The sequence below is a fragment of the Perognathus longimembris genome, chromosome 28 (genome assembly GCF_023159225.1).
Source record: "Perognathus longimembris pacificus isolate PPM17 chromosome 28, ASM2315922v1, whole genome shotgun sequence".
In the NCBI taxonomy this organism is placed as follows: Eukaryota; Metazoa; Chordata; class Mammalia; order Rodentia; family Heteromyidae; genus Perognathus; species Perognathus longimembris.
In genome coordinates, this window is record NC_063188.1 from 98,572,700 (window position 1) to 98,716,878 (window position 144,179).

Below are 144,179 nucleotides of genomic sequence, written 5' to 3' on the forward strand. Positions count from 1 at the left end.
AATACAATTGAGGTAAAAAGCAATTTTAAAAAGTGAGTAAAATATAAAAGTTAGAACCCAGGCCATTGCAACAAAATATTAGACATAGAAATAAATACAGCTGAGGGCTGGGAATGTGGCTTAGTGTCAGAGTGCTTGCTTAGCATGCATGAGGTTTTGGGTTTGATTCTTTGGTTACCACATAAATAAAATAAAATGAAAAGAGCTGAAGTATAGTAAATGTCTTGATGTGTATAGGAGTGTATGTAAATATTTTTACATTGTTCATAGTTTTGAATATGGAATTAAAAAGTGGAAATTAAATAAATTTAAGGAAAACAATAATGGATGAAGATAGGATACAAATCTTACAAATGACTACAGCAAAAACAATGGCGATGAAGCCAGGCTCAGTGGTTCTCACCTGCAATTCTTTTTTTTTTTTTTTTGCCAGTCCTGGGCCTTGGACTCAGGGCCTGAGCACTGTCCCTGGCTTCTTTTTGCTCAAGGCTAGCACTCTGCCACTTGAGTCACAGCGCCACTTCTGGCCATTTTCTGTATATGTGGTGCTGGGGAATCGAACCCAGGGCTTCATGTAAATGAGGCAAGCGCTCTTGCCACTAGGCTATATCCCCAGCCCCAATTCTTTTTTTTAAAATTTAATTTATTTATTAATTGAACACAATTTTTTTGACAAGGTGTTGTGCAAAAAGGGTACCGTTACATAGTAGGGCAGTGTGTACATTTCTTGTGATATCTTACGTCCTGTTTTTCTTTCCCTTCCTTAGGTCAGGCAGACATATATACAATACACAATGTACCAAGAACATATACAGTATCCATGTGGCCTACGCCAAAGAAAATTCGCCTAGGGCTTTAAATGTAATGTCGACATTAGACAATATGTCGACAGTAGTCTTATATGAACGTACATACATAGCTTTTGAGCTATTGTATTCCACTGAGAGGTCAATTTTTGACCTTTATATGTTGAGTAATTGTTTAGTTTTAGTTACATACTGTTGGGTCGCTGCCCCAATCCTGTGGGGAAATACCATTTGAAAGCAGTTTTTGGTTTCACAGACTTGATCTCTACTATCTCTCCGTCTCCCTTTGTTAACAGTCATATATCAGGGAGATCATGCCCCTTTGTTTTCTGTGTTCTAGGCTTGTCTCGCTCAACATTATTTGTTCGAGTTCTGACCATTTCCCTGCGAATAACAATATTTCACCATTCCTAATCGCTATGTAGTATTCCATTGTGTATAAGTACCATATTTTTTGGATCCATTCGTCTGTGGAGGGGCATCTGGGTTGTTTCCATATTTTGGCTATTGTGAATTGTGCCGTGATAAACATGGAAGTACAAATGTCTTTTTGATATCTTGGGACCTGTTGTTCAGGATAGATGCCTAGGAGTGGTATGGCCGGGTCATAGGGTAGGTCTATATTGAGGTTTTTGAGAAACCTCCATACTGTTCTCCAAAGTGGTTGTACTAATTTGCACTCCCACCAACAATGGAGAAGGGTTCCTCTTTCCCCGCACCACCTCCAGCATTTGTTGTTGCCTGAGTTCAGAGTATAGGCCATTCTAACTGGGGTGAGGTGGTATCTCAGGGTTGTTTTTATTTGCATTTCCTTTACTACCAGGGATGTTGAGCATTTCCTCATGTGTTTCTTTGCCATTTTATATCTTTTCTTGTGAAGTCTCTCTTTAGCTCCTTTGCCCATTTCCTAATAGGTTTATTGGGCTTGGAGGGGCTTAGTTTTTTGAGTTCTCTGTAGATGACAGATATCAGGCCTTTGTCTGTTGCTGTGCTGGTAAAGATCCTTTCCTATAGAGTTGGCTGTCTTTCTATTTTGGTGGCTATGTCCTTAGCTCTGCAAAACCTTTTTAATTTGTAGTAGTCCCATTTGTCGAGTCTCTCCCCTATTTGTTGTGCCCCTGGGACTCTATTCAGGAAGTTCCTTTGTGTGCTTATAAGTTCTAGCGTCTTTCCTACCCTGTCCTTCAGTAGTTTCAAAGATTCAGGTCTGATATTAAGGTCCTTGATCCATTTTTAGTTGATCTTGGTGCATGGTGATAGGCTTGGGTCTACTTTGAGTTTTCTGCATATGGCTGCCCAGTTCTCCCAGCACCAGTAGTTGAAGAGGCCATGTTTATTCCATTGTATGTCTTTAGCTCCTTTGTTGAATATCAGCTGGCTGTAAGAGTGTGGTTTTATTTCTAGATCTTCAATTCTAATCCATTGGTCTTCCGATCTGTTTTTATACCAATACCATGCTGTTTTTGTTATGATGGCCTTGTAGTAGAGGTTGAAGTCTGGTATTGTGATACCGCCTGCACTGCTTTTTTTTGCCTAGAATTGCTTTGGCTATTCTAGGTTTTTTGCTGTTCCATATGAATTTATGGATTGGTTTCTCTATTTCAGTGAAGAATGTGGCTGGGATTTTGATAGGTATTGCATTGAATTTGTATAACAATTTGGGCAATGTGGCCATTTTCACTATATTGATTCTGCCTACCCATGAGCATGGGAGGTCTTTCCATCTCCTTGTGTCTTCTTTGATTTCCCTTATTAGATTTTTATAGTTTTCATTAAATAGGTCCGTCACGTCCTTGGTTAAGTTGATCCCTAGGTACTTTATTCTTTTTTTGGCTACTGTAAATGGAATTGTTTCCATAATTTCCTTTTCTGTTTGTATATTGCTGGTGTACAGAAAAGCTGCTGACTTTTGTGAATTGATTTTGTATCCTGCTACTTTGCCAAATTGGTCTATTAGGTGTAGGAGTTTGGGTACTGAGTTTTTTGGGTCTTTCAGATATAAGATCATGTCGTCTGCAAGTAGGGATAGCTTGATTTCTTCCTTGCTGATGTGGATCCCTTTGATGTCCTCCTCTTGCCTTATTGCTATGGCTAGGGATTCCAGCACTATGTTGAAAAGGAGTGGGGAGAGTGGGCATCCTTGTGTTGATCCTGAGTTTAGGGGGAATGATTTAAGTTTATCTCCATTTAATATGATATTAGCAGTTTCTCACCTGCAATTCTATCTGTTCTGACAGTGGAGGTTTAGATGATGGAAATTTGAGACCTGCCTGGGGAAAATGTTAGCAGGACGTCATATTAACCCATAAAAAGTTAGGTGTGGTAGTGTGCACCTGTCATCCTAGGTACACTGGAAGTATTAATAGGAAGATCATGGTCCAGGGTAGCCCAGGCATAAATGGGAGACTCCATCAGAAAAATAATGAAAGCATAAAAGGGCTGAGGATGACTCAGCTGATAGTTCACCTGCTTGGTCTAGCAAACAGAAAGCCCCAAGTTTAACCTCCAGTACTACCACAAAGAAATAAGAAAAAAAGAATAGAGATGAATGAGAACTGGATTCTTCTTTTCCTCTTACTCTCCCTGCCCCCCCCCCGCCCTTTTTTGCCAGTCCTGGGCCTTGGACTCAGGGCCTGGGCACTGTCCCTGGCTTCTTTGTGTTCAAGGCTAGCACTCTTCCTCCTGAGCCACAGCGCCATTTCTGGCTTTTTCTTTGTATGTGGTGCTGAGGAATCAAACCCAGGGCTTCATGCATGCTAGGCAAGCACTCTACCACTGGGCCATATTCCCAGCCCCCTTGTCTTCCTTTTGAGCCAGGGTTCCCCTATGTAGCCCAGGCTTGCCGGGAACTGGATGTGTAGCCCAGGCAAGCATGATTCTTCTGTTGAAACTTCTTGAGTGTGGGGATTACAGGTATATACCACCATGACTAGCTAAAGTTTCGTTTTTTCCCCGTTAACTCAGAGATTTGAACTTGTGGCCTTCCACTTACTAGGAAGATAGTCACTTTACCACTGAGCCATACCTCCAGCTTGTAAATTTGTTCTTTAGAAGAGAAATCTTTTCTCTTGGTGGGATGGTGGGCAAAGAAAATAAAATACAGCTACAGGCAATCTATCAAAGACACATACAATGACAAGCAAAGGTTAAAAATAAATTTGTAGCCAGCTATATTGAACAAATTCTGGCAAAAAAGCGTTGTGGAAATTTTAATAAGAGACAAAGTGGAATTCAAGACAGCAAACATTTAATAAGATAAAGAAGGATATTTGGCTGCTATATAATGTAAAATTCATGAACCTTTATATATTCTCAACGGTAGCAAAACATAGACAGAAGATCAGACAGAAACACAAGAGAGAGCAAAGGAAGAAACAGAAGGGTCCTGTCCTGTGATAGCCTTTCCACCCCAGTGGGCAGAGCAAACTCCTTTTGTTCTTTCTGCTTCAAGGACCTTCCATTATGATTTTCATCATGATGGGTAATTTGCATTTTGCCAGAAATGATTTCTACACACCAGTGGGTTTACTGAGCTAATTTTTTGGAGAGGGAGAGAGAGAGAGAGAGAGAGAGAGGAGAGAGAGAGAGGGAGGGAGGAGGTAGGGAAGAAGGGAGGGAGGGAGGGAGGGGGAGAATATATCATGCTAGCCTTACAAATGCTAGGTAAGTGCTCTACCACTGAGCTAAGTACCCAGGCCAAGAATGTGTGTGTGTGTGTGTGTGTGTGTGTGTGTGCACGCATGTGCATGTGTGTGCCTGACTGGAGTTTGAACTCAGGGCCTTGCACTTTCAGTTGGCATTTCTGCTCATGGCTGGCATTCTGACATTTGAGCCACATCTCTACCTCCTACTTTTTTGCTGGTTAAAGGAATCTCATAGTTTTGTCTGCCCAGGATGGCTTTGAACCTCAACCCTTAGATCTCAGTCTCCTGAGTAGCTAGGACTACAAGTGTGAGCCACAAGCACCCAGTAAGAAGATATCACACACACACACACACACACACACATACACGTATCATAGAGCTTGAAGTCAGGGCCCAGGCAGGATCCCTGAGCTCTTTTTGCTCAAGGCTAGTGCTCTCTACCATTTTGAGCCACAGCTCCACTTCGTTTTCTAGTATTTAACCGGAGCTAAAAGTCTGATGGGGCTGGGAATATGGCCTAGTGGCAAGAGTGCTTGCCTCACATACACGAAGCCCTGGGTTCGATTCCCCAGCACCACATATATGGAAAACGGCCAGCAGGGGCGCTGTGGCTCAGGTGGCAGAGTGCTAGCCTTGCGCGGGAAGAAGCCAGGGACAGTGCTCAGGCCCTGAGTCCAAGGCCCAAGACTGGCAAAAAAAAAAAAAAAAAAGAGTCTGATGGATTTTGCTGCCTGGACTAGCTTTGAACTGCGATCCTCAGATCTCCTCCTGAGTAGCTAGGATTACAAACATGAGCCACCAGTGCCCAGCTACAAAAGTTTTATATTTTAAAGTACTTGTATCAGTTTTTGTCAGTTGTGGAGCTTGAACTCAGGGCCTGGGCACTATTACTGAACTTTTTTGCCCAAAGTTAGTGCTCTGTCACTTTGAGCTACAGTGCCACTTCTGGTTTTCTGGTGTTTAATTGAAGATAAGAGTCTCATAGACTTTCCTGTCCTGGCTGGCTTCGAATTGCAATCCTCAGATCTCATCCTCCTGAATAGGTAGACTTCCAAGTGTGAGCCACTGGCACCTGGCTTTACTTATATCATTTCTAAATGTGGCTTAAAAGATTCTTTATCTGATGAAAGAGCTTTTCCCAGGTTAGCAAACCATGTGAAAGCAAGAGCTCTGCTCATCCTGTAAGTACACCTACATCAGTCATATTAATGTGCCCAGTTAGGTGAGATCAAAAAGGTTAGCAGAGTACATGGGCCATGTCCCTTCCTTTCCCATCCCACTCCCCTTCCTTAGCAGCAAGAATAAGGAAGCACTGTGATGTGGTGAAATGAGCTCTCATAGTAAAGGAACTATTCTAACTCCAGTCAGGCCTTAAGTTCTTTTCTATCAGCCTACACTTATCACCTGGAAAATTGTCCGCTTGGTCTCTGCCTCTACCTCTCCACTTCCCCCCACCTTCTTACCTAAGTCCTTTTGTTCTGCTATTTTAGATTAGATCTGTTTCTTTTTCTCTGGTCAGACTTGGGCCAGGATTCTCCTATTCCTATCTCCAGATACACTTGGACCATGATTCTCCTATGTTCACCTTCCAATTAGCTGGGATTAAAGTCATGCCCCACCATGCCCAGTTTTTTTTTTTCCATTACTGGAATTTGTATTCAGGGCCTTCTGCTTGCTAGGCTGGTGCTTTACCACAGAAGTCTACACCTTCAGCCCTGATTGTTTTGCTGGTTACTTTTTTTTTTTTTTTTTGCCAGTCCTGGGCCTTGGTCTCAGGGCCTGAGCACTGTCCCTGGCTTCTTCCCGCTCAAGGCTAGCACTCTACCACTTGAGCCGCAGCACCACTTCCAGCTCTTTCTATATATGTGGTACTGAGGAATCGAACCCAGGACTTCATGTATACGAGACGAGCACTTTACCACTAGGCCATATTCCCAGCTCTCGCTGGTTACTTTTTAGATAGGATCTCAAGAACTTTTGTGGCGAGGCTGGCCTTAAATCTCAGTCCTGCTCTCAAGCTGCCTAAGTAGCTAGGATTACAGGTGGAAGCCATTGGTGCACAGCCCAGCTTGTTTGTGAAATAGTGCCCACCATATATATATCAGCCAGGGCTGATCTCAAAGCACAAGGCTTCTATCTTCTCCTTCCAAGTAAACAAGGTTTCAGACATAAACCACCATATACCTAGCCTCTTGTCCCTTTTTTTGTATTATCATATAAACTCCTAGAATCAAAACAAAAACTTTTTTTGGAATATTTATAAACTTAGAAGTGGCAAAATAGTAAAAATTGTCCCATGTGCTCTTCCTCTTACTTCCTCTATGATGATATCTTCTTTTCTTTTTTTTTGCTAGTCCTGGGGCTTGAACTCAGGGCCTGAGCACTGTCCCTGGCTTTTTTTTTTCTCGAGGCTAGCACTCTACCGCTTGACCCACGGTGCCATTTCTGGTTTTTTCTGTTTTATGTGGTGCTGAGGAAATGAACCTAGGGCTTCATGTATGGTAGGCAAGCACTCTGCCACATTCCCAGTCCCTATGGTGATACCTTATATAGTAAAAAACATATAATATCAAAACCAAGAAACTGACACTGGCACATTACTAGTAACTATGCTATATGCATCCTTTCTGTGTTGATTCTGGGACTTGAACACTGTCCCTGAGCTTTTTTGCTCAAGGTTAGCATTTTACCAGTAGAGCCACACCCTCCACTTTTGGCTTTTTTGGTGCTTAATTGGGGATAAGAATCTCACAGACATGTAAGCCACCTGAACCAATCTAATTTTCACCGTTTTTTAATCAGCGTGCATTTGTGTGGGACTGTATGTGGTATACATTTTATCTCAAGTGGAGATTTCTGTACAGAGCACCATAGTCACCATGCAGAACTGACAGAGAGAAAGGAGGGGGTGACATTGTCCCAAAAGAAATGTACTCATTACCTGACTTAGGTGACTGGAAACCCTCTGTACATCACCTTTATAATAACAATGGAAGATTTAAAAAAATTTAAAAGATACAGAACGGTTCCATTGCCACAAAGGGATATTCGCTCACTACTTGTATTTGCATGAGGTCCCTATTTGATCCTACTGTTCTTGTTGCCTAGCAACCACTAATTTGTTCTCCACCTCTTACAGTTTTGTTATTTCAAGCATATTATATAGAAAGAATAAAACGGCATATAACCTATTGAGAATGACTTTGTTTTCGCTGACAAATGCTCTTAAGGTCCATGCAAATTGTTGGAAGTATTAATATTTCATTTCTTTTTATTCTTAAATTGTACTGTTTTGTTTTGGATTGGTTGTGGGGCTTGAACTCAGGTCTAGGCACTATCCCTGAGCTTTTTGGCTCAAAGCTAGCACTCTACCAGTTTGCACCACATCTCCACTTCTGTTTTCTAGCTGGTTAATTGGAGGCAAGAGTCTCATAGCATTTCCTGCTTGGGCTGGCTTTGAACCATGATCCTCAGATCTCAGCCTCTGGAGTAGCTTGGATTACAGGTATGAGCCACCAGTGCCTGGCCTTACATTGTATCTAGGTATATACCAAAGTTTGTTCAACCATTGTTCACTGAAGTATATTTGGGTTGTGCCTAGTGTTTTGCTTTTACAAATGAGACTTCTATGAATGTTCATGCACAAGGGTTTTTTTTTTTAAATTTCTGAACATAAATTTCCTTTTATGAGTGACCTAGTTCCTCCACAGCCTCACCAACATTTGGTATTAGTGCCATCGTTTTATTTTAGCCATTCTGGTAGGTGGTGCTATTTCATTGTGGTTTTAATTTGGCTACTGACCATCTTTTCCTTTTTCTTTGCTCATACTGTGTCTTAGCTTTGCTTGACATGCACGCTAAGGGTTGGCACTCTACCACTTTTTATTTGCTAACTGGAGATGGAGACTTGAGGTCAGAGCCAGGACTGGCTTCAAACCATCATCTTCCAGGTTCTCAGCCTCCTAAATAGGAGGAATTGGTACCAGCACCTGGCTGATCATCTTTTTATGTGCTTATTTACACATAAATAAATTTCACTCCAGTAAAATTTCCTTTCCTTTCCTATTTTCCTATCCTTCCTTCTTTTTCTGTTTCTCCCTTCCTCTGTCCTTCCCTCTCTCCCTTCCTCCCTCTTTCCCTCTCTCCCTCCTTCCCTTCTTCCTTCCTTCCTTTCTCTTTCTTTTTTTTTTTTTTTTTTTTGGCCAGTCCTGGGCCTTGGACTCAGGGCCTGAGCACTGTCCCTGGCTTCTTTTTTTTTTTTTTGGCCAGTCCTGGGCCTTGGACTCAGGGCCTGAGCACTGTCCCTGGCTTCTTCCCGCTCAAGGCTAGCACTCTGCCACTTGAGCCACAGCGCCGCTTCTGGCCGTTTTCTGTATATGTGGTGCTGGGGAATCGAACCTAGGGCCTTGTGTATCTGAGGCAGGCACTCTTGCCACTAGGCTATATCCCCAGCCCCCTTTCTCTTTCTTTTCTTCCTTGTTTCTTTCCTTCCTTCCCCTCCTCTATCTTTCTTCTCCCTCCCCATCCTATCTCCTTCTTTCATTGGCAGTACTGGGACTTGAACTCAAAGCCTAGGTGCTATTCCCGAGCTTTTTGTTCAGAACGAGTGCTCTACCACTTGAGCCACAGCTCCACTTCTGGCTTTTTGATGGTTAATTGGAGATAAGAGTCTCATGGACTTTCCTGCTCTGGCTGGCTTCAAACCATGTTCCTCAGATCTCAGCTTCTAGAGTAGCTAGTGTCTAGCTTCTGTTATTTCTTTTGTACATTTTAAAATTTGTTTTTGTCAGTCGTGGTGATTGAACTTAGGGCCTAGGCACTATCACTGAGGTTTTGCACTCAAGGCTAGCACTCTACCACTTTGAGCTACAGCACCACTTCCAGTTTTCTGGTGGTTAATTGGAGATTCGAGTCTCACAGATTTTCCTGCCCTGGCTGGCTTTGAATCACACACCTCAGATCTCAGCCTCCTGAATAGCTAGGATTACAGGTGTGAGCCACCAACACCTGGTCTTTTGCACATTTTTTAACTTTAAATTTGTTGCTGCTGAGCTTTGAGGGTTTTTTTTTTATATTCAGGATACAATTACTTCCTTGGGCATGTTGTTTCAAATATTTTCTCCTAGTATGTGGCTTGTATTGTCATTCTCTTAACAGGGTCTTTTATAGGGGGAAAGCTAGTTTTCCTAAAGTTCAGTTTAACTTTTATGGATTATCCTTTTGTTGTCATGTTTACGTACTTTGCATAGCTCTAGTTCCTAGATTTTCAATTATGCTTTCTTTTGAAAGTTTTAATTTTATGTTTTAAGGAAAGTCCATAATCTATTGTGTGTGTGGTGGGGTGTGGAGTGGGGTGTGTGTGTGTGTGTGTGTGTGTGTGTGTGTGTGTGTGTGTGTGTGTGTGTCTTGGTCCTAGGAATTGAATTGAGGGCCTGGGAGCTATCCCTGAGGTTTTTCACTCACTTACTTGAATCTTGGCTCCACTTCTGCCCATCCCCTCCCCCTTTTTTTGGTGGTTAAATAGAGATGAGTCTCAGACTGTCTTTTCTGGGCTGGCCGTCAAATGACTCTTCTCCGATCTCAGCCTTTTGAGTGGCTAGGACCTTATGATCTATTTGTAATGACTTTGTTTTTGCACTGTTTAGTTTCATTTTTTAGGGTTTTGTTTGTTTGGTTTTGCCTATGGCTGTCCACTGGGCCAAGTGCCATTTGTTGTTTATTGAATTGCTTTTTCACCTTTGTATCAAAAAAAAATCCATTTAGTGTATTTGTTTTGGTCCATTTCTCGGTTCTATTGAAACTGTGTCTATTCCTCCACCAATAGCATGCTGCATTGATTACTGTTGTTGCAGTATGCTAACGTCAGGTAGGGCATTCTTTATTTCTTTTTCAAAAGTGTCTTAGATATTTTATTACCTTTGTCTACATCTACACAAAAGTCCTGCTGGGATTCTGATAGGAATTGTGTTAAACCTGTATGTCAGTGGCAATGTTCAGTGTGTGACAAATTGTGAATGCTGAATGTCTTTCAATTTATTTAAATCTCAATTCTTTTCATCAGCATTTAAAAACTTTCAGTAAACAGATCCTAGACACATTTTGTTCAATGTATACATAAGATTTTTGCAACCTTATTTTTAAATTATTTAAATGTTCCATAGATTTTTCGGTACTATAAATTCTGTTTTCATTTATTTATTTGTTGTTATTGTAAAGGTGATGAATAGAGGGGTTACAGTTATGTAAGTCAGATAAAGGTTATATTTCTTTTTGGAAAATATCACCCTACATAGGAATTGTTTTGTCCTGGAGCTTGAAGTCAAGGCCTGGGCGCTGTCCCTGAGCATTTGTGCGCGAGGCTAGTGCTCTACCACCTGAGCCACAGCTCCACTTCTGGCTTTTTAGCAGTGTATTGGAGATTAGAGTCTCATGGACTTTCCTGCTTGGACTGGCCTTAAAACTGTGATCCTCAGAGTTTAGCTTCCTGAGTAGCTAGGATTACAGGCCACTGATACCTAGCTTATACACAGTTATTTTAAAGTAGTGATTTTTAAATGGTCTCATACTTTTAATTTTTTCAATGAAAGTTCCACATCTCCTTTGCTAATATACAGACATTGGACTGATTTGTGTGTGTGTATTTTTCTTGTACCCTGCAACCTCGCCGAGATCATTAGTTCTACAAAGTTGTTTTTTTTTGTACATTTGGGGGGATTTTTGTTGTTGTTGTTGTTGTTGTTTTTGCCAGTCCTGGAGCTTGGACCCAGGGCCTGAGCACTGTCCCTGGCTTCCTTTTGCTCAAGGCTAGCACTCTACCACTTGAGCCACAGCATCACTTCTGGCTTTTTCTGTGTATGTGGTGCTGAGGAATTGAACCCAGGGCTTCAGGCATGCTAGGCAAGCACTCTACCACTAAGCCACATTCCCAGCCTGGGATTTTTTTTTTTTTTTTTTGGTATGTAGACAATTATGTCATCTGCAAACAGGAATAGTTCCTCAATCTATATGCACCTTATCTCCATTTCTTGCTTTATTACAGCTTTTAGGACTCAGTATTATGTTGTGTAAGAGTGGTTATTGTTAGGAAAATGGAGGAGAATGGAAAAGGAATAGGCCGGATTAGATCATCAACAGGTAGACTTAATCATCAACAGGCGAGGACTGTTTATTGAGAAACAGCGAGGGGCCCAGACCTTCCCCACGTGTTTGGGGGTTTGGAGGCTGTGAGAGGCGGTGAATTTGGGACCAGGCTTACATGGGGTCTGAGCAAGAAGGCAGAGGTTAATGAAGGAGCCACTAGGTCTAGGAAGCTGGTGGCTTTTCCTTGGGCCCACAAGGGATTGTGTACAGCTGGGCTTAGGTGAATTGCCCTGCCTGCATATCCAAGCAGGTTCACATAAACCTGAGGTTCTGCCTGGTGTCTGTATGCGCCTGGGGCAATAGGGTGGGGGTCAGTCCTTCAGTTATTAGGATAATCTTGGAGTGAAACATCAAGATTTCACCATTAAATATGATGTTAGCTATAGGGCTACCCATATGCACACCCTTGAAATGATTGAGGACTGACTAGAATCTTGATTTGACTATGGAGACCCCAAAGACCCTCCTTTTATTCTCTCCAGGTAGCCCAAACCAATTGTAGATTTTTATATTTTACAGGATTAGGAAAGGAAAAGAAATTAAGTAGCTATTCTTGATACAGAATATAAGAAAAACAATAAATTCAGAAGTACCTGAAAAACCATTTCCTAACAAAGGTGACATTTGCTCTCTTCATTGCACTAGAAAACTGGGACATGAAAATAAATTAAAGTAATAAGGAAAGAACAAACTGAAACAGTAAGGGCTGGTGAGACTTACGAGGTTGATTTTCCCCAGGAGCCGAACCTAAGGCAATGATTTCAGCCCAAGTAGATTACAGGGAGGGTATGAAGACAAAACAAAACAAAATGCTTCAGTAGGAGAATGGGGAGACTACAAGGGGAAGTAAAACAAGGAAGGCAAGGTAGCCAATAAAAACATGGTTATTAAATGAGTTCCCATTGTGGGTGCCTGAAACAATTGTGCTAGGGAAATTTGGACAACTAGTGTAACACACACACATTCACACGTGCGTGGAAGAAGTTGGAAAACCTACATCCTGTCAACTTCTCTCAAGTATTGAGTGACATTCACTCCAGGGGTATTAATTCTGCAATATGATTGGCCTGATTGCATCAGACCAGCAGGAGGAGAATGTCCTAAACAAAAGAAGCCCAGAAGATGGCAAGATGGAAATCAGACAGAGGTGATACCAGTAGCACACTTATAGTATCTGCTATAGCAGGGTAGGGAAATTACTTGTGCGTGGTGTGTGTGTGTGTGTGTGTGTGTGTGTGTGTGTGTGCACGCGTGCAAGCACCAGTTATGGGGCTTGAATTCTGGGCGTGGGCATTTTCCCTTAGCTCCCTCTTTGCAAGAATGGTGCTGTACTGCTTGAGCCACACTTCCACTTCTGGCTTTTCACTAGTAACTGGAGGTAAGAGTTTCTCAGGCTGGGTGCGGGTGACTCACTCCTGTAATCCTAACTACTCAGGAGGCTGAGATCTGAGGATCATGGTTCACAGCCAGCCTAGGCAGGAAAATCCATGAGACTCCTATCTCCAATTAACCACCAGAAAACCGGAAGTGATGCTGTGGCTCAAAGTGGTAGAGTGCTAGTCTTGTGTGAAAGAGCTCAGGAACAACACCCAAGCCCTGAGTTCAAGCCCTAGGACTGGCAAAATAAAAAGAAGAAATGCATTAATGTATTTGTGATAAATGAGAACATTCCCTGAAGAAGAAAAAAAACCCATAATGGATTGCATGCTGAGAATAACCTATGGGTTAATATTGAAAGTTCCTCAAGAGATGATGTCATAACAAAACTCTCTAAGACAGATAGTATAATGGCATTAGTCAGAGATTTCCGGAAATGCTGATCTAATATCTTTTAGCCCTGAAAGCTTATTTATAGAAGTATGTAATAATTATTGATTCAAAATATGCTTGCTTTATTTGAGTCTTTTAAAATATTCCATGATGGAACAGCATGTTTTGTTATTTTTTTCATTGTGATCCATAGACACCATATCTTGATATTTTCACTTTCAGAAGTATCTCATATCTCTGCACATGTTGGAGAATATAATTTGACAGGTTAATTTGAGTGCCAAAGATTGTCATAATTTAATATTACCAGGGAGAAATGAATATTCACTCTTCCAAAAATACAGAAGGAAATGATTTACTCTTGGAGAACTTAAGAAATGATACACATGAATATTTTAAACTTAATGTCATTTCTATGAATCATAGCTGAATATTGTAAATTTATAGACTAGCATTGAAAATTTTTAGATTTGGGGCAATCTTCAATTTTTTCTCCCCATATCTTCCTGGACCACGAATCTGAGCTTCTTGCCTTACTTCTGAGTAAAGGTTCCATAGGAGTAGGTAAATTAAGTTTATATACTACCAAAACATCATTAATTTCATAAAGTTCCCATGTATATGTTTCCCAGTGCAATATTCAAAAATCCAGGAAAAATTAAACCAAGGCACACTTAAAATAATTTAGCTAAGTGTTGTTTATGAAAAGAAACCCTCGATATTTGATTTTAAGTAAATCAGTGTTTCAAGTTGTCAATATTATTCTACAAATACTTAGCATTCTTTAGGGAAACTTTGTTTTTGGTCCCTCATAGGGAAAACTGTAGAATCTTATTATTCTGTGTCCTTTTTAAACTTAAGGTTCTAATTATTTTGAAATATGCAATGCCTCGAATTTCTTCCTCTTCTCTTTAAAAATCCTTGATTACCAAATTCCTGAAAATTATTCCTATGAAATTTGTAGTCATTATCAGTGGTGATTGCCTAATGGCTTTAACAACCAGTCTGGAAAAATAGAGAGCAGCTTCTATACAAGTGGTTTTACAGTTAATAGCTTTTTATGGAGCTGGACACCAGAGGCTCATGCCTGTAATCCTAGCTACACAGGAGGCTAGGATCTGAGGATCATGGCTCAAAGCCAACCTGGGCAGGAAATTCATAAAACTCTTATCTCCAATTACGAGCCAAAAAGCTAGAAGTAGAGCCGAAGTTCAACTGGTAGAGTACTAGCCGTGAGCACAAAAGTGCAGAGACAGCACTTGGGAGCTAAGTTAAAGCCCAAAGACTAGTGCAAAGAAGATATGGCCCTCCTGCCTCTATGTATCCTGTTATTAGGAGTCACATATTCCACACATAAGGCCTAACGTTGTTTGAGTTATCTCCTAAGTTGGAGACTACTATGGTTTGGAAGTGTCCCCCAAAGGTCCATTATGTTAAAGGCCTGTGACACTACTGGAGGTGGTAGAACCTCAAAGCAGTGGGGCTCAGCGGAAGGAAGTTAGGTTATTGGAGTATGGCATTCAAGGAGCTATTGGAACTTTGACCACGGCCCCCTCAGTCTCTCTTTTTGCTTATCAACTGCCATGAAGTGAACATTTTTAAAATTTCTGTCACTGAAGGTTCTAAGAGATGGGGTCAAGCAACCTTTGAAACTATGAACTACAAGAAATCTTCCTTATAAATTGATTACCTTATATATTTTTTGACAGGGACAGAAATGTGACTAACAGAGATCCAGCTAATGATGAACTATAGTATTTTGTTCTTTAAGAAGATTCTATCAGAGGCTGAGAATATGCCCTAGTAGCAGTAAGATGCTTGCCGCAGGAATAGCAAAGAGAAAAAAAAGATTTTATCAAGATGTCCAACATGATGAAAGTTCTTAAAACTACTTCATATTTCATTCTTTTCATGTGTGTAATAAACAGTCAACATAAATTTGCTGAATTAGTGTTTTGGTTGTTGTTATTACAGTCACCAATAACTAATGAATTTCTAGATCCAACTTACAGGAAATAGAGAACAGAGGAAGATATTAGCATGCACAAAAAATGTGATGAATTTTGAATCATTAATCTGTTGTTTTTTTCCAGTCCTGGGGCTTGAACTCAGGGCCTGAGCACTGTCCCTGGCTTCTTTTTGCTCAAGGCTAGCACTCTGCCACTTGAGCCACAGCGCCACTTCTGGCTTTTTCTATGTATGTGGTGCTGAGGAATTGAACCCAGGCCTTCATGCATGCTCGACAAGCACTCTACCACTAGGCCACATTCTCCGCCCCTTAACCTATGTTTTTTTTTCTTTTAAAATTTTATGTTTATTATTTTTTAAATTTTTATTAAATTTTATTGACAAGGTGATGTACAGAGGGGGTACAGTTACATAATAAGGTTGTGAGTACATATCTTGTCATATTTGTTACACCCTCCCTCTTTTTTCTTTCCCTTCCCTAGTTCAGATAAACATATATACAATATCCAGTGTACCAAAATCATATACTGTGACCACAGGGGGTACGCCACAGGAAATTCACCTAGTACATTAAACATAATGACAACAATAAAAAATCCTCCTGTTTCTATCTCTTGGAGTTCATTTTGCTTAGCCTCATCTTATATAATCATGTGCATAGCTGTTGAGTTCCTGTGATCCTCTGATAGGTCTATCTTAGACCTTTTTATGTTTATTTAGTAACTGTTTGGTTTTAGAGACATAATGTAAAGTCGCTGACCAAAACATGTGGAAATACCATTTGAAAAGAAGTTTGTTGTTTTACAGAAATGGTCTCTACTGTTCTTCCCCTGACCCCCTAACAACCACATATCAGGGAGACCATGCGCCTTTGTTCTCTATGCTCTTGGCTTGTCTTGCTCGACATTATTTGTTCAAGATCTGACCATTTCCCTGCGAATGCCATTAACAGCTTAGTTTTTAACAATGGATGAACTTAACAACTGACTCACAAAATTGCTGAAAATTTAACGAGTTTGAGCAACCTAGGTATGAACTTCTCAGCATATGTGTAATAATTTTCCTGCTTTCTTGTGTTTTCAATTTTAGGGTTTTTTTTGGTGCTAGTCCAGGGGCTTGAACTCAGGGCCTGTGCACTGTCCCTGATCCTCTTTTACTCAAAGCTAGTGCTCTACTATTTGAGCCACAGCTCTACTTCCAGTTTTGTGGTAGTTTATTGTAGCTCAAAGTCTCACAGACTTCCCTGCCTGAGATGGCTTCAAACTGTGATTCTCAGATCTCAAGTCTCCAGAGTAGCTAGGATTACAGGCATAAGCCACCAGCTCCTGGCTAAATTTTAGTTTTATAAAAATCAAATCCATACACGCACAGAGTTTTAAAAGTCAAATTCTTCTACAATGATGACTGTTAGAAATTTTACTAGATCTTGGTTGGGGGAGGGAGCGCATGCGCGCGCGCGCGCCCTCCGCGTCGTCCACCGCTGCCACCTCCTCCAGCCCCTCTGGTGCTGCCAGTGTGCTCATTCAGAGCGGACAGGGGGCCTCTTTTGTGAAGCGGCATCTGAGGAGCCTCCGGCGCTGGCCGATGGCCGGCGAAAAGCCCAAGGAAGGAGTCGAGACTGAGAACAACAATCCTATTAATTTGAAGGTGGCGGGGCAGGGTGGTTCTGTGGTGCAGTTTAAGAGGCATACACCACTTAGTAAACTAATGCAAGCCTATTGGGAACGACAGGGTTTATCGATGAGGCAGATCAGATTCCGATTTGATGGGCAGACACACCTGCACAGTTGGCAATGGAGGATGAAGATACAATGGATGCGTTCCAGCAGCAGACAGGAGGTGTCTACTAAGAAAGGGAACCTGCTACCTTGCTCCAGAACTTTGTTCTTATAGACCAAGACCAAATTCTTCATTAGAAAACTGCAATTTGGTTCCACCACATCCTGACTACTACAGTATAGTTTTCTCTATTCTTTCATTTTCCCCTTCCCCGTTCCTTTATTGTACATAAAGTAACTGGTGTATGTGCACAAGCATATTGCTTTTCTTTTTTCTTTTTCTTTTCCTTTTTTTTCAAATTTTTATTATCAAACTGATGTACAGAGCGGTTACAGTTTCATACGTTAGGCATTGGATACATTTCTTGTACTGTTTGTTACCTTGTCCCTCACACCCCTTTCTTTTCCTTTTTTTTTTTTAAACCAAATCTAAATGGCCAAAGGTATATTTTGATTGACATCAAATGGAGATGGGATGGGGAAAAATACTGGTTCTGTGCAAATATCCCCCTTCTCCATTAGTGGCATGCTCATTCAGCTTTTATCTTTATATTTCAGTAAGTTATTTTGCTCTCACAGTTTTAACAAAAAAAGAAAAAAACAACAACAAAATCCTTGCATAAATTTTACTAGATCTTGCCTTTCTTTCCTCTACTTCCTGATCGTCAGTGGTAATCATTTGAAATATTTTAATGAATTCTTGTGGTATTCACCTCCATATGTCTAAATTTAAACTTGAGTTTTAGTTTTTGACATTACTGTAAATTGTGCCTCTCCTCTCATGTGTTAAAATTCTCACCCCCAGTGTGATGGTAAGTGGGGCCTTTGGTGGTAGAGAGGTCATGAGGATGGAGCTCTCATGAATAGCATTAGTGCCCTTACAAAAGGGATTCCTGCTGGGTGCAGATGGCTCATGGCTGTCATCCTAGCTACTCAGGAGGCTGAGATCTGAGGATGACAGTTCAAAGCCAACCTGGGCAGGAAAGTCCATGAAATTCTTACCTCCAACAAACTACTCAGAAAAAAAATAGCTGGAAATGACACTGTGGCTCAAGTAGTAGAGCACTAGCCTTGAGCACAGAGAGGCTCAGGGATAGTGCCCAGGCCCAGAGTTCAAGCCCCAGGACCAGTAAAAAAGTAATAAAATGGATTCCTGAGAGCTTATATTGCCCTCTTCTAGTATGTAAGTACATAGCAAAGTGATAGCCAACTTTGAGTCAGGAAGCAGGTCCTCCTCACAAGACACTGGATGTGCTGGTGTCTTGATCTTGAACTTTCCATCTCCACACCTATATGAAACAAACTTCAGTTGTTTATAAGCCACCTAATCTCTTAGATTTTGTTATAGTGATCCAAACTGACCAAGATAGGCATCCTCTGTGACTTCTCATTATGAGAGATAAGAATTAAACTGTTTTTTATCCCAAAACTCACCTCCACAGTTACATTCACACACATTTCCCATTTTTCTAGTCTTCCCATGTGGCAATATGCTAATGTTGCCTCTATAAGTAAATACAATACTATTTAATGCTCAAATATATAATATATTAGGAGTACTCTTCCTTTCCTTTAAGACTGTTTGGAATTTCCTTAGGTTAATAAGTATCCTAGTTAGGCATTAGTGGGTCATACTTGTAATCCTAGCTACTCAGAAGGCTGAGATCTGAGGATTGCAATTCTAAGCCAACCCAGGCAGAAAGTCTGTGAGACTCTTATCTCCAACTAACCATTAAAAAATCAGAAGTGATGCTGTGGCTCAAGTGGTAGAGGACTAGCCTTGAGCACAAAAGTGCAGGGACAGCACTCAGACCCTGAGTTCAAGCCCCAAGACTGGCACCCCTCCAAAAAAAGTGTCCTATTTTTCATGTTTGGTTTCCAAAGTACAAGTCCTCTGACTTTCAGTTAAGTAGCTCTCCTTTCCTATCCAGACATATTAGGATTATGATTTCATCTTCCTAAGAAGTCTATTGTGGAGCCCTCTGACTTGCCCTAATCTGTATTTGTTTCCCCAGGTCTGCTCTATGGTTGCTTGAGATTTCTTTCACTTTTCTTGTGTTCAGATTCCATTTTTTGTTTGTTTTTTGTTTTGTTCTTGCCAGTCCTGGGGCTTTGACTCAGGGCCTGAATACTGTCCCTGGCTTCTTTTTGCTCAAGGCTAGCACTCTACCACTTGAGCCACAGTGCCATTTCTGGGTTTTTCTGTTTATGTGGTGCTGAGGAATCGAACCCAGGGCTTCATGCATGCAAGGCAAGCACTCAACCGCTGAGCCATATTCCCAGCCCCCAGATTCCATTTTTTGGATCCTGTGTTCATCTTGTTTTGTTCATAGCCTCATGTTAGTGAAACAATACCCTCCAGAGTTTCCTGAGAAATAGCCTATGGGCAGTACAATTTCTCTAATCTAGCATGGTTGAAAAATGTCCTAGTTTATCCTTATTCAATTGAGAATCTGGCTTGTTTGGTGATTCTAGGTAGGGAATTTATATTCCTCAGAATTTTTTTTTTTGGTCATTTGTGGGGCTTGAACTCAGGGCCTGGGCACTGTCCCTCAACCTCTTCATGCTCAAGGCTAGCACTCTACCACTTGAGCCACAGTGCCACTTCTGGTTTTTGCGTTAGGTTAATTGGAGATAAGAGTCTCATGGGGACTTTTCTGCCTGGGCTGGCTTTGAACTGCAGTCAGATCTCAGCCTTCTGAGCAGTTAGGATTATGATCATGAACCACTGGCACTTGTCTTATTCCTCAGAATTTTAAAAGCATTGCTTTATTATCCTCTAGCTTCTATGTTGCTGTTGAGAAGACTGATCTTGGTCCTTCAGGTGAGATTGGTTTCTCTTTTCTGAAAAAGTATGGGAATATCATTTATTTCTTTGTCCCTAGTACTCTAAAATATTGCAATGAAACCTTGTAGTTTTGATTTTCTTCTAGGATACAGTCTAAACTTCAAATTAATCTCTTTATTTGATGCTTTAATAAACCAAATATTTCTAATTATGTATATATACACATCTATGAACATTCATTGTATTATTTTATAAATGTAATTTGTGTGTGTGTGTGTGTGTGTGTATGTGTGTGTGTGTGTGTGCTTGTATGTATACTCACCAGTACTGGGGCTTGAACTCAGGGTCTTGGCACTGTCCTTTAGATTTCTTGCTCAAGGCTAGTTGTCTACCATTTAAGCCACAGCTCTATTTCTTTTTTTTTTTTTTTTTTTTTGCCAGTCCTGGGCCTTGGACTCAGGGCCTGAGCAGTCCCTGGCTTCTTCCTGCTCAAGGCTACCACTTCGCCACTTGAGCCACAGCGCCGCTTCTGGCCGTTTTCTGTATATGTGGTGCTTGGGAATCGAACCTAGGGCCTCGTGTATCCGAGGCAGGCACTCTTGCCACTAGGCTATATCCCCAGCCCCACAGCTCTATTTCTGATCGCTTTTTGGTGGTTAATTAGAGACAAGAACCTCACAGACGTTCCTGCTTAGTCTGGTTTTGAACAACAATCCTCAGATCTCATTCTCCCAAGTAACTAGGATTAAAGGCATGAGTCACAGTGCCTGGCTCTTAACTCTTTATTAGTTGAACTTTTTTTTGAAGCGCTGTCCCTGAGCTTTTTCCACTCAAAGCCAGTGCTCTACCACTTCAAGCCACAGCACCACTTTCAGTTTTCTGGTGCTTAATTAGAAATAAGAGTCTCAGGGACTTTCTTAGCCAGGCTAGCTTTGAATTGTGATCTTCAGATCTCAGCCTTCTGAGTAGCTAGGATTAAAGGCATGGGCCACCGGTGCCTGGTGGGCTTTCTTTGCTTCTTTAAGAATAAGGCCCCAGGGCTGGGAATATGGCCTAGTGGCAAGAGCGCTTGCCTTCTACACATGAAGCTCTTGGTTTGATTCCCCAGCACCACATATATGGAAAACGGCCAGAGGGGGCGCCGTGGCTCAGGTGGCAGAGTGCTAGCCTTGAGCAGGAAGAAGCCAGGGACAGTGCTCAGGCCCTGAGTCCAAGGCCCAGGACTGGCCAAAAAAAAAAAAAAAGAAAGAATAAGGCCCCAGAAAACCTGGTCAGAGGCTTCATGCAGAGTGACGCTAACTGCTTGCAGGATACTCTGTCTGGCTGATGCATTCGTTGTTAGATTATCTTGCTCTATACTAAATTTTTGAAGTTTTTTTTCCCCCTTGTTAGTCAAGCTTCCCAAATTTAAACTTCCAGGACAATGTAACGCTGCCAGCATGATGAGTAACTCCCCAGGGCAGAAGGCAAAGGGGTTTAAGACTGAGCATGTAAGCTTTTGTTTAATTCCCATTTGGTATTGTACCCAAGCCCTTAGCTGTCTTATGTTTTCTATTCCATAGAATTATTGTTTTTCCTTCTCCAGGCAGGAATGTCTGGCCTTATACCTACATGAAGGAAGGGCAGCTGACTGACTGCAAGGAAAGTGTATTCATTTCCCAGGGCTACTTCAATTGAGTATTCCAAACTAGGTGACTGAAAACAACAGAAATATGTATTGGCTCAACAGTTTTAGAGGCTAGAAATTCAAGGTCAAAGTCTGCAAGCTCATGCTCCCTCTGGTGGCTTGCTGGTAGTCTTTGACATCCTTGGTTTCTTTAAAAGCTACTTCCTTCAGAATCACATGGTGTTCTGTACATGGCTGTCTTCCTTTAAGGACCACAGTCAGACTGGAATGGAGCCCATCTAAATCCAATATGACTTCATTTTAACTAACTACAGATGTAATTAGGACTTCAACATATTTTTAAAAGGGGAAGATCACAATTCATCCCCCGAAGGAGGAGGAAGGGATTTAGTATTCTAATTTCTTCTCCTCATTTTGCTGCTTCTTTGTTGCTGGGGATGGAACCCAAGGTCTTACACTTGCTAGGCAAGTGCTGTGGCGCTGGGCTAAAGTCTCTGTCCTCTCATTGTTTCCCTTTCCACCTAGTATCTCTTAAATAGTAAACCTTTTTTGTGGTACTGGATTTTGGATGCGGGGCCCCAGGCTTGCTAGGCGGGTAGTCTCCTGCTGAGTGATGCCTTCAGCTCTTCTTGGACAGATTTTCAGCCAGCCTCCTCCATGAACCGTTGCTCTCATTCACTCAAACTGCACCTTCTTTCTAAATACTTCCAATCAAATCTCAACTCACAATAAAACCTTGAAGGAGAAGCATTTCTCTGATCTCTCTGTATGTGAAAAGTGGAGAGAGATGGAGGAAGGGATAGAGGCAGAGGGAGGAGCAGAGGTGCTGAGTCAAAGCCTGCACTCTATTCTAGCACTTTACCTCTGAAGTCGATGAGCAGTCATCAATTCAGTCCTCAGCGCTCACAGAGAGGATGGTAGAAAGCAATGTGACAATGCATACAGACAGCTATATAGAAAATAGTGGAGATCTGTGAGGTAAACAGTCCCATTCTCAGAATTCAATCCCAAGGACATAAAATTGAACAGAATGAAGTGACAATGCCTACTCTGGCTCATGAGAAAAATTACAGCCTGATCATTCTGAAAGATTATCTTACCTCAAGAATCACAGAATGTGGAAGCAATACAGTTGATTTGGGGGGTAGGGCAGGAAGTGCCAAACCTGGGGCTTGAACTCAGGGCCTGGGCACTGTCCCTAAAGCTTTTGTGCTCAGGGTTAGGATTCTACCACTTGAGCCACAGCTTCACCTTTTGGGTTTGTTTACTTTTTTCTTTTTTTTCTGCTGGTTCTGGGACTTGAATTTAGAGCTAGGTACTGTCCCTGAGCATTTTTGCTCAAGGCTAGCACCCTACCACTTGAGCCACAACTCTACTTCTGGCTTTTTGGTGATCAACTGGAGATAATAATCACATGGACTTTCTTACCCAAACTGGCTTTGAACTGATTGATTAAAGGCATGAGCCACCAGCACCCAGCTTATTTCTTTAGACTCTTAAAGCAATCTTAGTTAACAATGCAAAAAAAATCTTTTAAAAGGCACAGTTGGGCTTATAAGAAGGAAAATCCTCAAAAGTGAAAAAGAAAAAGGAAGCTATAAATTAGCAAGGGTGGTAAACAGTAGATGCCCTGAGCACATGTGCTAACACTAGCAACCTCAGGTTGGGGGTACTAATAGCCTCATGTATGTGGAAGACAAGATCTTGGGCTTAGGGAAAGAAGAGGGTTAGAACTGAGACATCTGAATACAGTCAGACTTGCAAAGACCAGTAAGGTCAAAGAAATGCAAATCAAGAGCTCAAATACAGCTCAGTGGTAGATGCTTTCTGAGTCACCAATAACACACACACACACACACATACACACACACACATACACACAGTAAGGTATAAGTAAATGAAAACTGTTGTCGTAATGTGGTGATGGGACTATGTATAATTCTGTTTTAAATGGGATTTTCTATGAGGTGGTTATGCTGCTTAATATGTGTTACAATGAGACAAAATGATAACTAAAGGGAAGGCACAGAAATGGCGGGGGGGGGACACAAAGGGTGAAAAAATGCAGGAATGGTACTCACTGGATACTAAGTTGAAAATGAACTATACAACTTGTGGGTATAGATGGGAGGGGAAAACTGGAAGAGAGTGAGGGGAAAGGCGACCTTCTCCAAAAAGAAATGTACTCATTACCTGACATATAACTGCAACCCCTCTGTACATCACCTTTATAATAACAGTAAAAATAATATCGAATGAGAGATGAGATGGGTACCTGAAAAGCAGAATGTGCCCCTTCTCTTTATCCTTTTCCTTCTATTGCTACCTGACATTCGCTTAGATTTGTTGTTACATGTACAATGCACTACATCTGACTGATGTTGACATTCGTTTGCCCAGATAAGGGACTAGTTCCCAAATTAATGGAGGGGAATATGTGTGACTCCTAGGGACACACAGGTGGTTTTCTATTCAGCCATGGATCTAAGACACTTTGAAAACAAGCTTATTCTTCTTGCTTGGATATCAAATGAGTCTATATTAATATTAAAGAGTACATGCCTATATTAAATACATTCTAGTGGGAATTATACACATTTGCTTCAATATTCTCTCTCATTTGATGGATGGTTTTAGCAGAGGATAAGATTCTTTTATAGATAGCTGTGCCTGACTTAGATCAGAATCAACCTGTGTGTCTACAATGTTAATCATGTTTAAAAAATTACAGTTTTGAAAGTTCAATAATTGTACTCTGTTTACCACAGTCTCTGGTATGACTTGCTATAAAGCCTGTATCACAGAAGAAATCACTAATTTGCACAGTGTCAGAAGTGTAAATTCATCAATTTCAAAAGGAACTTGGTAGGTATTACTCAAAACCATGTATATATTAAAAATATCCAAATATGATATTATAGCAGATGTAGGGGTCTGGCTCCAGGTGCTTGTCATGTTCACTAATGATTAAGTATGCTACATCATGCCTATTGTGGCAACAAATCTATGATCATTTTTATTATAATTCAGAGCAGGTCATTCACAAGCTGTTCTGTAAAAAGATACTGGAGGCTAAACCGAGAGCTGCCTTTCATGATGTGAATTCAGTTATATTGCTAGTCCTGGGACTTGAACCTAGGCCTAGGAACTCTCCCTAAGCTGCTTTTGCTTGAGGCAAGCGCTCTATCATTTGGGCCACAGCACCACTTCCAGCCTTTTTAAATAGTTTATTGGAGATAAGAGTCTCAAGGAGTTTCCTGCCCAGGCTGGCTTTCAACTGCAATTCTCAAATCTCAGCCTCCTGAGTTGCTAGGATGACAGGCGTGAGCCGCTGGAACCCAGCTATTAATAAAAACAAACAAACACCAATACACTGATAATTTGTATATACCAAATAGAAGTCACTGATTCACAATCAAGTCTTGTCAGTAAAAAAAAAAATCACACCTAACTGCACATTGGTGCCCCATATCTATAATTCTAGCTACTCGGGAGAATGAAATCTGGAAGATTGAGGTTTGAGACCAGCCTAGATAGAAAAGATTGCTAGACTCCATCTCCAAAATAACCCACAAAAAACAGGGAATGGCACAATTGGTAGAGCACCAGGTTAGCAAGCTTGAGATCCTGAGTTCAAATCCTAGTACTACCCCCCAAATATTTTCACTCATGGTAATATAAAAGACCTTACAAATATGTCATGCATGTTGTTAAAAGGATGTTTTTATTTATCCTTTATACACAAGCATTTTGATAAACATCTTTGATTTTCTGCCAATTAGGGATGTATCATCATAATGAAGTTCTATAAACACTGAAATCTTGATACCACTGATAGATATTCTTTTCTTCTTGTTCTGAATCCTCTGAAGTAGATGTTACAACTTTCAGAATATCAAAAGATGGCGTGGAGAAGACTGTTACTTCTCTTCTCCTTGGTTTTTCACTTTGTTTGCTTGTTTTTCGCTCCTAGGCAGAATTATACATAAAAGTAGAAAGTGCTTTATATTTGGCTTATACTACTATACATGTGAGTGTAAGTGTGAGTGTGTGTGTGTGTGCACATGTGTGTATGGCCCATTCAGATATTTGTTAAAATAAAAGGATTGAATAAAATTAATTAACTCATCATTTGGTTGGTCATGGGGCTTGAACTCTGGGCCTGGGCACTGTCCCTAAGCTTCTTTTGTCAAGGCTAGCACTCTGCCATTTGATCCATAGCACCACTTCCAGTTTTTCTGTTTCTGTGGTACTGAGGAATCAAACCCAGGCCTTGCTTCATGCCTGCTAGGCAAGCACTCTACCTCTAAGCCACATTCCCAGCCCTCATGGATTTTTGGGGAAGTCTTGGGGCTTGAACTCAGGGCCTGGGTACCCTGAGCCTTTTTTTCTCAAGGCTAGAACTTTACCATTTGAGCCAGAGCTTACTTCTGGATATTTTTGTGGTCACTTGGAGATAAGAATCTCATGGACTTTCTTGCCTGGGCTGGCTTCAAACTTTGTTCCCCAGATATCAGCCTCCTGAGTAGCTAGGATTATGTGTGTGAGCCAGTGGCACCTGGCTTTTATGGTTATTTTTCAGATATGGTCTTATATGTTTACCTAGCACTGGCCTTGGACCATAATCCTCCTATTTATGTGCCTCCTGTATAGACAGCATTATATGTATAAGCAACCACACTTAACTTATTCGTTAAATTTTTGTCCTGGCTAGCCTCAAGCCCAAATCCTCACAAATGGGTTAGAAATTACAGTTATGTGCTAACACACCTGGCCCTTTGTCTAAGAATTTTTAAAAATATGCGTTTTATTACTATCAAAGGCATATAGTATACCAAAGGTGTTTCAGCCTTAAACTTGTGGGCTAGAAAAATCTTACTTATGCAAGTAGAATTAGACACATTTAAACATATTATCCAAAGCAATGGATTCAATGAAAGTGAAATTACGGTCTTTGCAGAAGTCTTCTCTTCCTTATCTTTTATATAAGTTTTTCTCATTTTGTCAACTCTTGCTTGAGCCTGCTTAGAATAACGAGTGGTTGGTTTCATATCAGTTGGCTGCTGATAGGGGCGATATAAACTGCAGATTTTTGCAAAGGATGGACACCTAGGAGACAGAAAAAAACACACACAACAAAGTTGACATGAAAGCAGGTACCAAAGTGTATGAAACCAAATGCTCTCTAGCAAATATATCATACACCTCAATACACTGAACAACCTTGTTTGTGAGCTTTTAGGTTAAAGTTGTAATGCTTGCTTGAGTTTACATGGCATTGTTTTTTTATCTGGCACTTATGGAGGTATATAGATGATAATAAAAGTGATAAACCCTGGAATCAATTGAAAATAAACTTTTCTGGAAAATATCGTGTAATGGCCATTGTAATCTCTATCTATCTATCTATCTATCTATCTATCTATCTATCTATCTGCCTTCCAGTCCTGGGGCTTGAACTCAAGGCCTGAGCACTGTCCCTGGCTTCTTTTGCTCAAGGCTAGCATTCTACCACTTGAGCCACAGCACCACTTTTGGGTTTTTCTATATATGTGGTGCTGAGGAATCGAACCCAGGGTTTCATGTATACGAGGCAAGCACTCTACCACTAGGCCATATTCCCAGCCAAACATCTGCATTGTTTAATCTTTCAAATCATGAGCCATGAGCAGAGAAGGCTGACATTACCCAAGAAGTAACATCACCTCTCCTAAGCAGCTCTTAACCAGTGCCTCAGTACTCTGACTCCTTTGGTCCTATGGGATAACTCTGCCTTGCATGTGCTACACTGGCTCTGACACTCCTTGGTAGGGTGGCATTAAGATCATTACCTACAGTGTCACTCACTTGCAAACACACACACACACACACACACACACACACACACACACACGGCTGCCTTCCCTTTGGTATTGCTGCTCAGACTCTCTTTCACCAGTAGATCCCAAATAAATGACTCAAACTCAAATCCTTATCTAAGGGGTTTGCTTGCGGGAGATCCCAAATGAAAACAGTATTCAAAAATACCCCGATGAAAATGTTTTTCAAAAACTCTCCAACTGATTTACAAGTTAGCTGCTTATTTGGCTCTTTTATAAAATTAAATGTTTTTACTGTTATCATAAAGGTGATGTACAGAGGTTTTTTTTTTTTTTACCATTTTATATCAGGTAATGAGTACATTTCTTTTTCTTTTCTTTTCTTTTCTTTTTTTTTGCCAGTCCTGGGCCTTGGACTCAGGGCCTGCACACTGTCCCTGGCTTCTCTTTGCTCAAGGCTAGCACTCTGCCACTTGAGCCACAGCGCCACTTCTGGCCATTTTCCATATATGTGGTGCTGGGGAATTGAACCCAGGACCTCATGTATATGAGGCAAGCACTCTTGCCACTAGGCCATATCCCCAGCCCAGGAGTACATTTCTTTTTGAACAATCTCACCCCTTCCCTTGCTCTCTCCCAGTTTTTCCCTTCCATTCCTGCCCACAGTTGTATAGTTCATTTTCAACACAGGGTCTAGGGATTAGGACTACTGCATTTCTTCATCCTTTATCCCTCCATTTATGTGCCCTCTTGCCCTCCAAAGACAGATGATAAACTAACAAGACAAAAAATACCTCTTGTTTCCATTTCCTGGAGTTCATTTTGATAAATAATATTTTATGGGCTGGGAATATGGACTAGTGGCAAGAGTGCTTGCCTCCCATACATGAAGCCCTAGGTTCGATTCCTCAGCACCACATATATAGAAAATGGCCAGAAGTGGCGCTGTGGCTCAAGTGGTAGAGTGCTAGCCTTGAGCAAAAAGAGGCCAGGGACAGTGCTGAGGCCCTGAGTCCAAGGCCCAGGACTGGCAAAAAAAAAAAATAATAATAATATTTTATATGACCAGAGGCACAGAGGCATTGTGTCTTTGTGTTCTTCCCATAAGAGTATCCTCTTTGGTCTCGCTGTGTGAATGTCTGGCATATTTGGTTCTTAAATGACTCATTCTTGGACAGTAGCATGAATCCAAATGGTGGCAAAGGGTTAATTTCTATATTAGATGATCATATGGATGAGTTAGAAAAAAAAATCTGTTTTACAATGACAGACTGCACCCTAAACCAGGCCATCTGTTTGGCAAATGTATATCTTTCATCATAAAATAACTGAGTTAAATTATGTTATTGGGTCAGTACTTCTTATCTCTGTTCTTCAAGAACTCTAGCATATTTGCTTGACTGTGGGTCATCAGTATCTTCTTCATGGTTTAAAGGAGTAGTTTTCATTTGAAACATGCATCTAAGAATAATTACCAAGTACTCTTCAGTCTTATCATCGATTGTTCTTAAGAAAGCCAACTTCATTTGTAAATAAAATGGGCTGTGTGAGTCTTACTAATGGAAAGGAACAGGAATGGAATTGGCACAGTCACAGTCTGCCTTTCAGATCAAAATGTATCTATTTTGCTATAACCTCTACCTTCAAAGTGTGTGCATTGGTTCACATGCTATAAAGAAGGGAATTGTCCCTGTAATTTATATGCAATTTATCCTAGGCCAGGGGAGCCAGAACAGTAAGACTGCAATTAGACTTCATCAGGAAAGGAAAAAGTTCTTGACTCTATGCTGCATAGGCAGTGGGAGCCCTTTAAATTATATTGATGAAAATAAATATTAGCATCCGCACCCAGGGTGCTCTCACCAACCACATCCAATCCACCCTTACCACCTTTCCACCCTCCTCCCAGTACTAGATAGCTCTTGCTTCTTGCAGGTTGCACTGCCTCTTACATCCACTTAAAAGTAGTTGAATAATAGGGGGGTAGGGGGAACAAGAAAAGAGTGATCAATAGAGAGGGTCAATCTGACTAGGGTATAATATACATGTGTGTGACAGAGCACAGTGAAACTCCTTTGTACAGTTAATATTCACTAAAAATTGAATGGCATGAATATAATACAGGATCTATTAGACAGTTGGGTACCACTAGGAGTGGGGAGGTGAAGGAAAGCAAATATGGCTGAAGTACTTTATACCCATGTATGAAAATAGCACAATAAAACGTGTTGAAACTGTTTTAAGAAATGGGAAGTAGAAATAAGGGAGAGTGATGGTGGGGTAAATTTGTGTGGCATATGCACATATGAAATATCACAATGAAACCCTTTGTCCAATTAATGTATTCTAATAAAAGTAAACAAAAAGAAAAATGAACCAATAACTGGTTAAACTCATAAAATTTATAAATCACAAATTTGTAAAATTTATAAATTACAAATATATAAAATTTGAGAATGTTATTTCTTTCTCCTCCCTCTCACTCTCCATCCTTTTGTCCCTCCCTTTTTTCTTTTGTGCCAGTACTGATTTCTTTCTCCTCTCTCCCTCACTCCTTCCCCCCCTCTTTTTGTCCCTTCCTTTCTTTCTTTTGTGCCAGACCTGGGGCTTGAACTCAGGGCCTGGACACTGTCCCTGAGCTTTTTGGCTCAAGGCAAGCACTCTACCACTTGAGCCACAGCTCCACTTGTGGATCTTTGCTAGTTAATTGGAAATAAGAGTCAGCCCAGGCTGAATTTGAACTGAGATCCTTAGATCTCAGCCCTTTTGAATGGCTAAGATTTCAGGCATAAGCCATGGAGGCCTGGTGAAAATGTGATTTCTAGATAGAAAGTTTAACAATGTAACCAAAAACAACACAAAGCTCTATGTCTATTTGAACGTTCTCTGTGTCTACTATCTGTTCTACCTAAAGACTTACCCTCAATCGCTATACAGTTTTGATATTTGCTGTCAGCTTCCAGGCACCTTGAGTTGCCCATTTGATGGTACAAGTTATCGCCCCAGGTACTGCCTGTTCTTTAAGTTTGGTGCTCTGTGTAGGCAATCTGCCTCAACTCTCTTTTCCCACATGTGCCTTAATGTTATCACTAGTGAGCTCTTTGGCAGAATGTGAACATTTTTTGACATGCCTTTAGTATTGTAACACCTAGGACAGCTTTCTTTTACCTCGTATCAGAAACAATCCGCATCTGCTGCTGACGCATCTCTTCTGTCCGTGGTTTCTGTAACAGATACTTCATTTTTTTCTGTAAACGATCTGAGATGACACCAGTGTCCACATAATAAAGTATGTCATACATCATCATTGACTTGGGAACGTTTTGGAGCGTTAATTTTCGCCAGTAGTTATTCCTGCCACCAGATGAAGCAGGAATTTCATCAAGAAGACTATTATACTGTATAGGAAAAAAAATTGGAGAGTGATTGGTTGTGGGTAAGTTCTAATGGTTTCATACACATTTCCCAAGGTTCCATTTAAATGTCATTGTATTCAAAAGGTATTTCTTTGTCTTTTCTCTGAACTGTATGGAATGTTCTCTTCTAAGATTCCTACCACCTAAATATCTGTTATATCTATACCTTAGATTTCTTTTTTTTTTTTTTTTTTTGGCCAGTCCTGGGCCTTGGACTCAGGGCCTGAGCACTGTCCCTGGCTTCTTCCCGCTCAAGGCTAGCACTCTGCCACTTGAGCCACAGCGCCGCTTCTGGCCGTTTTCTGTATATGTGGTGCTGGGGAATCGAACCTAGGGCCTCGGGTATACCGAGGCAGGCACTCTTGCCACTAGGCTATATCCCCAGCCCTATACCTTAGATTTCTTAATGGAAAGCAGGATTCATGTCACCTAGTTTATGCATGAAGGACCATGTTTATTAAATGTTTATTCAGTGTATAAATTGGTACCCATAAACTGGGCACCAATGATCCACACCTATAATTCTAGCTACTGGCCCTCCCCCCTTCCCCCCCTCGCAAAGTACTTTACATTAAGGGAACTTGAATGTATTTCGCAACACTTAGGGATATGACAATTTCTCAAGGCATAGAAAAAAGTACTTGTTCCCTACTATAATATACAGAAGAATGACGTGACGTTATCTGAGAGGGAACATTTCAAGGTCACCACACACCAGCAGTCCAAAAGGCCTTCAGACAAGAAGGCAAATATTCTTCAACTGTCTCTCCATATCAATAAGTTTTTTTTTTTCTGGTTATAGATTAAACTCAGGATCTCACTCATGCTAGGCGAGGAGGCTACCACTAAGCCTCCTTCCCAGTTCTCCCATCCCCCCACCAGCTTCGTTGAGATTCACATAACATTCAATTCACCCACAGTGAATGGCTTTTAGTGTATCCCTGGTTGGTAAGTTTGTACAAAAAATACTTCCATTCTCAATATTTCTAATGCTTTATAGTATGTTAAATGTGTTGAGATTTCTTTCCTTTTCCTATGTACTCATAATGCTGTAGGTTTAATGTTTATTTTTAATTTGGTGTACACACACACACACATATTTTGAGGCAGGGTCTCACTATATAGCCCAGGGTGACTTGAAACTGCCTACAAATCCCAGTCTGGCCTTGAACTCACAATCCTCTGGCTTTAGCCTCCTGAGTGCTGGGATTACAGGCATGCATCACCACATCCAGTTATTTTTAATGAGTTGATAAAATGTTTAAAGGTCATGACACAATTACAATTTTCCCTATTGATTATGTGTGCTTTGATTTCAGTTTGAAAAGTCACTGTTACAGTCCCACAGTACTGTACAAAGTGAGAGTGCCATTCAGCCATTGGTGGCATTCTCACGCCTGTAATCCTAGCTACTCAGGAGGCTGAGGTCTGAGGATTGCAGGAGCCAGCCTGTTTAGGAAAGTCCATGAGACTCTTATCTTCAGTTAACCTCCTTAAAGCTGGAAGTGGAGCTGTGGTTCAAGTAGTAGAGAACTAGCCTTGAGCAAAAGAGCTCAAGGACAGTGCCCAGGCCCTGAGTTCAAGCCACTAGGAGGACCAGCACCACCCCACCCCAAAAAAAAAGAATCCCAAAAACAAAACCTGAGAATCCCTATGTAGTTTATTTCTCAGAAGTGCCATAGTAAAATGAGTCAACATCTCAGACCATCAACAACCTGCTTTGTCACTTATTCACTGTGGGATCATGGGCAAGATTTTGGACATTGTTAAACTTCACTTTTCTCATCTATATAAAGGTTCACATGATTTACAACCTCAAAGATTAAAGGAGATAAAATGTGTGTCAAGAGCTAAAAGCAATTCCATCCATGGGCTCCATAAATACCCATAATCATCTTATCTCTCTCTTCCAATATGTCTATTTGGGGACATCAAGTCTTGACTTATTCACAATTTGCAAGTATGTGACCCTTGTCCTTAGCAAACTGGCCTCCTTAGCGCTATTTGCTTCTAGGTCCAATTCCCTAATCTCATAGGCTAAATCTCTCAGAAAAAAAAAAGAAAACACAATCAGGAGTCTTTAAGGTACTGCATTAATTTTGTGGGAGTTTATTAAAACAACAGAGTAAAAAGCTAAGGCCACATATACCACTATGATAAGCCAGAATTTTTGGATCCCTTTTTTCTTTAGAATTTGCAAAATGAGAGTAATGACAGCACCTGCCTCTTATGAGAATAAAAGATGTTAGTGTTACAGAAACATTTGTGATCTCTTCTACTACTACTACTACCACCATCCCATTTAATGTCCTGATTCAGCACTGCTATCCATCCAGTAATGCAAACCAGCAACTTAGGAACCATGCCAGACACCTTCCTTTAGTTTCCTTCTCTGTCTGTCACTCAGGCTCGCAGCTTTTACTCTATTTTTTGCATCTTCAGACTCACATCCATAAATCATGCAACCACCAGTTCTCTTAGAATTAACGAGAGCCTCCAAAAGGGTGAAGCCTCTTGCTGCTTTCTAATCCATTCTCTACACTGAGTGAGAGGGACTTCTTTATTCTTTAGATTAAACCAACCTTCCTTCCTTCCTTGCTTCCTTCCTTCCTTCCTTCCTTCCTTCCTTCCTTCCTTCCTTCCTTCCTTCCTTCCTTCCTTCCTTGCTTCCTTCCTTCCTTCCTTCCTTCCTTCCTTCCTTCCTTCCTTCCTTCCTTCCTTCCTTCCTTCCCTCTCTTTCGATTTTATTTATTTTTTGAGGTCTTTATTTCACTTTTCTTTTTTTTTGCCAGTCTTGGGGCTTGAACTCAGGGCCTGAGCACTGTCCCTCACTTAGTCTACCACTTAAGCCATAGAGCCACTTCTGGTTTTTTTCTGTTTATATGGTGCTAAGGAATCAAACCCAGGGCTTCATGCATGCTAGGCAAGCACTCTACCACTAAGACACATTCCCAGCCCTCTTTCTATTTTGATACTGGTACTAGGTCTTGAACTCAGGACCTTGAGCTCTCACTTGGCTTTTTCTCTCATAAGTGGTACTTTACCACTTGAGCCACACCTCCAGGCCAGATGTTTTGGCTGGATAACTGGAGATAGAGCCAAGGGAGCAATTCTGTCTGGGCTGATTTTGAACTACAATTCTCAGATCTCAGCCTCCTGAGTAGCTAGGATTATAGGAGGGAGTCACCAGGGCCCGCCTTGAACATCTTATTTCTTCGAACACTTCACTACTCGTTGGCTCTCATATTTCTCTTCTAATAAATTTTTCTATCATCTTTAAAAAACATTGCACCAGGGCTGGGGTGTAGCTCAGTGGCAAAGCGCTTGCCTAGCAAGTGCAATGTCCTGGGTTCGATCCCCAGTACCAAAACAAACCCAACAACAACAACAACAACAACAAAAACATTGCACCAGCTTCTCAATGAATGCAGAAAGAAGAAAATCTGTCCTTGACTACAGCCCAGAGCCCTCCATGATCTCTTACCAGCCCGTGGCCTGGCTACATAGCATACCAGTGCACTCTCTTCTCCAGCCACAATGACTTGCTTTCAGGCCCTGCTGCCATCTCTGCTTACCCCCATACTGATATGCATAATCAATCATGCCCAGCAACTGTTTCCCACTTTTCCCTTGCTCCTAGTGTCTTGGCATTTTTTTTGGCAGGTATGGTATAACAATACACTCAGGGACGGAAAGCTCCAGCACATAAATCATGATTGTGCTAAATCAATCATGGAAGAGATGCTGTTTCCCTTTAACAGTGATCGGAATGGAGGAGCAAATGATTCTGTTCTAAATAATGTGACCTGAATAGAAAGAAATCTGTTGGGGACTTCTGGGAAATGTTTTCTTTCTTGAGATAAAGAGAGCAAGATGCAGCTGGGTGCCAGTGGCTCACATCTGTAATCCCAGTTACTCAGGAGGCTGAGATCTGAAGATGGTGGTTGAAAACAAACAGCAGGAAAGTTCATGGGATCCTCTTTCTTCCAATTAACCACCAAAAAGCCAGATGTGGAGTTATGGCTCAAGTGGTAGAGTGCAGGCCTTGAGCAAATAAAGCTCAGGGAGAGTGCACAGGCCTTGAATTCAAGTTTAAGTAGCTGCACAAAAAACTAAAACCAAAACAAAAAAGAAAAACAAAGACCAAAAACAAAACAAAAAAAATAAAAAGCAATATATTAAAGTTTCTGTCTTCTTGTCTTTGAATGGAGTTGAAGATGTGATGGTCATCTAGTAGCCATGTTAGAGAAAGCAAGAAACCTACTGAGAAGTTGGCTCAGAATGCTGTTGTCTTAAGCTACTGAATTAGCTAGCCCAAGAACCACCTATCCAGGGAATTCTTTCGTAAGGCAATAAATGGCCTGTATCGTTTAAGCCTCCTACAGATGGACATATTCTGTTCCATCAGAAACCTTTGAAATAAGAAAATTTCCTTACCAAATTCAAAGGGAATACCAAATTTGAGAGACACAGGGTAAAAAAAGAGAAATAACTACAAAAGCAATACTTGCAGAACTGTTTGGTGTAAGTGAACTGAACACCTGGGCGGGGGGGGGGGGGGGAGAGGGAAAGGGGGGGAGGGAGGGGGGCATGAGGGACAAGGTAACAAACAGTACAAGAAATGTATCCAATGCCCAACGTATGAAACTGTAACCTCTCTGTACATCAGTTTGATAATAAAAATTTGGAAAAAAAAAGAAAATTTCCTTACCATGTCAAATCCTTATTATTTTAATCCCACCCAGATTTTTATTTTAATGTTTTATTTTGCCTAGGCTCTGTCCCTGAGCTTCTTTGCTCAAGGCTAGTGCTCTACCACTCTGAGGATTGGCAAGAGAAGGGGGTGGGGGGAAAGGACAAAGTCAGGAAGACTTTTTGTTCTTTGTTTCTAAGTCTGTAACTCAAAATTACTTACTTGCACGTAATCTTTCAGGGTGACAATATCTGTGTAATCAGTTACTTTGAACTTCTGGTAGTAACGCTCATCTTCCATAATCTGTTGATAAAATTTCTTTTTCCCCATCATATTACAAGCACTATACATTCCCTATAAGGAAAATAGAAACAACTATTTTACAATGGTGGAATAATTCTTTATTCTTTTGGAAGTATTTTGGTTTGAACTCAGGGCTTCATGCTTTCAAGGTAGACATTCTATTACTTAAACCATACTCCCAGCCCTATTTGCTTTATTTTTTCAGGGACTATCTGATCTTTTTTGCTCAGGCTGGTCTTGGTCTGCAGGTCTTTTAGCTAAACTACCTGTGCAGTTTGGATGGCAGAAGTGAACCACCACATACAACTTCTTTTGTGGAGCCTTCCTTTTTGCTCTAGCTGGCCTTAAAACACAATACTTCCGATTCCTACCTCCCAAGTAGCTGAGATTACAAATGTAAGCCACTGCACCTGGCCAAAAACAGTAGTATAATACCTTGTATGATCATATATAAAGCCCATACTTTATATATCCTTTTTACAAATACATACAATATATTTCCTTTCTCCTGGCAGCATGTTATTTAATAGAAAGGCTACATTTATAAAGAAGAGATTATATAGAAAAAATTTTGGCAGCATTTGGATTTGAACTAAAGGTTTTGCACTTGCTAAACAGGCAATTTGAGCCATGCCTCCATCTAGCCTTTTATCCTTAAGTTCATCTATCTATCTATCTATCTATCTATCTATCTATCTATCTATCTATCTATCTATCTATCTATCTATCTTTTATTGTGTCAATTCTGGGGCTTGAACTCAAGGCCTAGGCACTATCTCTAAGCTTTTGTGCTCAGGACTAGTGCTCGAATCACTTGAACCACAGCTCCACTTCTGGCTTTTTGGTAGTTAATTGGAGATAAGATTTTTACCAACTTTCCTGCTACGGCTGGCTTCAAACCATGATCCTCAGATCTCAGCCTTGTCAGTATCTAGGATTAAATGCATGAGCCACCAATACTTGGCTGCTTAGGTTATTAATTTTTTTAGCCATACTGGGGCTTGAACTCAGGGCTTTGTGTTTTGCTAAGCAGGCACTCTATCACTTGAACCAGGCCTCCAGCTCCTCTTGTGTAAATAACCTTTGTGTTGGTTATTTTCAAGCTAAGGTCTTGCTTTGTGCTTGGGGCAGCCTGAGCTTTGGTCTTTCTACTTGTTCATTCTCATGTCTCTGGGGATGACAGCTACGCCAGGGCACGTCGCCATTGTGCTTCCCCTGTAGCTGGGATAACAGGTGTGTACCACCCTACCTAGCTATTTGTTGAAACAGAGTCTCGCAGACTTTTGTGTCTTGGTTAGCTTCAACCTATGATCAATCATTATGGCTTGAGCCATCATTCCCAGCTAATTATTTTTCAAATAAGGTTTTACATGTACTTCCAGGCCAGCCAGGACTGTGATCATTCTATTTATGATTCCCACCTAGCTGAGAACTCAAGCTATATGAGCACATAGATATTTATTAGTTGAGATGGGGTGGGATATGTCTCATAAATATTTTGCCTCACTGGTCTCAAACTGCAATACTCCTGATCTCAGGATACTGAGGAGCCAGGATTATAGGAGTGAGTCACCATATCTAGCATAGGGATTTTTATTTATCTTTGTGCAGGTCCTGGTACTTGAACCTGGGCCCTGGGCCCTGTCCCTGAGCTTTTGTGCTCAAGGCTAGCATTCTACCCCTTGAGCTACAGCTCCACTTCGGGCTTTTTGGTGGTTAGTGATGTGTGTCCCAGACTTTCCTGCTCTGACTGGCTTTGAACCATGCCTCTTGAGAACTAGCCTCTTGAGAAGCTAAGATTCTAGGCGTGAGCCACCAGTGTCCTGGCATAGGGGTTTCTAACCTACACAACACTTGTTTCTATAACTATAGCCGCACAATTTTAAAATGCAACTAGAGAATGAGTCCACAATCCTCTACAGTTTATAATTTTGCTTTAAAAATCAATTTCTCTCCCCTTAAAATGTTCTTTACCTTTAAAAAATGGAAAAAAAAACCCTCTAACCTCATTTGTACTTTCAATGCAAGGAAAACTGATCTGGTGATCAAGCAGGTTGCCCTAGGAGCTGCAACAATACTAGGACTGACTCCCTTTTCTGTGTTAGTACATTGTTCTCAAATGGAAACATGTACGTTTCAGGTTGCTTAGGCCTCCCTCCTCTTCAGACTTCATTTTCAACCAAAGAGAAGCAGATAAAAGATTTTTTTTCTTTTCTTCTCAAATGTCAATAGTTTCTATTTAAGGAAAGCATCTGGGAGATCAGAGACTGAAGAATCACAGAAAATAAGAAGGCTCAAATACTGTCTCCATCTATTAGCATCCCAATCTTCCACATTTCCCTATCCTTGTACTAAGAACTCTACATACACTGGGAGAGATTAAGTATTCTCCACATCCATAAGCACATGCTGACTCTCCTAACACATTTATATTGTCTATTTGTGCTCTGGCCACAAAGGGTGTGCTTATGTAGAAGGAGGCTGAAATAAAAGAAAACACAAATATCTTTTGGTTCCAATTTCTCTTTCCTCTTTGCAACTCAGAATGTGTCATTTGTGAAAGTATGGTGATTCTGATAGGAAGGAAAGAAAAGAGTGCTTTGAAGATCAAAACCCAGAATTTATGTTCTTTTTACTTAACACACATCACAATAGCTAGCCTTCATGTATTCTCTACTCTCATTTTCACTTTTGTTATCGGGGATCTTCCTGTTTATTTCTATTTTTGTGGGGTAGGGGAGTGGTAAGTACTGAAGTTTGAACTCAGGACATCTCATTTGCTAAACTTGTTTGGCTGGCATTCTACCACTTGAGTTTCACCTCTAGTTTGACTTTTTGTTTTGTTTTGTTCTGGTCCTGAGGCTTAAACTCAAGGCCTGGATGTTGTCCCTGAGCTTCATTTTGCTCAAAGCTAGTGCTCTACCACTTGAGCCACAGCTCTACTTCTGGCTTTTTTTGTACTTTAGTGGGTATAATAGTTTCAGGGGCTTTTCTGCCCTGGCTGGCTTCAAACTGCGATCCTCAGATTTCTACCTCTTGGGTAGCTAGGATTACAGGTGTAAACCACTGGCACCTGGCTTTAGTTTGACTTTTTGATAGTTAATTGGAGATGGATTCTCCTATTCTCAGACTGAGGTGGCTTTAAACCATGATCCTCTAGGTCTCAGCTTCCTGAGTAGCTACGACTGTAGACATGAGCCACCAGCAGCTCTTCCTCTTTCTATTTTTTTTTTTTTTGGTGCCAGTCCTGGGACTTGGGACTTGGGGCCTGAGCACTGTCCCTGGCTTCTTTGTGCTCAAGGCTAGCACTCTACCACTTGAGCCATAGCTCCACTTCTGGCTTTTTCTGTTTATGTGGTGCTGAGGAATTGAACCCATGGTAGACAAGCACTCTACCACTAAGCCACATTCCCAGCCCCCAGCGGCTCTTCCTGATTTCCATTTTTTTCTTTGTAAATTCCAAAGCTGTGAAGACATATGTGGAAAATAAAAAAGGAAATATGCCAATTCAATATTTCTATGCTAAATTGAAGGGATAGAAACCGTTTGCTGAAAATGTGAGAAGGAGCTTTCCGATAGGTAGATCATTTTTGCCTTCCAATTTTATTCATGCGTCATAAGGAAATATAATATTGGCATATCCATTATGCTTTCTTACAATTGATTTCATGTGGATTGTAATTAATCAGCCTTACAATGACACTGAAGATAAAAACAGTTCATTGTATCCTGGATAGGTAAGAAGACCTGCATTAAGAACTTCTTTAGGTGTAACTATATTTTATTTAGCTGAGATTACTTAGAAAAGATAATTATTGTCTGTTTCTCCTCCTGTGCTCCTCGGCTACCAAACCTCACTCCAAGACCCAGTTTCCTTGTTTGTATAGCACCTTAACTGTGATGGCCCATTCCAGTCCCTTGGCCCAAGAAAACCATGCCCATTTTTGAGAGGGTTTTTGGAAAAGTTTGCTGTCAATGTCAAGATGTTCATTGTCAGATGTTCTTTGTGCATCCTGAGGTTCAGGAAAATAGAAATCAATGAGCAAGAAGAACTTGGCCTCAGGAGGAGAGAATGGGTGAAATCTAGGTGAAGATTCCAGGATGCTAGTCAACATGAGTAGGATTCAAGAAGTGGACTCAATTCTGTTCTTAAGGGGATTGCAGTCTTATACTGACCTGGGCCTAAAGCAAGTAAGACTCTGTATGGAAAATGAAGGCAAAAGGGCCTGGTGGTGTGGTTCAAGTGTAGAGCGCCTGCTTAGCAATACAAGACCCTCAGTGCAAACTCCAGTATCACAAAAAAGCACAAAGAAAGTTAAAAAACATCTCTGTATGGATTTTTTTTATGGAAAAATAGAGGATACATAGCAAACTATTACTAATGATTAATTCAAAAGAGTGATGAATAAAGGCTTATTTTCTCTTGGCTAGTTCCATCATTTCCCAATAGTTATTTAACAGTTTAAAGGGGGAAAAATTCTGTTTCCTATCAGGGAATAGAAACAAAACCAATAAAATAAAAAAAATTTAATGAAGTTATTATACCACATTCTAATGAGTTCAAATGTCCACACAGTGATTTCCTGCCTCTAATAGTCTCAATTTCTCAGGCCTGGACACAGGAGAGGTTGGGCAGGAATTACCCAGGAGAATTTAAGTTCCTGGAAATGCCCCATTATACAACCTCAGGAAATAAACAACTGATATTTTATAGGGACAACTGTTTGTTCCATAAATGAATGTGGCAAGAATTTATCCTTCAAATGTAAGCTAAATATATACAATCCCATCAACCCACATAATGAAGAACTATCGACGTTTTTGAAGCAGTATATTGCATTATGGAAACATTTGATACATGTTCAAACCAGGGTTGATTGCTTGAGAACATGGAGCGAAACAGTCCCTTTCCTTTTCTAATACTCTTTAGGGTCTCAATGACGCTATGCTGAATGGGACCAGACACTGCCAGGCTGTACACTCTTCAGTACTGAACACTGGATACAACTCATGATTTCACAACTTTTTGTGTAAAATATTTCCAGAAGGAGAACTTTTTTTTGCATTGCAAGGATTCAACCTACGGTCATGAACATATATATATATATTTTTTTGGCCAGTCCTGGGCCTTGGACTCAGGGCCTGAGCACTGTCCCTGGCTTCTTCCCGCTCAAGGCTAGCACTCTGCCACTTGAGCCACAGCGCCGCTTCTGGCCGTTTTCTGTATATGTGGTGCTGGGGAATCGAACCTAGGGCCTCGTGTATCCGAGGCAGGCACTCTTGCCACTAGGCTATATCCCCAGCCCCATGGTCATGAACATATTAGGCAAGTGCTCTACCACTGAACTACAACTCCAGACATGAAAAATAATCTTTGTGGTATAGTTTAGTAAAGGATAAGTATGAGAATTTCTACCTTTTAAATTCAATTAGAGTTAGGTTAACAATGAAAAGAATTAAATTTCTGCTGTATTTCCTTGCTACTAAAAGTTTCATCTGGCTAGGAGTCGGTGTCTCATGCCTGTAATCCTAGCTACTCAGGAGGCTGAGAGATGAGGTGTGTGGTTAGAAGCCAGACTTAGCCGAAAAAAATGTCCACTTGAGACTCTTATTTCCAATTAACCACCTGAAAACCAGAAGTAGAGCTGTGGCTCAAAGTGGTAGAGTGCTAGCCTTGAGCAAAAGAGCTCAGGGACAGCACCTAGGACCTGAGTTCAAGTCCCAGGACTGACCAAAAAAAATGTGGTCTGTCGATTAGCAGCATTTTTTTTTGTGCCAGTCCTGGGCCTTGGACTCAGGGCCTGAGCACTGTCCCTGGCTTCTTCCCGCTCAAGGCTAGCACTCTGCCACTTGAGCCACAGCGCCCCTTCTGGCCGTTTTCCATATATGTGGTGCTGGGGAATCAAACCGAGAGCTTCATGTGTAGGAGGCAAGCGCTCTTGCCACTAGGTCATATTCCCAGCCCGATTAGCAGCATTTTAACAACATCCTCTGCGATTCTATTTGAGTGATTCCTGTGCTAGACAGAATTGTTGTGACTATTCATGAAACTCAAAGGTATGAGGAAAATTCATGTCAGAAAGGACAAATATATATGTGTCTATATGTATATATATGTATACATATAAGGAGAGAGAGAGAGACAGACAGAGAGAGAGAGAGAGAGAGAGAGAGAGAGAGAGAGTGTTGGTCCTGGGGCTTGAACTCATTTCCTGGATACTGTTCTTGAGTTTTTTGCTCAAGGCTAGTATTCTACCACTTAAAACTTAGCTGTACTTCTGGCTTTCTGGTGCTTAATTGGAGATAAAAATCTCATGAACTTTCCTGCCCCGTCTGTGCTGGCTTCAAACCACGATTCTCAGATCTCAGCCTCCTGAGTAGCTATGATTACAGGCATGAGCCACCATTGCCCTGCTAGACCATTTTTTGTTGGTCCTCTGGCTTGAACTTAGGGCCTGGGCACTGTGTCTGAGCTTCTTTTGCTCAAGGATAGTGCTCTATCAGTTGAGCCACTTCCAGATTTTTCTAGGTAGTTTATTGGAGATAAGAGTCTCATGGACTTTTCTGCATGGGCTGGCTTCTAACTGTGATCCTCAGATTTCAGCCTCCTGGGTAGCTAGGGTTACAGGTGTAAGCTGCCAGCACCTGGCTTAGACAAATATTCTTAAAGCGCGTTTTCAATATGATAGTCCAGCACATTTTTTCTCATTATGGCATCAGTCTTAAAGAAATCATAAAACTCCATTAAAAGTGAAATCCCATCAACATTTTGCATAGTTTGAAAGCCATGACCTATAGGTCACTTTGTCCATTGTTAAAAACCCAAAATTTTAGTACAAAGAAAATGGATGGGTATTTTCTGGAGCCCCTTGTGTAAATAATGTATTAAAACTTCTTTCTAGCTAGTAAGTCAAGCCACTTTGAAATATGCTGCTTAAAAAATGCTACCTGCAGGGCTGGGGATATAGCCTAGCGGCAAGAGTGCCTGCCTCGGATACACGAGGCCCTAGGTTCGATTCCCCAGCACCACATATACAGAAAACGGCCAGAAGCGGCGCTGTGGCTCAAGTGGCAGAGTGCTAGCCTTGAGCGGGAAGAAGCCAGGGACAGTGCTAGGCCCTGAGTCCAAGGCCCAGGACTGGCAAAAAAAAAAAAAAAAAGCTACCTGCTCACTGGGCTGTTTAATGGAGAAATAACTCAGTCTGTACACTTTGAGTACAATTCAGATACCACACAGATGTTAGGAAGTGGAATTAACATAAAATGTACATCATGAAAAATCACCTCATGTGATGCCATTAATACATTTCTCCCGCTGAAATACTTGCATTTGCAGGTATCTGTTTGAAGAAAAACTTTAAACACGATGTAAGGTGGAAATCTTTCACCATTAAATCTGAAATAAAGACAAAAAATTAGTCATATGCCATCAGTTTGGGGGTTCATTATTTCTTCCCCTTGTACTTAGGGTAACTCACACAATGTCTCCAAGATAGAGCCAAGGCTATAGCCAAGAGCGTGTAAAAATGCAGCAACGTCCTGGGTAGTGGTGGCTCACGTTTGTAATCCTAGCTACTCAGGAAGCTGAGAGCTGAAGATCCTGGTTTAAAGCTAGCCTGAGCAGACAAATCTGAGAGCCTCTTTATCTCCAATGAACCAGCAAAAAGTCAAAAGTGGAGCCTTGCCTCAAGTGGCAGAGTATCAGGATTCAGCAAAAAGGCTAAGGAGAGAGTGAGAAGCCGCCTAACTTCAAGTCCCAGTACTGGCACAAAAATAATAAACAAAAATGCAGGATGAAGCCAGGCTCTGGTGGTTCACACCTGTAATCCTAACTACTCAGGATGATGAGATCTGAGGATTACAATTCAAAACCAGCATTGGCAGGAAAGTTTGCGAGACTCTTATTTACAATGAACTACCCAAAGCCAGAAACAGAGCTATGGCTCCAGTGGTAGGGTGCTAGCCTTGACCAAAAAAATTCAGAGAAATTGCTTAAACCCCGAATTCAGGCCCTAGGACCAGAAAAAAAACCCACAGGATGAAAAGGCCCATATGTTGGTGTGCTCACAACTATCACCATAGTAGTGTCAGACCAGACACAGAATGGGAGATGAGACCTGCTCACGGCAACTTTCTTGCTTTGCTTTTGGTATGGTACTAGGTTTTGGAATTTTTTTTTGCCAGTCCTGAGCCTTGAACTCAGGGTCTGAGCACTGTCCCTGGCTTCTTTTTGCTCAAGGCTAGCACTCTATCACTTGAGCTAAAGTGCCACTTCTGGCCATTTTCTATATATGTGCTGCTGGGGAATCGAACCCAGGGCTTCATGTATACAAGGCAAGCTCTCTTGCCACTAGGCCATATGCCCAGCCCTGGTACTAGGGTTTGAACTCAGTGCCTCATCCTTACTGGGCAGGCACTGTACCACTTAAGCCATGTTCTCAGTCCCACCCTCCTTTATTACTTTTGCTTTAGCTACTTTTTGGATAGAGTCTCATACTTTTTGCCAGGGACAGGCTTGAAACCACAACCCTCCTATCTATAGCTCTCCTTTATAGCTAGTATTACAGGTGTGAATCACCATACCTGGTTTGTTGATTGAGATTGTGTCTTGCTAACTCCCCATCCCCCGGGGTGGGGGGGCTGTCATGAAATTGCCATCCTCCTAATCTCTGCTTTTCAAGAAGCTGGGGTTGCAAGTGTGAACAACGCCACTCTCGCATGTCAACTTTGGGCCAGTGTCATGCCTTAGCTTCTTCACATAACAGATGTAAATAAAGACAACACATTTACTTTATTATTATATCCTGAGAAGTTACAAGGACTTAAAAATAATTTTGAAGGCTTCTTCTTCTTCTTCTTCTTCTTCTTCTTCTTCTTCTTCTTCTTCTTCTTCTTCTTCTTCTTCTTCTTCTTCTTCTTCTTCTCCTTCTCCTTCTTCTCCTCCTCCGATTCCGCCTCCTCCTCCTCCTCCCTCCTCCCTTCTCCCTTCTTCTTCCTTCTTCCATGTTTTTTCTTCTTCTCCTTTTATTTTTGCCAGTCCTGGGGCTTGAATTCAGGGCCTGAGCACTGTCCCTGAGCTTCTTTTGCTCAAGGCTAGCACTCTACCATTTGAGTCATGGTGCCACTTCTGGCCTTTTCTATTTCTGTGGTACTGAGGAATTGAACCCAGGGCTTCATGTATGCTAAGCAAGCACTCTACTGCTAAGCCACCTTCCCAGCCCTCTAACTATGTACTCCTTGGAATAAATCAGCATAGATATATTACCTGAATCTGACTTTATACTTCATGCTAGGATCTTTGATGAGTTGGGCCTCTATAGGACTCACTTTCTTCAATATTTCATATGACGCATAGTATTCCTGAAATAGATGACAAAGCTGTAAATAAAAAATACTGTCCTGACCAATTTGCTGACAACAACAGATGATGAGTGGCAAAGTGGTCAGAATTCTGTCCTGGGCTTGGAATTTTAAAGAGGTAATTTCCTATCTTAGCTCCTCAGTTTATCATCTGTGCAGCCTTGAATCAGTCAATGAATCTTTTGGGCTCTTCAAATTTGAATATATGTCCACAGGCATTATTATCTCCCTATGCCAATACTTTACAATCTACCGTTATTACCAACAAACTTCTCTGTGTATCTACTATAGACTTTAGCATCATGAAGGTAGGGACAGTTTCATTCTTCTTTAGCACTATATTTCTAATGTCTAATACAGTGCTTGGAATATACTAGATGCACAACAATTATGTGAGTTTGAATGAATCACTGTAACATGAGGATGGCTATTGTAAGTTTATTTATATATATAATATTATATATGTATATATACATATATATATATATATATATATATATATATATATATATATATATATATATATATTGGTGTTGGTCCTGGGACTTGAACTTATTGTCTGGGCACTGTCCTCAAGCTTTTGTGCTTAAGGTCACCACAACACCACTTGAGCCACAGCTCCACTTCTGACATTTTGGTGGTCAACTGGAGACAAGAGTCTCATGGATTTTCCAGCCTTGGATGGCTTTGAACCATGATCCTCAGATCTCAGCCTCCTAAGTATCTGGGATTACAAGTATGAGCCACCGGTGCCCAGCGAGTTACTAGATTTTAAGCACCCTTTATATTCATAACCTTATTTAATTCTAAACAACAGTAATAGTATTAAAATACTATCACCCCCATTTTACAAAGGAGAAGCTGAGGCAGGGTGTTTTGGTAATTTACACATGCAGGTAGTAAACGGGAAACAATTCAAACTTAGATATTTGACTCTAGAATTCTCACTCAATGACAGTCAATCTTATGCTCATGATAATTACATAAGTGTGGAATAAAAGGCTTTTTATGGGCTGGGAATGTGGATTAGTGGTAGAGTGCTTGCCTAACATGCAATGAAGCCCTGGGTTTGATTCTTCAGTACTACATAAACAGAAAAAGCTGGAAGTGGAACTGTGGCTCAAATGGTAGAGTGCTAGCTAGCCTTGAGCCAAAAGAAGCCAGGGACAGTGCTCAGGCCCTGAGTTCAAGCCCCAGGTCTGGCAAGAAAACAAAACAAAACAAAATTTTTGTATGCAAAAACAATGGTCAATGGATACAGATTGTCAAGAGTATATTTGGTGGGACTTCTCTGAGGTGTTGTTATTTTATTAACACCAAAAATACGTCTGTCGGTCTGATGATGAAGAACATAATACTTGAGGCTTTATCATCTTTTCAGGGCTGATAAATGTGTGTATGTGTGTGTGTGTGTGTGTGTGTGTGTGTGTGTGTGTGTGTTGGTTATGGGGCTTAAATTCAGGGACTGGGCACTGTTGCTTAGATTTTTGCTCAAGGCTGGCATTTTACCACTTGAGCCACCCCCCAACTTCCAGGTTTTTGGTGGTTAATTGCAGATAAGTGTCTCTCAGACTTTCCTGCCTGGGCTGGCTTTGAACTGAGACCCGCAGATGTCAGCCTCCTGAGTAGCTAGGATTACAGCCATGAGAAACCAGTACCCAGCTGATAAAAATTCTTTTAATGTGACAATCATTTTAATGTGACTACTGGAATTTGCGATTAGTTTACTAGGGGAATATATAGTACTATATAAAGAAGGCTTCATATTCTGCTGGCATTGCTACAAGGTTTTTTTGTTGTTTTGTTTTTGTTTTTGTCAGTTGTGGAACTTGAACTCAGGTCCTGGGGCGCTATTGCTGAGCCTCTTTGTGTTCAAAGCTAGCATTCTACCAGTTGATCCATAGCGCCACTTCTGGTTTTTGAGTGGTTAATTGGAAATAAGAGTCTCACAGGACTTTCCTACCTGGGCTGGCTTCAAACTGTGATTCTCAGCTCTCAGCCTCCTCAGTAGCTAGGATTACAGGCGTGAGCCACCAGCACCCAGCTTGGAGTTGTTTTAGAGGGAAGGGTTCATACACCTTTAAAAAACCCAACCCTATACACATGGTATCCAGAAAGCTCTTTTTTTTTAAATGTTTTTTTTATTAAGTACTTGTACAAAGGGATTTAAATTCTACAAGTCAGGTTGAATACAATGAATTATGATCAATGTCACCTTTTCCATCATTCTCCCTATCTTTCCCTATCCCATCCCTATCTTCAAGTTCTGCAGTTCAATTTTTACATAATGTACATTGTATATAATGATCACATTTGCTCACCCTTCTTCCCTCAATTCACATGCACTCCCTTAATGACCTCCTTTGAAGAACGTGTTCCAACTTCCTGGTATTCGTTTTGTTAAATGTTAGTTGTTCAAAGGAATTACACTTTTGGACTCCTTCCCTAAGTATACATCCTTTACATGATTTGTTTTTTTTACTCAGTTGGGATTATATTCTTTATACTGTTCTGACATCTTTTTTTTTTTTTTTACTAATAAGCTATCTTGGGTATCTTTCTATTGCAGTCATGTTAATTCTGTGAGGTTTAACACTGCCCAAACTTCCTTGCTGTTACACTAAAAGTGACAATGAAATTGTATATATTATAGAATGGATTCACAGAAATGAGATTGTTGGTAGAAGGCAAGAACATTCCTATTTTATTTTAATATACTGCTTTTTTTCATATTAGCATCAATTAGTTATACAAGGCAGTTTTGTATCTATGCATAAGAGTACTTTTAATTCAGAGGTTTTTGTTTTTAGTGCCGAGGACTGAACCCAGAGCCTCAAACATCCTTAGCATACAATGCTACCACTTAGCTATACCCCCAGCCCCTAATTTAGAGATTTTTACTGTTCAAAGATCACTGTCTTATATCTTCAAGCAAGTAATCAAATTTAAAAAAAAAAACTGAGAAACTAGTTGGGTGCTGATGGCTCGTGCCTATAATCCTAGCTACTCAGGAGGCTGAGATCTGAGGATCACCAAAGCCAGCACAGGCAGAAAAGTCCCTGTGAGACTCTTATTTCCAATTCACTAAAAAACAAACCAAACAAACAAAAAACAAACAAACCCAGAAGTGGAGCTGTGGCTCAAAGTAGCATAGCACTAACCTTGAGCTCAGGGACATCTCCCAGGCCCTAAATTCAAGTCCCATCACCCCTCCCCGCCCAACCAAGAAATTGTCAGGTGACAGTGGCTCATTCCTGTAATCCTAACTGTTCAGGAGGCTGAGATCTGAGCCAGCCTAGGCAGGAATGTCCGTGACACTTACCTCCAATTAACCACTCCAAAGCTAGAAGTAGAGCTATGGCTCTAGCTTTCAGCAAAAAACCTCAAGAGACAGTGCCTGGGCCCTGAGTTCAAGCCCCAGGTCCAGCACAATAAAAATATGTTAATTTCAGAAAAAGAAGCAACAGTGATTCATATTAAATTCACAAATATGCATTCAGGGTTAATAAAAGAAGCAATTCCAGAACCTTATACATTACAATTATGTCTAAACAGAAGAGATAAAGAAGGCTAGCTATACTATCTCTAATGAACAGATTCTTCAGCTTGATAAGCAATTAAATCTATGAGATTAAACATAATTAAAAATAAATGTCAGAGAAAATAAAAAGAAAAATACATACCGCTGCACAGATTGTGTGTTTTAGAAGTTGAAATAATGATTTGTCCAAATGAATAAGCCAATTTCTTTGAATTATTTGAGCTGAAATTTTTCTAATAATTATAAGAAGAAAAAAATTAGTTTATATTAAATATTTATCATTTTTCTAAAATCTGGCAGAACTTTGAAGTTCTGCATCCTCTTCTTGTACCTCCCCATCTCCCATGCTAAGTCTGACTTAATGAAGAACATTTGGATGTGTTAGTTGGAATTGGTCATTTGTAGACTGTAGTCAGAATTGAGAATACAAAATACTTAGGAATATTTCCCTTGTATTAAAAAAGTCTGGCTAAAATTTATTAAATAAAAACCTTAGATATACTGAATGTATCCTTAAGAGACAAAATCATTTATGCCTTAAGATGATTTCATTGCAGTAAGTACTTAACACTGTCCAGCCTGCTGTCAGTGGCTCAGGCCTGCAATCCTAGCTACTCAGGAGGCTGACATCTGAGGCTCGTTGTGTCCCGCCCAGGCAGGAAGGTCTGTGAGACCTTTATCCAGTAAACTACCAAAAAAGCTAGAAGTGGGTGCTGTGGCTCAAGTGGTAGAGTGCTAGCCTTGAGCAAAAGAAGGTCAGGAAAGTGCTCAGGCCCTGAGTTCAAGCCTGAGGACAGGCACAAAACAAATAACAATAACAACCCCCCCCCCCCGAGATTCACTGTCTACCTAGTTCAAATGTGATGAAATACTGTGTGTAACAGCCAGTTATAAGAGGCCTAGTTTTCTATTGCAAACCGATGACTATGATGTAGAAGATAAAACTTCCTTCCTTGGCTGGGGTGCTGGGGGCTCACAACTGTAATTCTAGCTATGCAGAAAGCTGAGATGTAAGGATTGCAGTTTGAAGCCAGCCCAGCAGGAAAGTCTATGAGCCTCTTATTTCCAATTAACCAAAGAAAAGCTGTGACTCTACTACCATTTGAACTACAGGTTTACTTCCAACATTTTTTGGTAGTTTATTGTAGATGAAAGGCCCAAAGACTTTCCTGCTCAGGCTGACTTTGAACTGTGATCCTAAGATCTCAGTCTCCTGAGAGTGCCACCCACCAGTGGCTGGTTAAGTCTCGCTAACTTTTATGCCTGGGCTGGCTTCAACTGGAGGTCCTCTTTTGTCTCTCAAGTAGTTAAGATAATAGGCCTAAACTATCACACTCAGCTGAAAGTCATTTTAAAGCACAAACATCTTTGTAAATTTACCCAACTAGTTTTTTTTTTAAGTATCTGGGTACGTTTGGAAATTGTTCAATTGTGGGATAAGATGAAAGGTAATTACCGTTGTTTTGCCTTCGCCTTTTCCAGTTTTGCCAATTGTCTTTCCTGGATTTTAGCTAATATTTCAGCTTCTGATTTTTTAGTAGGAGCACGTGATGCTCTTGAACTTTTCGTTTTCAGAGCACCGGTACCTGATGCTCTTGAACTTCTCATTTTCCCAACAGTGAAGTGATCTGAAAGTATTCAAAGGAATCCTTTAAGGTCAAAATCTATATTCTTACGTCATTTGCACTAGACTCAAATGCTATATGATTACACTGCTAATTTTAGAACCTTTTCAAAAAAATACAGTATACTTCTCTTAATACTACTGACAGTTTTCTTTCTTTTTTTCTTTTGCAGTGCTGGGGCTTGGACTCAGGGCCTGAGCACTGTCCCTGGCTTCTTTTTGCTCAAGGCTAGCACTCTAACACTTGAGCCACAGCGCCACTTCTGCCTTTTTCTGTATATGTGGTGCTGAGGAATCGAACCCAGGGCTTCATGCTAGGTAAACATTCCCAGCCCCCAGGTTTCTTTGTTTTTTGTGCACTAAAAATATTCTTTGGTATGCAGGAAAATCTGTTAGCCTAACTCCAATCACATCCTCTTTTTTCCCCCTCCTCCACACCACAGGTGGAGTTAACTTTCAAGCAATAATTCAGTCTTTTGCTCTCCTATTACTACTTCAACCAACTTGCTGGACACAGAGGCACCTGGCTAATTGTGGACTCCACAGGGCCTAGTGAGAGGAGGATTTTTATATTCTTTTTTTTTTTTGGCCAGTCTTGGGCCTTGAACTCAGGGCCTGAGCACTGTCTCTGGCTTCTTTTTGCTCAAGGCTAGCACTCTACCACTTGAGCCACAGCACCACTTCCAGCCTTTTCTATATATGTGGTGCTGAGGAACTGAACCAGGGCTTCATGTATATGAGGCAAGCACTCTACCACTAGACAATATTCCCAGCTGCGATTTTTATATTCTTATTTGTAAACTTCTCATCCTACTTTTGTCAAATAGGTCTGAGACTTGGGGCAAATCAATGAACCTCTTGGTGGTTCAGTTCCCTCCTTGGAAAAGTAAGATGCAGAGTACTAAATCATGTGATTCTACCTCTAATTTTTTAGTAATGCTTTAAAGCATTGCTCTAATTTGGATGCAGCCTCCCAAATTCCTTGTCATGACATCAAAATATTTTCAAAACAAAATTCTAGTAATGTGTCTCCTTTATGAATTTAATAAAAAAGCTAATAAAGACTGTATTTTTGAAGTAGTCATGAACACAAATGACATTTTGAACTACCTTTTATGACTGTAACACGGTATGAAAAATATCTCTGCTTTCAACTGATGACAAAGTCACAGGTACTGCTAATACTACTGCCTACACTATAATCAAAAGAAATCCTAACGTTCAGTTAGAGGTTAGCGAAAATGAAGTTGTCATTTTCCTCCTATCTGAATTTACCCCTGTAAGTAAAAAGTACTCCTGCTCAAACTTATCACTGAGCTTCCCATGTTTATATGTGTATTATATTACTGAGGTGAGGCCTTCTTTTTCTTTTGGGAGATGAGGATAAGGATAGGGACGGGGATGGGGAAGGGGCTTGGAATACACAATTCTCCTAGGAACTAGGAAAACAGCCCTTAACACTTGGGAGTTGGCTTGACACTTAGCTAGGTCTTAGTGTTTCCATTTCCTAACACCACCTAAAGTTCTAATATCACAGTGAAGTTCTGCTTTCTTGGATTTGCTCCCATATCCTATGACGAATCTAACACTCTTACTAAAATGCCCCAGTTTCCTTCAAATGTGCATTTGTTTCCCCAATGAAAAAAACTCAAGCTCTTCAGGGACAGATGTATTCCTACTGGTCTTTTTTTTTTGCCAGTCCTGGTGCTTGAACTCAGTGCCTGGGCACTGTCCCTGGGCTTCTTTTACTCAACGCTAGCACTCTACTACTTGAGCCTTGGCACCACTTCTGTCTTTTTGAGGAATCGAACTCATTAAGCCACATTCCTCTACAGGTCTTCTTAAGAGGGTAGTGATATGCCATTGCACAGATCTCAATATTTGAGTACCTGTCTAGATCGGGCCTCCATTTTCTATAAGATGATTATAGAAATACAGACTGCAGGGGCTGAGAATGTGGCTTAGTGGTAGAGTGCTTGCCTGGCATACATAAAGCCCTGGGTTCAATTCCTCAGCATCACATAAACAGAAAAGGCCAGAAGTGGGACTGTTGCTCAAGTGGCAGAGTGCTACAGCCTTAGAGCAAAAGCTGCTCAGAGACAGTGCACAGGCTCAGAGTTCAAGCCTCAGGACTGGCACACACACACAAAAAACAAATAGACTGGAATTTGAAATACATCCTTATTAGACAGCCTAAGACTATTTTAGGCTAAAGCACAGATGTCAAGGAGTTTGAATCCTGGCTTCTGACTTCATATTAGTGATGTTTTTGTTTTTGGTGCCTGTCTTGGGGCTTGAACTCAAGGCCCAGGCGCTGTCCCTGAGGTTTTGCTCAAGGCTAGTGCTCTACCTCTTGCGTGACAGCTACACTTCTGGATTTTTTTGGGGGGTGGTGGTGGTGGTTAATAAGAGTCTCAGGGACTTTTATTCCCGGGCTAGCTTTGAACCTTGGTCCTTGGATCTCAGCCTCCTGAGTAGCTACGATTTCGGCTGTGAACCACAGGTGCCTAGCCGTATTAGTGATTTTTTTATTCTGGTTAGTAGCTATTAATTGCCGTTATCAATTACTTCTACAATACTAAAAAACGAATACTTGATTCCAAGTAAAGGACTTACAAGTGAAGGGGGGGGGTGGAATAAGAAACCTGTCAAGGGACTTTCACAGCTAAAGGATGTGGCAAACTGAAATTCGAGAACTATTCAGTCTGCGGCAAAAATCTAACGATCTTTCATGAGGTCAATCCTCATACTCAAAGCGTGGACTCTAAGAGGACTTCCAAAGTCTTCTGGGGTCACCGAAGCGCCCTTGCCGGGTCGATTTAGGCGCCCGGGATTCCCAGCCCACACCCCTGGGCATCCACTAGTACCGGCATCGCATTGGAGGCCAATTCCCAGAGCCGCTTCGCACCTCCCTTCCCTCGCCGCAGCGAGCCGCTCACGAAGAACGGACGCTTTCTGTTGCCTAGCAACAGCCAGCGAGGAGGCGGAGCTTCCACGCGGGCGGGTCTTCCGAACGCCCGCCATCCAGACGCCACCAGCCGCTGCTACGCGACGCCGCTTCCAGCCCCTTTGGTTTGAAGCAATTCTTCATTGAACTGGCAGTGCTGCCGTCACAAACACCTCAGCCCGCTTGCGGTCGAGGGAATCACGGCCCTACCGGGCCTCCGTAGTCGCCTTTCTGTAGTAGGCGGTGCCAAGGCCGGGGTGACCCTGCCGGAGCCGCTGCTGCCAGCGACATGTTCAAGGTGAGAGCGTGGAACGGGTTCCTGCTGTCATCGCCCCCTCCCGGCTGTGTGGAGCCCTTCCCACGCCCTCGTGGGGCCTCTCCCGGGACCAGGCCCGCTTCGCCTCCACCAGGCTGTTCCCGCCTCCGGGTCGGCGGCGTCCTGGTCCCGCGGTTCTGTCACGAGTCGGTTTCAGGGGAGCGGTGGCCGGGCGGAGGCGTGACCGCCTCGAGTGGGTGGGATAGTCATGGGGGAGGGGGGCGTGCTTCCGTGGGTAAAACACTTGGAAAAGTTCAAGTTCTTCCCGCCAAAGAAGTCACCTCCCCTGGCTTGCCCTTTAGGGATCGTGGCTTGGGTTGGGTCAGCTTTGGTTGCTTGGGCAGGGTCTGGTTTGCAGCCTGCCATGGGGGGGTGGGGGGCGGTGGTCCTCTTCAGAGGAGCGGCGGCTGGCTGTGGGGGACGCTGGTTTGGGAATGGCTGAGAAGGAAGCTGGACTTTTACTATGCTCTCTAGCGAACTTTACTAGATGAACAAGTCCACCCCCTTAGTTTTGTGTTTTTTATTTCCTGTCTGTCGTGGGGCTTGAACTCAGGGCCTGGGCGTTTTCCCTGAACTTTTGTGCTCAAGGCTAGCGCTCTACCACTTTGAGCCACAGCGCCACTTCCTCCTTTACGTTTTTTTTTTTTTTTAAATTCGGTCCTTTGAAAGACATCAACTTTTACAGTGAAGACTGAGTCTTAAAAAACAAACAAGCAAACAACAAAAAAAGAAAAGATGGTAATAAAGTCTCCAAATTGTACCTTGCTCATTTAAAAGTTCCATCGAGCTTCAATACGCTCTTGGGCACATTAGCAAATGCTACACAATCGGACTGTGGTTGTCTATTTCTGGTATTCCCACTTTTTAGCCGTGTGGTCTTGTTTAAGTCATTTACCCTGATGCTAAAAATGGTGAAATTATGGTAATAGCCCCCATGCCATAGTGTTTTTAGAAGTAATTTGATATATGTAAAGCCATCAGAAATGGCTCTGGTATGCTCTCAGTTTTTACTTTGTTTTTACTCAGCTCACACTTTAGTCATCAATACAGATCCCATAAGCAACTTGCCATTCATTTGATATTTGTGTTAAATACCTATTACATGCCAACAGTGCAGCTCTGTTTTAGGGTTACCATGAGGAAGATATATATTGTGGCCAGTTTCACTTATGTGGAAAGCAATGATATAGTGTAATAGTAAAAAGGAGAGCCTTAGTCTTTCAAAGGCTTTGTAATTAGAGCTTAGGAGGTTTCTAGGGGATTAAAAATGATTTTTTTGCCAGTCCTGGGCCTTAAACTCAGGGCCTGAGCACTGTCCCTGGCTTCTTTTTGCTCAAGGCTAGCACTCTAACACTTGAGCCACAGCGCCACTTCTGGCTTTTTCTGTTTATGTGGTGCTGAGGAATCAAACCCAGGGCTTTGTGCATCCTAGGCAAGCACTCTACTGCTAAGCCACATCCCCAACCCCTGGGTAACCATTTAACTAAAATTAGCCACTGAAAACCAGTGCCTTCAAACAGTAATATCTCTTACAGTCTTGTAAGTTGGTTGAGCTGTTATACTGGGAGTTAACTAGTGTTACCCCAGTGGCTCAATTACACTGGCTGCTTGACTAAACAGTGGCTTACTTACTCTAGGGAGCATTGTGTGCCTCCAAATGCCTAGATTGGGCTTCACATGGTTACTGGGTTCCAGGAAGGCAGATCTTCATGCCCATTTATCTGCATCCTATTTGTTGATGATAAGTCACTTCTGGAGTTGCTATGGCAGGGGACTATAAAAGGGCATGAATATAAGGAAGAGTGGTTGATTGAGGGCCATTGAGTCAACAAGATTCTACATCAAGAAACCCCAGTTGTATTAGCAGTACTAGCCACTGATAAAAACCACAGTACCAATTCAAAGCAGACATTTTCCTATCCTATTAAAGTTGTTGCAGATCTCAAAATACCACTTGTGCTCATCACTACTTCAAAATTATGGAGGTTCTTATGGTTTACTGTTTTTGCTAGTACTAGAGCTTCAACTCAGGGCCTGTGTTTGCTTGGATTTTTAGCTCAAGGCTGGTACTCTACCAATTGAGCCACATCTCTACTTCCAACTGTTTGCTAGTTATTGGGAGATTGGTGTCTCTTGGATTTGTCTTCCCTGCCTGGCTTCAAATGATAATCATCAGATCTCAGCCTCCTGAGTCACTAAGATTATAGGTGATGTGAGTCATCAGTGCCTGGCAGATTTTTTTAAAATTTAATAAACTAATAAAAACGCACATATCCTGTATAAGAAGTGTGGGTTTAAAAATCTTATATAATTATTTTAATATAATTGTTTCATGCAGTTAGAAGCATTCTGATTCACCAAAAAGGCAAGAAATTCCTGAGGACTTTAGAGGAGGTTTCACAGAAGGAACATTTAAATTTAATTTTGAAAGATAGGAATGAATAAATCAGCTGAGTGAGCCTAGGGGTATGTATATCAACAGTGGTCCTTGATTTAGGGAAGTGTTTGTATCTCAGTTTGATCCATTAAGGGAAAGCTAAAGTCATGCCTGCTGAATATGTATTTTGAATAGAAAAGGATCACAACAAAACTTAGAGGACATTAAAATATAAAAAGTAAGTGAAGGATGAGGGGAGACCAAGAATGGAAGACACTTGAGAGGTAGATGCCTAGGAAAGTTTTTTTTTTTTTTTTTTTAAGAAAAACTTAGCTGGCACCAGTGGCTCAAACCTGTAAACCTAGCTACTCAGGAGGCTGAGATCTGAGGATCTTGGTTTGAAGCCAGCCCGTGTAGAAAATTCCCTATGAGACTTTTATCTGCAATTAACCATTCAAAAACTGGAAGTAGCACTGTGGCTCAAGTGGTAGAGTGCCAGCCTTGAGCACAAAGAGGCTCAGGGACAGCATCCAGGCCCTGAGTTCAACCTCACAACTGACAGAACAAAAAGAGAAAAAATTTTAAAGAAGATCCTGTGGATGAGGTCTGTACTAGAACACATTATCAGAGGACTTGGGTTTGATCCTCAGCACTGTGGATTGGGGGAGAGAAAGGAGGGAAGAAAACTAAGGGAGGAAAAGTTATAAGATCAAATTATGTTAGCATGCTTTCAGCAGAGGAAACTTGGTTGTTTAAATAGTAAGGAAAATTATCTCACAAAGTTCAGAAGAAGGATAGACCCTGGGCTTATTGAGTCACTGATTAACAGTGCCATCAGGGAATGGTCTCTTGGCTTTCCACAGTAATGTTGGTTTTCCTTATGGTTCCAAGATAATTGTTAGTAACTTGCACTTTTCTCATTCACTAGAGCAAGAGGAGAGAGGACAAAACTCCAACGCTTGGACTATGTTCTTCCTTCAGGTCTGATTGGACCAGCTTGTCTTAGGTGTCTGACCCTGATCCAATAGCAAGTGACTGGAGAATGCCATTCTCTCATTGGTTTAAGCTAAACACCAGTACTTTACACATGAAATTCAGAAACACAATGTGGTTCTTTTAGGAAGGAAGAGGTGGAGTGGAGAAAATAGTTCTGTAACTAACTGTCCTTGTTAGTGAAGTAAATTAGATGAGTTTGGGCAAATGTTCATTGACTTGGGCACTTAGAAAGCGCTCATAACTTTTACATATGTAGCTTTACAGTTTGAAATGCAAGATAAGCATAGGTTGAGGGCTAACTAAGTAAGTGAACCCACAGTTTATTGGCAAGGGAAGGAGAGAGAAGATGGTAATGAGAAGGAAATGTTGGATGAAGATTCTAAAGTTGTTTTGTGGTTGTTGGAATGTACAGTATTTGGCTGTGTTGAGGTCTAGGGAGGAATGTAGAGAAAGCTTTTGTTGTTGTTGGTTGTGGGGCTTGAACTCATGGCGTGGGTGCTGTCCCTGAGCCTCTTTGTGTTAAAGGCGATCACTCTACTACTTGAGCCACAGCACCACTTATGGTTTTTGAGTGGTTTACTGAAGAGTCTCCTGAGGACTTTGCTGCCTGGGCTGGCTTTGAAACTCAATTCTTAGATCTCAGACTCCTGAGGAGCTAGGATTATAGGCATGAGCCACTGGCACACAGCGAGAGAAAGGAGTTTTTACAAGGTGAGAGAAACTCCTTTTTGTGAGATGGAAAGAACAGAAGTGTGGGAATGGTTGGAGATTAGTGGTTCTCAGTAGAATGGAACCACCCCTTTAGGGTATATTTTGGACACTCCACAGCTGGTTCTTTGTCTTTAATTTAGTTGTGTTGAACATGTATTACATGAGCCATGTATTATAATGAGGTATAAATTTTTTTCTGGTCCTAGGGTTTGAGCTCTGGGTATGGGTACTGTCCTTGACCTTTTGTGCTCAAGGCTGGTGCTCTCCTACTTGTGCCACAGCTCCACCTCTGGCTTTTTGTGGTTAGTTGGAGATAAGAGTCTTACAGACTTGGGGCTGGAAATATGGCCTAGTGGTAAAGTGCTCGCCTCGTATACATGAAGCCCTGGATTTGATTCCTCAGCACCACATATATAGAAAAAGCCAGAAGAGGTGCTGTGGCTCAAGTGGTAGAGTGCTAGCCTTGAGCAAAAAGGAAGCCAGGGACAGTGCACCCAGGCCCTGAGTTCAAGCCCCAGGACTGGCAGAAAAACAAAACAAAACAAAAAAGAGTCTTTACAGACTTTCCTGTCCAAGAGGGCTTGGAACTGTGATCCTCAGATCTCAGTCTCCCAAATAGCTAGGAGTACAGGTATGAGCCATCGGTGCCCAGCTGAAATATAATTCTTATAAATATTTTCTTTTTTTACCATCAGATCAGTATGCTGATATCTTTTTTTCAGGACTTAGTGTGTATTAGTGAATGATAAATTTTATTTCAAGATAGCAAAAGTAGTATCAGATGTTTGTCATAAAATGGTCATCTTAGGTCTAGTAGTTAAGAGCTAATGCCTGTCAAATATTAATGTTCATATGACTCTTGTTAAAATCCAGATAACAACTGAGCAGGTCAGATTTTTCTTTTTCAGTGAGTTTTCATATGGTATAGATGCTGTCCATTCTCTATGACATTTTGACTAGTCAAGAATTGAGTCAAATAATGGATGTTTCTTGTGGTTGTTTTTATTTTAATTTTTTATTGTTATTATTAAGGTGATGTACAGAGGAGCTAAAGTTATATAAGTCAAGTAATGAGTACATTTCTTTTTGGACAGTGTCATCCTTCCCTTGTTCTCATTCAGTTTTTCCCTCCTGTCCCTACCCTCAAGTTGTAGAGTTCATTTTCATCATTGTGTCTAATGAGTGCCACGGCTGCTTTTGTTCACCTTGTGTCCCTCACTTCTGTGCTCCCTCTTACCTTCCCAGAGGTTCATGTGTTTTTGTGGTGGATGATTTTATGATTGTGGTAGAATTCAGAACAGAAAAAAAAGAAGAAAGAACTGAGGGCACTCCTACCACAGGCCTCTGCTGAATGGAAACAGAGAAAATGATAGAATTGATCCAGCTTTGGAATTAACATCTAGGTGCAACTAGGCTCAAAGGGAAAAGGAATTGATGATGTAGGTGTTGGTGGAAAAATACAACGTATGTAACTAATTATATGCATATTGAATTAAAATATTTTAATTGTAATTTTTGATTTAGCTATTCATCCTAAAGCCAGTAGGGGGCATTTGTGGATTAAAAACACATTTGAAAAGTTTCCCCGTATTTGCTTTCTGTTGTAGAGGCAACTTCCTGTGCTGCTACTAGAAGTTTGAATATTGAATACATACACTAGTCCCCCCAACCACAGATGCAGCTGATTAGATTTTATTCATTTCACTTCTTACTGTTCAACTATGGGCCATGCACTGTGCTGGACCTTAGTGAGTACAAGTGAAATGTCTAGGTTTCTGTTTAGAAGGGACTTTACCAATCTGCTCATGCATTGGAATTATTTGTAGCCACTAGTGATTCACAAGGCCTTGTGCATAGCTTTGATTACCTTGTCTTAGATGAGGTCTAGGAACTTACAGGGTTTTGTTTTTTTTTGGCCAGTCCTGGGCCTTGGACTCAGGGCCTGAGCACCATCCCTGGCTTCTTCCCGCTCAAGGCTAGCACTCTGCCACCTGAGCCACAGCGCCTCTTCTGGCCGTTTTCCATAAATGTGGTGCTGGGGAATTGAACCAAGAGCTTCATGTGTAGGAGGCAAGCACTCTTGCCACTAGGCCATATTCCCAGCCCCGGGTTTTTTTTTTGTTTTTTGTTTTTTTTTTTAATCCTAGGTGATTGTGAAACTTTTGTTTCAGGAACTCAGATGTAATAAAGGCATTGCAGTGTAGTGAGTTCTCTGACTTCATGCTGGAGTCCCCTGGGAAGCTTTAAAAAATCTCAATTCCCAGCCAGGATCCCAGAAAAATGACATTAGAAATTCTAAGGGTGGAATCTAGGCATTAAGCCTTTGGAGCAGTCATCCAGGCTGGAGAAATACTGATTTATAGGAAAGCGTACCAGCAGAGGGCATCAGAAGTCCTTCTAGAGAACATCCTTGCTCTGACTTTGAAGCTAGGAGCCAAGGTTGAAAGGATCTTTCAAGCAGAGAAGAAAAACTCAGGCAAGGACACAGAAGTAAGACGATTTAGTACAAGGTCAAGACCTTGTTAGTGAAAGAAAAATACTAACAAAATGTTCTTTATCTGCTGCCACAAGAGTCACATTGACCTCAAATTGTTGTGTAGACTAAATTCACTCATCCAAAGTTTACAACAGTGTCTGGTGCAAAGTAAGTATTCAGGATATGCTAGCTGTTGTTAAGTTTTAAGTTGCCATCTTGTAGGAGGCTGATAAAGTTGTGTTTTGGTGGTGCACATATGTTTGGGGCCCTCTAAAAGTATCTATTTGAAAAACTTGAGCTGGGTACTGGTGGCTCATGCCTGTAATCCTAGCAATTCGGGAGGCTGAGATCTGAGGATTGTAGTTCAAAGCTAGTCCACCCAGTAAAGTACATGAGACTCAGCTCCAAAAAAGTACCAGAAAATTATAAGTGGAGCTGTGGCTCAAATAGTAAAGCGTTGGCCAGAAGAAAACAAAACAAAAACACCTGAGGGATAGCACCCAGGCCCCAAGTTCAAGCCCCAGGATGGCACAAGAAGAAAACTAGATGTGCTAGTTGATTGGAGGTGGTGGTGGAGGATTCAAGGTTTTTGTCTTAAAACATTTGGATGGTTGTTAAGTCTATTCACTGAGTTTTCTTTTAAAGTGTTAGAAAGGGGCTGGGAATGTGACTTAGCAGTAGCATGCTTATCTAGCATGCATGAAGCCCTGGGTTCGATTCCTCAGCACCACATAAACAGAAAAAGCCAGAAGTGGCGCTGTGGCTCAAGAGGGAGAGTTCTAACCTTCGGCAAAAAGAAGCCAGGAACAATCATCAGGCCCTAAGTTCAAGCCCCAGGACTGGCCAAAAAAAGTGTTAGAAAACTGTGTTTGTGGAAGGTAATAGTTTGCTTATTGAGGATATCAGCAGTTGGTATCAGTTGACAGAAATCAAAACTCTTGACAGTCATGTGGGCTTGGGATTGGGGAATCAGCTCAAGCTGGTCCTCTCTTTACTGAGAGGCCCCTTGGTTGAGAAGGTGGTTTAGTGAAAGCCTGTGTGAATCATTTCCTTCCTGAAGGGCAACCATGTGACCTGTGCTGTAAGCTCACCACATGGAGTTGCTGGAGTGAAGGGGTTGCTGGAGTGAACGTTGTTAGGTGTAACTCTTTATTACCTCACACATTCTTTGTGGCTTGGTTGGATGCCTGTATTGCTGGTCTTCCTGAAACTCATTTTCTTACCATGTTATTGGTATGTTATTAATACAAAATAAGGGGAGAATTATAATGGTAAATGGAAAGAGAAGTTGTTTTCCAATTTAAGGAAGAACAACCTAACTTTTCTGTACTTGAATATTATTTTAAGTGTTACATATTTTTTGTTAGTCCTGAGGCTTGAACTCAGGGCCTGGTTACTGTCCCTGAGCTTTTTTGCTCAAGTCTAGCACTCTACCACATTGAGCCAAAGTTACTTCCCGTTTTCTGGTATTTAATTGGAGTTAACAGTTTCGAGGACTTTCTTGCCCAGGCTGGCTTTGAACCACAATTCTTAGATCTCAGTCTTGGGCAAAAGAAGCTCAGGGACAGTACCCAGGACCTACACAAAAAAAGTCTCTTGGATTTGTTTGCCTGAGCTGAACCTGGATCCTAAGATCTCTGAGTAACTAGGATTATAGGAGTGAGCCACCAGTCCCTGGCTCATACTCAGAATAAGGTTTCTGAAAGTCACTGCTGTACTATGAGGATACTAATTTGCCCCTCCATACCTCACAGGGTTGTTGGGAGGTTCCAATGGGGACGGCATGGCATGTGTGAAAAGAACGGTGAACTACAAAATAGTTGTGATGTAAAGTATTTCCCCTGTCTCCTGCATCATATCCATCCATGACATAATTTATGGTTGCAAGTTAGTGCTTTGGACCTAGAATGGTAAAATGTGGCTTAAACATGGATAAATTCACAAATTACTTCGAGGTAAATTCTGCTTGAAACACTATATTATGCTTCCATCTACCTCTAAAATGCAACTAGTCTTCCTATTACAACTAAAACTGGAGGAGAAGGAAGTAGATGAAAGATGCCTTAACAGAATTGAGGGATCAGCAGATTTTAAGAAGAAAATTTTAGGGCTGGGAATGTGGCTTAGCGGTAGATTGCTTGCCTAGCATGCATGAAGCCCTGGGTTCCATTCCTCAGCACCACATAAACAGAAAAAGTCGAAAGTGGCGCTGTGGCTCAAGTGGTAGAGTGCTAGCCTTGAGCAAAAAGAAGCCAGGGACAGTGCTCAGGCCCTGAGTTCAAGCCCCAGGACTGGCAACAACAACAAAAAATTTATATAAAAAAGCAAAAGACAAAATGAACAAAAGGAATGGGGAAATTAGAAATAAAATGCAGGAGAATAGTGAATCATTCATTAGATATTTACAAGAAATGAAATTACTTTATAAGGCCTATTCATGTTTGTAGAGTTGTGACAATCTATATGTATATATTTTCTATATCCATGTCATTTCCAGGCCAAATTGGAACTTCTTAGAAGCTAAGAAATGAACTCTGATATTTGTATGGTATACTTAAAATTACTGCAAGTAATTATAGGGCTATTCACAATAGCCATTTTAAGGAATAAATTTAGGTACCCATCAACCAATGAATGGTAAAGGAAAATATGGTACAAATATACAGTGGAGTATTATTCAACCATAAAGAAAAATGAAATTGTCATTTGCAGGAAAATGCAGGGAAATTGAGACCATCAGGTTAAGCCAAGTAAGCTAGACTCAAATATAAATATTGAGTGGGTTTTTAAAAAAAATACATGTATGACAATGTTGTAATGAGATCTAGTATTTTGTATAGTTGATGTATGCTAATAAAATTTAAAATAGTAAAAGTACTATAAGTATTTAAATGTATAAGATATCGCTAAAGATGGGTGTTGGTTGCTCACCCCTATAATTCTAATTCTAGCAACTCAAGAGCCTGGGATTTGAGGATTGTGGTTTGAAGACAGCCCAGGCAGGAAAGTCCATGGGACTCTTCAATAAGAAAAAAGCCAGACATGAAAACTGTGACTCAAGTGGTAGAGCACTAAACTTGAACAAAAAAGATCACAGATAGTGCCTAGGACCTGAGTTCAAGTCCTAGGACTGTAACCAAAAAAAAATATATACAAATCTCTGTAGCAAAATACTTTAAGGTAACTTCATAATATGACAGAAAATGCATATCTATCTATCTATCTAGTCTTGGGGCCTGGACACTACCCATGTGCTTTTTTGCTCAAGGCTAGCATTCTACCACTTGAGTCACAGCTCCACTTCCAGCTTTGTAGTAGTTGGTTGGAGAAGAGTCTTATGGATTCTCCTGTCTGGGCTGGCTTTGAAGTGCAATCCTAAAATCTCTGAGTAGCTAGGATTACAGAAGCCACAATGGCTTCTGGCCGAAAAAAATATTTTCAAACAGAAGAATTGAAGTTTGTTTCAGTTGATTTTCCCAAATAGTACTTAAATGAAATTTTACAATTAGTTAATACAATATGAAAGTATATGTAGGTTTTTTTTTTATGGTACCTGTCCGGAGACTTGAACTCAGGTTCTGGGCACTGTCCTTGAGCTTTTTTGCTCAGAGCTAGTGCTGTAAAACTTGGAGACATAGCTCTACTTCTAGCTTTGTTTTTCAGTAGTTAATTGGAGATAAGAGTCTCATGGACTTTTCTGCCCAGGTTGGCTTTGATCTGTGATCTTCAGATTTGTCTCCTGAGTAGCTTGTCTTACAGGCATGAGCCTCCAACTCATAGCTTATGTAATTATTTTATAGAAGAAAAATATCCATTTTAGGTCTATTTTTAGTCAATTTTTTTGGCTTTAAAATTTTCTTGCTTAGCTTCCATCCAGATTCAGTAGGAAACTTCAGTAGAGCCAGTTCCCCAATGTTGTAGCCTTTTAAATTTGTGTTCAGAGTACATTAAGTTTTTGAGAAGCAAGAGTTTAGATCAGAAGTCATAGAATTTTCAATAAGTTGAAAGTCTGTTACTTTGAATATTAGACTATCTTTTCTTGATAGGGTTTTATGTATTGTGGATAGCATACTTGTATTTGGAAATGGAGGTACAGTTATTCCTTGTCTTCAGACTTCTTTCTGCCTTTTGGGAGCAGAGCACAGCCCACACTGGCTCCCGCTTCAGGATTTCTTTGCTTGGTTCTGTGAGAATGAGGAGCCTCCTTGGGAAAAATACCAGAGATGCTTTTTCGAATAGTTCTATTTATTCCGTCCAACAGCCTTTCAAAAATAGGATATATGAAAATGACAAAGGTTCTTTTTTCCCTCTCTTTTTATTCGGTCCACAAACGTCAGTCTTGTGAAATAGCAGCTTGTTTTCTCTATGCTGGCTGATCTGAACCTCCTTTCACATTGGCTGGGCTGGGTCTTCTGACTTAATGACGTAGGTGAGATGGGTGTGGCAGTAAGAGGCACAAAATGATACAAGGACTGACTGGCAAGTCTGCTAACCTAAATTGTCTGTTGGTAGCTGGTGTCACTTGAAAAATATTGACTTTTCGCCTGTTTGTAGAGTCATACTGTTTGGTTGCTCTGTTAACGTTGCTGTGTATAGTCCTAATATTTATTTTTCTTGCATTCCTTCTGTGTGTGTGTGAGTGTATGTGTGTGTGTGTGTGTGTGTGTGTGTGTGTGTGTGTATGACAGTCCTAGTCGAGGCCTGGGTGCTGTCCTTGAGCTATTTGCTCAAGGCTAGCACTCTATCACTTGAGCCACAGCTCTATTTCAGGCTTTTTCAAGTGGTTACTTGGAGATAAAAGAAGTCTCATGGATTTTCCTGTCTTGGCTGGCTTCGAATCCCATTCCTCAGTTATCAGCTTCCTGAGAAGCTAGGATTATAGGTGTGAGCCACTGGCACCTGCTCATTCCTTGTTTTTAGAGGGATTTCTACTATAAGTATGCATTATCATCAGCTGAATTGTCTTGTGCATGGTGGTTCTTTTGTCCAAAACTTTGCAGCTTTCTTTCCTTTTTTTTTTTTTTTTTTTTTTTTGCCAGGCCTGGGCCTTGGATTCAGGGCCTGAGCACTGTCCCTGGCTTCTTTTTGCTCAAGGCTAACACTCTGCCACTGAGCCACAGCGCCCCTTCTGGCCTTTTCTATATATGTGGTGCTGGGGAATCCAACCCAGGGCTTCATGTATACCAGGCAAGCACTCTTGCCACTAGGCCATATTCCCAGCCTGCAGTTTTCTTTAAATAACAAAAAGCATAGGAATAACCAAAATGAGTTTGAAGGCATGAGTTTGAACTCCTCAGAGTTCAGAATTCTCTCTGTAGGTTGTCTTTTAAAATGAAACCTGGGTCAAGATATATAATACATTGATAAGATAGTTCTTCCTATTAAATAATGTACCTTTTCTAGTTGCTTGAAAACACAGGTGTATTTGCAAAGCAAGGCTTGAAGTAAATGTTCCCCTACATTTTTTCATTTCTGTATTCCTGTAACTCAGAAAAGATTTAGTGGGTCTTAAGATTCCATTTGAAGAGACAGAAAACATATATGTATATTTATTATAGTACATATATTAATATAGAGAGAGTTGTAGGCATTTAGCAGTCTTGTGTGAATGAGGAAGTTAACAAATTTGGGGCCTGGTAAAGTATGTATCCTCTGTGTTCCAAGTCTGGGAAACCAGTTCAGTCACATTGGATGACTCAAAACCTGCCTAAATGAGCAATTGTCTCATTCTTTGGCCCTAAGGTTTGTTTCCTGTTTATAACAGAAGTTTGTTATTTTTTCCACATTAATTTTACAAAATTTGATAGAGTAGAAAATAAAAGCTTGAAGTGAGATATATTTTCTTTGCTTCATTGGCCTAATTTTGTAGTGAATTCTGTTCTCCGAAGATTAAATCGAACTTGGTTTTCTGTGGGAAAATATAATTATTATTCTTTTTTTAGTCTTGTTTTTTTCTTTACTTATCTTTTTGGATCATAGTCTGTTGTTATTGGATAAGGAAGAACTTGGAAATACCATGGACTCTGTTACAAAAGTACAGACTGAAAATTTTCATAGAATAGTTCTTTGTTTATTATAGTGGGAAGACAGCTTTTTTCAGCTTTATTCTCTTCTTCTTTTAAGTATGAAGTATTGTACAATACTAGATTTATAACTATGGAATCTGAGAGGAAAATAGCAAATTTGAGGCCATCTTGTGGTTTCTGTTATTGTTGATAAATGAGCACTCCCAAATTTACACATACAAATCAGTGCCATCAAAACAGTCACTCATATTTTTAATTTTGCCTTATAATTATTAGTATATGTTTGTGTTATAAAAGGATTTCATTGTGGCATTTCCACACATGTGCACATTGTACACTTTGCAAATACTCAATAGATTTGATTATAAACGGTCACTGATAAATCTATCAAAATATTGATCAAAACATTTGCACTTCTTTTTATTTGGAATAATCTTCATATGTTGTGGCAAATTCTTTTTTTGTTGTGATGACAATGGAGTTTGAACTTGGGGCCTTGGGCTTGCAAAGTCCTCTACCACTTGAGTCACGTGCTCAGCTGGCCCCTTTTTTGCTTGAATTATTTTTTGGATAGAGTCTCCTGTTGTTTTGCCTGGATTGGCCTTGAATCACAGTCCTCCTATGTATGCCTTCCAGGTAGCTGAGATAACCAGTGTGTGCCCTCATGTCTAGCTTGTTTATAGATATGGGGGTCTCACTTTTTTCCTGGGCTGGTTTTGCACTCTGGTGTTCCCAGTCTGTACTCTTAGACCTGGGGTCTGTGTGGAAAATTTTTTTAGGATATCTTCAGGAGCCAGCTATTTTTACTCTTTGCATATTAAAAAACAAATCTTCATTGTAAAACCTTAAGGAAGTGTATGTATATAAAATCACCTTTAATACAACTAACATGTTTTCAGTTTCTGAGCATACGTAAATATATCCTTCATATGTATAACATCTAAAAATACTCAGTGAAATTATGCCATAAATCTTCTCCCCCCCCACTTTTTGCCAGTCTTGGGGTGCTCTCCCTGAGCGCCTCTGTACTCAAGGCTAGCGCTCTACCACTTGAGCTACAGCACCACTTACAGCTTCTTCTATTTATGTGGTACTGAGGAATTGAACCCAGGGCTTCATGCATGCTAGGCAAGCACTCTACCACTACGCCACATTCCTAGCCCTTCTTTCTCCTTTTTTAAAACGAATGTTGTGTGGCTGTGTGTGTGTGTGTGTGTGTGTGTGTGTGTTGGCATTGGGGCTTGAACATAGGGCCTGGGCACTCTTGAGTTTTGTGCTCAAAGCTAGTGCTCTGCAACTTTTAGCCACAGCTCCACTTCTGGATTTTTGCTGGTTAATTGGAGATAAGAGTCTCACAAGAGACTTTTCTGCCTGGGCTGGCTTCAAACTACGATCCTCAGGTCTGAGCCTCCTGAGTAGCTAGTATTTCAGGCATGAGCAATCAGTGCCCAGTGACAAATGCCATTTTCTAATATACTTTCTCTTCTTTTTGTGTTAAGTATACTGAGACTGATTCTCTGATATGTTTAATATCCGATGTGAAGCCATTTAGAAATGGAAGCCATAGTTACATATAAAAAATAAATTTCATTTCCTAATTTACAGTGTGAGTGATTGCAGTACATTCTTACGACCATATGATTTATCAAGGTTACTTTCTTGAAAAATACCTCTTTTTTTGTGTGTGTGTCAATCCCAAGGCTTGAACTCAGGCTTGGGTGATATACCTGCGATTTTTTGTTCAAGGCGAGTGCTCTACCACTTGAGCCACAGATAAGCTTCTAGCTTTTGGTGGTTAGTTGATGAGAAAAGTCACAGATTTTTCTGCCGCTGCTGGCTTTGAACCATGATCCTCAGATCTCAGCCTCCCGAGTAGTTAGGATTACAGGTGAATGCCACTGACACTCAGCATGAAAAATACCTAATTAAAAAATTGTAAGTCAATATTGGAATTCCTTCTTGAAAAACAAACAGAATAGTACAAATAATGATCATCTGCCTTCTGGTGACCCCCATTCCCTGAGAAAGCTTCGGCTGTGTTGGATGTTGTGGCCCCCTATAGAAAGAAAAGCTTGCTTTTATTTTGGGGGGGTACAATGATAGAGACTTGCTTATTTGCAGAGGCACTGAGTTCCATTCCTGGCAAAGAGAGAGAAAGCTATATAAGCTGTAGGTATCTACTTAAGTGTTCATTATAGGAGAGAATGATCTTAATTTTGATATTTGAAATGTTTCTTTTTTTTCTTGTGCCAGTACTGAGGCTTGAACCTGGACCTGGGCCACTCTCCTTTAGCTTTTTTCATTCAAGACTGGCATTTTATTTATTTATTTATTTATTTATTTATTTATTTATTTATTTTTTGTTCAGTCCTGGGCCTTGGACTGAGGGCCTGAGCACTGTCCCTGGCTTCTTTTTGCTCAAGGCTAGCACTCTGCCACTTGAGCCACAGCGCCACTTCTGGCCGTTTTCTAGATATGTGGTGGTGGAGAATCAAACCCAGGGCTTCATGTATATGAGGCGAGCTCTCTTGCCACTAGGCCATATTCCCAGCCCAAGACTGGCATTTTATCATTTGAGTCATGGCTCCATTTTTGCCACTTTGGTAGATAAAGAAAAGAGTCTATCAGACTTTCCTGCCCAGGTTGGCTTCCAACCACAATCCTCAGATTTCAGCCTCCTAAATACCTAGGATTACAAGTGTGAGCCACCAACACCTAGCAAAACTTTTTTTTTATTTTTAATTCACTTTGAGACACATTATTACTGTGTCTTCATATAACCATGTAGCCTGATTAGGACAAAATTGTCAATTATTTTCATTGTTTTGTCCGACCCTAAATTTATTCATGTAGCTTATTTTTTGCTTTATGTGTGTTACTTTGAACAAGAATAACCTCAAAAGTTTTCATAGTACCCCATTCTCCTTTAAAAATGTGTTTTAGATCCTTTCTTATTTTTAATTAATTTATTTTTGCCAGTCCTGGGCCTTGAATTCAGGGCCTGGGCACTGTCCCTGGCTTCTTTTTGCTCAAGGCTAGCACTCTACCACTTGAGCCACAGCGCCACTTCTGGACGTTTTCTGTATATGTGGTGCTGGGGAATTGAACCCAGGGCTTCATGTATACAAGGCAAGCACTCTTGCCACTAGGCCATATCCTCAGTCCTGGATTTTTTTTAACAACTAAAAAGTAATTTTTTGTGGTGTTGGGAATGGAACTAGGGAGCTGAGGGCATGCTAGGCAAGCACTCTACTCTCAATCCTAAAAGGTATTTGGTTTAAATGAAAAATAATTGTTCAGTAAATATCTGCTTGTGGAATGGTGGTCTTCCAGACTTGGCTTAAAGTAGGAGCAGTTTCTTAGGCTCCTCTTAGACTTATTGAGTCAGATACTCTTAGGGAAGGTGCTGGAATCTGGGAAATTTTCTTTTTGTACTGTTTACTGGGGCTTGAACTTAGGGCCTGGGCATTATCCATTAGCTTTATCACTCAAGGTTAGCACTCTACAGCTGTAGCCACAGCTCTAAATCTAGATATTTTTTTTCTGATTAATTGGAAATAAGATCATCCCGTGCTTTTTCTCCCCAGGTTGGCTTTGAACTGTGATGTTCAGAGCTCATCCTCCTGAGTTGTTGGGATTACAGGTGTGAGACACTGGTGCCTGCCTTTTAATCTGTTTTTAAAACACTCCCCAAGTGATTCTGAAACTGTATATACATGTTCAATGAGACCTTTGATTGAAAAGGAAACTGGTATATTTTTAAAATGCAAAGTCTAATAAAATAGTGGGTAATGATTGGAGAATAGAGATACTTTTGTGTGTATTCCAGTCCTTGGGCTTGAACTCAGGGCCTCACGTTTTCACTTGACTTGTCCTTTTCTTTTTTTTTTTCAGGGGCTAGGGTTGGGGCTTGAACTTGAACTCAGGGCCTTGGTGCTATCCCTTAGTATTTTCATTTCACTCAAGGCTGGTACTCTACTACTTGAGTAACAGCTCTACTTCTGGCTTTTATTTTACTGGTCTTGGGGCTTGAACTCAGGACCTAGGCACTGTCCTTGAGCCTCTTTGTGATCAAGGCTAGCTCTCTACCACTTGAGCCACAGAGCCACTTCTGGCCTTTTCTGAGTAGTTTATTGGAGATAGGAGTCTCATGGACATTCCTGCCCAGGCTGGTTTTGAACAGTGCTCCTCAGATCTCAGCCTCCTGCGTAGCTAGGATCACAGGCATAAGTCACTGGTGCCCAGCCACTTCCAGCTTTTTGGTGGTTAATTGGAGATAAGAGTTTCACGGACTTTGTACCTGGGCTAGCTTTGAACTGCAGTCCTCAGATTTCAGCCTCCTGAGTAGCTAGGATTGTAGGTGTTCGACACCAGTGCCTGGCTAAGAGCCATTCTTTCTAAACATGGAGGAACTTTATAGAGCTGAAAAAGAAAACAAGTTATCAGGCCCTACCACATATGAGCATCTCTGAGTAATTCTGGAAGCATCTTATTTGGCTTGTGGCTTTCATGTTTTTAAGTAATTTTACTGGGACATAATCCAAATGTGGTCCCTGGGCTGCAGATTTCTGGGCAGTGTTTTTTAACTTGAAAAGCAGAAACTGTTTAGCCTTTTAGGTAACTGTCATGATCAGATTGTTTATGGCCTCCCTAGATTCATATCTTGACTAACTTTCCAGGAATCTCTACCCTTGATGTTGGAACTGATAGATAAATTTGGTCTTCTTTGCTTGAGTATTTTTTAAAAAGTAATGGAATATTTTTGAAGAAACGCATTAGCTTCCTGGAACCTTTAGAAGGGCAGGGGCCACATTCTCTTAATGTGCCTGACATGAAGTTCGGTATGTAATAAATATTTGTTCTTGAAAATGAAATTCTAGTTGACCTCTTCTAATTCTTCTGGCATATGTAATCCTGCTTAGCTGGCTAGATTTGCCTTTGTAATCATCAGTCTTTGGCAAGCTTCAATGAGAAAGAGGGAAGCAAATTATTAATTTTTTTTTTGCCAGTACTGGGACTTGGAACTCTGGGCCTGGACACTCCCTGAGCTCCTTTTGCTCAAGGCTAGCACTCTGCCATTTGAGCCACAGCTCCGCTTCTGGCTTTTTCTGTGATTAATTGGAGATAAAAGTCTCACAGGCTTTCTGCCCATGCTGGCTTTGAGCCACAATGTCAGATCTCAGCCTCCTGAGTAGCTAGGATTACAGGCGTGAGCTACCAGCCCCGCTAAATTCATGCTTTAATATATGGCAGCTTATACCTTTATAACTTGTTAGTGCCCATCTAACCCAATGTAGCCCAGTATCTCAGTTTCCATTCCCTCTGTGGGCAGTGTGAATGAAAGCTGATAATGTTCCACGTTACGATGATGGCTTGCTGGGGAGCTGAATCACACCACAAAATATAATTTAGCCACATAGGCCAGAGAACTCAGTGACACTCCTCTTGAAATTGGCAAAGGCTGAGAGTCACCCATTAACCCTTGTTTGAGACAATTTTTTTGTTTTCCCTGCAACTATGACCTTTCATCTATACTCCAACTGCAGACAAGTCAACATATTAGGGTCATCTAGTAACTGAAGAGCTGAATTTGGAGAAAAACAAACAAAACAACCCAGCCCTTAGATTTGGTCTGTAATTTAGAAGTCATTCATGATGCAGCTTTTAACAGAGGAAGAGTTGACTTTGATCTAGCAAAACAGACTCACGTAATCCCAAGTAGAGCATATACAATCAGTTCTTGGAAAGGTGCGTGTGAAATCACTTTCTATGCCAAATTTGTCCTGGGTGGTAGAGTGAACCTAGCAACTAAGGATTCTCAAGGACTGTGACTTGAGACAGGGAGCACTCAAGGCCATATATCTATGCAGCCTACAGATTCTAGTCTTCTGGAAAGGCCCAGAGGAGTTTTCACTTTTCAGGACATATATTCAGTGTGGTTGTATCAGAGAAGGCATTTCTGTGTTCATGTGTTACAAGGCAGCCCCACTGGAGTACTGATGAGAGGAAAGCTGGTCAAAAGCAAGGCTTTATATTTATACCACATGTCTTAGAAGTTAGTGAAACCCTCCCTTCCTTTACTTCCTCCCTCCTTCAATAATGGGATTGAGCCCAGAGCTTCATATATGCTAGGCAAGTGCTCTACTACTTGAGCCATACTCCACTCCTCCTCTCTCTTCCCTTCTCTTTCCCTCTCTTCTCTTCCTCACCCCCTCTCCTCCATTCTCTTCCCGTCTCCTTTTTTTCCTTTCCTTTCTTTCCTTCTTTTCTTCATTTCTTCCTTCCTTTCTTTTGTGCTGGTCCTGGGCCTTGGGCTCAAGGCTAGTGCCCTACTACTTGAGCCACAGCTCCATTTGTGGTTTGTAGGTGGTCAGTTGGAGATGAGTCTTGTGAAATTTCCTGTCTGGGCTGGCTTTGAGCCAAGATCCTCAAATCTCAGCCTCCTGAGTAGCTAGGATTTATAGGCATGAGAATCCAGTGCCCAACTCTGTGTGTGTGGGTGTGTGCGCACATGCGTGTGTGTGCATGTGTGTGTGTGTGTGTGTGCACGTGTGTACCAAGGTTTGAAGTCAGGTTCTCTACCACTTGAGCCATTCTGCCGGCCCCTTTGTGCTTTGTTTCTGACATAGGGTCTTGCTAACTTTGCCAGGGCTGGCCTTGATCTCTCCATCTTCTTCTTCCTCAATAGCTGGTTGTCTTTCTTCAAGGTACCAGACTTTCAGTATTCTCCTTAATGTTCTTTTTCTTTAGATTCTTCTTTTTATGCTCTCCTATTTTCCTAGGGTGATTTCTGCCCATTTTAACAACCCCTGTCTCCTGAAATTCTCTTATTTAATCAGTTGGCTTAAGTAAAAATAGAACACATCATGAACCCGTGCTGTGTAGACACTAGAGATTCAAGGGCAAGGAGGGGATACCAGCTTGAGCAGATAAGAGAAGTATCAGAAACAGGGTCCTGGCTGAGTGTCAGCTTGGCCCAGTGGAAAGTCCCCAGAAGGTCAGAGCGCAGTGAGCTCATGCCTCCACTGGGGTTCAGGGATGGGACTCTGTGGGAACTGCTGAGAACTCTGTCTAGGTCACTCAAGTTACAGACGGGATGGTTTCTTTTTTAAAAGAGCTGGAGTGGTGGGGGAAGAGCTGTGTGCTGAGTCAAGTTGTGGATTAGAAACCCAGAGCCCTCTAAAGGTTGGAGCAGCTTTATAGGAGGGATGTTGATCTCTTTACTTTGTCAGGGTTCTGCAAACCCAGCTGAATAATTGTTATGGGCACAAAACCCGTAGTGACCAAGTGTCAGCAGTAGTTGGCTAAATATTATTGCTTTGAGATTAAGATGTTTCTGCATGGACATTTAGTGCTTAAGACGCAATTACTTATTTTTAAAGCAGTTAAAATAATAAAGCCTGTCTGTGTGTGTCTGCACATGTGTACGTGGGACTCATATGCATGCTGGTTCTGGGACTTGAACTCAGGGCTTGGACACTGTCCCTGAGCTGCTTTGCTCAAGGCTAGCCCTCTATCACCTGAACCACAGCTCCATTCTCCCCTTTTTGGTGGTTAATTGGACATGAGAGTCTCATAGACTTCCTGCCTGGGCTGGCTTCGAACTGCCATCAGATCACTGCTTCCTGAGTAGCTAGGATTACAGTTATGAGTCATTGGCACCCAGCGATAAAGCCACTTCTTCAGAAATAGATTTCAAGCCAGGTGCTGCTGTGCTGCTTATACCTGTAATCCTAGCTATACCCAGGAGGCTGAGATCTCAGGATCATGGTTCAAAGCCAGCCAGGTCAGGAAAGCTCATGAGACCCTTATGTCCAATTAACTACCAAAATAGCTAAAAGTGGAGCTGTGACTCAGGGGGTAGAGCCTAACCTTGAGCACAAAAGCTCAGGGACAGTGCCCAGTCCTTAAGTTCAAGCCCCAGGACTGGCACAAAAAATTAATTTCAGTTTAATTTGCTTCTGAAGTATGAGCATTTTCTTCTGTATGTGACTTCAGGTATATGCTTTAAGAGACATTCTTGTTATGTTTTATTTAATATTGTATGTTTTATATTAGAGAGTAGCTTAGTCTTTTGCATTACAGGATTAGCAAATCTCAATAATAAGATTTTCATAATACCTAATCATGCCTGACTAGAAAGAACCAAGTCAACCACTCTGCATTTGTCCCCATTTCCATCCAATGCCCATGTCTCATTCAAGCATCTCTCTGTGCCAGGCTTTGCCATATCAGTAGGAATGGGAGTAAGATACTACATCCCCAAATGGACTCTAATTTGATAGGGAGAACTTGATAGATGCAAATAAAAGCTTGAATTATCCATGCTCTTAAGTACTTCTACATAAAGATTGATCAGATAGAGGATGTTTTATACAGGAATCAGCATGCGTCCACCCAGGAAACTAGGTAATAGCATGAGAAAAATATAGGGAGTTTATGGGCAAGGGCAGAGATAAGAGAGATAAAGTTAGAAAATGTGCTTATAGTTGCCCATAACAGATCTTTGGTTCTTCTAAAAATCCTAGCTAAGGAATACCAAAATATTTCAGCTGGCCACCCATGGTTCAAGCTACTCAGAAGGCTGAGATCTGAGGATGGCAGTCTGAAGCCAGTTTGGGGCAGGAAAGGCCATGAGATGCTTATCTTCAATCAAGCACAAAACCAAAACACAACACCTGGAAGTGGAGCTGTGGCTCGAGTGGTAGACTGCAGTGAGTGCCCTGTCCCTGAGTTCAAGCCGAAGAACCAACACAAAAAAAAATTGAAGCAAGCATAGAATAGAATCAAAATTGTAGTTTAGAAAGATCATTCTTTTTCATGGTCCTTTGAATCTTTAGAGAACCAGAACACCAGTTACGTTGCTGCTAAAACAATCCGGGAAAGAAATAAAACCCCAAGGAAAGATAGTACCGGAAGGTATAAAAAACAGAAAGTAGAAATGAAGTCGTTTAGTAGGCAAAAAATTAGCAAGACTTGGTGACTGTAGGATGGGGGAGGGCTGTGAAGATGACCCCAGTTTCATCTTTATTGTTACTAATTAATTCTAAGTGGTCAAATAAAAGCCATATATATTTCTTGTGTATAAACAGGATATCTTAAAACACATATCCATTGTGGAATGCCTTAGTCAAGCTAATTAACTTGTACATTACCTCACATATTTACATTTCTTTGTGGTGTCTAAAACTGTTGAACTCATAGAAGCAGAGAGTAGAGTGAGAAGCTGGCAGTTGGAGGAAGGGTTGCAGAGATGTTGGTCCAAGTATGTAAAAGTTATATTAGTTGTATATAAAAGTTAGACAAGAGGGCTGGGGATATGGCCTAGTGGCAAGAGCGCTTACCTCGTATACTTGAAGCCCCGGGTTCGATTCCCCAGCACCACATATACAGAAAATGGCCAGAAGTGGCGCTGTGACTCAAGTGGCAGAGTGCTAGCCTTGAGCAAAAAGAAGCCAGGGACAGTGCTCAGGCCCTGAGTCCAAGGCCCAGGACTGGCAAAAAAAAAAAAAAAAAAAGTTAGACAAGAGGAGTAAGGCTGAGAAGTGTATCGTGTAACATTACTGATTGCAGTTAATAAAAATAGATTTTATATTCTGGAAAATCGCTGACTAGATGGCAAGTGACCTTGCAGTTTCTGATGAGAGTATCATCATTCCTGAGAGAGTAGAGAAAGAAGGCAGGTCTGAGGGCAAGATGATGAGTTGGTTTTGGACTTGTTCCATAGATTAAATGAATAGATACTACATATAGATCGGTTATCTAGGTATAAATGTTTTTTGTTTTTTTTTACTTCAAAGGATGGTAGAAAAATAGGAACTTATCTTAGGGAAATGAAGATCCAAGTTGGCTTGAAATTTTAAGTCTGTGAGAACATATATTTTACTTCCGACTCCCTCAGAACTTCAGGCATGCATTTATTTCCACAATATGCAATACATCTTTCAGGGCAGAAGTGAATGAAGTTATAAATATGCTCCTGTTGTTGCTTTGTCACTTGGAGAGAAGGCTTACGATGGCTTCTATGTTTCAGGTAATTCAAAGGTCCATGGTGCCAGCCAGCCTAAGCCTGCTTACCTTCAAAGTCTATGCAGCAGTACCAGCTCCAAAAAAGGATTTGCCTCACAAAAATTCCATGAAGGTCGATGAGGTAACACCTTTTGAATGTCTGATTTAGTTACTGTAAGAGTTATATATTAGTAAGATAGAAGATTTTGGTGTTTCTGTTTATTTTTGAAGTTCTGGAGATCAAATCCAGCACCTTTCAGATTCTAGGCAAGCACCCTATTCCTGAGCCCTCCCTTTAGCCCAGATATGGTATATTTAAAAGGAAGAAATGTATTTCCTTATACTGTTTTCTATGTCCAGATGTGGTGGCATAAGTTTGTTGGCCCCATTTACTTGGGAAGCTAAATTAGGAGGGTTGACAATTTGAGGACAATCTAGCCTGCATAGTGAAGCTCTGTCTTAAAGTAAAATTTAAGAAGGGCTGGGGGTAGAGCTCAGCACACTTGGCTAGTATGAGCAGTACTCTCTCTTTTTTTAAACAATATAATTTTTTTATTAAGGTGTTGTGCAAAAGGGTTACCACTTCATAAGTTAGATGAGTACATTTCTATTTTTCACAGTGTCACCCTGTTTTTGCTTTCTCTCCAATATCCTCTGTATTGTAATCTTACTATTGCCAAGAAAATTACTAAAGTTGAACCGGGCACCAGTGGTTCACACCTGTATTCCTGGCTACTCAGAAGTCTGAGATCTGAGGATCAAGGTTCGAAGCCAGCCCTGGCAGAAAAGTCCCCATGAGACTCTTATCTCCAATTAACCACTCAAAAACTGGGAGCGTCACTGTGGCTCAAAGTGGTAGAATGCTAGCCTTGAGCAAGAGAGCTCAGGGACAATGCTCGGGCCCTGGGTTCAAGACCCACAACCAACCCCCCCCCCCAAAAAAAACCCCCAGAAAATTACTAAGTGCCCTCAGCAGATGAACTTTAATAGTACTTAACTGAGGGCATCATTAAGGAATATTTTACAGATTTTTTTGGTGCTTTTCCTGGGCTTGAACTCAAGGCCTGGGCACTGTCCCTGAGCTCTTTTTTGCTCAAGGCTAGCACTCTACCACTTGAGGCATAGCTCCACCTTCAGCTGTTAATGTGGTTAATTGGAGATAAGAGTCTCAGAGCCTTTCCTGCCTGGGCTGGCTTCAAACCGTCACCCTTAGATCTCAGCTTCTTGAGTAGCTAGGATTACAGGTGTGAGCCACCAGTGCCCAACATTTTACAGATTTTTTTTTTTAGCGTGGAACCTGCCATATCACATTAGATGATAAGCAAGACTCGCTTTTCTAAGTAGTCTGCCTGATTCTGGACCAATTATCAAATCAGGAAAACATTCACATTCTCAAAGAAACTAGAAACTTGGATCCTTTCTGCTTCTTGTCTTTGAATTTGGCTAAGGACCAAACTACCTTCAGTCTCCCCTTTGGAGTTACTTGAATGATGTTTACGCAAAGCCAATTAGCTTATCTTTTGCTCTTTACTCTCTTCTCAGGCATTGGGAACAATGGCCCAAGTGACAGGGGTCAGAAGTCCGCCAGCAGTGGCTGTGAGAAGTTTCTACTCTGAGTGGGGAACAAATTGTCTCCCCTCCTTTCCTGAGGCCACACTGCTCATTTTCACTGGCTAACCAGTTATTCACATTCACAGGATTTTTAAAAACTCCTTCACACATCCTTTAGAGTAGGGAGGAAGTGCCTTTTTTTTCTACCTAGAGCCATTTGAATATTGATAACATTTGAGGACCAGTACAAAATTACCAATATAGGCCAAGAGGCTGTGGGCAGCTGAGACTTCCCACCCCTGCTTTAGAGGAATAGAATCATTTTTCCAAATGCATTCTGAGGTAGAATGCCACATAACAATATAAAATGGTTTAAAAGGGTCAGGGGTGTAGCTCATGATAGAGTGCTTGGAGCCCTGCCTTCAGTCCCCAGTACCACCAAAAAAATACAACAAAAACAGATAGAAGGGGGCTGTTATGCTTCCTAGCAGTGGATGAGGAGGGCATAGGACATCTTGGAGGCCCACTTCCTTGTCCTTGTTCTTATCAAAGCAAAGTACAAAGATCATCTGAAGTCAAGTTTCATCTTTATGGATTAATAGAAATATACCTACAAATTTGATGGTTCATTATATGATCTCATTAATGGATGTGCTGTTTTGATTTTTTTTAATATCTACAGCTTTCACTCTATTCAACTCCTGAGACTCACTTTAAATATGTGGAGAAACCAAGAACTCAACTTGAAGAAAACATCGCAGAGCTTCGACAGCAGTTCGAGCCATATACAAGTTGGTGTCAGGTATGGCTCTTTACAGTCAATAGTGAAAAGTCTGCATTGAAAAAAGTCTTAAGTTGACTACATGTTTTTGGAAAATTGCATAATAGCTTTGGGCCCTTGTGGGTCATGCCTGTATTTCTAGCTACTCAGGAGGCTGAAATCTCAATATCATGGTTCAGAGCCAGCCTGGGCAAGAAAGTGTGAGACTCATCTCCAATTAACTGCAAAAGCTGGAAGTGGATCTGTGGTTCAAGTGATAGAGTTCTAGCCTTGAACACAAAAGCTTAGGGACAGCACCCAGACCCAGCATTTAAGCCCCAGGACTGGCACAAAAAATTGTGTATTAGAGGGCTCAAATTAAGGATGCCCAACTTGCCAGGCACTGGTAGCTCGTGTTTGTAATCCTGAGATTCAGAGGCTAAGATCTGAAGATCACAGTTCAAAGCCACCCTGGGAAGGAGAGACTGTGAGACTCTTACCTCCAATTAACCACCAAAATCCTGGAAGTAGAGCTGTTGTAAAGTGGTATTTGGCAAGCCTTGAGTAAAAAAGCTTAGAGACACACCCAGGTACAGAGTTTAAGCCCCAGGACTAGCACCAGAAAAGAAAGAGAGACAGAGATAGACACACAGAAAAACAGACAGTGAAATAAAGAGGGAAAGAGAAGAAGAAAGGGAGGAAGGAAGGGAAGGAGGAAGGAAAAACCTACAAGTCAATGTCTAGAGTGACACCCTAATTTTTTTGCTAGCTTAATCCTTTTATTGTGCCAGTATTGGGATTATTCTTTTATATGGCCTTAAATAATAAATGCTGAATTTGAGGGAGAAATGAATATCACTTCATCAAAATCCATTACTGTTTTTTCCCCTCCATAAGAGAAAGAAAACCTACAAATCAATGTCTTTTGCAAGCTTAATCTTTTATTTGTGACGGTATCAGGTTTGAACTCAGGGCCTTGCACTCTACCACTTGAACCACAGCTCTACTTCTGGCTTTTTATAGTTAATTGGCGATAAAAGTCCCACAGACTGGGCTGGGGATATGGCCTAGTGGCAAGAGTGCCTGCCTCAGATACACGAGGCCCTAGGTTCGATTCCCCAGCACCACATATACAGAAAACGGCCAGAAGCGGCGCTGTGGCTTAAGTGGCAGAGTGCTAGCCTTGAGCGGGAAGAAGCCAGGGACAGTGCTCAGGCCCTGAGTCCAAGGCCCAGGACTGGCTAAAAAAAAAAAAAAAAAAAGTCCCACAGACTTTCCTGCCCAGGCGGGCTTTGAACTGTGTTCCTCAGATCTCAGCCTCCTGAGTAGCTAGGGTTACAGGCATGAACCACTGGTGTCCACCTTGTTTTCTTCCTTTTATGGGAGGAAAGCAGTATCTAAGTGGTAAGCAATTTCCATGAGACAGACATTTCTAAGTAATACCACTCCACTATATCTTGTTCATCTTCACTATAGAGTTCATTTACTTTCACTATAGAGTTCTTGAAGATGGGTATTGTCTGGCTAGTCCTTATTTTCTTTAAGACTACCTTATATTCATGTATATATCCCTTTTGTTGTTAAAAGAATGTTAACACTTAATTTACTTTCGGGTGATTGGGGTGTTTATCCAAACTGAGTTATTTTTCTCTTATGTCTCATTATAGTTGGTCATCCTTGCTTCAAGTGAGCACTTTCCAAATGTAGGCCCTAAAATGAGTGGGGAACCTTTTCTGCCAAGGGCCTTTTGGATATTTATAACATTATTATCAGGCTATATAAAGTTATCAATATTGGCAGATAGGTTATAGGTAGCCAAGGAGAGCCAGCCAGAAGTGTACATATCTGTCCTGCCATGTAACAAAAGGTTTTGCAGGCTTATATGGCCCTTGGATTGGACGTTCTCCCTCTTCCTTCTTGTGCAATGACAAATTAGGAAATAGGCTTAGTAACAAAGACAGATTTAATCTCCTAGGGACAGAATTAGCTCTATAATTATCAAGAGAATTGCTTTTCTGGGGGTCTGTTTCCTTCAGTTTGGTTTGGTTTTCTTTCCTTGTTTTGGTCAGTCATGAGGCTTGAACTTGGGGTCTGGGCACTGTCACTGAGCTTTTTTGCTCATGATTAGCGTTCTACCACACAGCTCTACTGCTGGTTTTCTGGTGGTTAGTTGGAGACCAGCATCTCTTGGACTTTCTGCCCATGCTGGCCTTGAACTGCTATCTTCAGATGTCAGCCTCCTGAGTAGCTAGGATTACAAGCCTGAGCTACCAATGCTCTGCTGTTTCCTACAGTTTTTTTTTTTTTTTGGCCAGTCCTAGGCTGTGAACTCAGGGCCTGAGCACTGTCCCTGGCTTCTTTTTTGCTCAAGGCTAGCACTCTGCCACTTGAGCCACAGCGCCACTTCTGGCCATTTTCTGTATATGTGGTGCTGGGGAATCGAACCCAGGGCCTCATGTATATGAGGCAAGCACTCTTGCCACTAGGCCATATTCCCAGCCCTGTTTCCTTCAGTTTTAAGAGTGAGACGTCTGGAGGTGAGAGGGCTAATGAAGAGAGTAAATAAGGATTAACATTATTGAAATTCTTTATATACATACAGATGAAAATAGAACAACAAAAGCTGCTGAAATTATTTTAAGAAGGGAGAGAGTGATATAAAGGATGAGATTTATGGACTACATTGTTTACATGTATGGAAATGTCACCATGAAAGCCCTCTCAGAGTGAGAAGTTTAAGTTGTCACAACCACCATCTTTGGCATCTTGGCTCCCTGTGGCAATAGTAAGCCATTCTTCTGAGTGGTTTTCAGTGAACAGGACATTGCAAAAGAAAAACACCCAGAAAACCAGAAAATATATATTTCTGTTCAAAAAAAGTTGTTAATAACTGGTGATGGAACTTGATGGCAGAGTGCATGTATAGCCTGCTTGAGGCCATGGGTTTATCCCCAGCACAAAGAAAATGTCAACACTTTAATAATTTATTCAGTAGAGACAAATATTTATAGTTGTGCCAGTCCTGGGGCTTGAATTATCAGGGCCTGCACATTGTAGCTGAGCTTTTTTGTTCAAGGCTGCCACTCTGCCACTTGAGCCACAGCTCCACTGCTAGCTTTTTTGGTGGTTAATCAGAGATAAGAGTCTCTCAAATGTTTCTGCTCAAGGTGGATTCGAACCTCATCCTCATATCTCAGCCTTTTGTTTTTGCTAGTCCTGGGACTTGAACTCAGGGGCTGAGCACTGTTCCTGGCTTCTTTTTGCTCAAAGCTAGTACTCTGCCAACTAAGCCACAGCGCCACTTCTGGCTTTTGGTATATATATGTGTTGCTGAGGAATCGAACCTAGGGCGTCATGTATACAAGGCAGGCACTCTTGCCACTAGGCCATATTCCCAGCCCTATCTCAGCATTTTGAGTAGCTAGGATTAGAGATGATAGGCACCAGGCTAAGACAGGTATATTTATTCTGTTACTTTCTAATTAGCATATCCAATTTACTCCATTTCTTTTTATCTTCTTAGGATAAATACTGCGAAACTAAGCCCAGGGTGCTGCGTGTGATTCAGTGGGGGTTAGGTAAGTTGACTTTTAGTTAGATTTTATCAGTTACTTCGTTAACATTGAAGTGTTTACCTGGTGTTCCATGAATGGATTGTGGAAATTATATGAAGAATTTTAGAGAAGTGTGATTTTTTTTTCTCGAAAGATGGATGATCAGTTATTTCAGAGGACTAGTATCACCTAAATCTCTTCAGCACTATTAGGATTGTTGGGCTGGCAAGTACTGATACACTGGATTTTCATTTAAAAACTTGTGGCCAGGAATAGTGACTCATATCTGTAATCCCATCTAGTTGGGAGATTTAATTTTGGAGGTGTATGGTTTGAGGCTTGTCCTCACAAAAAGTTAATGAGACTCCCATGTCAACAAACAAGTGGAGTATGGTGATTCATGCAGTTCAAGCAATGAGGGAATCATTGGTTGGAGGATCACAGTCCAAGACTTCCCTGGGAAAAAAGCACAAGATCCTACCTGAAAAATATCCCACAAAAAACAGCACCCACAAACATTCCACAAAAAACAAAAGTTTCCAGGTACAATGTAGACACACTAAGTCATTGGTATATTTTCAGAATCACAGTAGTTCCTTTGCACTACTGTTATCACATGCTGTAGAAATTTAGAGGCAGAAAGGAACTGTACTGGGATGCTTGGGAAAGGTCTTATTGCACAATGAGAAGTGTGCTTACTTGTTTTCCCATTTGGTTTTTATTGCCCTTGATGGTTTCTCACTTATGGGCCACTTATTACATACACTTATTAACTGAGTTTATAGTGTGTGTTCTGACTGATCTCAGTGAGAAGTAGTAAATTAATAGAGATAGTGGTAATATTTCATCCCTCTAACTAGGCATGTTAGCAAATCAAAACCTTGTTTGTACAGGGTTTTGTCTTATGTGTGCGTGCGTGTGTATGTATGCACGTGCATGTGTGTGCATGCACATGTGCATGTGTGTGTGCATGCCGATACTGGAACCTTGTACTCTCACTTGGCTTTTTTTTTAATCAGTCCTGGGGCTTGAACTCGGGGCCTGAGCACTGTCCCTGGCTTCTTTTGCTCAAGGCTAATACTCTACTGTTTGAGCCACAGTGCCACTTCTGGCTTTTTCTGTTTATGTGGTACTGAGGAATCGAACCCAGGGCTTCATGCATGCTAGGCAAGCACTCTACCACTAAGCCACATTCCCAGCACTCACTTGGCTTTTTAACTCAATTCTGGTGCTTTACCACTTAAGCCATACCTCTCCTTCCAGCATTTTGCTGGATTGAAGTGAAATTCTCAGATCTCAGCTTCCTGAATAGCTAGGATTACAGGCATGAACCAGCAACACCAGTAAGATTTTGTTTCTTGATGGAACCAAACAAATGTGTGACTGAGGAGGTCTCTTCCTTGTTTTTTTTTTGTTTGTTTTGTTTTTGTTGTTTTGTTTTTAATGCCAGTCCTGGGCCTTGGACTCAGGGCCTGAGCACTGTCCCTGGCTTCTCTTTGCTCAAGGCTAGCACTCTGCCACTTGAGCCACAGCGCCACTTCTGGCCGTTTTCTATATATGTGTTGCTGGGGAATCGAACACAGGGCTTCATGTATATGAGGCAAGCACTCTTGCCACTAGGCCATATTCCCAGCCCGAGGTCTCTTCCTTGTCACTTGTCATTTTCCATTGATTCATAACAGTAGACATTGTTTATAATGATTTGTCTTTTCCTTCTCTTGGATTCCTTTTTTAAAAATTTTTATTGACACCTGTTAGTTGTTCAAAATAGTTTCATTGTGTCAGGCACTATGTGTTCATTCCTATAATCCTAGCTATTCAGGAGGCTGATGTATAAGGATCCTAATTCAAAGCCAACCTGGTCAGGAAAGACTGTGAGCCTATAGCTCCAATGAACCCCAAAAAGCCTGAAATGGAGCTGTGGCTCAAATGGTAAAGCACTACCCTTCAATGAAAGAAGCTTGAGGACAGTGCCCTGGCTCTGAGTTCAAGCCCTAGGACCACCAAAAATAGTTTCATTGAGACATTCCCATATATGTATCAAACTCACTGTCTTCATTACTTCCTCATCCCTACTTCTCTCCCTTCTTAAAACAATCTTACCAGATTTCATTGCTCTATTTTCATGCATGCAGAGACTCTTAAAGAAGCATTTTATTATGAGTGGTGATGTATACCAATACAGCCAGTCCATTTTCCAGCAGTCACAGCTAAGGCATGTTACCAGAAGCCAGGTTTGGCTTCAAGTACAGTCTGAAAACTTATCTTCTTTCCCATTTCTTTGTGACTTACCCACTTTGGCCTAGCTTGTCAAAGCTAATCTGGGTGTCTTCCTATCAGCTGCTCTCTGTGCATGTTCAGAGTTGAGTAACACTTAACTAGTGAGAATAAAGGAAGTAGGAAATTGCTTCAAATGACCTAGACAAGAAGATTGAAAGTTCAAAGTAGGTTAAATGCCAAAGAATTGAAAAACTAGATGGGAATAATGCAAGCAGAGCATAAAGCCCTATAGTAAATAGTATTCAAAGTGATTGTCACATTTCTCAAAGAACCCAGGGGAAAGAAAATTGTTCTATATCTGGAATTATGCGGGGGGAGAGTAATACTGAGTATTCTAGTTATTAGTTCAATTCAATGTACGTTTGTTAGGTCACCATCATGCCAGCCATTAAAGATCAAAGTTGATTAGGACTGTGGTCAAAGCCAAGCACTGTGATACACACCTATTAGAATAACATTTGAGAGGCTGAGGCAGAAGAACCACAAGTTCAAGGTCAGCTATAGCAAGATCCTACCTGAAAAAGTTATTTAATTTTTTGGTGTTGGCCTTGGGCCTGGATGCTGTCCCTGAGCTTTTTTGCTCAAGGTTAGCACTCTACTACTTGAGCCACAGTGCCACTTCCGGCTTTTTCTTTGACTAATTGGAGGTAAGAACCTCATAGATTTCCCTACCCAGGCTGGCTTTGAACAGCGATCCTCAAATCTCAACCACCAGTGCCTGGCTTCAAAAGGAATGTTTAAAAGACAGCAGTCATAATCATTGAGATCGATGTACTCAACCATTCACAAGATACAGAGGAAGGCGACTAGTTGAATAAAAATTGGGGAGATAAGTTGTTAGGGAAGGATTTTTGGGGTGAGTCTCCAAGGAACAGTGTTAGCCACACTGTGATGTGAGGATGGGACACTTGAGTATCAGTCTACACAACCATCAAGGTGGGAGTTAGCACTATGTTTTCCAGAAGGAGGTGTAAGCAGATAGGCAGTGCTGGAGATGAGGTTGAGGAAGGGACATGATGGTTTCCTGCATCAGGACCTGGCTGATTTCATTTAGTAAGACATCAGCTCTTGGAAGTGATTGTAACGGTATCTGTTGGATAACTATTCACTATTACCACTGGGGGAAGATATGCATAGGTTTATGCAACCTACCATTAAGGAGCTTATATTCTCTGTGAGGAGACATAGAACATACACCTAAATAATTAAATGTGAGGTACCAAATATAAGTTGCTGAATATAATTAAATAGGTACTAAAGTCAGTTGGGACTTTAGAGGAGGAAAATAGGTCAGTGAAGAGATAAGGGCCCACACTGGCTCCTATTTGGTGAGATTGGTTCAGCGGAGAGAAGAGGAAAGGAAGCATCATGCAAATTATGCTAAGGCATGCTTGGGCACAGTAAGAGGCTCACATGTTGTATTTTCTTTTTTGCCAGTTCTGTGATTTGAACTCAGGGCCTGGGCACTGTCCCTGATCTTTTTTTTTTTTTGACAGTCCCGGGGCCTTGGACTCAGGGCCTGAGCACTGTCCCTGGCTTCTTTTTGCTTAAGGCTAACATTCTACCACTTGAGCCACAGGGCTACTTCTGGCTTTTTCTGTTTATGTGTTACTGAGGAATTGAACCCAGGGCTTCATGCATGCTAGGCAAGCACTGTACCGCTAAGCCACATTCCCAGCCCCTGTATTTTCTTTTATTTATTACTTTTGCTGTTATCACCAAGAGTGGCTACTTCCTACACGAACTTGTACTCCATAAGGATACTGATTTCTCTAAGCTTAATTTATTTGGTTCCCAAAAGAATGTGTTGAAGAGTTTGAGCTGATCTAGACATGGTGGCACATGCCTGTAATCCTGACACTCAGGAGGTAGAGGCAAAATTGTTGTGAGTTTGAGGCCAGCCTGGGCCACATAATGAGACTCTGTCTCAAATAATACCAATGATGACAATAAAACCTCTATTATTAGCAGAAAGCAAAGAATGTATGGTTTGCATCCACTTGATAGTGTATATACTAGCTATATGTAAGGCTGTGTTTTATTTTTTTAATGAGCGTTTGTGGAATTACTTCCTGATCTGGTTCTGTTGTAGATAGCTATGATTTTCTCCAAAATGCACCTCCTGGATTTTTTCCAAGACTTGGTGTTATTGGTTTTGCTGGATTTGTTGGACTCCTCTTTAGTAGAGGTAAGTGAAATTTTGTCTTTATTTATCTGTTTATGTGGGAGGGAATATAAACATTTGGTTATTTGCTTTTTTAAGATACTAAGTTGGTTCCTGAATATGGCCTTTGTTATATATAATTAATATGGTTGTTAGCAATCATTATTTGACTTTAAGCATACACATACAAATTGCATACTTTTGGTTAAAAAATTAGCTATTCTTAGTAAGTCCTTTTACTTGCTTCAATTCCTATTGCTATTTTTATTTCAACAACTGTTTCTGGCTTATAAAAGATTTGTGCAATTCAGTCAATACAGGGACCCTATCCCTGTTGCTCTTTAATACAGTTTTTCATGCCTAACCTTCTGAGTACTTCACTGTTGCAACCAAGCTACTAAATCACAATACATTTTTTCTTAAATACAATTTATTATTCTTAAGGTATTGTACAGATGGGTTACCATTTCACAAGTCAGGTAATGAGCATATTTCTATTTGGACAATGTCAAGTTTAAAACCACTTCTAGGGGCTGGGAAATATGGCCTAGTGGCAAGAGTGCTTGCCTTGTACACATGAGGCCCTGGGTTCCATTCCTTAGCACCACATATACAGAAAATGGCCAGAAGTGGCGCTGTGGCTCAAGTGGCAGAGTGCTAGCCTTGAGCAAAAAAGAAGCCAGGGACAGTGCTCAGGCCCTGAGTTCATGGCCTAGGACTGGCCAAACAACAACAACAACAAAAAAAAACACTTCTATTATTAGAAGTGTTTGTGTAAGTGATATTGATATACATTGCACTAGATGTGCATGGGCCCATGTCAAAAACAGTGTGCTCAGTGGAGACTATTTTTAGGGTCAAGTTCATGTGTCTTCTGTTTTACTCCTAATCAGTTGCTTTCCCCCCTGATTCTCAGGTTTCTCTCAACTCAGCATCCTGCTGAGTCTTTTAGTCACTCCTCTTCTCCATCTACTCCCCTAGCTCTACCTCCTCTTGCAGCTGACCTGAGATTTCAACACAGCTATTGTTGGGAGACTTATCTTCCTGAGCCCCTTTTTTCCTGGACTTCTATGTTGATTCTGCCATGTTCTTAAGATGCATGCGTAAATTATTTATAACAAACGGTCTGTTGGAGACAAATTTTCCAAGAACTTGTGTGTCTGCCCTCATACCAAGTGACAGTTGGGATAGTTATGGAATTTGTTTTTCATCAAAACTTTGAAAACTGTACCTTTTAGCATCTGGCAGTTGCCAGTGGAAATGTAGGTTATTAGTCTGGATGCTTGCTGCTTCTGAAGTCACCCTTTTTTTCCTTCCTAGAAGCTTTGAGGGTCGTATTTTAATCTGAATGTTCTGAGATCCCATGGTGCCATGACTAGATGCAGATATTTTCATTCATTGATTGGATGTTTTGGTGGCTTGTGGCCTTCAGATGAAGAATGCTATGTGTCTGGTCTTTGACAGCGTACTCTCTTTTTCCTTCCTGAGCTCATTCACTAGTAAATTGGGTTATTTTTAAATGACCTTAAATGTCTCTTGTATTTCTTGATTATTTTGTTTTTTTCAATTTGAATATTTTACTTTGTTCCTTTTCATGAGCTCTTTCTTGTTCTCTGAAGGTCCCATTTTTTTCATAGAATTCTTTTTTCTTTTAATGTAGTAGCTTCTTGAATTTATTTGATGATACTTAATAATAGGTTTAGTTTTGTTTTGAAGTTCTATTTCCTGTAGGGTCAGGTTTTCTTTTTCTTCTTGCTTGTTTCTGTCTTTCTCTTTTATGTTGCAGGCTCTCCTCCAACGTCTTGGTTGTCTGGTCATGTTTCAGAATGAGGCAGTTGAAACACTAGTAAGAAGTCTTTGTGCATAGATGGGGCTTGCTAGTAGGCAGGTTCTGACCTTAGATGAGGTTCATGTACACAGTCACAAGTTCATATATGTATACACAGTCATCAGGCAATCACAGGAGAAAATTCATAGAATTTCTTCAATAATAGCTTATCCGTGTGTTTGTGTGTGTGTGTGTGTGTGTGTGTGTGTGTGTGTGTGTGTGTGTGTGTGTGGTATAGGGCTTGAATTGAGGGACTTTCAGTCTCAACCTCTGCTCAAGGCTGACACTCTGCCACTTGAGCCGCAGCTCCAATTTTGGCTTTTTGTTGGTTAATTGGAGATAAGAGTCTCACAGATTTGGTTGTTTTTTGTTTTTGTTTTTGTGTTTTTGTTTTCACAGAGATTTATTTTTTGAATTTGCTCTGAACCCTGATCCTCAGATCTCAGCCTCTTCAGTAGCTGGGATTATAGGGATGAACTACTGTTGCCCACCCTATCCTGTTTTAAAAATTGGGCCTAGCCAGAAGCAGTTTGGCAGTGAGATGGCATGTGAAAAGGAATGGGCCAGCTGGTCCCAGCATAGGACTTGGATGTTCGCTTGTCATTGTGTAGGGCAGGTCTCTCCTTCTTTGGCTGCAGCCCTTAGCACTTCCTGGTCTCTTATTTACATTCACTCTCTAGTTTATGAAAATTTGTTAACACTTTTTTTGCTGGTCTGGGGTATGAACTCAGGGCCTGGGCACTATCCTTGAGCTTTTTTGCTCAAGAATAGCACCCTACCACTTAAGCCACAGCTCCACTTCTGGCTTTTTGGTGGTTAATAGGACATAAGCGTCTCACGGATTTTCCTGTCCAGGCTGGCTTTGAACTATGATCCTCAGATCTTAGTTTCCTTCGTAGTTAAGATTACATGTGTGAGCCACCAGGACCTGGCTAACGCTTTTTTTTATGGTACTGGGGAGTGAGCCCAGGACTTGGCTCATGTTATATAAGTGTTCTACCTCTGAGCTATACCCTCAGATGATTGCCATTGCCTTCCAGTGCCCCTCTATATGTTTCCTTTTCATTATGAGCTTATTTCTCTGTGTTTTATTCTTTTACTGTTTATTTTAATGGAATCTCAGGGAGGAAAGGAATGGAACAAGGAAGGTAACTTACTTAAAAACCTAGAAACCAAAATACTGGCACTTGTATGTTTTTCAGAAGTCTTTTTTATCTCTTTCCTTAGAAATGATAGTTCTTTGTTATTATAAAGGTGATGTACAGGGGTTACAGTTACATAAGTCAGATAAAGAGTACATTACTTTTTAGACAATTTCACCCCTTCCCTTACTCTCTCCCATCCTGACTTGATAGTTCTTAAGCCAGGTGTGGAGGGACATGCTTATAATCCCAGCATTCAAAGCACTTGGGAGGCTGAGGCAGGAGGATCATTAGTTCAAGTCTAGAAAGTGAGTTAGAAGCTAGCCTAGATGACATAATGAGTCTATTCAAATAATCAGAAAAGAAATGGTGGTTCTCTCAAGAATATTTGTTGAGTTAGAGAAGTCAGTCATAAAAGGCCATGTATTATATGATTTGTTCACAGTAGGCAAATCCATACAGATAGAATGCAGATTATTCTTGGTGAAGGTCTGGGGAGGGAACTGAGGAGAGATCATTAACGAGTGTCCCTCCCTCATCCACCCTTCCCTCTTTCCCTCTTCCTTGTCCTCCTTAGCCTCTGTGCTCAAGGCTAGCACTTTACCACTTGAGCCACAGCACCACTTTCCCCCTTTTTCTGAGTAGCTTATTGGAGATAAGAGTTTCACAGACTTTCCTGCCCAGGCTGGCTTTGAACTGGGATCCTCAGTCTCAGCCTCCTGAGTAGCTAGGATTACACAGACATGAGCCACTGGCACCGTGCCCCCCTCCTTGTTTTTCTTCTTCTTCTTTTCTCTTTCTTACTCAGTTCCTTATAAATGCTAAGCACATGCTCTTCCACTCAGCTACAACCCCAGCTTATAGGTAGGGGTTTCTTTCTTTCTTTTTTTGCCAGTCCTGGGGCTTGAACTCAGGGCCTGAGCACTGTCCCTGGCTTCTTTTACTCAAGGCTAGCACTCTACCTCTTGAGCCACATCGCCACTTCTGGCCATTTTCTATATATGTGGTGCTGGGGAATTGAACCCAGGGCTTCATGTATAAGAGGCAAGCACTCTACCACTAGGCCATATTCCCAGCCCTGATAGGGGTTTCTTTTGAGGATGATGAAATTGGTTTTGATGAGTATAAGTATATCTTTATATTAGATATAAGTATATCCTCTCAATTTATGGCCAAGAAATCGTACTCAGTATTAAATGTATAAAGGAGATAGTGATGTTGAATGTAACAATCATCTAATGGTGTGTACCACCTTTTATTTATTAGGCTCAAAAATAAAGAAGCTAGTATATCCACCTACTTTCATGGGATTAGCTGCCTCTATCTATTACCCACAACAAGCTATTGCATTTGCCCAGGTAAGTTACTACTCAGTCAGCTATAGTGTTCTTCATTCTTGCTTGTGTGCAACTTATGGGTTTGCTGCTTAATTTTGTAGGTTTATTTTTTTTAAGCCATTCTCAGGGCTTGAACTCAAGGCTTGGGCAAAATCCCTGAGCTTTTGTGCTCAAGGGTAGTTAACTACTTGCGCCACAATTAAAGCCTTAGCTTCCTGCCAGGACTGGCTTTGAACCACGATCCTCCAGTCTCAGCCTCTCGAGTAGCTAGGATTACAGGAGTGAGCCATCAGCTCTGGCTAGTTTTCTTTCTTGTTCTTTCACTTTTACTCTCCTTTTTTTGTGTGCTTTGGGTTTTTATTCACTCTTTTCATTTTTTTTCCTGCTTTGTTTTTAATTCTTGATTTTTGTTGTTGTTGGTTGTGGGGTTCCAACTCAGGGCCTGCCACTGTCCCTGAGCTTTTTTGCTCAAAGCTAGTGTTCTCCCACTTGAGCCACAGTGGCACTTCCAGCCTTTGCTGAGTAGTTTATTGAAATGACTTTCCTGCCTGGGCTGGTATTGAACCATGATCCTCAGATCTCAGCCTCCTGAGTGGCTAGGATTACAGGTATGAGCCATCAGCGTCTGGCTCCTGCTATCTTTTTACTTGCTTATGTTTCACTGATTTTTTTTCTGTGCCAGTTCTGGGGCTTTAACTCAGGGCCTAGGTCTTATCCCTAAGGTTATTTTTAAGTTTGCTGGCACTCTAGCATTTGAGCCACGGCTCCACTTGTAGCTTTTTGGTGATTAATTGGAGATAAGAGTCTCCTGAACTTTCCTGTCTGGGCTGGCTTTGAACCAATACCCACAGATCCTTGCCTCCTGAGTAGGTAGGATTACAGATGTGAGCCACTAGCACCCAGCTCTGTGTTGCACAGTTTCAATATGTGTGGAAGGCCCAAGACATCCTAAAGTAGTCATGTGCTTAAATGTGTAGTTCCTTTAGAAATAGACAAAAGTATGTAATAGTAACAGATATTTTCTGTTTGTGTCTAGGTTAGTGGGGAAAAGTTGTATGACTGGGGTTTACGAGGATACATAGTTGCAGAAGATTTGTGGAAGGAACACTTTCATAAGGTAAGAAATATTTTCACTATCTTCCTTTTGACCTAAATATGTGGTTTCTCTAGATGCATAAACTGTTGGATAACCCTCTTGCTTTTCTGTCTGTTTTTTCATTTTTTGCTTTGTCTATTTGTTTTCATTCTAAGTTTCTGGCTTAGAATTTTCTAGTACTGTTTTTTTTGGAGGAGTGTTTATTGCTGGGCCAAATAAATGGTGACCGTCCAAGGCATTTCACCTCAGTCTTAGACCCTAGTTTCTGCTCTATTCTATTTATAGTTTGCTCAAAGTGTAGTACATTATGTAAAAACTTTTATGAAAAATGGATTCAAAAGGGAATATGCTCTGCTTCCTCAGGGAGTGGGGAGACATCATTGAGATAACCCTCGTCTTAGTTACCATAATCTTCGTTATTTCCTTTAGCAGTAGTGTATCTGTTTATCTCCCAGCTGAGGGCAGAGCCCTCAGTGGTGTGTTGGGAAGCAGCTACCTGCCACAGGCCACATTCTCTATGCCATGAGCAACAGAGGGAAGAGGTTGTATAGTCATAACGGCGTGTCACCTTTCATCTTTTTTCCCAGCCACATTGCTGATTAACTATGGCCTCTGTGTTCTGGAATGTCATCTTTCTCTGATAAGAAAGAATGTGTATAGAACAGAGACCCTATCTCCTCTATACACTCAGAGGCCAGGCCTGCTAAGGGAGAAGTAGGGCTCTTATATTCCTATGCCTTCTATGTTATAGTCTGAAAGGAAGTTCATTTTAACTCTGGTTGCTTCAAACCAAAATATATATTTCAGAAATATGTAAATCAAGCTGGTGGTTACTTAGGAGGCTGACATCTAAGGATTGAGGTTCAAAGCTAGCCCAGATAGACAAACTGGAGAGACTTATATCTCCAGTTTGCCAGCAAAAAGCGAGTTCAATCCCCAGTACAGCACAAAAGAAAAAAAAAGAAATATATAAATCAATGGGTTGAGGCGGGCACTGGTTTCTCATGCCTGTAATCCTAGCTACTCAGGAGATTGAGTTCTCAGGATCACGGCCAGGGCAGGAAAGTCTATGAGACCCTTATCTACAGTTAAATCACAGAAAAAGCCAGAGGTGGAGCTATGGCTCAAGTGGTAGAGTACTAGCTTTGAGCAAAATGAGCCCCAGGACAGCACCCAGGCCCAGAATTCAAGCCTCCGGACTAATAAAAATAAAAAATCAATGGGGTAGAGGTATTATAGCTCAGTGGTAAAAGTGTGTGTTTAGCATACAGAGGAGCCTAGATTAGATCCCTAGAACTCTCCAAAAAGTAGACCCATAAGTAAGACCCAAACGTAAGACCCATAATTTTGAAGTAGAATTCAGAAATAACATTACAAAATAAATTATGAGCTCTTCTCAATGTATATATAAACAGTCTTCCAGTGAAATCTGATTTTTTTTTTGCCAGTCCTGGGGCTTGGACTCAGGGCCTGAGCACTGTCCCTGGCTTCTTTTTGCTCAAAGCTAGCACTCCACCACTTGAGCCACAGCGCCACTTCCAGATTTTTCTGTATATGTGGTGCTGAGGAATGGAACCCAGGGCTTCATGCACACAAGGCGAGCACTCTACTGCCAAGCCATATTCCCAACCCGAAATCTGATTTTTGTACTGATGGTTTCCAGAGGAGTTAGTCCCTGTCGTGTCCTTTCATTGTTTGTTTGTTTTTTGTTTTTTTGCCAGTCTTGGGCCTTGAACTCAGTGCCTGAGCACTGTCCCTGGCTTCTTTTTGCTCAAGGCTAGCACTCTACCACTTGAGCCACAGCGCCACTTCCAGATTTTTCTGTATATGTGGGACTGAGGAATCAAACCCAGGGCTTCATGCATGAAAGGCAAGCACTTTACTAATTAGCCAGATTCCCAGGCTTGACTTTTTTTCGTGTATACAAGGCAAGCACTCTCGTCACTAGGCCATATTTCCAGCCCCTCTCATGTCCTTTTAAACTAGCTCTTGAGTGGGAAGTTCTGAGCCACTGTTATGTGTCCTGGCAATCCCTTTTAAGGAATAAACAGTGTTATTTTCACTTCTCCGACATTTTCTTTGGAAGCCTCCTTTCCTGTTTAAAAAATACTTTTAACAAGTCTTCACAGAGTTTTTATTTGGGAAAGGAAATAGAATGTCAGGAAAATAGCACACAGCCCTAGAAAGAAGCATGGAAAATGATCCTGAATCAGCCTCCCCCAGAGCACTGGCTCCAGTGTAATGACAGGCTGTGGCATAGCAAAGCAGAGGGGGGTTCCTGGCATGGCTGTGGTGTCTGCAGACAGGTACAAACACTAAAGCCAAAGAAGGGCATTGACTTCTCAAAACATTCAGTGTGGGCTGGGTGCCAGTAGCTCATACCTGTAATCCTAGCTATTCAGGAAGCTGAGCTTTGAGGATCATCGTTCAAAACCATCCAGGGCAGAAAAGCCCAAGAGACTCTTTATCTTCAAGTAAATATCAAAAAGTTGGAACTAGAGTTGTGGCTCAAGTGGTAGAGTACTAACTTTGAGCAAAAAAGCTCAAGGACAGCACACTCCAACCCTGAGTTCAAGCCTAGGACTGGCGTGTGTGTGTGTGCACACACACACAAGTCTGGTGTAGGGCTGTGGTTGTAACACAAACAGGCCACCATTTGGTAGTGATTTGTTAATCCTCACTTTTAAAGCTACTTAGATATATATCATTTGGGAGTGGAGTGGTTAAGATTTCTAATTAGTTAGTGATTGATTTGCATTTCTTTCTGTGCTACACCTTTGCCCTTCTCAAAGTCAATAAGGACTTAAAATGTTCTCCCATTTGTTTACCCTACCATCTGTGTGTTCTCAATAGGAGGCAATAGAGTAGATGTTGAGGACATTAAACATTTACTACCAGTTTTAAATGAAAAATAGCAGAAGGCTCTCCTAACATTTGGTATATATTTTAGAAATTATTTGATAATTGAAGTGCCATTGGTTTGCTACATCCTACCTCCCCGCTTCCTGACTCTAGAACAGGAATTTGGGGGGACCCTGATGCTGGGGATGTGGGGATGTGGGGAAATGATGATATTCTACTTCTGTCGTTTCACTGATGAGCTGTACTATTCCAATAAGGGATATCTTTTCCCTCACTTTTCCTCATTTAGTATTCAGTTACCCAATCATAGCTCATTATACAAAAAGCAGGATGAATATTTTATCTTTTGTGCATTTATTTCAATATTTTTGTCAACTTGAAATTTTCTTTTAAAAATATTGTTATCTTGAAGTAGTTGTACAGAGGTGTTACCATTTAACAAAACAGTTTGTGATTACAATGCATCTTGATCAGTGTCACCCCTTTCATCATTCTTACCCATTCTTCCCCTAACCACCCCGTCCCTCACTATGCACTGAAGTTTTTACCGCATTCTCCCCTTTTCTTTTCTTCATTGGTCTACTTTCCTCCCCCACCCTATCCCACCTGTTTTAAGTACTTATTTCCTAGTGTTTGTTTTGTTGAAATTTGATTTAGCCTTTCTAACAAATTACACTTTGAGTTTTCCCTTGAATCTACATATCTCAGTACCAATCAGTTTTTTTAAAATACCAGTATGAATTAAAATATTTGCTATATTTGAATATTTAATCATTCTTGTACTTATTTTTTTTTTTTTGGCCAGTCCTGGGGCTTGGACTCAGGGCCTGAGCACTATCCCTGGCTTCCTTTTTGCTCAAGGCTAGCACTCTGCCACATGAGCCACAGCGCTACTTCTGGCTGTTTTCTAGATATGTGGTGCTGGAGAATCAAACCCAGGGCTTCATGTATACAAGGCGAGCTCTCTTGCCACTAGGCCATATTCCCAGCCCCTCTTGTACTTATTTATAGTGCAGAGTGTTCTATTTTGTTAGTAGAAGTTGACTCTGAACATGTATTTGTTTCTTTCATTTGGTCTGAGACTGGGACTCCAGCTTGGTACCTGATACTTTTGCTCATTGGCAAGCACTCTACCAGTGGAGCCAAGCCTCCAACTTCAACATTTATTGGCTTCTTATTGATATGCCTGTTTTAAGTCTTGGACCATTTTTGTATGTAGATCACTATCTTTTTCTTACTGATTGTAAGAAGTAGTTTGGGGGTTTTTTTGAGGGACTTTAAAAAATCTTTATTTTTTAAATAAAGTCTCTGTGTACTTTTTATGTAGTTTTCAGATTAGTTTATATGATGTACTATTTAGGAACATTTATTTTTTTAAAATTTTATTGACAAGGTGATGTACAGAGGGAGTACAGTTATATAACAAGGTAGTGAGTACATTTCTTATCATATTTGTTACACCCGCCCTCATTTTTCTTTCCCTTCCCTAGTTCAGATAAGCATATATGCAATATCCAGTGTACCAAAATCATATACAGTAACCACCTGGGGTATGCCACAGGAAATTCACCTAGTACATAAAACCTAACAACAACAATAAAATCCTCCTGTAAGAAGTAGTTTTTTCCCCCTATGTATTAATAGTTTGAGTCCAAGTTTTTAGTTGTCTTCTCAATCCCTATGTATTAATAGTTTGAGTCCAAGTTTTTAGTTGTCTTCTCAATTTAGGGCTTATGTTTTTAATTTTTCCTTTTTTTTTGAAGGTGAGGGTAGTGTGAAACAGGTCTTACTATGTAGCCCAGGCTAGCTTTGAACTCAAGATCCTTCTTGTTTTGTTTTGTTTTTTTCCAGTCCTGGGGCTTGAACTCAGGGCCTGAGCACTGTTCCTGGCTTCTTTTTGCTCAAGGCTAGCACCCTACCACTTGAGCCACAGCACCACATCTGGCTTTTTCTGTATATGTGGTGCTGAGGAATTGAACCCAGGGCTTCATGTATATGAGGTGAGCACTTTACCACTAGGCCATATTCTCAGCCCCTCAAGATTGTTCTGTTTCTACCTTATGCTAGGATTATAGGTGTAGACCACTTTGCTCGGCTTAGGTTTCTTCTTTTGATGAACAAAAGGTTTCATATAGTTGGCTTAATGAACTTCATTATGAATTTCACTGTTTTTCTCCAGGGGTTTAATAAAAGCATGAAGTATTATTCATTGCTAATCTGAAACCCTTTCAGAATAGTTCCTGAGTATCAGAGATGGAGGCTATAATGGAGGTTTGGCTCAAGTGGTAGAGCACTAACCTTAAGCAAAACAAAGCCAAGCTACAGTGCAAGGTCCTTAGTTCAAGCCTTAGTATTGGCATAGAAAATAATTATAACAGCTGGAGGCTAGTTGTGTGTGTCAGTCCTTATAGTCACAAGTGACTCTTTTGGAATTGTGTTATAATTAGCCAAACATAATACTGTCTCTCAATAAATGTTATATTTTAGTTTTTCACTAAGTTAAAAAAATACTGTTAGAGACCAACAATAATTAATTAGTTTAAAAGGCAGGAAAATATACACAAGAAACTGTGAACCTGTTCCCCCACAGGAAAACTGAGCAGAACATTTAAGGCTGAGCTTTTAATAGTTTCATTTCAGGCCCTGCTGACTCAGCAGGAACATAAATGCAAGGGAAGCAGCCGCCGCCACCCTAAGTAAACATATTCTGCTTTCTCTTCCTCCATTCCAAATTCCTCAGCTCTCTAAACACATGTCTGTGTCTTCCGCTGAAAGTAAGTTATGCCATCTTAAAATATTTGTCTTTGAGACAAGCCCGACATAAAAGGACAAAGACTATGATTTTATTTACATGAGGTGACTAACAAGGTCATAGAAGTGGAGAATAGAATGATGGTTGCCTGGAGTTTGGGAACCTGGGGAGTCATTAATTGATGAGCCTACCACTTCAATCAAATGAGATGAATACAACATTGTCCCTTTCGATGACAGTGCAGTGTCATACACTTCAAAACCTGTTATGGGTTAGGAGTGTAGCTCAGTAGTACCACACTTGCTTTAACATCAAGGCCTTACTTCTTTCTCCCAAACAGCCAAGGACTGCATATCTATTAAGAGGGTAGAGCTTGTATTTAGTGTTATTAGCACTATCAAAAAGAAAATAAGGCCAATGTGGTAGATTTTCTGTAAAGCCAAAGTTATTCTGAATCTGCGCTTTTCCAACTCCCTAAAAGTCTAAGAGATGGCCGTGGCCCGGTTGTTGGTGGTGCATGCCTGTAATCCTTACTCCTTATGAGGCTGGGATCACAGTTCAAAGCCAGCCTGGATACAAAAGTCTGTTGAGACTCTTAGCTCCAAGTAATCAACAACAACAATAAAAACGAATTGGAACTGTGACTTAATGATGTAGTGTCAGCCTTGAGCAAAACAACTAAGGGAAAGCACTCAAGTCCCCCAGTACTGTCACAAAATACAATGAAATTCTAAGAAATAAAAGTGATGGCCTTTCTAGTTTTAAAAACATCATCACTTAGCAGAAGTAAACAGCTAGAAATCCTGATGTGTGTATGTGTTGGGGGGGGAATTATCTCCTCTTAGGAAAAGTATATACTTTTGGTACCTAGAAAGATTGGCTGACAGGGTAGAGTTGTACAGAGTACCCTTGTCTCAGCTACCCTTGAAACCCTGAGAAGTTGTTCTGATGGCCTGGGAAGTGGGGATAGAACTTCCTGGTGCTGTTTTGCAGATCTGATGTGTTCACCCATGTGTAGAACACATAAAATGGACAGACTAGCACACAAAAACCATTGGCAACCACCCAGATGACTAAGCACCTGAGAAGATAAAGTCTGTGGAATCATAGGTGCGTGACTAATCCTAGCATTTGGGAGTCTGAGGCAGGAGGATTTTGAGTTTTGAGGCCAGCCTGAGCTACAGAGCAACACTTTGTCAAAAGGACTTTCTATAATTGTTTAGATTTCCTATTGCTACCGAAACAAGTGACTACAAATTTTCAGGCTGAAAAGAAAAACAAGATGTCCTTCACCCTCTGAACCGTGAGCCAACCAAGCCAACGAAATAGCAACCATGGGCTCCACTGTGAAGGTCTTGGTTGTTTTTTGTTTTTGTTTTTTAACTAACAATGACCTATATGTCCTGCTATCTGTTTTCAAAGAAAAATGCCCTATATTTCTTCTTTTCAAGGACTGCTGAGTACATTGATCTTAAGTTCCTTCAAGTTGGCCTCTAAATTATTTTACTATGGTTCAATGTCAGGTAATCTATCAGATTGTGAAAGTGGAAGTACTTAATGAAAAATATTTGAAATAAATTCAGAACTGTACTAACATTTAACTTATACTTCCAAATAAAAGCTTTTCTTACATTTCTAAAAAAAATTTTTTCAGGCTGAAAAAAATACAGATTTATCATCTTAGTTCTGCAGGTCAGAAGTCCAGTACTAAATTAAGGTGTCAGCAGGGTTGCATTCCTTTCTGGAGGCCCTGGACACAATTTCCTGCTCATTTAAGTTGTTGACAGAATTCAGTTCCTTGCTGTTGTAAACCGTGGTCTGCTTTGCTGGCTAGTGAGTGAGGCTGCCCTAGCTTCTAGAGACCTTGACTCCAAGCCTTCTTTTTGCATCTTCAAAGCCAGCTACAATAGTCCAAGACTTAGTCAAATCCTCTCTGTCAATTTTCTTCTGTCTCCTTACTTTCTGTTGATTTTTTTTTGTGTGCTGGTCCTGAGGCTTGAACTCAGGGCAGGGTGCTGTTGTTGAGCTTTTCTCCTAGAGGCCAGCACTCCACTACTCCACTTCTGGCTTTTTGATGGTTAAATGGAGATAACAATCTTATGGACTTTCCTGCCCAGGCTTGGCTTCGAACTGCAATCCTCAGATCTTAGCCTCTCAGGTCTCTAGGATTACAGGCCTGAGCCATTGGCAGCCACCTTCTGTTAACTCTTAGAATTCAGCTAGCCCCACCCAGATAATCCAAGATAATCTCCCTATTGTAAGGGTAACTGTTTATTAAGCTTAACTCTAATACAGCCTTAATTTCTCTTTGCCATGTAAGGTAGCATCGTCATAAATTCTGGAATTGGGACATAGTATCTTTTGGGGAGTACTGTTTTGCCTAAGACATTCAGTTGACCTGGGATCTTGTTAGGATCTTTAACAGGTCATTTGTTCTTTTCCTTTTTCTTTTTTTTTCTTTTTGAATTTTTTTTTATTGTCAAACTGATATACAGAGTGGTTATAGTTTCATACTTTAGGCATTGGATACATTTCTTGTACTGTTTGTTACCTCCTCCCTCATTCCCCCCTCTCCCCCTTTCCCTTTCTCCCCATGAGTTTTTCACCCTTCCCCCCACCATGAGTTGTTCAGTAGATTTACACTAAATAGTTTTGCAAGTATTGCTTTTGTAGTCGTTTGTCTTTTTTACCCTATGTCTCTCAATTTTGGTATTCCCTTACAGTTTCCTAGTTCTAATACCAGTATACACGGTTTCCAATGTACTCAGGTAAGATACAGAGATAGTGAAGGTACGACCACAGGAAGGGCATACAAGAGGATCATCAGTAATAGAAGCTATGGTTTCACATCGTATGTTGAAAGTCATTACAACAATGATGTAACAGTCGTTTCCATAACATGGAGTTCATTTCACTTAGCATCATCTTTTGTGTTCATAGGGGTATAGCTATTGGGCTCTTGTGATCCTCTGCTATGACTAGCCTAAACCTGTGATTATTCCCTATAAGGGAGACCATAGAGTCCATGTTTCTTTGGGTCTGGCTCACTTCACTTAGTATAATTTTTTCCAAGTCCTTCCATTTCCTTACAAATGGGGCAGTGTCATTCTTTCTGATGGAGGCATTCCATTGTGTATATGTGTATTGTGTATATGTACCATCCTTTTCCTTTTTCATAAAAAACAATTCAATGTCCTACAGTAGTGGAGTAGGTCAGGTTTCTTGAGCTTGGTCTTGAGTGCTGTGCTCTTTGCTCAAGCATAGTCTAGTATCATTCCTGTTTTACATGTGAGCAAATTGCATTTGGGAGAAGTGATGAAAACAATTCTGCTGGTGGGTGAATACTCAAACCTTTCACCATAGCTTAAAGGTTTGGCTAGCAATCGTGCTCACATGGCAGTGCATAGTAATTAGAAACCAGTGCTTTGATTTTTGTTTCAAGCTTTCAGTTTTTCTAACACATTGTTATTCATGTTCATGGACATGGTTAAAAAGAAATTTTTAAAACCCAAAAGCATATATATGAAAATTGGATTGGAAGGAATTGAATTATAAAATACTTTAAAAATAAAATGATGTCTTTGAAAATAGAAAACCCTAGATTTTTGGCTTGTGCTAAATCACGAACTGCCTTTTGAAGTGAGAATGTTGTTTTCTCTGAGATCATAGACATCTCTGCCAAGAGAGCTTGAATTTGTAATAGGGTGGGTGGAGAAGCCCAATATTTTTTTAGTGAGATATTTGACTGTCATGTTTTGTTATACTAAAGAGAAAGAGCTTGGCAAGTTTGAGTAACAGCAGAAAGGCCCCTAGGGCTGTGCTGTGGTGTGTGTGTATACATGCATGTGCATATGTGTATTCACATGTGTACACACCTGGAGGGAGGGATGGTGAATGAAGGAGTGACTACAAGAGGAGGGCCACTGGTGCAGAGTCCTATAGAGTGGTGTTCAAAGCATCGAGTAGGCCTGTGTATTTGAACGTTGATGGACCCAACATAGTACATATGGCCTTATTCCCTATAACTCCATCATCAAGTAGATGTGGTGACCATTTAATTTATCACCCAAATGAAGATACTTTTGAGAATGAAAGGGTCAGTGTTAATTATGCTGGAATAACAGGCATAGAGCAGTAGTTACAGACCAGTTCCCAACCACTCCAATAAGTACTAATATCGCCTAGAAACCGTTCACTGAAACTACAGGGTCAGCCACATATGTCTTCTTTCTCAAATCCTTTTCCCTTTTCAGTCATATCTATTACTGAGAAGGGACCACTAAGTAAACTCGAGAACAGAAGCCCAGCCCCATTGCCCTTCCTATGGTACCCTTGTTTTTTCAGACTCCAGTTTTAGCTTTGGCTCTTCCATGTCAAGCCAGTCTTATTAATGTGATTTCAGAGTAAAAGTTTAAAAGCATATAGGAAAATAAAACCTTAAACATTTCACACATGTGCTTTTCCCAGTAGAAACTTTGCTACACCATACTACTTTTCATGGATGACATGACCTAGTTACATGTTCCCAGATGACATCAGGCAGAGTGGGTGTGGTCCAATTTTAACCTCTTTCAGAGTAATCCTGTTTGTTTTGGATGCATGGGCCCCTATGGTGGATAGTTAAGAAGCCTGCCCTTTTCAGCAGTCACATAAAGTAGTAGTACATCTAATACTTTCAGGAACTAAGAAATCTTTACATTGTTGACTTGATTTTTTTTTCAAATTTTTATTATCAAACTGATGTAAAGAGAAGTTACAGTTTCATACATTAGGCATTGGATACATTTCTTGTACTGTTTGTTACCTCCTCCCTCATTCCCCCCCTTCCCCCTTTCCTTTCCCCACCATGAGTTGTTCAGTTCACTTAGACCAAACAGTTTTGCAAGTATTGCTTTTGTAGTTGTTTGTCTTTTTTTACCCTATGTCTCACGATTTTGGTATTCCCTTTCAATTTCCTATTCCTAATACCAGTATAGACGGTTTCCAATATACTCAGATAAGATTACAGAGATAGTGTAGACACAACCACAGGAAGGTGATACAAGAACATCATCAATAGTAGAAGCTACAGATACACATGGGACATTGAAAGTAGTTACAACTATGATATAACAATCGTTTCCATAACATGGAGTTCATTTCACTTAGCACCATCTTATGTGATCATAAGGGTATAGCTATTGGGCTCTTGTGATCCTCTGCTGTGACTAGCCTAAACCTGTGCTAATTATTCCCAATAAGAGAGACCATAGAGTCCATGTTTCTTTGGGTCTGGCTCACTTCACTTAGTATAATTTTTTCCAAGTCCTTCCATTTCCTTACAAATGGGGCAATGTCATTCTGACTTGATTTAAAAAAAAAAAAACAGTATCAGTGAACTGAATCTACATGATGAGAATTAGTGGGACTTTATTTCTTGCTCTCTTTGTATACATTGCTCTCTATAGCTGGGCCTTTAGGGAGCTCAGCAGGCCCCCCCTCAAGGAGCTCTAAATCCTTTACTGAGGAATGAGTTATTTTATATTACGACAATATTTTTTATGCTGGTCCTGGGGCTTGAACTCAGTGCCTGGACACTGTCCCTGAGCTTTTGTGCTCAAGAATAGCTTTTATGGCCTGGGAATGTGGCTTAGTAGCAGAGTGCTTGCCTAGCATGCATGAAGCCCTGAGTTTGATTCCTCAGCACCACATCACCACATAAACAGAAAAAGCCAGAAGTAGCACTGTGGCTCAAAAGGTAGAGTGCTAGCCTTGAGCAAAAAGAAGCTGGGGTGGGGGGGAGGCTGTGAGTGCTTGCTTCATATACATGGAGCCCTAGGTTCGATTCCTCAGTACCACATATATAGAAAAGGCCTGAAGTGGCGCTGTGGCTCAAGTTGGCAGAGTGCTAGCCTTGAGCAACACACAAAAAAAGAAGAAGAAGTGGGGCTGGGAATATGGCCTAGTGGCAAGAGTGCTTGCCTCGTATACATGAGGCCCTGGGTTCGATTCCTCAGCACCACATATACAGAAATGGCCAGAAGTGGCGCTGTGGCTCAAGTGGCAGAGTGCTAGCCTTGAGCAAAAAAGAAGCCAGGGACAGTGCTCAGGCCCTGAGTTCACGGCCTAGGACTGGCCAAAAAAAAAAAGAAGAAGAAGAAGCAGCTACAGCAGCCAGGGACAGCGCTCAGGCCCTGAGTTCAAGCCCCCATGTCTGGCAAAAATAAATAAATAAGATAACCCAGTATATTGTCATCTAGAATTTAGGAGGCTCAAGACTGAAAAAAAAAAACAAAACCAAATAGCTTCTGTGCTTTGCAACTTGAGCCATGACTCCATTTTCAGCTTTTTGGTGTTTAATTGGAGAGAAGAGTCTCATGGACTGTTCTGCCTGGGCTAGCTTTGAACCTCGATCTTCAGATCTCAGCCTCATGAGTAACTTGGATTACATACATGAGATGCCAGTGCCTTGCTATATTATAACAATGTTAAACAGTTAATGTAAGCCTAGTTGAGAATGTGGGATCTTATTATCTACCTGGTCTTTCATTGACTACAGGAAATAAGCCCTTTCCTAAAGTGGCTTGACTTCCTTCCCACCTCATAAAATAGACATATTTAATGTTTATATTTAGCCAAATACTGACGACACTTTGTGGCATTTCACATTTCTTCCAAACTGCATCTGAAGATTTCACTTTCATTTTTCTAGCCAGGAAACACAAAGGATTCATCCGGAAATAAGTAGAAACTCCATACTCTGCCCATTTATCAGGTAAAGAACAAGAAAATCTGTTTATTTTCAGCATTTGTAGTGCCAGGTGAAATGTCTTTAATTAATTAATTTAATTAATTATAGCAGTTTCACCTTGATGTGGAAACATAAAGGTCGTGTGTTATCCCATCTTTTAATTTCTGGGCTTAAATGACATAGCTTATTTAATTGTTTATTCCTAAGCAGTATCTAGACAGCTAGAACCAGACAAAAATCAGAAAATCAGTAAGATTTTTTTATTTCATATTCAATCCACTGTTTTATTTATTCATAGATTTACTTATCAAGCACCTTCAAGTCCAAAAATAAACTATTTATACTCATAGTTTGTGTATGTATGCAAAACTGTGTATGGGCACCATTGGCTCAAACCTGTAATCCTAACTACTTGGGAGATAGAAGTTGGGAGGATCATGGTTTGAGGGCAGCACGAGAAGGAGTTTGTGAGACCTCTTTTTAACTGGGAGCTGGGTTTGGCAGCATTTGCCTCTTGTTCTAGTTACAACAGAACCATGAAATAGGCAGATTGTGGCCCAGGCTCTAGCCTGGGTAGGAAGTGAAACCCTATGTCAAAAATAACCAGCACAATAAAGGGCTGTAGGTATAGCTTATTGGTAGAAAACTTGCCCAGCTAGCCCTGAGTTCAAACCCCAGTATAACAAAAAATTATTTAATAGCTCTTATATTTCCTGATAGTTAGCAGATTATATTGAATTTTAAATAACCTAGATATTTAACTATAGGAAGGTAATTTAATTATGGGATATCCACAAAGAGGAATATTATTCTATTCCAGTAGTATTTTAATTGCATGGTAGCATGTATACAAATGTATACAATTATTAGGTAGAGAAAAAAGGTAATATAGTGCATTGTTTGACCAGGAGACAGAACAGGAAAAAAATTCTGTTCACTCTTGCAAGTTACTGTACCACCTGAGCCATGCCACAACCCCAGAAAAATTAAGTTGTATATTTGAGATAGCAGGATGATACTTATATTTTCTTTTTTATAACTTTATGTATTTTAAAATATTTTGCAGTGAATATTCTTTTACTTTTGATCCTAACCAAAAGGCTGAAAAGCCTCTTAAATTTTCTCTTATAATCAGATAAAAACATTATGCCTGAAGTAGGGCACTGATGGCTCACACCTGTAATCTTAGCTACTTAAGAGGCTGAGATCCAGCCCAGGCAGGAAAGTCATCTCTAATTAACCACCAAAAAGCCAGAAATGGAGCTGTGGCTCAAGTGGTAGAGCACTAACTTGGAGCACAAAAGCTCAGGGACAGCATCTAGGAACTGAGTTCAAGCCCTAGGACCAGCACACACACAACTAACCAGAAAACATTGTGCTGGAGGTTACACTCAGGACCTTGCACATGCTAGGAAAACTTTACCAATGAGCTGTACACTCAGCTCATATAATCAGAACATTTCTCAGAACACCACTGTTTAGTGTAACTCATGCCTACTGTTTTATATTCATGAACACCCTGAATTTGAGGGCTTTTTTTCTTTCTCGGTATGCCTCATTTTTAGAGAGCTAGAAAGTGACATAACAGAATTTGAGAGACTAGCTCCCAAGCAGAATCCTCTGTAGCTCTGTATGTTCCCCTTTTTATACATCCACGAATAGGAAATACTCTGCAGGGCAGCCAGCCATCTTTGGACGGCTGTGATTTTTAGGAAACTGTTTCTTATATGCTAAGCAAAAATATGTCCCCTTGTGACTCCCACACACAGGGGTCCTGATCCTGTTTGAGGGGGGTCACCAAAAATAATTCCAGTTCTTCTTTCACATTTATAGTAACCCAACCATGAGTTCAAGCCTTAGCACCGCAAAAAAGAACACACACACACACATACAAGTCAATAGCTCTCAACTGTTGTTGTACAAACAATATGACTTTATCCCAGGATCTTGTTAAAAGGCTGAGGCATTTCTCAGCCAGATGTGCATGGGATGTGCCAGTAGAAGGAAGATTAAAGGGTGAGCAGCCAGAGAACCACAAGTGTCCTCTACAGACTTTACATTTAATATAGTTGTGTATTTATGTATAGGAACAATGAGACCTAAAATAAAATGAAAGTAGGTAAATACTCCTTTCAGTTTGCAGAGATATTCTGAACCAGAATTCAGCTTACTGTATCTACATTCTTGGTTCCTTTCCTGACCTTTTTTTAGCTTGTTATTGGAAGTGTAGCTTTTAGTTATAAAAGCAATGCAATTTATAAAAGATCCATTAGTCTTGTCTCACTGGGCTCTGGTGGCTCACACCTGTAATCCTAGCTACTCAGGAAGCTGAGATGTGATGTTTGAGGTTTAAAGCTAGTCCGAGTACACAAATCTGTACACAAATCTCATTTCCGGTTAGCCTATTAAAAACCTGGAAGTGGCAGTGTGGCACAAGTGATAGAACACTAACCTTGAGTTCAAGCCTTAGTACTGGCACAGAAAGGAAGAAAAGGGAGAAAGGAAGAAAGAAAGGAAATGAAAGAAACAAGCAAGCAATCTAGAGGAGACTCGGTTTCACTTTCCTGTCTGTCTAATTTTTCTTTTCTTTTCCATCTATGGAAATACAGTTGTTTGGTCGTGTGTGTGTGTGTGTACGCACGCGTGCGCGCACTATGCTGTGCCATTTAGACAATTACTTTGTATTTATTCATCTACCCATCTTTGCTATTTAATTGTACTCAGATACTCAGCCAGGTGAGAGTCTCAATATAGTACTGCTGGAGCACAAATCTTTGCTGAGGGTTAATTTAACCATCTAAGAAATTGGGAACATTACAGTTTTCTCTGGCTCATGATCCTTTAGTTATGTAACAGTAATGTCAATATTTTATATAATTTCCTTTACTTAAGCCTAAGACATTTTCAAAATGAAAAAAATTTACTTTTTATTGCTTCTGGTCCTATTTACTTCATGTTTTTCTTTTCTTTCTTTTAGTTATAGGTAAACATTGAAGACTCCAGACAATAAATCAGTATTTCTACAGAGAAACGGCAGAGAAGTCAGTATTGAATGTAGTAAACTGGCTTTCTTCTTCAGGAAAATCTATACCAGGCCTCCTTCGTTATCTTGGTTGATGCCATACTGCAAGTGGACTAATCTGAACCTTTCCACTTAAGACATAATAATGTACAAGCCTTAGAACTCCTCGTTCTCAAGTTGCTATTTATGTACATAATTAAAACCTAAATTTAAAAACAATCATCCTGTTCTCTTTACTGATATTTCCAGGGGACAGGTTCAGTGTCTCTGGTGCTCATGTGTGTGATGTGGTGTGTGTATGTGTGAGTGATGTGTGTATGTGGTGTGTTTCTGTGTGAATGCATGTGGGGGTGCACAGTGTATATGTGCTGTTAGACAACTCTTAATGCATCTTAGGGCAATTATCGGCTGTTGTAGTCTGCAGAGGCCGAAGTTTCCAAGCCCAGAAGGGAGTAGAGGAGAAGGAGCATTGGATGTTTTGCAAACCAGAACAAGGAACAAAACTTGTAACTAACAGTTTGCCTGCACTAATTAGAAGCATACAAAAGAAAACAGTAATGGTGACCTTTGTGTGACTGTCACCTCCCAGTTTGTAGAAATCTTCCGGTTCTTGAATGGCAGTGAGAGAGTCATAATGAAGTAGTGTCTATAGATGAATGGAGATGTAGCTGTGTGCGTTGGCTCTGTTGTGTGTGGTTTGTATCCTCCTTTGTGGCTCCTGAATGCACAGTTCATGGAACTCTGCCTTCCCAGGGTGAGTGGCACCAGAAGGAGCCTCTTTTGACTTGTCAGCCAGCCAAGAAGGATGGCAGGGACCCAGCATTTAAAAAAGAAAATAGAATTTCCAAATTTCAGTCCTATTTGGGGACTTATAAACCCTTATATTCTGGTATTTGTTTAATCCCAGCTCAGTGGCCCTCCACAATTGATAGCAGCTAGGAAGGTAACAATATATGAATAGACATGCACATGTTTAATGTTAAATACGTTTTTGTGTGTGCTGCTCCTAGAGCTTGAGCTTAAGGACTGGGCACTGTGCCTGAGCCTTTGTGCTCAAGACTAGCACTCTACCACTTTAGCCACAGCTGTACTTCTGCCTTTTGGGTGGTTAGTTGGAGATAAGAGTCTCCTGGACTTTCCTGCCCAGGCTGACTTCGTAACTGCAGTCCTCAGATCTCAGCCTCCTAAATAGCTAGGATTACAGGCATGAGCCACTGGTGGCTCGTTCTAATGTTAAATATTTTAATAGAGCCCAAGAGGCAGAAAATGAGGCTGGTGTTGAGATCAATGAGCTGCAGAAAATTTTTCCCTAGGTAAAGTTCCTTTTGTGTTACTACACTGATTTAAATATTTAAAGCTGTTTCTAAATTATAAATACACTATTATTATTTAGGTTTTCTCCATTTGACTGGGCTTCCTGTGTCACCTAGGCTACATAGAAATTCCATGAGATTCTTCATTGAGATTGCTTCATTTGCAGAAGATTGCAAAGACATGACCCCATACTTCAGCATACTTTGAAGATTATTAGTCAGTAGGTACTTAGGTGCCTCCTACCTGTAAGGTAGTATTTCCATTGCTAACCCTTCTGTCAGTATTCAACTGTTGATTGAAAATATTCTAACTTTTCCTTGGGGTGGTGGGGTAGTAGAGTGGTGAGTATCACAGACTCCCCTAGTAGTGTCTGATTTGGAACCTTGTAACTGGAATTGTGGAGTTGTCTTTGAACTATTTGATTTACAGACTATTGCTCAAAGTTATCTTTGTCTTTTGTGGTTGCTTGTATACTTGGATCATGAGTGAGAGAGAATATAAAATAGGGCTTAGTAGTGATGGTTCACACCTGTAATCCTACCTACTCAGGAGGCTGAGATCTGAGGATTGCAGTTTGAAGCCAGCCCTGGTAGAAAAGTACATGAGACTCTTCTCCAATTAACCACCAGAAAACTGGAAGTAGTGCTGTGGCTCAAAGTGGTAGAGTGCTAGCCTTCAGCAGAATTGTTCAAAGACAGTGCCCAGGCCCTAAGTTCAAGCTTCATGACCAACTGAAAAATATAATAATATAAAATAGGCGTATTTGTGGTATAGCTCCGCAGGTAATCGGCTCTTGAACTCAGGTCCTTTAACTAAATCAGCTTTATCACCCATAGCTGATGTTCTACCAATTGAACCATTTCTTTACTTCTGACTTTTTGCTGGTTAATTGGAGACAAGAGTTTTGATTTGTCTGTCTGGTCTGGCTCTGAACTGCAACACTCAGTTCTCAGATTTCAGAATATTTAGGATTATAGGCATGAGCCATCACTGCCCCATTAAAATTGTGTTTTAATATCTTGCATTTCTCTAACTCTATACTTTTCAAAGTGCCATTTTGTGTCTTTCCTCCTTTATTCCTGAACTCAGTAAGTTTGTTCTGTTTTTTTTTAACCTGTCTCAATGTATATATGTATGTATGTATGTATGTATGTATGTATGTATTTATGCTGGTCCTGGAGCTTGAACTCGGGCTGGGCACTGTCCCTGAGCATCTGTGCTCAAAGCTAGCACTCTTACCACTTGAGTTACAGCTTCACCTCTGGCTTTTTAGTGGTTAATTGGAGATAAGGGTTTTACAGACTTTCCAACCTGACTGGCTTCAAACAGCAGCTCTCAGATCTCATCCTCTCAGTAGCTAAGATTACAGGCATGAGCCACTGGCACCCTGCTCTACTTACTTTTATATACTTTTTTATGTGTGTTATACAGCTTTTGTTCTGGCACAATAGCAGCCAATATAATGCAGAACATTTACCCTAACAAATCAATGATGTTATATATGCAAATAGTCTGAAGAAAATCCGTATGTGTTTACACATACAGATGGAAAAATGTGACTTGCTCTAGGCTAAAGAGGAAGTCCATGACCATTAAAATTTGGTCATGTGAGAAGTATTAATTTTTTCCAAGTGTGAAAATAGAACTCAGAATTCTTGACTGCAGAGAAAAACTGGGTAGGCATTATGTTGTCATTTATTAATTAGTGTACTTCACATTTGTTGTTTGGGAAAAAATCTTAATATTTAAAGAACAATTTAGCCAAGCACTGGTGGCTCACACCTGTAATCCTAGCTACTCAGGAGACTGAGATCTGAGGATTGTTATTCAAAGCCAGCCTGGGCAGGAAAGTCTGTGACACTCAATAAACCACTCAGAAAAGGCCAGGCATGGCTCTGTGGCACTAGTCTTGAGCACAAAGAGGCACCTAGGCCCAGGGTTCAAGCCCCAGGACCTGAAAAAGATAAAAATAAAGAAAAGCCTTCTTTGTGAGCAGCAGGATTTATGCTTCTTGTATCAAATGGAATTATTTATTGAGAGTATGAAAGTTTGTACTTTTTAGTTCAGTGCATTCACACAGTGTAATGCAGAAAGAATTTGGAGAAAATCAGTAAAATATCCATGGAACTAAACTCCGCAGATCTCAGCCTCCTGAGTAGCTAGGATTACAGAGGTGAGCATTGGCCCCGAGCATTAAACTCTTTTTCAATGTTTAAGTTTTTTTTTTTTTGCCAGCCCTGGGGCTTGAACTCAGGGAATAGGCACCACCCCTGAGCTTCTTTTGCTCAAGGCTAGCACTCTACCACTTGAGCCACAGTGCCACTTCTGGCTACCAAGGAATCAAACCCAGGGCAAGCACTCTACTAAGCCATATTCCCAGCCCCTTACTTTTCATTAAGGATAAATTTATTTGAAATAATGGTTTTGTTTTTCACCCTGTAAACCTGCCTGATGCTTTGTGGTGGTTGTTTTTTAATCTGTTCAAGTTTCAAATCAGCAATTAGCCATTATATAGTAATAAAGGTACAGTACAAATTAGGTCAAACTGCAGACATGATCAAAGTTCAGACTTATTGATATCTATAAAATGACCAAGGAAGTTTCTGGGTAGAACAGTTTGTTCTTACAAGCATTTTGTTCACTTAGTGGTACTGAATCCTTCCCTTATATTCTGTATTTAAGGGACCTTTATCTTCTCAGTCAACTCTAGGGCTCTGTTGCTGCATTCTGGAAGGAAAAAGAATAGCAAGACCAATGACTCTTCTTCCTGCTCATTCCAGCCTGTGAAATAACCTGATTCAAGATCTGTATGGACCATGTGAAAACACCTGGGAGAAATGCCAGGGAGCCTCCCTCACTCAACGCTGCCTTTGATGGTAGTATAGAAAAGGTAAAAGCAAAGATAGAGAAAATGCGAGATTCACAGACTGTTCCCCACACCCCAAAGGAAAGACATAGTGAGTCTTTCAAATGCTAGGATGATGCAATGCTGGGAGGTTTTTAGAAGGGAGCCTAAATTTGTGTCCCATCAGCAGAATGATCTTAAATGCTTTCTTCACTACAGGGAAACATTAGCTTTTAACTATCAGCCATCTAAATTATCTTCTGTATCTCTTCTAATTTATGAGAAAATGGCCTCCAGGTAATGGTGGTGTTTGGATACACACATTATTTTCTCCTGGAACCCCAGGAGACAAGAAGAAAGGGGTTTTAAAGATAGCATTAGCACACAAGGGTAAACAGTTGGTGAGAGTTTGATCAGTGTGTATTAGGTTATGGTTAGATCGAATTTCTAATGTGTTGTTGCAATAGATTGCAATACAGGGTTTAATAAATGGATGACAAGAACTTCCTGTATACTTCAAAAAGCTAGAAGAAAGGAATTTAACTTTTTACCACAAATAAAGATAAATATTTAAAAATGATGAATGGGGGCTGGGAATATGGCCTAGTGGCAAGAGTGCTTGCCTCGTATACATGAAGGCCTGGGTTTGATTCCCCAGCACCACATATATAGAAAACGGCCAGAAGTGGTGCTGTGATTCAAGTGGTGGAGTGCTAGCCTTGAGCAAAAAGAAGCCAGGGACAGTGCTCAGGCCCTGAGTCCAAGGCCCAGGCCTGGCAAAAAAAAAAAAAAAAAAGCAAAAAATGATGAATGATTGAGGACATAGATAGGTTTACCTATCTATGATTTAAGCATACAATAAGCCATCTCAATACCACATAAATATGTGTAGCTTTTATGTTTCTACATGCCTCTTAACAATTAACCAGGTGTGATGATTCACACCTGTAATCCCAGCACTTAGAAGGCTGAGGCAGGAGGATCATGAGTTTAGATTTAGACTAGGCTACATAGTGAGACACTATCATAAAAGGGAGCTAGGTGTTGATGGCTCATCCTATAATCCTAACTACTCAGGAGGCTGAGATATGAGGAATGTGGTTCAAAACCAGCTGGGTAGGAAAGTATGAGACTCTTTATCTCCACTTAACTACCAAAAAAGCTTGAAGTAGAGCTGTAGCTCCAGTGGTAGAGTATTATTAGCCTTGAGCAAAAAGAAGCTCAGGGACAGTGCTCAGGCCCTGAGTTCAAGCCCTAGGTCCAGTGCGCGTGCACTCACACAAAATATGGGGCTGGAAATGTAACTTATTCCCAGTGAGAAGTGTGTGCTTACTGTGCTCAAGGCCCTGGGTTCTATCCTTTAGTACCCCTCAAAACTTTTAATTTCAAGCCAGGTGCTGGTGGCTCATGCCTTTAATCCTAACTACTCATGAGGCTGAGCTTTGAGGATCGCTGTTCAAAGCCAGCCCTGGCAGGAAAGTCTGTAGGATTCTTATCTCCAATTATCCACCAAAAAACCAGAAGTGGAGCTGTGACTCAAAGTGGTAGAGTACTAGGCTTGAACAAAAGAGCTCAGGGAAAAGTACCCAGGCCCTGAGTTTAAGCCCTACAACCCCCCCCCCCCCAATTAATCTCAAAATTAACAAACATTAGCACAGGAAAACAGGTGTGTGTGTGTGGAGGGGTGGCAGCAATAGAACTTGTGCTGTTTTTTTTTTCTTTTTGCAACCACTTTAGAGGAATTGTTTAATTCTTAAAACTTTGCACATGTAACACTGATACAAATAAAAATAATACAAATAAAATTATTACAAATTCTATAAAAATAAAGAGGCTAATATTAAAATCTTATGTTTACCTGGTAAATTTAGCTGCTGTGTGCCTTTCAGCCCTTCCTGAAAGGCACATATGCAGTCCATCTCTCCCCATTTGGACCTGTTGGTTTTTGTGCTGAGGATCAAGTGTAGGCCTCACACGTGCTAGACAACTACTCTACTACTGATCAACACACTCAGCCCTGCCCTCCCTATTTTTATTATTATAAAGGTGATGTACAAAGGGATTACAGTTATATAAGTCAGGTAAAGAGAACATTTCTTTTTGGACCATGTCACCCCTTCCTTCTGCCAGTGTTTCCCTCCAATTTCCACCTACAAGTTGTATAGTAGTTCGTTTTCAACATAGTGTCTAGTGAGTACCACTACTGTGTTCGTTCAGTTTGTCCCTCCATTTTTGTGCCCCCCTTTGCCCTCCCAAAGATAGATAAATGAATACGACAAAAAGAAAACAGAAACAATAACAAAGGAAATAAAACTCTTGTTTCCTTTCTATTTAAGTTTTAGAGGGTTATGGCCTGTCTTTGTGTCTGTGACATTTTGTTAGTCAAACTTGATTCATTTTCTGAATCTTTTGTGAAGCATGCAATCCATAATTACAACATTGCTCATGAGAGAGGCTATGACGGGGTTGGGGAGCATATTTTCTGAGATTGGAAATTCTGTCATTGTGTGAAGAAAAAGCAGAGCCTGGCAGTGTATTGTTAGCCTTTGCTGAGTCTCTGCTGAACTGGAAGAGGCCATGGTGTGCCCAGGGCCTTTTTCACCCCATACACTGCTCTTGCCTGTGTGTGAGAATGTGTCTCCTTTCTATACTTCCTCTCAACCTTATCAAGCCCCCCTCCTTGCCTTGTTTTACTGACTCTGTGGCTCTGCTGACCTAATGATGCTTATTAACTTATTACAGACTTATTTGGGAGCATTACTGTTTTCTCCTTTGGACACTTCCTGTTCTTATTACTCATCAGCAGAATGAGAGATCTAGAAAAAAGTTGCATCTTTACAAACTTTCTTGTGTGGTACTAGGAATCGAACCCAGTGCTTGGCACTTGCTAAGTAAGCTCTCTACCACTACGCACCACACTCCATCCTCAGAATCTTTTGTTTGGCAGTACTGAGATCTAAATTCAAAGACTCATGCTTGCTAGGCAAGCAGGCACTCTATGATTTGAGCCACACTCCCAGCCCTTTGAAATAGCATATTTCATTTTTGCCCAGGCTGTTGTGGAGCACACTCCTTTGTGTCTCCTGCCTAGCTGCAACTACAGTTGTAAACTTCTTCATTTCGCTTATTGGTTGAGATAGAGTAGTCTTATTAACATATTGCCTGGGGGGCCTCAAATCATATCCTTCATATCTCTGCCTCCTGAGTAGCTGAAATTACAGATGTGTACCACTATGCCCAGCTAAAACCTTTTTAAACTTGCTTTGTACTCAGTAATTACTGAGTTCATCATCACTCATAACTTTGAGAAGAGCTGACTTTCTGGACTCCTGAATCCATTTGTAGCTTTGTAATAACCTCATGGATGTTTTCCTTTTGTTAGTTCACACCTAAACTCCTCTCTTAGACTATAACCTCCTTGAGGGCAGGGAAGATATTTTTCTCTTAGTGTTCCACTAGTACCAACTTGATATCCTGGTATATGTGCAAATATGTGCTTAGATTTATTACATGCTCACTGAATGCATGATCTGTAGAATCTGATCGAGTGGGCAATGAAGAGAAATAGCATTCACATTAGAAATTTGAAGAAAAAGTACATACAATAAAAATCACATGGAAGGATCATAATACATAGATGTCCATGATAGTGATTTCATGCAAAAGGAAGATCCTGGTATATTTGTCTAAAACATGAATGAAATGTATTGAGGCATCAGTTTTACATTTTTTTGTGTACACAGCCTGGTAAAACAGGCTTTGGATGGGTGTATACACAAGCAAGCCTGGTAAAACATTGGCTTTAGTAAAACATTTTTACTGAGTTAGGAGTGTCTTGTGCTCTGTGTGTTCACTGTTTCCTGGAGCACTTTTTCTAACAGATCCAGCAAGGGTTAGCCCAGGGTTGGGATTTTGGAAGCACCTTCTAGCTCTTTCATTAATATTCATTCATGTTATTGTATATAGAAAACAATGTCGAAGCCGTGCAATGGTGGCTCATATCTGTAATCCTATCTACTCAGGAGGCTAAGATCTGAGAATTTTGGTTCAGTTCAAAGCTAGCCCATGCAGAAAAGTCCATGAGACTCTTAGCTCCAGTTAAACACACACAAAAAAGTCAGAAGTGGAGCTGTGGTTCATGTGGTACCTTAAGCACAAAAGCTCAGGGACAGTACCTAGTCCCTGACTTCAAGCCCCAGAACCAGAAAAAAAAAAGGCAGAAGTCAAGCTGGCTCAAGTGGAAAAGTCTCTTTGCAGGACAAAGTTTCCCGTGTGCATGGGACTGGCCAGCAAACTACATCATGTCACATAGATTGTTTGAACAAACACTTGGCTTCCTTGTGGGAATATGGACTTTTGGCAGTTGCCAGGCAAATGTGTGTGTGTGTGTGTGTGTGTGTGTGTGTCTGTGTGTGTGTGTGTGCGTGTGTGCAGTAAAAGAAAATGCTTAGTGCTGAGTATTTCCTAGGCTTGCCTCATTGGCTAGAAGCAGTTCTTCAAGCTCCAAGCTGTGGCTTGGAGAGAAAACAGAGGTATGAGTATCTTTGTCCTTTCCTCTTCCTCTCATGTACCCTTTGGTATATGTGCTGAGTCCCTGAGTCAGTTTAGCTTATCTTAGGGATCCTCGCTCTGAAATAGCCTATTCAGATGGTGTTTGATTTGGTTCATTTATGTTGTGCCATCATCCCCTCCTCTTTACAGAACAAATATAAAGAAAAGCAGTATTATATTTACATTAAATATTTCCAGGTCACAAGACATTACAAAAAGTTTTTATTCATCTTCCTTGAGAAAGTAGTTTTTGAAAGCCACTAAAAATTCTTAAGCTCCCTTGTTTAGAGCAAATTAGTGATTGTCTTTTTTTTCCCCTCAGGTTCCAACAGTAGAGTCTTTCTTCCCTCCCTCACGCTATGGAGGCAAGCTGTTTGGGCTGGTTCATAAGTAAATAGGTCATAAACTGTACTCCATTCAAAAGTGACGTCTTTATGAAAGCATTTGTTTTTCCTACAGAGAAAGCACTGGCTCATTTCAAATATTGTTCTCAGCTGAGATCAGAATGCTAAAGTGCACACATTGTACATTTTGTTTTAAATACAATAGTATAACTGTTTGGTTTTTATGGTGGTACAAATTTTTTCCTGGAAAAGCACTACCAAATAGGTAGGACTTTTAGAAAATTGTATGGAATCATACACAACAATGTCATAGCTTAAAACACCTTAAAGCTTCCAGAAGACAGGAGGAATCTTAGTGAAGTCCTAAATCAAGACTGTGGGTAAGGCAGCCTTTTCTCAGATACCTCAGAAGCACAACTTGACAAAAGAGATAAATGATACTATTGCAAATATCATAAAGAATAACTATTTAGGGCTGAGAATATGGCCTAGTGGTAAAGTACTCGCCTCGTATACAGAAGCCCTGGGTTCAATTTCTCAGCACCACATATATTAGAAAAAGCCAGAAGTGGAGCTTTGGCTCAAGTGGTAGAGTGCTAGCCTTGAGGAAAAGAAGCTCAGGGACAGTGCTTAGACCCAGAGTTTAAGCCCCAGTATTGGCAAAAAAAAAAGACTTGGGGTTTGGCCCAGTTGATAGATCACTTGTTTGGGAAGCTTTAAGCCCTGACATCAATACCCAGTATCAGCAAAATAAAAAAAAATTAAGCATAGAGTTCTGTGTGACCCAGCAATTCTAGTCTTAGGTATATATCAAGAGAAATTTAAACATAATGTTTACACAAAAACTTGTATATAGATGTCCATAGCAGCATTACAATAGCCCAGTAGTGGGGGGGACCCCATATGTCTATCAGTTGAATTCATAAATAAAATGTATTTCCATACAATGGAATATTATCCAGCCATAAAAAGAACAAAGTACAGAAGAAGAAAAAATAATAAAAAAGAAGAAAATACTGATACATGCTACATTGAAAACATGCTAGATCACAAAATAACACATCTTGTGTGATTCCCACTTGAGGTATTCAGAATAGGCAAATCCATAGTGCAGGAAGTAGATTAGTATTAAGACTAGCTTAGGACTCCTTCCTACTTCCCTTTTCCTTTTCTTTCTTCCCTTCCCCCTCCCTCCCTCTATCTTTGCTTCCTCCCAGTACTGGGGCTCTCCCTCAAGGCTAGTGCTCTATCATTTGAGCCACACTTCTACTTCTGGCTCTTTGCTATTTAATTGGAGATAAGAATCTTAGGGATTTGTCTGCCTAGGCTGGCTCTGAACCTCAATTCTCAGATCTCAGCCTCTTCCATGGCTAGGATTATAAGTCACTTGCTTGTTGTTTATTTTCTTTTTAAATTTTTATTTATTTTCTTTTTATTGTTATTAGACAGGTGAATGTACAGAGGGGTTATTGTTGGTTCCATAAGGCAGGTGATGAGTACATTTCTTTTTGGACAATGTCACCCTTTCCCTTGCTCTCTCCCAGTTTTCCCTCCCTTCCCTATCCATAAGTTGTATAGTTCATTTTTGTTTGTTTTCTTCATGATTGTCATTCTGACTGGAGTGCAATAGGATCTCAGTGTAGTTGTTGTTTGCATTTCCTTTATGGCTAAGTGTGTTTAACATTTCTTCATATATCCACTAGCCATTTGTGTTCTTCTGGGAGCTATGTTCAATTCATTTGTTCCCTTATTGATTGGATTAGTTGCTCTTTTGCAGTTTATTTCTTTGAGGTCTTTGTACAGTCTGGATATTAATCCTTTACCCATTGAATATTTTATTTTTTCTTGTTGCATCATTGCTACATATTTTATTTGTCTATGTTTTATCTATACCATCTCTCTCTATCTCACTAACACACCAAGAAGGAGTACAACTTCCCAAAGTCTGCTTCTCAGCCATCTATTTATGGTTCTTATGAAGGTCTCAGCTTCTTTCATAGTGCTTGGTACCTAGTGGAATACAGTATGTTTGATTTATTTAAACATGAGAACAGTTTAACTTCTTATAGCCAGCCAGCCCCCATAGTATGCTGGCTTCTCAGCTTCCTGTTTTCCTCTCAGTCCTGGGCCTCTGGGCCCTTCCTGCCTCCTGAGCTCCTAACCTGCCAAGATCAATCCTGTGATCATATGATAACAGGAATGAAACCTCTGGCTAGATTCTTTGAGAGAAGCTGACCAGCTCAGCTCTGAGAGAAGCCTGGAGCATGGGAAACAAAAAACTAATGAAGAAAGCCAGGTGCTGGTGACTCATGCCAATAATCCTAGCTATTCAGGGGACTGAGAGCTAATGATCGCAGCCTAGCCTGCAAAGACCTCAAGACTCTTATCTCCAGTGAACCAATAACAAAGCCAAAAGTAGAGCTGTGGTTCAAGTGGTAGAGCATTAGCCTTGAGCACAGAAGCTCAGGGTCAATGCCCAGGCCCTGAGTTCAAGTCCAGGACCAGCACACAAAACAAAAAAGCTAAAAATGGAAGGGCAAAGTGGGGGAGTCCATGTGGGCAGGATCAGTGAGGAATCCAGTTCATTCACACAGTCTCATAGCAGCCGTAGTGCCACAGCCACTCTGACTGTAAAGCTCCAAGCAGGTTTGGATGTGGTGTAGATACACAGATATCAAATTGATTTCCATAAATATTTCCTGAATGCCAGTAAATGACAGTCATAGCACTGTAGATGAAAAAGATGTGTAGATGATATGGCTTTTTTTTTTTTTTACTTTATTTTATTTTTTTCAAATTTTTATTATCAAACTGATGTACAGATAGGTTAGATGATATGGCTTTAAACCTTAAATTCGGGCTGGGAATATGGCCTAGTGGCAAGAGTGCTTGACTCGTATTTTCTATAGAAAATGGCCAGAAGTGGCGCTGTGGCTCAAGTGGCAGAGTGCTAGCCTTGAGCAAAGAGAAGCCAGGGACAGTGCTCAGGTCCTGAGTCCAAGGCCCAGGACTGGCAAAAAAAATAAAAAATAAATAAACCTTAAATTCTCACAGTCTAGTGAATATATGTTATTTTTATTTCTGGGAATGCCTTTCTTCTGAGTTTGACCCTGCTCCTACTATGGGTCAGGGCTTTGAGGGGTATTGTTCACCTTGGATGTATTTCTGAGCAAAGCTAGATCTATCTTGGACTTTTCCTTGTTTGGGGCAAAACTATTCCCTTAGACGTTCCAAGTGGTTTCTTTTTGTTGTTGTTATTTTACTTTTAGTGTGTGTGTGTGTGTGTGTGTGTGTGTGTGTGTGTGTGTGTGTTTCCCCCTTTGTCTCTGTTTTTGATTTCTGTAATTTTTGTCTTGTATATAAGATTAACTGTTTTGGGAAGATTAAGGGGAAGCACAGAAATGGTGGGACAACAGGTGAACCAATGCAACAGTGATACTCACTAGACACTATGTTGAAAATGAACTATCTAACTTGTTGGGGAGGAGGACCAGGAGGGGAAAAACTGGGAGAAAACAAAGGAAGAGGTGAATACTGTTCAAAAAGGAATGTACTCATTATCTGAGCTTGTAACTGTAACCTCTCTGTACAACATCTATACAATAAAAATAATTGATTAATTAATTAATTAAATCCTGGCTAAAGCCTGCTTTACAAAGGGTCAAATTGATAGGCAGGCCTTTGTAGTGGCTATTTGTACATTCCCAGAATGCATTATGTTCCAAGTGGTTTCTATCACTTGTAACCATGGTCCTGTTTAATCAGGCATTCCTACAAGGTGTAAGTTTTTATACGAAGAGATCTGTGTCTTCTTTGTCTTCCATTGCCATACATTCTCATTTGTTTTGTATTTTATCGGTACCAGGATTTGATCTTAGGGCTTCGTACTTGCCCGGCTTGCTTGCTTGACTGGCGCTCTACCACTTGAACTACACCTCCAGCTTGGTTGTTTTGGAAATGAAGTATTTCAGATTTTTCTGCCCAAGTAGCTTTGAGGCTTGAACAGCCTCCTGAGCAGCAAGGTTTATAAGCCTTAACTAGAATCTGCAAGATAATTTTTGCAGGTCTTATATGCTTCCCAATTCAGGCCTTTTCTCCACTTTTTTATGGTGGTACTACAGTTGCCATTTAGGGCCTTGTGCTTGCTAGGCAAGCATTCTACCACTTGAGCCACAACCCTTGCTGCTTTAGATTATTATTTACTTAGAGGCTTATGTTTTTGTCCAGGCTGGCCTTGGACATTGATCCTCCTACCTCTCCCTCCCAGGTAACTAAGATTATAGGTCTGAAGTACCAAACCAAGACCCTTCGCTTATCAGTACTGCTCCTGCAAGGCATACATATGTGCTACTTACCCAACTCAGCCCACTGATATTCTCTTTTTTTTTTTTTTTTTGCCAGTCCTGGGGCTTGGACTAAGGGCCTGAGCACTGTCCCTGGCTTCTTTTTGCTCAAGGCTAGCACACTACCACTTGAGCCACAGCTCCACTTCTGGCCTTTTCTGTATATGTGGTGCTGGGGAATCGAACCCAGGGCTTCATGTATATGAGGCAAGCACTCTTGCCACTAGGCCATATTCCCAGCCCCCCACTGATATTCTCAAAACAGCCTTGACAACCCCCTTCCCAGCAAGGGAAATCTCCATCCTATCCCGTGGGGGAAGAGAAGAGGTCATGACATTTTAGGCCACACTGAGAACCCAGAAAACATGGAATGCGGTGTGACTAATTATTGTTTCAAACTGCAGAAAGCTATTTCCCTGAAAGGGGAAAAGTGCTAAGAATAGAGCAAGAGAAACACCAACACAGTTCTTTCAACTGAGAACTGAATTTCTTTAGAGTCACAGTTATTGTCTATTGTCCCATTGGTGGTTCTGTTTGGACTGCAATCTATCTGATTTTCTCTTCAATTTTCATAGTTGGCATTCTTATTTCCCCTTGTATAACTTTTTGGGAAAAAAATCTGTATGAATCAGATTTTGTTTTTAGCTCCCATCAGAAAGCTCTTGAAAAGTACAATGGAGCAGACTCTGATCAAAACATTGATATCCCAGTGGAATATGTTACAGGAATGTTGTAATTCCTCTGCTTTGCTTTGTTTCAAATTTGCAATTGGATGGCTGATTGTGCACCTGTCGTCCTTCCACTTCCTTTAGCTCTTTTCTTTAGACTTCCTCTTTTCTGTTGTTGGATTTCTTATAATGCTGTTTACAAACATGAAGTCTATTGCTGGATGCTTCCCTGTCAACTTTGCGACTCCTAGTCTTCTGTTTAGTTTGGATCTTTGGCAGCCTTCCCAAGATTCTGAGAATGGTCATAGAGCCTTCCAAATTTTTCTTCCCTAAATCTGTGTGCCAGTGGCTCATGTCTGTAATCCTAGCTTCACAGGAGACTGGGGATCTTGGTTTGAAGCCAGACCAGGCAGGGAAGTCTATGAGACTCTTATTTCCAATTAATCACTAAAAAAAAAAGCCGGAAGTGGAGCTGTGGCTTAAGTGATAGTATACTACCTTTGAGTGAAAAAGCAAAGGGACAGCACCCAGACCCTGAATTCATGCCCTAGGATTAGCACACATAGTAAAAATCCAACTTATTTCTGATGTCCACGTAGCACATTGGACCAGTGACAAAAAGTCTTTAGGGGGGTGGGCCCTGGACATGAATATTTTTGTAAATATCCCCCCAACTGAGACTGGTGTGCCTCTGGGGAAAAGCAAACTGCTACTATTTCCATACTCCCTCCCAGCATCATAGCTTAAAATGTACTATTTTTTGTTGAAGAACAACATACAAACTTTCATTTCAAAGTTGAAGTGCCACACAATCCATGATATTTATGGTGGGACAAGGACTTAAGGGCAAATATCTTTCAAGGACCATTCTCCCTATAAAAAAGAACAAATGGAAGGCTGGAGCATAGCTTGAATGGTAGAGAGCCTCCCTAGCAAGACTAAAGCCCTGAGTTCTATCTATAGTAATAGAAAAAGAGCAAATGGTGTGTGTGTGTGTATATGTGTGTGTGTGTGTGTGTGCCATTTGCTATATACATATATGGATATATATATATATACTATAAATCCATGTATTCTCAAATTAATTTCCAAGAACAAAACTATTCTATGTTATGTCTGGGCTGTATATTATTTCTCCCATTAGTATAGAGCTTCTTACTTCTTTTGTTGATCTTGCAACTTGAACTCTGGGCTTGGGTGCTGTCCCTGAGCTCTTTTGCTAAAGGCTAGTACTCTACCACTTTGAGCCACCACTCCACTTCTGATTTTCTGATGTTTAACTAGAAGTAAGAGTCTCACACTCTATGGCTTCCCTCATAAGGAATAATTAGTACATGTTTGGATTAGTCAAAGCAGAAGATCTCAATAACCCAATAGCTATGCCCATATGAACACATATAGATGATGCTAAGTGAAATGAACTCACATTATGGAAACAAGTAGTATATCATTGTTGTAATTATTTTCAATATGTCATGTGAAACAGTACCCTTTTTTTCTTTTTATTCCTTTCCCTTGGTTTTACCTCTGCTATCACTGAATCTGATCTTAGTACCCTGTATATTGTATATACATTACAACTAGGGAAGTATGTACTAGAACTAGGGAAGCAAAGGGAATACCAAAATGGAGAGACACAGGATAACAAGACAAACGATTCCAAAAGCAATACTTACAAAACCATTTGGTGTAAACCAACTGCACAATTCATGGGGGGAGAGGGAAATGGTGAGGGAGGAAACGAGGGAGGAGGTAACAAGTTGGATAAGAAAAGTACTTGCCTTACATATGAAACTGTAACCCCTCTGTACTTCACTTTGACAATAAAGAAGAAAACAATTTTTTTTTAAAAAAAAGAGTCTCACAGACTTCCCTGCCTGGGCTGACTTTGAACCATGATCCTCAGATCTCAGCTTCCTGAGTAGCTAGGACTATAGGCATGAGCCAGCAGTGCTCAGCAGCAGAACTTCATACTTTTTCAAACAGCACTAGACCTGCTTTTTCTTGGGGTGTTGACTTGGGCATTTCCATGTAATTTTGACTCTAGTGGTTGTACTCAACAGGGAATGCTTGTGACTCACTGGGATGTTTACTCTTTGGATTCTTTTTAACAGTCTACCTCCTGGTCTCTTCCCTTTGATGTTAACTAGCTAAAGCTGTGGTTCATTTCCTGTTATTTGCAACTTTGGAATCAAATGCACATATGAAGTCAAAGCAATTGAATGGCCCAGGTCAGCTGTCCTGTTTAGGGTCACATCTGCGGTTTCAGAAGGCTCCAGTCCAACAGCTGGCTTGTTTTCCCTCCTCCTTCCATGGAGGCCTCTTCTTTATAGGCAGGCTTATTAAGAGAAGCCTACTATTGTCTTTGCCAGTGGTTAACTTTTCCTATGCTGAATCACATATTTTGCTGCTTGGGAAATGTATTTGACCAAACTGGAATTGAGACTTTATCTCAGTTTCTGTAGCATGTAAGGCCTTATATTGAACATATTTTACTCCTAACATTCTGGACATAATAATATAATACATGCTGGGTGAGGTGGCTCAATTCTGTAATCCTAGCTACATGAGAGTAGGGATGAAGAAGATCATAGTTCAAAGCCAGCCTAGGCAAAAAGAGTTAATGTGCCCCATCTCAACTAATAAAAGCTGGGAGTGATGGCGTACATCTTTAATTCCTGCCACATGGGAAACATAAATAGGAGGATTGGTGTCTAGGCTGGCTCAGATATATATAGTAATGATATGGTGTAAGTTTGCTTGTTGATTTGTAGGAGGAGTGGAGAGGAGGTATTATGGGCAAGTCATACAGAATTTGGAGTCAGAGATGCTTGCTTTCATTTCACTCAGTTCAAAATACAAAGGTCATAAACTTGAACTTCATAAATTGGTTATGCAAATTAAATGAGATCATATAAATTATACACAGTAAATGTTTTTACCCAAACAGCCACCTATATGATCATGTATTAGAAAAAAATCCTAGTTTTATTATATTTTCTGCAATAGAAAAGTATTGTCAGGTCTGGGACTATGGCCAAGTGGTAGAGTGCTTGTCTCTTCCTCAGAACCACATATATAGAAAAAGCCAGAAGTGGCGCTGTGGCTCAAGTGGTAGAGTGCTAGCCTTGAGCAAAAAGAAGCCAGGGACAGTGCTCAGGCCCTGAGTCCAAGACCCAGGACTGGCAAAAACAAAAAACAAAAAAGAAAAGTATTGTCATTATTAATCTGATCTGTTACACTAGTGCATGCTAGACTCGTTGATTAGAAGGTAGATAAAACCATAACATGACTTGTTAGCAAGCTATTTAGGAGCTAGACATGGAAAAATGCTAAATAATATGTAAATAATATGATATAGTTAATAAGAAGAGCTATTTTTTCCTTTTTTTAATTGTTATTACTAAGTAGTTTTATAAAAGGTTTATAATTTTGTAAGTCAGGTTATGAATACAATGTATATTCTGAGCTGGGAAAGATCCCTTGTGGCCTAGAGTGGAGCCTTGGGCTGCAAGTTCAAGGATTGAGGAAAAGTGGGAATTCCTGGAGGAAGAAACACCACAGCCCTCTGTGTAGTTAACTCAGTAGTGGCTGTGCTTCCCACGGGTCTTGTCTGTGAGAGGAGTCACACCTCTTCCCACTCTGAGGATGCCCAGCTTGGTTTGCCAATTATTTAAGTTCACATGAAATAGATTAACAGAGGAACACACAAATTTAACTTCTCCATGATATGGATGTTCTCACAAAGACTCAAGAAAGTGCCAGAAATCAGTGTATTTTTGCATTCGGTTGAACAAATAGAAACTATTGTTGGAAAATTGTGGATTGGCTAAAGGACACTAATTATTTTGAGAATGTCTGTTTGTTGAGGACGGATAGACCACCAGAACTCCCATGGAAGAATGTTTTCTCCTGGTACAGAGAAGATGTCTTTCCCACAAGAGATTTGATCTCCTGCTTTCAGGAAAGAAAGAGAGGGAAGTTTAGAATGCGTGCCCTTCTTCCATCTGCTCTTTTTCAAAAGGTGCATTTGGCTGAAGTAATCGTGTCCGTGGCATGGGGTGCCCCTTCGGCTGCATGTGATGGCAGGTGTACCCTGCCAAGCAAGATGTGAGCCACTGGCCACAGACGACAGTTTTCAGATTATGATTCAAGGAGAAATAATGAGAGCTATGAAACCCTGCATTGTCCTCATTCATCAGTCCCGAGCCAACTCCTGGGGGTCACACCGATGGCAGAGCACCATGGCTGTCCGTCTTCTCAGGACACCATGCACGAGGGATGGGAGTTTGGCAAATGAACAAAAGAAAGGGAAATTGAGTTTCAAATTGGGCAAAGGCTCTAGTCAATCAATAGTTGACATTTTATGTACTTTCCAAAACAGAAAACTAAAAATATGACCTGTTAGATAAAAAAAATAGAATAAAATGTCTTAGCTAGTCAGGAGGCTGAGATTTGAGGACCATAGTTTGAAGCCAACCATAGCAGGAAAAGTCTGTGAGACTCCTCTCCATTTAACCACCCCAAACTCAGAAGCGGAGCTATGGCTCAAGCAGTAAAGTGCCAGCTTTGAGAAAGAAAAAAAAAATCAGGGGCAGCATCCAGGCCTGAGTTCTAACCCCAGAGCCAGCACGCAAAAAAAAAAAAAAAAAAAAAAAAAAAAAAGTAAAATGTTCATTCTGTTCCATATCTCTCTTTCCAGCTGCTTAGCACATTTTCTCTGATTTCTCACAACCCCTACGAGGTTTCCCCCCTGCTCCTTCCTTTGCAATTCATGTGATTCTATTTTAAAGGGCCTTTTCTTTCTCATCACTCTTATCCTTTCCACTTATCACCATGTCTTGGATTGGAGTTTTCTGAAACAGAGCAGTAATAACAGCGGCTCCTAAGGGTTGCTGGGGTGCTATGTGCTGTCTAGACTGAGAAAGCTCAGGCTGTGGCCCTGCCTGCTACCCTGGCCTTCAAGTACAGGTGGCTGAGATGATGGTATGATTCGCTTTTTATTTTTGTTTTTTGTCCATTGTGGGGCCTGGGTGTTGTCCTTGTGCTCTTCAGCTCAAGGCTAGCGCTCTACCACTTGAGCCACAGCACCCCTTCTGCTTTTCTGGTGGTTCATTGGAGATAAGAGTCTCACAGACTTTCCTGCCTGGGCTGGCTTTGAACCACTATCCTCAGATCTTAGCCTCCTGAGTGGCTAGGATTACAGAGGTGAGCCATGGCTCCGGGAATGATTCTGTTTTTGTTTGTTTGTTTTTTTACATTGATAAACATTTTATTCTAATATTATAGTAATGATTCAAGTGCAATTTTCTTTGAAAAGTCAACTTTGTTAAAACAAAACTTGCTAAATATCTCTCATCAAACATAAGCGTATTCTTTCCAATCTTCCACAACAGTCAGAGCCATGTAGCAGAAATAAGGTTTTTTTAAGCCTACTACATTTTATTATTGCTTAAAAAAATCTGAATTAGTTGTCAAGGTCCCAGACGCAGTGATTAATTAACTTTTGAAAGCTCTACCAGATACTGTGACATAAAATCATGAATCTAGGTATCAGTGTCTGGCAGTGACGTGTCTACTAGATAGACCACTACCTTCCGGTCCCAAGGGTTAGTGCTTTCAATAACCGTCTGTACCAGTGTTTTTTTTAAAAAAAGAAGTTAGACCGGGATCCAATAGCACCATCTGGAATAGTTTCAAAGAGAAAATTTCTATCTAAATATTTTTATCAAAGTAGAAATCAGGGGATGGAGGTGTCTCTTACCCAGCATTCTTAAGGCCTTGGATTCCATTCCCAATACTGCAAATATGTTTCTTTTTCAGTCAGAACAATATAATCCCTTTCTTGACCATTAAATCATGAAAACATGTTTGATAGAAGAGTTTCCAAATTTACATGTGTGTTTTGTATTGTTTCTTTTCAGTAGTCAGATAGAAAAGGCAAATGTTTATTATGTGAGATCTAACAGTACTATTCCCCTAACAGCGAATGAAACTGACAGTGTGTCCCAAAGCACACACAGTGTCTAAACTGATAAAGAAATCCTGCTGATGCATGAAAAGAAACTTGGCTGAAATGTCATCAACTGGACATTGTGTGCAAGTACTTTTAAAATTAAGTTAACTTAAAAATCAGCTTCTGTTAGAGACAGAGTCATGTAGTGGTGTGATCCGTAATTTAAAATGTGTTTTAAGAATTTCTGCTTTACCAATCCTTCCAAAGAAATGTTGAGAAACTTGGCTAGGGGTATAGCTCAGTGGTAGAGCAATATGATTGACATATGCAATGTCCTGGATTCATCCCTTGACTAGGTAAGCAGATAATTTCTGTGTGACATAAGCATGAAGTGAACATAACATGTGCAGGGAAGCCTGTTGCAATGAGATTACCAAGAAAGTAGTGACCTCAGTCAGGGTGGTGACCTAAAAAAGAGGCGAGTTTTTTTAAAAAAGAATTTCTGCACACGCACAGGTTGCCTGTAATACTAGCTACTCACGAGGCTGAGATCTCAGGATGGCAGTTCAAAGCTAACCCAGGCAAGGAAGTCCATGACAATCTTATTTCGATTTAACCACCAAAAAGCTGGAAGTGGAGCTGTAGCTCAAATCGTAGAGCACTAGCCTTGAGCACAAAAGCTCAGGGACAGCACCCAGTGCCTGAGTTTAAGTCTCAGGACCAGCACAAAAAAATAGAATTTCTGACCTATGTGCTGATTCAAAAACATGTAAGTCACACTGACTCGACATTTTGAGATACAGCACCAGGAGTTGGAAGTGGATAGAGAAGTCCCTGAAAATTTTTAACAATAAAAAGAATGTTTGACCATGTATGCTACTTTTGATTTTGGAAGTGTATATATTTTAAAGACAGAGAAAAGGCTGGGAAAGTGGCTTAGTGGTAGAGTCCTTGCCTAGCATGCGTGAAGCCCTGGGTTTGATTCCTCAGTACCACGTCAACAGAAAAAGCTGGAAGTGGTGCTGTGGCTCAAATGGTAGAGTGCTAGACTTGAGCCAAAGAAGCTCAAGGACAGTGCCTAGGCCCTGAGTTCAAGCCCCAGGACTGGAAAAGAAAAGCAGAGAAAGATTTATTACATAGCACTCAGTAGGGAAGGGGGCAAGGGATAAAAGGTAAAGAGTGCCAGGTACAGGATGGGTCTCGGTACTATTGTCTCGGTGTTTGTTGAGGGGTTCAAGGAATTATGGTCAAGGAATGGTCAAGGAATGGTCAAGATAAAGGAGTCATCATTGCTGAGAGTATATATTTTGTGAACTTTTTTTTGGTTTTTTTTTTTGGTCTGAGGCCTAACCTTAAACTGGGTATCCGATCCTTTCAGTCATTGGCTGGCATTCTGCCACCTAAGCTACTCTTCCAAACCCTGTTGTTTTTTTTTCTGTGAGACACTTAGAAAGTCGAATACTCTGTGTCAGAGGTTTAGAGAGTTTTTCAAAAATATAATTTTATTGTTATTAAGGTCTTGTACAGAGAGGTTGCCATACCATAAGCCAGGTACTGAGGACATTACTTTTTGGATAATGTCACCTCTTCCTTTGTTTTCTCTGGTTTCTCCCTCCTGTCCCTGCCCACAAGTTGCATAGTTCATTTTCCATATAGTCTGTAGTAAACAGCATGATTGCATTTGTGGAGGATTAACTACTTTGTTGGCTGATTATTTTTTTATATCAGCCTTCCAAGTTATTTTTTAAAATAGTGTGTGTGTGTGTGTGTCAGTACTGAGGGCCTTGCATGCTTTCCCTGAGGTTTTTGCTCAAAGCTAGCACTATACCACTTGAACCACAGCTCTACTTCCAGCTTTTTGGTGGCTAATTGGAGATAAGAGTCTCACAGACTTTCTTACCCAGTCTGATTTGAAGCATAATCCTCAGATCTCAACCTCCTGATCCTGAGTACCTAGAATTACAGACCTGAACCATCGGCACCTGGCTCCAAATTACTTTATAAAATTCAGCTTGTAATTCTTCATTACTCTTACCTACTTTATACCCATGGCTTTGTCTACTAGATAAAGTGGAATGCCAATTGCTAGATTATTTTTCTCAGAATTATAAAAACTAAAAAGGCCAAGTTGTGCTGAGTGTTGGCGAGTGGCTCAAGTGTAGAACACTTGGCTAGTAAACACAAGGCACTAGGTTCAATCCCCAGTACTAAAAACAGGGGGTCAAATTATAAAAGGATAGGCTGGTAGAGATCTTGTGTAGTGCGAGTAAAGCCCTAAAAGCTAGGAAACAGAAGGGAAGGGAGGGAAGAAAAGGGGAGGGGGGAAGGGAGGGGAGGAAAGAAATTGCTTGGAGGTACCAGAAGTTACATTAATCTAAGAGGTAAGCGGGTATGGTGGTGTATCCCTGTCATCTCAGTACTGGGAAGGCTGAGACAGGAAGATCATGAGTTTAAGTCTAGTCTGGGCTTCAGAAAAAGACCCTATCATAAAAAAAAACAAGACAAAAAACCCCAGCAGAGAACCGAGGGAGAGTAGGAGTTAATTAAGTGCAAGCAATGGAGATCTTCAAAGAGAAATGATATGGTGCCAAGAAATTATATTTAATAAAGAATGATTGGAGGACTGAATATCTGATGTGTCTTGTCTTTGAGTCATCAAAGGCTGGCTCCGTGGATGAGGTTGTATTCCCATCTCCAGCGGGCAGAATTAAGGGCACAATCGGGTGAATGGAAACAACAGTGGGTCAGCTTTCAACACTAAGCTCACTAAGCATTTTAACAAATAGAGCTTTTCACTTTTTTTATTTTTGTGTTCTTTTTTGGTATTGGATATCAAACTCAGGGTTTAGCACTTGCTAGGCAAGTACTTTACCATTGAACTACATCCTAGTCCAACGCATAGAGTTTGTAAACAATGCTTTGAGCTGCAATATAGAAAGTAATTTTCCTATCACTGAATGTGTCCAAGCAGCTGCTGGACTGACACCCATCCAGAAACAATAGAAATAGTAATAAGGCATTGATAGAGTGATTCTACTAATTCTAATATTTTTGCTTACATATTCTCTAAAAGAATGTGAACAACTCCTATTTTGTCTATTTTCAAGCATCATTTGAGGGCTGGAGTTGTATACCTCAATGGTAGTCCAGTTACCTAGTATGTTGAAGCCTAACCCCATCCCTAACCCCCTTCCTAGGTGTCACAACAACAAAACAGTCAGCCCAGTTGACCTTATTTGTGTGTGTGTATGTGCCAGTACTGTAGCTTGAACTCAGGGCCTTGCACTTTTGCTCTTAGCTTTTTTTGCACAAATCTAGCATTCTACCACTTAAGCCACACCTCCATCTCTGGTTCTTTGCTGGTTAACTAGAGATAAAAGTCTCACTGAGTTTTTTTTTTTTGCCAGAGTTGATTTTGAACCTTAATCCTCAGATCTCAGCCTCCTGAGCAGCTGGGATTATAAGTGTGGTCCACCAGCACTTGGCTTCAAACTAATTTTTGTTGTTGTTGTGGGGCCTGGGCGCTGTCCCTGAGCTCTTCAGCTCAAGGATAGTGCTCTACCACTTGAGCCACAGTGCCACTTCTGGTTTCCTGGTGGTTAATTGTAGGTAAGAGTCTCACAGACTTTCCTGCCTGGGCTGGTTTTGAACCATGAGCCTTAGATTTCAGCCTCCTGAGTAGCTAGAATTACAGGCGTGAGCCACCAGCACCTTGCTAAACTAATTTGTAAAAAGTTGTAGGGCTCTGGGTATAGCTCAAGCTATACCTCTAGTTTCTTTTTTCTTTGGTTATTTTCAGGGTAGGTCTTTGTTTATGCCAAGGCTGGCCTGTGCTGTAATCCTCCAACTTGTGCTTCTCTGACAAACACCATTCTGTCCAATTGGTAAGTAAGATGGAGTTTGTTTTAAACGTTCATACTCTTGCTGGCCTCAGATTTCTATCCCTATCTCCAACTCTCATGTAGTTAGGATACAGGCTTGAGCCACTACACAGATCTTTAGTTTGAACTCATGAAGTCTTGCTTGCTTTATTTGGATGGAGTTTTACCACTTGAAGTCCAAGTTTTTGCTGGTTCTTTTGCACATGGAGTCTCACAGACTTTTACTTTTCTCCCCAGGCTGCCTTTGAACAGCAATCCCCCAGAACTCAGCCTCCTGAATAGAATTCCAGGCATGAGCCAGCTGCCTGTTAAACAGATAAAATTTCCGAACAGAAGCAGCAAACCCCAAATGGGAAAAGATGCAATGAAAGATGTGTTGGCAGCGCCTATGAGAAGAGGAGATGGAAGAATGATCTGGGAAACATTCCTTAGAATGCCATTGAAACTGAGGGCAGGTAAGAACTGAGGAAACATAGCTTAGGTAAAGAGGAATGGAAATGTTCAGTCAGACTTATTTTGCGGTACTGAGGATTAAACCTAGGACCTCCTATTTGCTACCACTTAAGCTATGCCCAAGACATAGACTTTATTTCCCAATTCACATAAACATTAAATTTCTGTCTGGGTGTTGGTGGCTCATGTCTATAATTCTAGATATTCAGGAGATTGAGATGGTGGTTCAAAGCCAGCCCAGGCAGGAAAATCTGTGAGATGCTTATTTCCAATTAACCACCTGAAAACCAGAAGTAGAGCTGTGGCTCAAAGTGGTAGAGTGCTAGCCTTGAGCAAAAGAGCTCAGGGACAGCACCCAGGCCCTGAGATCAAGCCCCATGACTAACAAAAAAAAGTTTCCCATCTTTTTCTCATGCCTAGATAAAGCAGTGCGTCATTGAGGTAAGATACGTTGCCATAGCCTTTCTTTTTTTAAAACAACAACAACAACAACAACAAAGGTTTATTTTCTTTTTTTCCAGATCTTGAGAAAGAGGATTGTCTCAATCTTAAGTCAGGATTAAATGTTTATACCTGATATAATTTGCTGTCTTGTTTCAGAGGTAATCAGCAATCCTCATAGAATGCTTGAGTAAGCTTTTTCTGCAATGTTTGGTTACCTCCTAGCTGATTGACTGCTGACACACTCTAGCCAACAGTTTGCTTAGTGTAACCCTTCTGTCTCCAAGAGACTACAATATTTGTGGAGTTTGAAATGCAGCTTGAACCTGTGTGGTGGTGAGTGCCTGTAGTCCTAGTTACTCTGGAAGTGAAATGGAAGGATTGCTTGATCCCAGGGCTTCAGGCCAGACAGGGCCACATAATGAGCCCCAGTAGCAAAAACAAAAACAAACCCCTGGACTTGGGCTCCTGCACAATCTGAGAGGGTGGCTTAACTGTCTGGGGACATTCCCCTGGGAACTGTACATTCTTGAAGTATTGTTGGGTTTTGTGCCTGGAGGTTATACCCTTTGGGACACCAGGGTGAATGAGAGAGCCACTTTTCTTGAGTCAAAGGAGACAGGCACTGAAAGGGGAAGGTGGTCATAGGGAACCCAGTGTGACCAGCTCAGTTCAGAAGCATTCTGAAGCAGGTTCTTTCCAGAAAGAGTATATATGGAAGTAGAGGTTTGGAATCTTAGTCCTTTAAAAAGTTAATCCCTTAAAAAAGGTTCTTTTTTCTGGTGACTCACACCTATAATCCTACCTACTCAGGAGGCTGAGATCTGAGGACCCCAGTTCAAAGCCAGTGCGGGGAAGGAAAGTCTGAGAGACTCTTATTTCCAATTAAATCACAGGAAAAGCCAGAAGTGGTGCTGTGGTTCAAGTGGTAGAGTGTTAGCTTTGAGCAAAAGGAGCTCAGATTATAGCACCTAGGTCCAGAGTTCAAGCCTCAGGACTCACAACAACAACAATAAAAGTTCTTTTTTAATGTAATTATTTAATTTTATTTTTAAATTTTATTATTATAAAGGCAATGTACAGTGGGATTACAGTTACATAAGCCAGGTAAAGAGTACATTTCTTTTGGGACATTGTCACCCTTTCCCTTACAAACATCTTTGTATGCCTTTAAGAGGCAACTGTTTCCTAATTTGACAGCCTTGAGTTAGATGGTCACTGCACTGCTGAGTGCAGAGGCGTATAGAAATGACTCTAGAATGACTTATCAGAGATCATGTCAGGTGCTTACTCTGAGGGCTAGAGAGTCCTTTCCCTCTGCCTTTGGGAGGTGGGAAGGGACAGCATCTACATCTTTTTATTTCCCCTTTTGGGGCTCAGATAACACCACCCCAAAGTAGTACACTTCCGTGTGCTGAGTACTTAAGAATTGGAGGACGCTGGGACATTGGAAGGGCTCCTGAAGCAACATCTCTTTCTTCTCACCTCCCTCTTCTCCTTTCTTCTCTGAAGTAGGCCGTAGAAATTTTATTCCCATTGGGCACTGGTGGCTCATGCCTGCAATAGTTCTGAGGATCCTGGTTCAAAGCCAGCTAGGGTAGGAAAGTCTGTGAGACTCTTATTTCCAATTAAGCACTAGAAAACTGAAAGAGGTACTAGCTCAAAGTGGTAGAACACTAGCCTTGAGCAAAAAGAGCTCAGGAACAGAGCCTAAGTCCCAAGTACAAGCCCCATGACAGACCAAGAAAAAAAGGAAGGAAGGGAGGGAGAGAGAGGAAGAGAGAAAGAGAGAGAGAGAGAGAGAGAGAGAGAGAGAGAGAGAGAGAGAGAGAGAGAGAGAGAGAGAGACACTCTAGCCCCTCTGTCCTAGGATGGGTCTGAGAAATTAGAACCCCTCTGCTTAAAGCCATAAAATTTAAGACATGTTTCTCTAAATTTCTCATATACCTTTTTGAGTTACACTCGACCATAAAGATGTTCTGAGTACCTTGTCTGATGGCACCTGTAGTTGAAACGGTAGATTGCTACACAGATAGGCTGAGACAGATCTGCACAGACAGAGCTTGTTGGGTTGCTCTTTAGATTCATGGTCTTGTTCAGTCACAGTTTTACATGGCTGTCCACACTACTCAAACCTAGGCATAAAAATAGGCAGTGTTAAGGCCAAATGTGGTGGTGCACCCTTAAAACCCCAACCATCAGGAGTCTGAAACAGAAGGATCATGAGTTACAGGCCAGCTTGGGCAATAGAGTGAAACTTTGTCTCAAAAATAAAATGAAAATGAAAGAGCTGGGGATTTGACCCAAGTGATAGAGCAATTTGCCTGGCAAGTGTGAGGTCCGAGGTTCAATCTCCAACACTGAAACTAGAGTTTTAGATTCCAGACTAAAACTCTTGGGAGTCAACACAGCAGGTGTTGACACTTGCCCTTGTATGCCAAGTAAAAGAGACAGTAATGGTGAAGGGCAGAGGAAGGAGGTTTATTATGTGGCACAACATACCATGGCAAGACAGGGCTTCATCTTTAGCCATCTTCGGGGTACAGACATGAGCTACAAGTTTAAATAGACAAAAAGAGCTGCGGGCAGGGGGAAAGAAGTATGCCTCATTTCAGTGGTCAATGTTAGGATGAGTCATTGACACCTGGAAGGTGATCTGGAAATTTCTGGATTTCAGGATGGCTGCAAGTGATTGCAGGAGCATTTGGCTCAGGGCAAGGGACACAGATATAAAATGGAGGCTGAAATGCTGGAATCCTGCTTTGAGTTCAGTTAGGGGCCCAAGTAAGGAGTCAGTGTGCCTCAGAAAAAGCAGCCTTTAAATACCTGTTAACAGATCTGCATGCTCCCCCCAAGAGAATAGTAAGCAGTTTTTCCCAGGTCTTCTGGTTTTCATTCACCCCCCCTCCCCCACCCCCCAAGACCAGGACTTGAACTCAGGATCTGATGTTTTTACTCACAGGCTAGCACTTTATTATTTGAGCCACACCTCCAAGAGTCTTCATTTCTTAAGGCTCATATACATATACAACTTGGATTAAATAAAATTGTTTTTATATTACAGGGGTATCAGTTATGACCCTTATGATGAATGAGGCCAGATGGCACCCCTGAGCCCACCCTTCCCCGTAGCTCCTTGTGGAAGGTAGATTTTTCTTCAGTGGTTGTCATTCCAGAAAGACCATAGGGTGCTCATTAAAAATAGACTATAAGCCAGGTGCTGGTATGTCGGGGTCTTTAGCCCCCAGTGCTCTCCTGACCTGCAGGAGAGATGGGGAAGCACGCCCCGACTGGGGCGGGACAAGAAAGGAGAAGTGTCGATGGACCACCCGCACCCAGCCCCCCCCACCGGAGGACAATCAGACGCGTCTGGGAGAATGTCTTGCCCAAGTCTCGCTTTATTGAAATAAGCTCCACTCTTAAATAGGTCAGAGAGGGGCAGGAAGGGGAGGGTGTACCGCACCTATCTAGGGACTGTGAAGGGAGGCCTGAGCTGTCCATCAAGGGTGGAGGGCCGAGGGACCAATCCTAAGAGGCTGCCTAATTTTACATCACAGCCCATAGGACCGCCTCTGGGTTCACCACCAGGTGCCATCTTGGCCACACGTGGTCCCAAGGCTGGGAGGCAGGGCCAGCTAGAACCGCCTTTCCAGGTTCTGCATAATAGCCACACGTGACCCCAGGGCCGGAAGACAGGCGGGGCCAACTAGGACTGCCTTTCTGGGTTGCAGTGTAACAGCCACACGTGGCCCCAGAGCTGAGAAACAGGTGGGGCCAGGTGGGACTTCCTCTTCTGACACAAGGCATCCGGGCATGCCCCACACTGTTGGCTCACACCTGTACTCCTAGCTACTCAGAGGCTGAGACTTGAGGATCACAGTTCAAAGTCAGCCTGGGCAGGAAAGTCCATAAGACTTTTTTTTTTTGCCAGTCCTGGGGCTTGAACTCAGGGCCTGAGCACTGTCCCTGGCTTCCTTTTGCTCAAGGCTAGCACTCTACCACTTGAGCCACAGTACCACTTCCGGCTTTTTTCTATATATGTGGTGCTGAGGAATGGAACCCAGGGCTTCATGCATGCAAGGCAAGCACTCTACCGCTGAGCCACATTCCCAGCCCATCTATAAGAGTTTTATCTCCAATAAACTACAAAAAGCCAGAGGAGGAGCTGTGGATCAATTAGTAAGAGTGCCAGCCGGATCTGACAAACCTAAGACACAGAGTCCAGTCCTTGTGTTCAAGCCCTAGTACCAGCACACACACACAAATGACACTCTCTGAAAGGCAGGTCTTGATGGAGTAGATGAGAAATAAACTATTCCGAATTTGTCCTCAAGCAGTTGGAGCATGTGAAACCTAAAGGGTTTTGTTTTAAAAAGCAAATCTCAAACAATTACTGTTTGAACCAAAATGTTGTATCTATTTCATTAGAAGAAAGGCATAGTCATTTTTCAAAGCATACTTTTGGTTTTATCTTTTTATCACTTGCAAATGTCAACTTTAAAACATCACTTCCTCTTTTGTTCCAAATTGTAGAAAAATGTCTGTTGTAGGGAGTACAGCTGACTCCATCTTGACTAGGGAAAGTTGGTAGCAAATGTTGGGGGGAGTAGAGCTGACTCCATCTTGATTATTAGGTCAACCTGACCCCAAAATTCTGCTTCTGTAAATGGCTTGCTTAACTTGTTTGTTGTTTGCTCTACCCCCTGTGTCAAGCCCCTACATCTGTGCCATGCTTTTACCTTTATAAACCCCAATTTGAGTACTGCTCGGGGTCACAGTGTCAGCGCACAGAGTCTGCGCTGTGCCCCTGGCCCGTCCGCCCACTTTTCACTGTCGCAGTTCAGCTCCCGAGTCTGTGCTGCATCCCTGGCCAGTCAGTTCGCTTTTTGCTTCCTCAATAAATCCATCTTTTTGCTTGAGACTGTCTCTGAATGGTGGACTCTTGGAGGGACGAGGAATATAGTTTATCTCCTCCCTCGAACTCCATAACAATATCCATTTTTCCTGCATGTCATTGGCCAGAAATACCTAGGTTAAAAAAAAGATTCACAGCTTTCTTCTACTGTGTTGTAGTTAGAAAAAAAATCATAAAATATAGGAAATTCAAACCTAAGCTAATACACTAGGAAAAATACTAACCCAGTAACCTGGGCTGCAAAACTTGTTTGGCAAGTTTCAGCTGGAGGTTAATTAGAACCTGCTTGGAAACCTCTTAAAACACAGCCTGGAATGTGAACCACACACCACCACCACCTAGATTGTTCCCTCCGGAGCTTTCTCTTCCCCTCTTCCCTAGATTTCTGGTGGGAACATTTCCCCAGAATTCCATTTGTTTTGGCCTGAGACCACAGTGCCTTTGACCAAGGAACAACCCTTTCCCTTTCTTCCCTAGGGAGGAGGAGCAAGAGGAAGACAGTCTGAGCAGTTCTGAGCACTTCTACAGCCTGCTTCTCCCTGATCCACTTAGCCCCTGTGGATGCTGGGATGAGTGTGAGGGAATCAGGGGTTTGGAAGAATTTTTTCCCCAACCCCTCTGTACATCACCTTGTCAATAAAACTTAATTTAAAAAAGAAAAAAAAATGTTCCCCAGTGGTTCAAATCGAATCCAGGGGCCTTGTACTGTACCTACTCTACTCTTGAAGCTATACCCTCAGCACCTAAATCTCCCATGTTTGCAGATAAGGAATTAACTGATAGAGTCCCACACAGGACAGGGGAGGACAAGGAAAGATCAAAAGCAGCACAGGAAAAGGGAGAAATTCAGCCTGCCATTTGTCTTGCTTGTTACAGCATATTGACCTGGTGGAACATTCTGGAACCTTAGCTGTACTCTTCTCTCAGAAGTTCCTCAGGTTACCGCTATTACTGCTTTTGCCCAGGCTTGTTCAGAGTAGTTGTCAGCTAACACCCCGTTGGTGGATAAGCATCTGCGAGATGTGCAGGAAACAAGGGCCAGTATAATTATAACATAATGCCATAACAACATTGCTCAAGACTGCCTCAGTACTGCATGCCAGAGTACATAATGACCACCTCGCTGACAGGCATTTGGATGGCGATTAGTGTTAGATCTTGTCTGAGAATCAGGCTCGAAGCCAGAGAAACTAGCAAATTATTTTTTTTTAACATTTTAACTCCTTGGAGGCTTGTGTGGAAATTTTAGGATAGTCACTTTTAGTTTCTGGTAACCAAACTCAGCTCAAATTTGACAAAGGGAAAGTAAAGTGGACTGGGTACCAGTGGCTCACCATCCTAGCTACTCAGGAGGCTGAGATCTGAGGATCGCAGGTTCAAAGCCAACCCGGGCAGGAAATTCCATGAGACTCTTATCTCCAATTAACCAGAAAAACAGAAGTGGAGCTGTGGAGCTCAAAGTGGTAGAGCACTAGGCTTGCGTGAAAAAGCTCAGGGAGAGCACATAAGACCTGAGTTCAAGCCCATGACCATCTCCCCCCCCCCTCCCCAAAAGTGGGATAGTTCCTGAACCACTTTGCCTTGCCTTGAAATTTTTCTTTGATTGGAAAAGTAGACTTTGCTTAACAGAGCTGGCTAAGAAGTTGTTAGGGAGCAGTCTTGATAGGAAACGTGCATTCTTCCTAGGTCTTCATTGAAACATAGGCAAAAGTTTTTCATATATATATATTTTTTTTGCATGTCCTGGGGCATGGACTCAGGGGCTAGCACTCTACCACTTGAGCCACAGCGCCAGTTCCAGCTTTTTGTTGATGTGCTGCTGAGGAATCGAACCCAGGGCTTTGTGCGTGCTGGGCAAGCACTCTACTGCTAAGCCACGTTCCCAAGCCCAAGTTCTTCACATTTCAAAGCAATTGTCTTAGCTCCTAATCACCAGTAGTATTTAATGGCAAAAGGCCACCATGGCGGGGGGGGGGGGCGTTAAGCTAGACAGAGAATATGGTTCATTTGTACTGGAGCTTGAACTCAGGGCCTCATGTTCTATCTACTTGCTTGCTCACACCTAGTGCTCTACCATGAGCCATGCCTCCAGTCGGGATTTCTTGGCCAGTCTTAGGGCTTAAACTAAGGGCCTGGGTACTGTCTCTGGCCTTTTCCCCCCTTGAGGCTAGTGCTCTACCACTTGAGCCACAGCTCTACTTCCAGCTTTTTTATTGGAGATAAGTCTCACAGACTTTCGTTTCTCAGCCACTTAAGTAGCTAGGATTACACCCAGCTTCCAGCCTGGCTTTTTTAAAATATGTATTTCTTTTTCATTAATCAATGTAATGTCAAAGTGATTTACAGAGGGGTTACAGTTCATACGTAAGGCAGTGAGTACAGCCTGGTGTTGTGATGTTTATTTTTGGAAATGAGTCTTTTTTACTTTTCTGCCTGGGCTGGCTTGGATTGTGATCCTCTTGATCTCATCTTCTGAGTTGCTAGTATTACAGGCATGAGCTACTGCCACCAAGCTAGTTCATGTATTTAATGAGTGTTGATTAAGTGCTCACTGTGTGCCATGCATGGAGGGAGGCCCTAAGGATACAAAGATTAGGAGACCTCGTCTCTATTTCCCAAAGTGCTTATAGTCAGGGGAGGGAAATATTTTTGTTGACACTTATACCAAAAGTCTAAATAACTAAATCAGTCTTAGGTCAGATAGTAGAGATCAACCACTTAGACTTCTGGTAGTAGGGTAGTAAGAAAGCACAAATTTGATGAGGCACAGACCTGGTTGGTAACCTAGACCTTGCACCTCTGCCATGGATTCAAATTGCTTAGCCTCTCTAAGCCTCCATTTACTTATATGTATAATGGACCTGATTCAGTGTTGCAATTGAAGCTGAGTCCTATGGGTTTAGAAAAATGTTGTGTTAAGAATAATTTAACGGGGCTGGGGATATGGCCTAGTGGCAAGAGAGCTTGCCTCGTATACATGAGGCCCTGGGTTCGATTCCCCAGCACCACATATACAGAAAACGGCCAGAAGTGGCGCTGTGGCTCAAGTGGCAGAGTGCTAGCCTTGAGCGGGAAGAAGCCAGGGACAGTGCTCAGGCCCTGAGTCCAAGGCTCAGGACTGGCAAAAATAAATAAATAAATAAAATAAAATAATTTAACAATGGTTGTTAGAACAATTGATATAAGACAAGCATGGCTGTGCAACTGTGTAGTCCTATTCTCTGTAACCCTAGTACTTGGGAAGCTGAAAGATAGGAGGATCAAGAGTTCAAGGCTAGCCTACTAAGACTACATAGTGAGACCCTATCTCAAAAAAGCAAGTATAAACGCCGTGTGCCGGTGGCTTATGCCTGTAAATCCTAGCTCCTCAGGAGGCTGAGATCTGAGGATCAAGGTTCAAAGCCAAAGTCCCCATGAGACTCTTTAACCACTCAAAAATGGGAAGTGGTGCTGTGCCTCAAGTGGTACAGCACTAGCCATGAGCACAAAGAGGCTCAGGACCTAGTTCAAGCCCCACAACGGACCAAAAATAAACAAATAAAGCAAGAGCTGGGAACATGGCCTGGTAGCAGAGTGCTTGCCTAGCATGCATGAAGCCCTGGGTTTGATTCCTCAGCACCACATGTAGAAAAAAGCCAGAAGTGGCACTGTAGCTCAAGTGGTAGAGTGCTAGCCTTGAGCAGAAAGAAGCCAGGAACAGTGCTCAGGTCCTGAGTTCAAGCCCCAGGACTGGCAAAAATAAATTAATTAATTAAAAAATAAAGCAAAAGAAAAGCAAAAATGCCATTGGTATAACCCTAGTGGAAGTATTTACGCTGCAGAAATCAGCAAATTCTACAAGTCAAGGCTTTCCCTATGTATATCTGACTGGTTTACCAACACATCACTGGAATATCCTAGAATATTGTTACAGCATTAATGAAGTGATCAGTATTTGGCACACAGTAGATGCTCAACATAAATCTATCAAGCCAGGTGCTGGTGGCGTATGCCTATGATCCTAGCTAAGGCTGAGATCTGAGGATCGTGGGTCAAAGCCAGCCTGGGCAGGAAAGCCTGCTAGAGACTTATCTCCAGTTAACCACCAGAAAACCAGAAGTGGCACTGTAGCTCAAAGTGGTAGAACATTAGCCTTGAGTAAAAGAGCTCAGAGACAGTGCCCAGGCCGAGTTCAAGCCCTGTGACTGACCAAAAAAAAACACCTATAAATCTATTAGTAGGATATGTATTAATGGGGGGTGTTGTGCATATCTGTATGGGCATTTCCATTCATTACCTACAGCAAATTGAAGTTTATTTTTTTTCCTAAATAACAACCAGGGTTGAATTTAAGTTTCCTTTGGATCATGTCTGTTTTTGTAACAAAAAGAATTATTGGTGTGAATTTAGGCCCTTCCCTTCCCCTGTGCACTGTCCATGAACTTCTTTTGCTCAAGGCTAGCATTCTATTACTTGACTCACAGCTCTACTTGTAGCTTTTTTTTGGTGTTTAATTGGAGATAAGAGCCTCACAGATTTTCCTGCCCTGGCTGGCTTTGAACCGATCTCAGCCTCCTGAATAGTGAGGATCACAGGCATGAGCCACTGATGCCAAGCTATTTATTTATTTATTTTTAACAAATAGGATTTCCCTATGTAGTCCAAGCTGGCTTCTGGATTTTCCTTTCTCAACTAAGGTTAGAGTCCTAGCCATTTTGTGAAGTTTCCCTTTCTTTTTTTTGCCAGTCCTAGGGCTTGGACTCAGGGCCTGGGCACTGTCACTGAGGTACTTTTTCTCAAGGCTAGCCCTCTACCACTTGAGCCACAGCGCCACTTTCGGCTTTTTCTGTGTATGTGGTGCTGAGGAATCGAACTCAGGGCTTTGTGCATGCAAGACAAGCACTCTACCGCTAAGCCACATTCCCAGTCCATTCCTAGTCCAAGTCCTAGCCACTTTGAAACTTCTTGGTTACTGAGTCCCTGGATAAAAGAAAGCAGTGAAACCAGCCCCTGGAAGAGCTGTCAGAACCTTCCCTTAGGCAAGCCTGAAGTGACCGACATCCCTCCCCACCTCCCCGCAGAGTACTTGTCCTTATCAAAACAGAGAACTGTGAACACTACCTGCCCTCAATAAATGCTGATTTGATTCCCCTGGGAACTCGGTCGCACTAAATTAGCCGGCCATTGATGTCAAGTCTGAGGAAGGAAACGGACCCTGTGGAGCCTGGGACAACTTCACAGTAGGAAGCTAACAAAAGCTCCTGGGGGAGGCAGGTCCAAAGGCCGCTGGGAGCCAACTTCACAGAGCTCTTACTGGACCTTGAGGGAAAATCCACAGCTGCAGTAAGAACAAAATAATGGCAATACATTAAGACACAGGAAAGGCTAAAAATGCCTTCGTTAAGAATGATTCTTGAAAGAAGAGCTGTGGTGGAGGGGTGGGAAGGGGGCAAATTGGAAGATGCTGGAGGAGCCACTTCATTCTTTTGAAAACTAGAAAATGAAAGGGAAAACTTGAGCACTTGTCCTGCCTTTGGGGGGGGGGGGAGCAGTGAATTATACCTCAGGGTAAGAAAATAGGAGATGAGAAGAAGTTCTCTTTTTAGAAGTATCCTGCTCGTAAATGAAGAAGGAATGGTAGACTATCACTATGTTGCTACACGTAATGAAGCAATGGCTAGTGTACTCTATTAGCAAATGGCCCTTTGCAGTACAGGAAATATCAGCCATTATCCACGTTTGTTTTATGTGACAGTACTGAGACTATAGATCAGTGCTTAGGCTCAGTCCCTTAGATCTTTTGCTCATCACTGCACCACTCAAGCCACAGTTCTGGTGCTGGCTTTTTGGTGGTTAATTGGAGATAACAGTCTTTGGGGTATATCTTTCTGGGTGAGCTTTCAACCTGAGATCTTCAGAGCTCAGCCTCCTGAGTAGCTAGGATTACAGGTGTGAGCTACCACCAGTCCTGGGGCTTGAACTCAGGGCCTGAGCACTGTACCTGAGCTTCTTTTGCTCAAGGCTAGCACTCCACCACTTGAGCCACATCACCACTTCTGACTTTTTCTGTTTATGTGGTACTGAGGAATCGAACTCAGGGCTTCATGCATGCTAGGCAAGCACTCTACCACTAAGCCACATTCCCAGCCCTTGCCATTCTCTTTTTTTAAAAAAAATGGTTATTATAAAGGTGATATACAGAGAGGTTACAGTTACGTAAGTCAGGTCATGAGTACCTTTGTTTTTGGACAATGTCACCCCTTCCCTCTCTCTCTTCCAGATGCCCTCATCCACACCCACAAGTTGTATAGTTCATTTTCAACAGTGTCTAATGAGTACCACTGCTGCATTTTTTCACCATTTGTCACTCCATTTCTGTTCCCCCCATCCTCTCCCCTAAACAGATAAACGAACAAATAGGACAGAAAGAAAAGAAAAACAGCAACAAAGAATAAAAACCTCGTTTCGATTTCCTGGAGTTCATGTTGATAAATATTATTTTCTATGATCAGATGCACATAGGCATTGTGTCTTTGTGTTCCTCTTCCTTTGGTCTCACTGTGTCTAGAGTCCTGTATAATTTATCATATCCAATTATTTTTTATATATAGCTTCCACATGTGAGAGAAAACCAACAGTTGTTTCCTATTTGTCTCTTTGAGCTTGGCTTAGCTTACTTAACATGGCATGTTCTAGGTCCATCCATTTCTTTGCAAATGACATAATACTATTCTTCCTAAAGGCTGTGTAAAATTCCATTATGTATAAATACAGCATTTCATTATCCATCTCTTAAACAAATATCACCTGGCAAATATTCTTGGCAAGAATAATCAAACCTCCATCTGCTCAATTCCAACTTCTGACAACCTTTCACACTTTTTGCAATGCTAGGAATCACACTCAGGGTCATGTGAGTTCCACTCACGCATGCTACCTTTGAGCCACATCCTCATCCCCTGGCACTTTTTTTCTTAACCTAAGAGAAACAGACAGTATTGCATAATATTGTATCAGTGTTTTCCACACCTGAGTAACCTAGACCTCTTTAAAGCAAAATAGCATTCTCTGACAGACTCTCAGTGGGGATTGGAATGATTTTCCCCCTTTATTATTGTAAACATACAACTTCAATGTGAATATTTTATGTTCCTCTATCTTACACCACTGTAAAAACCAATCTTCATAGACGAATCAAATGCTAATCAAACTACCAAGCTAATAAAATTCAGACAAACAACACCTATTCTTATAAAACAACATTGTTTATAAAGGAG

General features: G+C 41.1%; 2 protein-coding genes and 1 pseudogene across 4 annotated transcripts; 2 read left to right on the forward strand and 1 right to left on the reverse strand.

The window, feature by feature from the left end:
* The first annotated feature begins 16,912 nt into the window (after window positions 1-16,912).
* LOC125343950 lies at window positions 16,913-17,178 on the forward strand (annotated as a pseudogene).
* Window positions 17,179-25,313: 8,135 nt separating this feature from the next.
* Window positions 25,314-53,301, reverse strand: C28HXorf58 (chromosome 28 CXorf58 homolog). Its single transcript, XM_048335491.1, has 9 exons — window positions 53,186-53,301; window positions 50,110-50,281; window positions 48,796-48,886; window positions 45,018-45,112; window positions 43,037-43,148; window positions 35,672-35,803; window positions 30,509-30,738; window positions 26,357-26,630; window positions 25,314-25,490 (listed from the first exon to the last, which is right to left on the reverse strand). The coding sequence occupies exons 2-9, from the start codon at window positions 50,259-50,261 to the stop codon at window positions 25,314-25,316; spliced, it is 1,263 nt and encodes a 420-aa protein (XP_048191448.1). The 5' UTR covers window positions 50,262-50,281; window positions 53,186-53,301.
* A 71-nt stretch (window positions 53,302-53,372) lies between these two features.
* Apoo (apolipoprotein O) lies at window positions 53,373-107,431 on the forward strand. 3 transcript variants are annotated; one of them, XM_048336164.1, is made up of 10 exons: window positions 53,489-53,522; window positions 56,846-56,898; window positions 76,160-76,276; window positions 78,368-78,487; window positions 81,969-82,023; window positions 86,372-86,467; window positions 90,680-90,771; window positions 91,787-91,867; window positions 104,152-104,214; window positions 107,168-107,431. In XM_048336164.1, exons 2-9 carry the CDS (start codon window positions 56,884-56,886, stop codon window positions 104,185-104,187), a joined length of 612 nt encoding a protein of 203 aa, XP_048192121.1. In that variant the 5' UTR covers window positions 53,489-53,522; window positions 56,846-56,883; the 3' UTR covers window positions 104,188-104,214; window positions 107,168-107,431. The 3 variants fall into 3 exon arrangements, with proteins under 3 accessions (XP_048192122.1, XP_048192121.1, XP_048192123.1); XM_048336165.1 differs by lacking the exon at window positions 56,846-56,898 and having other exon boundaries at window positions 53,373-53,522; XM_048336166.1 differs by lacking the exons at window positions 53,489-53,522; window positions 56,846-56,898 and having other exon boundaries at window positions 76,151-76,276.
* The last annotated feature ends 36,748 nt before the right edge of the window (window positions 107,432-144,179 follow it).

What these genes read in the sequence shown, in the direction of transcription:
- Apoo (XM_048336164.1), top strand. An exon ending in TGGACTCCTCTTTAGTAGAG is followed by an intron (nt 86,468 to 90,679) that starts GTAAGTGAAATT and finishes TTTATTTATTAG; the next exon opens with GCTCAAAAATAAAGAAGCTA. An exon ending in AAGCTATTGCATTTGCCCAG is followed by an intron (nt 90,772 to 91,786) that starts GTAAGTTACTAC and finishes GTTTGTGTCTAG; the next exon opens with GTTAGTGGGGAAAAGTTGTA.
- C28HXorf58 (XM_048335491.1), bottom strand. Translation starts at nt 50,261, where the DNA reads ATGAGAAGTTCAAGAGCATCAGGTACCGGTGCTCTGAAAACGAAAAGT. An exon ending in AAGGCGAAGGCAAAACAACG is followed by an intron (nt 48,887 to 50,109) that starts GTAATTACCTTT and finishes TATAATTATTAG; the next exon opens with AAAAATTTCAGCTCAAATAA. An exon ending in CGGATTGTTTCTGATACGAG is followed by an intron (nt 26,631 to 30,508) that starts GTAAAAGAAAGC and finishes TCTGTCTCCTAG; the next exon opens with GTGTCCATCCTTTGCAAAAA.